The sequence below is a fragment of the Helicoverpa armigera genome, chromosome 7 (genome assembly GCF_030705265.1).
Source record: "Helicoverpa armigera isolate CAAS_96S chromosome 7, ASM3070526v1, whole genome shotgun sequence".
Classification (NCBI taxonomy): domain Eukaryota; kingdom Metazoa; phylum Arthropoda; class Insecta; order Lepidoptera; family Noctuidae; genus Helicoverpa; species Helicoverpa armigera.
Window position 1 is genome coordinate 12,282,314 of NC_087126.1, and position 144,179 is coordinate 12,426,492.

A 144,179-nucleotide genomic window follows, 5' to 3' on the forward strand; every position below is an offset into this window, starting at 1 on the left:
GGCAGCCATTCATTACCATTATTTACAGTTTAATCTATCAAATAAAATCGTTCAATTGAATTACTATTTGTAACGAACCATAAATTAAATAATCAGTGTCCCCGCCCTACCTCTCGTTGCGATAACAAATTCAATGATGAAAGCGACCTTTAACTTAGGCAAATAGGCAAATTCCCCTCCATTAGGGGCCGATGAATAAGTTACTATTTTATGATGCCGACTGTACTTTTACCCATTTCATAATACTAAAGTTATTACAGGCCTTTTACAATCAATTTCGTATTATTTCCCGAAGTCGGAGGGCTCGCCGTGATCACCACTATTCAACAGAAGATCAAAGAACCCACGTTTATAATTGCAAATGCGGATTGTTCGTAAGCTCGGGGATATAATGAAACGAACCCGACAGCCACAAGCCAAGAAACTGGGTACGATTGTTAATTTAATGAAACGAGAATAACTGCCTGCTAACAAGTTACCGGTTCTAAATTCCTATTCACCGCGAGTAAATAACTACGTAGGCGAAGTAGTATGTCACTGTGAGTGGCTTTGTTTCGCAAATCGTCCTCCTTAGTGGAGCTAGCAGCCTGGCGGGCAGGCGGGCGCTGGGCCTAAGCAAACGCAGCGCGTAAACACGCGGCCTACAGGTAGCCGAGCAGCATCAGCGTGACGTAACGGCAGCCAGCGCCCTGCCGCCCGTGGCACTGCTGCCAAATGGGTTAGCAGCGTCATCCGCCCCACCCGCACGTCTCATTACGATCATGCACTCTTTCCCTTGGCGACTAGCCTGCCAAGGTCACTGCGCCACGCGATAGCACCGCGCGCCGGCACCCGCCACCGGCACACGGCGCACACCCGACTTCATCGTTATCAATCAAAATATAAACACTCACCTGTTTTTTTCCAACTCGTTATGAGTCGTCCTGGAACAGAAAACATACAATATGTACGACACGCCGACACTGCACATATAACACCACTGAGATCACACATTATCACTGCACTATAGCACTACACCGGCCGCGACTCACCTGCTGCCCTGCGATTTCTTGGTCTTCGGCCGCCTGCCGCCTGACCGGGACTCTTCGTACGCCGGTAAACTCGACGCGTATCCGTGCTCAGCTTCTGCAACAAAGTACACTGCCATTCCGTCAAAATCAGCTGATTATAGCACGGCAAAAATAGACGGGAGCCATGTTGACGTGTGCGTGTAGTTGCACTCGATTGACAATTCAAACAAAGAAAATCCAAATCACCTCTATCGCGCCTTTCGATGTATTCAGCAGCTTGAATTAGAGCAGCAATACTCATATTTATTGTATCCCGATTGAGCACAGGTATTCACAAACGCAAAGCGACTTTATTCGATTTAAACTATAAATAAAAGTATCTATGCGCTCCGAAGTTCACGACTGCGTTTACCGATGTCAAAAACACACTAGGCGACTCGGGACGCGCGACCGTGTAAGCGGTTCGTGATTTGTCGGCGGCGCTCGTGCCCCGCTCGGTGGGCCAATCGCGTTGCAGCAATGCCCACAATAAAATACCTGGGTCAATCACGTGAACTTTGTGTTTCCAAACAAAACATTTTTTTTCTATGCGCTCTTTTGTAGTGTGGTTGAATATTGAGGAACTTTTATTTTCTTGAATAATTTGTAATGCATGTCGGCTTCGCACTGAAGTGCACTCACGGCATTCACTCGGCTGCACACTAAATTAATACTATAACATGAAAGTTCGCCGTCCATGCTGAGAAACTAAGTTTTTTAGCGTTTGATACGAAGCGAATAATAAAAGTTGCATTCACGTTGATATGGCATTGATTTGCATTATTAAAAATGTTTTGCAACAGGGTAATTTGAATTCTTAAATAGCAAACAATAAAAGATTATGATTCACATTTGGGAAACACTTTTAATATTTAAAATATTCAAACATGTCTTGAGTGTTTCATTTAATATTTTCAGCATGTGAATCCTAGCGAATATTACTGGAAGCAGATGTTTTCTGGGCTCCTGGAAAGAGGAATAGCTTACTCAATTTTATTAGAATCCAATGAGAACTTGTTTTTTATGCTTTATTTTGTACTATTATTTTTCCATATCGAACTTGTAAATATATTGGTAAAGTCAAGCTAAAGACACTTTTTCTAACATTTTAGCTATTAGAATATTGTGAAAAATACCAAAAAAATATGTAAAAGAATGCATTTGTTGTCTGTCTACCAATATCATTGAGACTGGCATTTGACAAATTGCCATCAGACAATGTGTGAACAAAAACATTATATAACAAATAAATATTTAGGAGTTACACACTGAATAATATGCACAAACTTTTTGTGCAACAAATTCTTTTTGACCTTGATTGTATTTACTTATTAAAATTTTGTATTATATGCATGCATTTTTGTTATTGTACGTACTTACCACCAATATTCTTGTTTTTCTGTAATATTGACTGAATACTCTGACCATAAGGCAGAGATAACTACATATGTGGTGCGGTCTGAAGTCACAAGATTGCTTGTTTTGCTCCACACAGCTCCTCAAAAGGTTTGGTAAACTAAGTATGTAGTTGAATATTAAATGCCATTCATCCTGAAAGAAAAGAAATAATTAATTATTTTGTTTTTAAACCTGTTTTTGATTCTGCTAACCCTTCGTATTTATAGATGTATTTAAAGATTACCTATAGAGGATTATTTGGATATAATTTGGATAGTCTGAATCACTGAACCCAGTGAATAAAGATATTGGTTCTTTACTTATACTTTTCCACCTAATATTTCTATGCTCTTCAATATTCTGAAGTATATCAATATACTTAAGTATTTACTATTTTTATTTTTTACCTCTAGTATTAGCAAAGAAAAGTCCACATCTTCAAAAGATGGTAATTCTGGATATGTTTTATCACAAACTTTATCATTGTATGTCCTTATTATAGTCTCCAGTCTGGCACAATTGTACAAAATGAATGATGCACCTGTGAACAAATATAACAACTTTATTATTTGGTAATTACAAGTATGTAGCCTTGATTTCTTGAAGTTTTGGTTTGTGTATAGTCAAAGATACGTATGATTCATTTATTTATTTATTATATATCTCATGGTTATTTAACTTTCTAATTGGCATGCAGATATTTTTGCAATTCTTATGATATAATACAATTTAGCTGAAGCTCTTCTAAAATATGGTGTTTGGGTGAACAGTTTTGGCCTTCCCCTAGTAGGGGTAATGTTTAGTTACCTTAAAAATGGTTGTTTAAGTATGGGAACAAATATAATGACCACCATAAAATGCTTTGATACCCTAAGTTTTGCAACCAGAAATATCTACTGAACACCAGAAAAATAAAGTCTAAAAATGTAATAGTACCAGCTATTTTAGTCACGACTTCACTTTAAATTGTATTCGACCACCAAATTTAGTAAATGATCACCAACTCTTGACGACCAAATTAATGTATTATTTTTGCCTAAATAAGTCACTGTGATTGCCATAAAATGTAGGCTTATTACCAAATAAAGTATTATGATGCCATATTAAGTTATGTGTCCGGCTTGCAATGCATGCGTGAGTGTCAGTATGACGAGTGACAGGGGAAAATGGAAGAAAATGACATATTGCGCCGACGCCAAGTAAAATTGGGAACAGGGCAGGAGAAAGAAGAAGAAGAATGTGTTTCTCAATACACTCGTATCGCACTGTTTAGAGGCATGCAATAGACAATTTTCCACGCTAGTGCAGGAAAAGGGTCCCCATAATGTTATTACATTTATTTTATCAGGCCGAACTTATTTTTTTGGAGTCAGTTTACTTAAACAGGATAGCAAGATGTAAAAACTTTTTTGATGATCATTTACTACTTTTGGTGATCATTTACTACTTTTGGTGATCATTTACTACTTTTGGGATAACAATGATTTTTTTGGACTCATTTTGCTTAAATAGGATAGCACAATTTTAAAACTTTGGTTATCATCTTACTTTAAAATGGTGGTTTAATTTGGTGATCATTTACTATTTTTGGCTTACGCATGATTTATTTTGGAGTAATTTCACTTAAATAGGATAGCAAAGTGTTAAAACTTTGGTGATAGTTTTACATTAAAATGCGAGTTTCATTTTGGTGATCATTTACTATTTTTGTCTGCTGTTTGTTACTATATCTGGTGATCAGTTAAACATAAGCCTTTAAGTATTGCTTGGGATTAACCCTTATTGTTAGGATGCAATTTGCTAATTAAGATTACAAAGTTTCAATATATTATATTAACCTTTACTAGATCCAACAGAAGAACAATCAAAGTTAATTTTGACTGGACTGCTAGGCTTTGTCTGCAGTAACTCAAAGGCAGCGGCTGATTCACCCAGGTGAGCTATAAACTCCTTCCATTTTGAATCTGTGGACACTCTCACTCCATACTTGTGTTGAGCTATTAGTGTCATCTCATCTTGTCTTAACCTGGAATTAAAAAATAAAAACATTATTAGACAAAATGTATAATGGATAGTTCCTTTTTTAAATATTATTCAGTTGGAACTGGCTAAAAATAATAATGACTTCAAATGAGTAGGTAGTAAATATATTTACCTAATATAGTCACGTGCACTTATTTCAGTTTCTTTAGCTCCAGTTTTAGAGTTCAGAACAGTCCCACATAGTACTCTATGGCACCCTTCTCTATTGCTGGAAGACTTTGTAGTAACAAACATTTTCGAGTCCACTTTATTCAAAGCACACAAGTTATTGATGACATTGCTAACATATTTCGCACGCAAGGAGGTTAGATTACATTGTTCCACACAGCAAGGATCTAATTGAACTACAGATTCGGCTTCATGTAACTTCTGAGCTAACACCGCAACGTTCCGTAACGCCTCCGATAAACCTACACAAATCGTCTTCGGTCGTTCCAAAAACAAATAAATACGACCATTATCTTCCTTCAATTTGTTTACTTGCAACGTCCACTTTTTAGATTCCTCAACTATGTCTCCACAGTCTTTACGGATCACTTGCAATAGCGTAGTGTCCTCTTTATTACCCACTTCATCACAAATGGCAAATTCATGCCAGGATTTCGCGGAGTTAGGAAAACTAAAGTCACCGTGTGTCTGCAAATTATCTTGATGTTTCTTCACTAAAAGACTTCTTACATCTTTTGGTTGACCAGATAAGAATAAAAATAAGCTTTCCGCAAAACTTTCTAGCACATTTTCGATCATTTTTTCCAAATATTTTCTAAATCCATAACACAGAAACACGTGTGACAACTGACATCAGATTTTTCTGACATTGACAGACAACTGACAAGTGTCATTATTATATGATTGCCAGTGCGAGTGAAAATGAGAAAACACTGTGACTCCTTTTCCAATCAATGATCGATCTCGTACATCTACCTTCGTCATGTTTAATTTATAGAAAATGTCAGTATAAAATTATACTCTTAAAGTAATATGACAAAATCTTTTGTAATAATTTATTATTGCTTAAAAAAAAAACTAAAATCCTACATAAAATAAGCTGACGTTGCAATGACGTTGACAGTTAGTCCTGTTCGCTGATATTGTCAAATTGACAATCAGTCGTGGTAGCGTAGCATATTTTTGAAAAATCGTGAATTTTATATTATAATTACTTTTAGGTGCTAGTCACAAATAACTGCATTTATAACTTAGAGTATGTGTTAAAATAAGAATGTATTCAAAATACAACTACTTCTTCCTTCTCTGTGTAACATGGCAGATCGCAGTGGTCTCGTCAGCCGATCACCTGCTGGAAGGCATTTACTGTGGGAAAGCAAATTGTTATGAAGTTCTTGGTGTAACAAGAGAAGCTACCAAGAATGAGATCGCCAAAAACTACAGACAACTGGCCAAAAGGTTTCATCCCGATTTGCACAGGACGCCCGAAACTAAAAAAGAAGCGGAGGAAAAATTCAAGGAAATAGCGACAGCGTACGAAATCTTGCGCGATGATGAAGAGAGATCAGACTATGACTACATGTTGGACAATCCCCAGGAGTACTACGCTCACTACTACAGGTATTACCGGCGGCGTATGGCGCCGAAAGTCGACGTGCGCATTGTGATCGCTGTTACAATTACCATTATATCCATAATACAGTACTATAGCGCGTGGTCTAAATACGACACCGCTATCAAATACTTCATGACAGTGCCAAAGTATAGAAATAAAGCTCTCGAATTAGCCAAAACTGAAATGAAAGAAGTACAGTCTAAGAGTAAAGGAGTGAAGAAGTCTAAGGCTGAACAGAAAGTGGAGCAAGACAGGTTGATAAGGAAAGTTATTGAGGAGAACATGGATATCAAAGGAGCCTACGCCAAGCCTGAGATTGTTGACATACTGTGGGTGCAGTTAATCATCCTACCCTACACCATAGCATATTACATTTACTGGTATCTCAGATGGTTTTGGAATTTCACCATACTGAAGAAACCATATGGTGAAGAAGAAAAGTTATATTTAATCAGGAAGTATATGAAACTTGGACAACATCAGTTCAATGCTATAGATGATAAGGAGAGGCAAGAGTTCCTGGATGAAGAACTTTGGATCAAAGAGAACTTCAAAGTTTGGAAGGAAATCAAAGACGAAGAAGCTAAGAAGGCTTTAGCAGAAAATAACAAATACAAACAGTACAGAAGGTATATTAAGCAACATGGAGTTGGACGGATGACGTTTGACGACTCATAGTTTTGTGATAGCAGTAATTAATTTATTAATAAACTTAGGATCAGTCCATTATGGCATTTTATTGACAATTTACTATCTTATTTTACTTAATATTTCTTTGAATCATATAATAATTAAAACACCAAAAATTATACACAAAACAAAAATAAAACAAATGTTTTTTTACACAATTGTTACTTTATTTCTTTAATCTCTATTTGTCTCAACATGTACTAAGATGATTCAATACAATTAATCATACAACACATTCATAATTTACAATCATCACAAACAGCAATTCAATAAGGCATACTAACACACACCGGGTGCTCTTACACAGACACAAGGCAAGTATGTGAACAATCACATTTGTCCTGAAACATACATTACAAAGTGGTTTGTCCACATTTGAAAAAACTTAAAAAGTGCTCCTCATTTATCAAGACAAATCAAAATCGTTATACAAAACAAAATGAGATCCTTAATTACAAAATATAATGCAGTGACCGCAAAACAAGCAATCAAATTGCATTGGCAGTGCTTCTGACCCTTAAGTATACTTTTAACAATAATTCCAATAGCCAAAACTGATAATTTTGGAATGTTTATACATCACTATACACAATCATACTGCTGCCGCATTTTACATACAAGTTTTTCACACGCATTTACAAGAATTGGGCACCTTTATATTGCTACGTCTGAAAGCGATCGGTCACTTGCAATCTTGTCGAAACAAAATCCTATTTATCGTCATTTAACAATTAAAATTATATTGGGAAGACATCACGGAAATAAAATAAAGTAAAAAATAAAACATTTTCGTTGCTATCAATGGCTAAATTATTACCTAACTTAAATTGCACAGTCGTGACGATAACAAAAGGAAAGTAGTAAACGAGCGATTAGTTTCGATTGCAATGGTATTGCGAGCGACGATCGCCGTTCGCAAGTTGACATTATGAAACCGAGAAAAAACTTATTGTTGAAGTAAATTAAAATTTGCTTATTTATAATAGGTATTGTGCTGTAGAAGTCTCGTTAAAAAAGGTGTTTAATTCTAATTTTCGTGCAGTAATTTGTTTACTCAGGTGAGTAATCAAAAATTCTGAAACATAAATTACGTTTTTTTTTTCAGTCGATGTTCAGTTTGTCAACTTGCCAGACACAGCCAATCAGTATCTCTAAAACTGTACTTATTGCTTTAGGAAATAATAATTAACGACTAATTGATGTGTCCAGACATCTTGAGTGTGCATTGTTCGATAACCACCAACAATTTGTACAACAATATTATAATCAGGTCAATATTTCAGTTTAATGTGGTCATTCCCTATTTCGTGATTAAGATACACTTTATGAGCAAAACTGCTAAACGCTACAACCGGTTTAAAATATTTCCGACCTTATTCTTATAGAAATAAGATTGAAAATGACATCAATTCTTAGTCAGTTTTGCAACTCTATGGTAACATTCTATTGCAATTATTTAAGGCCTGCTTGTTTAATTTGTGACTTACAAAGATCAATGATAGTTTTGTTTTAAAGCCGCTGTTTGCGCTGCATATGCTAAATACTAATTTATTATTTGATATAATATAATCAAACTATTTTAAGGTCAGTGCAGCGCTCGCAGCGGCTTTAAACTCTTATTGTCCACTCGACAAGTTTCTTCACAACAAATGATTATCAGGTACATTTTTATTATGTGGCTTATATCGTCAAAAGATAACTTGTGGTGTTTTACAGGGATAGAAGTCATTATGAGAGGAATCGTTGCAGTATCATTCCCTTGAAAAAATCACAGTTTTATAGCATTCATACTTTAAGTGTATTTTAGGATTACAACCTAATGAAACTGAACTTAATGGCAAGTTTATACTCAGCTGTTGGGTAATTTCTGTGAAAAATACAAATAATCAAATAAGTCTATAATTATGCATTATTTGCACATGTTAACTTGATATATCGGTGACCTGCACTTATATGAGCTGCCAGATAAACTCTTACGTTATATCTCTATTGAAAATAAATAAAACAAAAATCACCTACAGTAAAGTACATACATACATATAGCCTAATAGATAAGTAGCCTATAGATATGTTTAAGCTTGGAAACTACTACAAGTTGATAAAACTGTGAGATTTAGAAGGCTGTAAGTATAGACTCTGTTTCCACAACATGGCCACTACGAATCGAGTAGAATACATATTTTGTACACACAATTTCTCAATCTCTATACAATATCATCATCATATCATATTATAATGTATTTACACAAAACATTTATTTAAATATAACCTCTCGTTTATTTACTTTATTGGGGACAATACGACGTCATATCGATTCAATATTTAGTTATAATCTATCTACATAAATAGTATACACAAAATAATGATTCTAGTCTTTTTTTCAATGTGCTATTTCGTTTCAGATCATTTGTAAGATATACTTTAAATAATCATTATTTACATGGCAGAGACCCATCGTTGTAAACTTTGTCACTATACTTCAATATTAAGATCAAAGTAACGATGTTTCCCTGGCATGTAAAAAGTTGAACAAGTCACAATTCGTTCAATTTAATAGTCGAATTAGTCGATTAAATTATTATGCATAAACGATTATGTAGAGGTAAAGATTTTATTCAACCACTTCAATTTACTGACTAGGTATTTTTATCGACTAACATTATAATCGATTCATTAAGTTCACAATGGTTCCAAGAAATCTTTAACTTTAAAATGTAACCTTATCACTAAAATCGAATTATTCGATATAATTCGTAAGTGAAAGTATCCGAGTCGACAAAATCGACTATTGAATGGAACGCATCACACCGATGGTATCGAGTCACGGGTTTGCATATATGGAGCGCGGGTAGCCACGTCACCTGTCACACAGTCCTGCAGTACATACATGTGCACGTCTACCGCCGTGCGCGCTTGTGGTGCGCGCGCACGGCGACGTGCAGGGCGCGGCCTCACACGGGCGTCTCGTGCTCCGCCTCCTCTATCCGGCCCAGTCGCCACGCGTTCGGGTCCGTCGCTGCATACCATACAAAAGATTTACATTAAAAACTGGTACACTTTGATTGGAAATCGTTTACATTCAACGACTTTAATTGTGTGAACCTATGAACAAACATCTACCACGATATTTGATTTGTTCCAAGTTCGTACGTGGCTTTTATTCATCCCATCCACGAATAGAATTTTGAAAGGTATAAGGATATTCAATTCAAGTCGTAAAATGTTAACGGCAATTTTAGTGTTGTGCTCCCAAAATACTCGTGACATTTTTGACAAATCATAATTGACAATGACATGAGTACTTTGATTTCAATCATAGTTTTAGTGAATTACCCAGAGAGTAAGGTCCTCACAGAACTAGCCAACATTCACACAAGCTTAATAACGTCACGTTTCACCGTGTTGTGCACGTGTCGATGACTGTTAGACGTTACACAAAAAATAAATACTGGCAATGTTGCCAGATGGAAAATATAAAAACAAAATGGGCCTGAAATGTACTTTCAACATGTTTTATTTTACTTCAAAGAGAGTAATTAAGCCTATACTCTTATTACAGGCGATAGAAACTCGAAAATGGGCCCTATAACTAAAACATTTGAAGTACATTTTAGACTGGGATGGAGAAAATATTTAGTAATGTATAACAAACAAAAGCGCAACTTTTCGCAAGCAATGCGTGTTGTGTGGATGTAAACTAGCGTAATGTGACACAAATTACTGTAGACTTAAGCCTAATTTATTTATAACAAAAATATTTGGGCTTAAATCTACAGTTTATGAAGCTTATAGCCAAGAAAGGCGTTTAGTAGTCAAACTTTATTTTTTATATTTAATGTGAGTTAGGAGTGAGGCAACACATACTGATGAAATATTTTTTTAGGGAAATTAACAATTTTATGTGGCCTTCTGATAAACTTTTAAAACAAATTAATAATAATATTGAGTAACCTTTAAAATATTGTTTTAAATTATTTAAGGTATCAAAAGACCACATAAAAATACAAATAATTTATCGTGAAAATGAGTTGTGAAACAAATAACATAAAACAAAAATATTACCTTCAACAGTCGATCTTCCAAACATGCTTTGGGAGTTCGGACAAAGGATGGGACTACGGGAGTGATACTGCTTACACAACTTAATATAACTTACGTATACTAAAATATACTTAGCGGGTTAAGGTAACAACTATTATTAAAGCATACAGTAAGGTCAGGATGGGCAAACAGGTAAACTTACTTTAACATCACCGGGAAACCTAATTTCAGCTGAATATCCAAATAGATTTCAAGTGGCTTGATCTACAGAAAATGACAGTTTTATATTTTTAGCTCGCGGTTCGGCACGCGCTCCGAGGGAACAAACTGCCCGTTCAGGGATTGGGGATAAAAAAAACCTGTGTCCGTCACCCGGTTTTAAGCTATTAGTTTTAAAAAAATCGGATAGAAATGAACGCAAAACTACTGTTCACTCATCCTGACCATTAAATCACATGCACCATCAATATCATAATAATACATTTGTAAGTTATATGAGAGCATTATAAGACTAGGTACACACTTAATACTCAGACAGAGCTACACATGCTGAATACTTATGATTTTAATACTTCTTTATTATATGAAGCTATAATAATTTTAATGATCAAAGGGCAATATAATAAAGTTACTATAAATGTTTTTAGATATTAATGCAGTGATGTTTTCAATGATAAACAAATTAAATATAATTTTGTGCCAAAATAAGTGTCCACCATTTCATAAATTTAGAGAGCTAATCTTATGCCAAATAATTAATTTTTGAAAATAATTATACTACAGCTAATTTTATTAATAACTACCCAACCTTATTGGACACTTACCCTGACTTAGGACCGATTTTTTCAATAGTCTACCAACTTTTAAAAATAAAATTAAAATTAGTTTGAACTAATTTCTTCATAAAATCTGTCACACTGACATTAACTTTATTTTTCAAATAAAAGTTTTATAGAGCGATTGAAAACTCAGCCCTTCATATAAAAATATAATGCATTTAATACATACTTTATGATAAATAAGCTCTTAAAAGCCACCACACGCTTTACCATAATATAAAATACTTAAATTGATATATTATGTGAATATGAGATTTGTATGAATAGACATGGATTTTTCATAAATAATGTGATGTAATGATACAATACTGATTTATAATAAGTATTCAAATGAGAAGTGATCATGAAAATTCATAATTTAAAACACTGGGCGATTGTTAAATAAAAACGGAAGCCAATAAAGTTAGAACTGGCGTTAAGGTCTGCCAATGTGACCGCTGTTCTAACGGCTCTCTAACAATGGAAATAGTTTTCATGGCTCATGAGCCATGAACCTCACTCTAAAACATGTTTTAGAGTCAAGACTGTACCTGACACATAATCTTCTAAAAGTTGCCAAATACCTTAAAAATTATCAAATTAAACAATTGACCAAACATTTTTCATCGATCACTTCTCATTTAGGCCCAAGTTATCGACAAAATAAAACTTTTTTTTTTTCTTAAATATATTTAAGACACTTGAATTGAAAACACATAGTAAATAATTATTTTAAGTCAAAGTCAGAAGGAATTATTTTTATTTTAAACTCTTATATTATCGGTGAACTTTGGGCCTAGAAGTTTGTATGGCATGAATAAGCTTGTTATATGGTAGTGAGGAATAATGGGAAGGGATTGTTTTACACTTCACGATTAATACTCATCATATTTTAATAACATCGCACAAAAATTTTAAACGTCGCCAAAAATAATTTTGATTGGTTCATTGAAGATTATTTTTTAAATCTTAATCTTAGATCTTTTTAAAAATTTGAATTCTGAATTGATCCTTATCCATCGTACCGGAAATAAGAACTTTTTTTCATCTATGAAACCGGTTTACATTTTACCAGTTGTAGCAATGCTCAACGCAAAGCATTATGGCCTGTCAAGCTTTTATCAATATTGTCCTTATTAAAATAATATCTAAAATCTATTGACAGAACCCTCGCAATGTAGTTCTTATTTGATTTTAGATACAATGAGACATCCTGGAAAGTGATATTCGCTGCGTTATAAAACACAGCTCATAAGCAAGTAAGTATAATCGTGAAGTATATGAATGGAGGGGCGGGGAGCAAGCTCGTCGTCCGTGGTGTGGCGCAGGCGGCGCTGCGCGGCTCCGCAGTCATCGACACGCACAACAACACAACGTTACGCACACGACCCACGGCCTAGCACGCATAGCAATCTCGACCCGCTAAAATTTAACGTTCATCAAAATTTAATACTCGTCAAAAACGTTCAATATAAGGTTTGTCAAGAATTCTGATGTTCATCGACAGTTTTAATGTTCATCAAAAGTTTTAATGATCATCAAAAGTTTTAACGTTCATCAAAAGTTTTAACGTTCATCAAAAATTTTAACGTTCATCAAAAATGTTAATGTTCATCAAAATTGACGATTACCATCACTTTTACCTATTTTAACGGAACTCCCAAGACTGCTTTGCGTAATCGTAAAATAATTTACTTAAAAATTACATGGTGCTGAATTTAAAGAGATTATGGCTTGTGATTTGAATAATAGTAAATTAACAATACGATACTCTATATGGGGACTTCACGTACGGCTAAACAACAACAATATACCTAAGTATGTCTGCTAGATTATTGTAAAAAGCATAACATTGAGATAAAGACCAATACGACATCGACATAGTTTGATTTTTATGATAAGTATTAAATATAAAGCAAAAACAAAAGCAGACACACCAAAGTAATGTAACATTACAAAAGACCAATGGGAGCTCACGAAAGTAAGAAATCTTTACACACCATCGTTTAGCATCTCAAAAAAAATATTGGACTCATTTTAATGCCTTGAAAAAGGCTAATGTATGCCTGTCTCATGTTCACCTGCCTTTTCACATACCACGAAAGTGAACGTATTTAGGTATTTGTCGTTTTGCTTGGGCTAGGAATTGGTCATAGTTAATGACAAAATTCTATCTCCTCGGTTCTAAGGGCCACTTGATGTAATAGATACTTATTTCAGATTACTAACATCGGAAATGGTCTACTATTAAATATGTAAGTAGGTTCATTCAAATAGTTTTCGATGGTAATTTAGTTTGAAAGTGACAGTTCCTTTAAAACAAAATAGTCTTATAAAACCAAAAAAAAAATCAAATACTTCTTTATTTCCTTAAACGATAGTGTGTAAGACTCCATAAAATTTTAAATGATATAAATCTACCTATGACAATAATCACCTACACTAGCTTGGGTCTTATCATGCATAATGACTCTATGAAATTATTGAGCATTTGTTTTTTTTTTATAATTACGATACCATATCAGATAGGAATCATTGCTTATCATCCCGAATATATTATAGTATAGTATTAAGTCTACAGAATAATGATGACGAGCGAAAAATGCAAACATAATTTCACTTGTCTTGAGCAAACATGATAATATGAACGACGCAAGTCTGATGACTTATTTATGAAAGAAAAGAATATCATAAAAGCCACTCAGAATGAAGAATTGCTCAAACATCATTCGTTTTACGTTTAAGTATCTTGAGGTGAGGTGGTAAACCGGTCTCTAAAGACTATTTAAATATCTCATGTCTAAAACAAATGCTCAACATCGAATGAAGAGATGAATATATAAGACTCCATACAAAATCCGATGGTCGCACACACACAACAATCCGTGATAATGTGTGAGTGCGATTTTGTTTTATATGGAGTCGTTCTCGAGGATCTAGCATGAAAGGACATAACGTGATGCTGTTGTGAATTTTCCATTTTCATTTAAAACCATTTAAAAAAATCTAAGCAAACATACTGTAGATCCCCAAAGCAATCGTTCCAAAAACAATACAACTCACATCGCTTAAACAAATAAACCAACTTCCCTACAAAAAAAATCACTCAACAATAACATCACAACCCTTCACACTAGATCCATACACCTATTTTTTAACTAGAAACGATTCGTTTGGCTTACAGATAGTATTGTAGTGTAAAGCTGACGTCAAGGCGAGAAAACTAGATTCCTCTTGATTTTAATAACAAGGTTATGAATAACTCGAAAACCATAAAAATATCACGTAGCATACATGGGTTATCTTCTAAAACTGAGGCATCTAGACTTTCGACGTATTTTTGCCATCACCTTTTGGACCATCCTTTATCGCAACCGTCAAAAAAACTACCACCCATAAGGCAAACGAATCGTTCCTTTTCTTCATAGTAAGCTAAACAAAATCTAACATCAACACAATCTCACTGTACCTTGCAGCTGTCGGTTAAGCAAAGCGGTGATCCCTGGCCCGTCTCCCGCTTTCTTGACGACCAGCATTGGTTTATCCTCGCCTTCCTCGTAGCTGTTCGGCAGATGTCCGTTCGACACCGCCATTGTTTCGCTCACCTGGAGAGTTTTGGCGGTAAAGTCAGCTGGGGATTTTGAATTTTGGAAATGGATTCGGATGTGAATACAGCGAAGTCGGTGTCTATGTTTTGAGAAGTTAAACAAAGAAATACACGAATTGATGAGCAGACCTATATCGTACGTCACATGAGCGCATTGTATGTGCATATCCGGAATAATCAGCTTATTAAAATATTCACATTTTGATACCATAGATTAAACTGGCTACCTATTTATTTTGATAAAACTCGGCAGTTACGTAGCTTGTATAATGAAATTACTTGTAGGCAAATTTTTATTGAGGTGCGTTCCTGCGGGAAGCAGCTTATTATTTCCCCATAAAAAATGCCAAATTTCGCCAGAACAATCAGTACAACACGAACCAATACCACGATGTTGTTTAGATCATAATGCAGCCATGTAAACCCGTAAAGTGGGTCAACTGAGTTTTCACGAAACAGCCTAGTTGTGTGAATAAATAATTTCGGGGTACTCCGATATGAATTTGTAATACAGCTAATAGCAATATTATTTACGATGAGAACAGGCCGTATAGAATAGTTAACGTAGCTAAGTAATGTTTTAGTAACGCTAGTTTATGTTCTTCAATAAATCGATAGAAAATTGGAAGATAATCCGATTGAGAAAGTTAGCTCGATAGTTGATCCACTGAAGATAATTATGAAAGAAGTTTTCTAATAACATTATTTGTTAGTTAAGACTTTTCGGTCCAGCTCTTAGTCTTCAAGTTATAAGTTATATTGGTCCAATTTACTTGAAGAACAATCCACTTAATTATCCATACCAAGTTTTAGGAATAAAGAAAAAAGTTAAGAATCTTATCCATTTTGATCTCACACAGCTACATCAGACAAAAATATTGAAGCCTAAGTATAATTTATCTCACCTGCATAAGTTTATGAACAACATCCCGACCCAGTATGTGGTCGAACACGGCCTGTAGGAAGGCGTCTGACATGATGGAGAGCTTCAGCTTGTCTCGGTGCCACACCAGTACCCGAGACTCTTCCATCGCCATTATCGACACCTGAAATATTTAGAACAGTTTTGAGAAAAAGAACGTAGTAGACCAAACTTAATTTTGACACATGTGTAATAGGGGTTCTTCGTCTTTCGTATTTGCAAGATTGAAAACCTTTCCCGTGTGGGATATGGGATTCCGGACAGAGTAAAAGAATTAGAGAATCGTAAAAGCCCGTTTCGTTATTTCTGGTATCCCGTTGGGAACGTCACCTAAAGTGAAAAATAAACGACTTTGTAACAATTAACCACTAACCACTATTCTGGTTTTCTAACTTTATCACTGCCGTTCGTGCACTTAGTGCATACTCTTTCAAATAAAAGTCACAAAAGTAAGAGTGATTTGCACACGAACTTCATCAGCATTGAGCACGAACAACAAGCGAAACCAATTAATTTAAGCACTCACGCAACAAAAACGATGTCTTCACTTCACATACATAATTTACTTATCACAACAAACGACATTATTACAGCGTATACGTTTACATAACTCCATTCACAACAGCACTATTAACATACATAATGGCATGTACTTAAACACAAAACATGGCATACACAGTCAAGCCAGATTTCGCGATGCCATGTCTGCCAAAGGGGATCCAAAAAGCGGTTACGTCGGAGCAGCACTTGAGCGGGCAAAACGTACGGATCGTTTAAACTACACTGTAAACGAACAAAACGGGCCAAAATTGAATTTTCCACTTCCATTAGAAGCGATGGATACGGGAGAAAAACTTTTCTGAGTAAAAATCTTCGCGCTTGCTACTAAAGTGATATTGCGTCGTTAGGTAATGAGTCCTGCTATCTAGACTGGTTCTTTTATGTCTAGTCCTCGGAGAAATGTGATCTTGTCCTGATTGCTAGAAATAAAGTATAGCCGTCTTTAGCTTAAGACGTTGAAGTTAAGAACAAGATAATTATGGCGAAGATTAACCTCATGACGGTCGCTTAGAAGTTCTACACTGGTTTAGGACATAACAACGTGAATATTTTAAGTAAAGTAGTGTACATATGAATCATAAGTTTTATTACAAATCCAAAAGGTCATAGAATCATAGTTAGGCCACAAATTACAGTACACCTACTGCCGATGACGTAATATTTCTTTGTATTTCAGTAGTATTAAATTCTCATAAACTCACGAGAGAAATCCACAAGTACATAATAACTTCTTCATTCATAAAAACCAAAATTAATTTGAATAATTTACGAGACTTCACTTTTGCTGTGTGCGTCGTATAGAACAAAAACGCCTACGAATATTATGGTAATAGCCGGGCGAATGAGAGTGAAATCATGACTGGATCGTACAATAACGCATATACTTGCAGATGTTTGGGGAACTAAACGACAGGAATTTGAAGAAGGTGAATTTTGTTATACTGTCGAAAGCAACCACGGAAATTAAGTAAAGTCGCGTTACTGTATTTATACATACAGAACTAAAAATATATTTTCAGGAGTAAAGAATTTAAAAGTTTTGTTTGTCAAAATTGTCAAAATGACTGAACTGAAATTTTTTGTAATTTAATTTATTTAATTATATTTACATAATAAAGGGACTCATATTATTATAAATTTGGTAAATCGAAACGTGAAATAATAAAATAAATGATATTTGGCTTTGGATCATTGTTACCTGAGAAGATTTTATCAACATTGATGTGATCACCCTGGAGTACCAGAAAAACCAAGATGAGTGCAACGCTGGTCTAAGGTACAGTAGTGTGGGTGGTAGCCTACAAGATAAGGACCGAAGATGTGGTCTAAGCCACCAAATACCTGCACTGTAGAGAGAAGAACGGATATATATGTCAACAAGAGCATCACGTTTCAGCCGACAGATAATCTTGAACTATTCCAATTGACTGTGTATGCGGCTACAGAGGAAAATGAATCCTATGCTGATGAAGCGTCAAAAGAAGAGATCGCCTAGCAGATGACATCCCACCAGGGCCCCTGTGGGCCTAATAAGAACATGAGGGAACTCATACTAGACCTCTCTAAGCTGGAGGTTGCAGTGAGGAGACTAGATCCGGATTTTAAAAGACTGGAGTGTGATATTTTTGTTAATGTTTATTAATTTAATGTTTAATATTTTAATGTATGTATCCTAAAATACACCAATCCTTAGGTGGTAGGAGAGTGACCACCAACAATTGCATTCCCAAAGAGGGTTGACGTCAGGCAGGCGGCCGGTCGTAAAAACACAATGCCAAATCATATAGCAATATGTCGAATGTTGAAGAGATGAGCGATAGGGCTAGGGCGTACCCCTCAGGCGACGCGCAGGGGCAGCACCCGGCCCCTGTGGGAAGTGGACAAGGGTTTTTGCACCAACCTGGGCGGGTGCAATGTAAGAAGCGAGTCCGGGAAGTAAGATTGAGGTATGCAAGTTGGAATGTAGGAACGATGACTGGAAGAGAGAGTTAGCGGATGTATTAAAGAAAGACGAATAAATGTGGCATGTTTGCAAGAGACTAAATGGAAACAAAGCTAGAGATAAGGATTTATTATTGTGGAAGTGATGGGAAAAGGAATGGGTAGGCATTGTGTTAGATGAAAGAAAGTGTGATAGATGTAAAGAGTGATAGAATAATAGTTGTTAAAATAATGTATGAAAGTTTGATAATAAATGTTATAAGTGTGTATGCTCCTCAAGTCGGTTGTGATGACAGGGTGAAAGAACAATTTTGGACGGATTTCGATGCAGTAATGATGAATGTGCCGACGAATGAACAGGTATTTGTGGGAGGAGACTTTAATGGCCATGTTGGCAGAATGAGAGGGAATTATGAAAGAGTGCATGGAGGGTGGGGGTTCGGTTGCCAGAACGACGAGGGTGAAGCCCTGCTGCAGGCTGCTACTGCGTTTGACCTAGCAGTGGTAAATACGTGGTTTCAAAAGAACACCGAACATCTAATCACCTATAAAAGCGGTCACCACGTGACACAAATAGATTACTTTTTGGTCAGACGCAGTAGTTTAAAGAACATCAAAGACTGCAAGGTGATACCAGGCGAAGCTGTAGTCTCGCAGCACCGACCCCTAATTATGGATGTGATTTTAACTTCCCGGCCAAAAGCCAAAGAGAGACGGCCCCCCAAAATCAAATGGCATCTGTTGGGGAAGGCTGAGTTGGCCCGGGAATTTAGAAAAGTAGTGGTTGATAAGATGATTGAAATGGGAGAAATGAATGAAAAGAATGTGAATGAATGCTGGAGTGGAATGGCGACGTGTATAAGGAAAGCGGCAAGAAGCATTCTAGGAGAATCAAAGGGAATGGTGATAGAAACTTGGTGGTGGAAGAAGTGCAGAGTGTATTAAAGGAAAAGAAGATGAAATTCAAGGAATGGCAGCGGACGGAAGACAATGATGATAGTGAAAAGAAAAAGGCTGAATATGATGAATGTAGAAGAAAGCAAAGAAGATTGTGGCTGTTTCAGGGCAAAAGCACGAGGATGTATGACTCTAGATAGCCAGCTGGTCAAAATGACTTTTGGATGGTTAAATCTAGGGAAAAATAAGAGATGTATGCCAGATAAAGTGTGTAAATGGAGACGGAACGGTCCTCGAATGATGTGGAGATAAAAGGTAGGTGGAAGGAATATTTTGAAAGACTGATGAATGAAGAAAATGAGTGGAGCGGTGTGCTCCATCATAAAGCGGTGAACGAGGGCCTGTAAGAAATGTATGTGAGGATGAGGTCAGATTAGCAGTGAATGGAATGAAAAATGGAAAAGCGATAGGGCCAGATGGAATACCAGTGGAAGTGTGGAAATTATTAAAGATGGATGGATGGAAATGGCTGGCTTTATTCTTCAATAAGTTGTTGCAAGAGGAAACTATACCAGACGAGTGGTGCAATAGTTCCTGGTGCCCATTTTAAGAACAAGGGTGATGTGTTGAATTGCAACAACTATAGAGGAATAAAGCTAATGTCACATAGTATGAAAGTGTGGGAGAAAGTTATTGAAAGGAGGCTGAGAGAAGAGAGTGATATCGCACGAAATCAATTCGGTTTTATGCCTGGTCGGAGTACAACGGACGCTATATTCTGTATTCGCCAATTGTGCGAAAAGTACAGGGTGCACACAAAACTTGCATATGGTGTTCGTTGACCTCGAGAAGGCATATGACCGTGCCTCGTGAGGTTTTGTGGTGGGCCCTTGAGGAGAAAGGTATACCAGGGAAGTATGTGCAGTTGATCCGAGCGATGTACGGCAGATGCCGTACAGAAGTCCGGTCCGCAGCGGGCACTACCACCAGCTTCAGTGTAGGTGTTGGCTTACATCAGGGGTCGGCCCTCAGCCCGTATCTCTTCCTGCTTGTAATGGACGCGCTTACGGCAGATATACGGGAGGAGGCACCCTGGTGTATGCTTTTCGCCGATGACATTGTTCTGGTGGGGGAGAGTGGGCCAGAGGTCCAGAGTAGACTGGAGGCATGGCGGCTGAGACTGGAGACAGTGGGTTTAAAGGTGAGCAGGAGTAAAACCGAATACCTTCATTGTGATTTTGGCGGTATTTCGGGACCCATGACCATAACCCTAGCCGGCATGCCCCTACCAGTTTGCTCCGACTTCCGGTACCTTGGTTCACTCGTCCAAAGTGACGGTGAGGTGAACAGGGACGTTACGCATCGGATCAATACTGGATGGATGAAGTGGCGACAGGTAACTAGCGCTATTTGTGACCCGCGGATGCCCCTCAAACTGAAGGGCAAAATTTACAAATCCGTCATTAGACCTGTCGTCCTGTATGGATCGGAGTGTTGGGCATTGAAAAAGAGGGACGAGAAGAGAGTGCATGTAACAGAAATGAGAATGCTGAGATGGATGTGTGGTGTTACAAGAATGGATAAAGTGAGGAATGATTACATTAGAGGAAGTCTGAAAGTAGCGCCAGTTACAGAAAAGATGAGAAGTAGAAGATTGTCGTGGTATGGACATGTAATGAGGAGGGATGATACGCATGCAACAAAGTGTGTGCTAAGTATGAATGTAGATGGATGGAGAGGAAGAGGAAGACCTAAGAAAAGATGGATGGATTGCCTGAAAGATGATATGAATAGGAAGGGAGTGAGTGTCAGTATGACGAGTGACAGGGGAAAATGGAAGAAAATGACATATTGCGCCGACCCCAAGTAATATTTGGGAACAGGGCAGGAGAAAGAAAAAGAATTTAAAAGCAACACAGAAAAAAAACACCACAAGTTGGAAACATATAACTTTTTTTAACTTAAGCCTCTAAAGACCACTTTTTTATGTACTAAGCCAGTCTCAAGACCAGCAGTCTCAAAGGTCCAATTTGGACTTCCAGTGGCTTTCTAAATAAAACTTCTGCACCTCCTACATGATGTCAAAGAGGTCGCAAGGGACACCCACCTACGTTTAGATGCGATTACGACACGATGCGTACATTTTCATATCATATAGTATGCATATATTTTATACAACCTGTATTGGATGGAAATAGGCCACTTCACTACAACGTGAAGTATGTTATTTCCTCTGGATAAGGGATCTTTACGGGATATTTATTTGCAAAAAATATTGGTGGATAAATAAAGGGTGATAATTTAGAATTTAATAACTCTGTCTTCCCTGCATATAGGACGGTTTAACAACGCAACGATGAGGTGAGAGAGAACAATGACATTAAAGCAAAGCAACACTCGAAGCCGTTTTAAAATGTGTCATATTCTTATTTAGCACAGTAACGTCTTCAGATCAAAATAAACGAGAGAAACTTAATAGCTTGGCCGACTTAGCGACCTACTTAATTGTCCTGTGCCATTTTTAGACTCTATGGCGTCATACTATAAACTGGCACTCTTCTGTACCCAAATATAGCAGAAATTATACAAGAGAACAATGTACATCTGAATAATACTTGTAAGTAGATCACAGAGGTTGGAGATAAGGCAAATTTTTGGCAAAGGTTTTACTAGACGAAATACAGCACGGCAAGTTTTAAAGCCAGTTTCCGTTTAGATAAGAGCATAAAAAGTATGTTTGCTAATTTTTAAAATGCAGAAGTTTTGCGAAAACACATTGTATGTATTTTTCAGAAAAGTATTTTCAGAACTGGTCCAACTCAAACCATTTGTCGTTTAGGTACCTGTGGTCTCTAACACGTTTTTACTCGAAAGCCAAGAAAGATTTTAGAGAACCAAGAAAATAACATTTCTTTAAAGTTAAGCCTATTGTTCCAAATCAATCAAAAAGGCCTGTTGCCTTGAATTGCAGCGTAAACGAGGTTACTCGATTTACACATTGATTAGTCTCCGTACTATACGCATGGCCAGTTAACAGCCCATAAGATCGGTTTACACTTTAATTAGCACGGTTAACGGTCTACTCAAATATCCGACACGAACACACAAAAAACACTGGCCAACCTCTCGAGTATGAGGGCGCGGGTTCGAAGGCAAGTACCAATGCAACTTTTCTAAGTTTGTATGTACTTTCTAAGTATATCTTAGACACCAATGGCTGATAAAAAGGTGAAGGAAAACATCTTGAGGAAACCTGGACTATATAGTCTGAAATCACCAACCCGCATTGAGCAAGCGTGGTGATTAATGCTCAATCCTTCTCCGTGTGAGAGGAGGCCTGTGCCCAGCAGTGGGACGATAAATAGGCTGTAACTAACTATAAACTCGCATGCTAACATTGTTACGACTGCCTGACAAATTGGTCTTTTGAGTCGGATATTGATATTTATGAACATTTTTATGGTTCGCTTTTTGGCAACGAAGAATGAGGTACCTTTATTATGGAAAAAGGATTGATTGATTGCGGAAACTTTTGTGGCATATAGAAAGCTACAAAAACATGTTTTATCCATAACTATTTCATCAATATTCAATAATGTTGGCTACATTTCGTTTCTGACAACAGAAGAAAATGCCCCTTTGAAGATGAATAATGAAGTCTTACCTGAAAGAACTCGTCTGTGGACACGCCAAACCATTCTGGCGAGTCGAGGAAGTGATGAGGGAACACTATGTGTAGCGCCCTCTGGTTCTGTGACACCACAAGTCTGAAACACCATACATTACACGTAAATAAAATGAACCATTTTGATGGAGAAACTCTCTGAAAGTTCTTCTAAGAATACTTCCTCTTCAAGGAAGATAATTGGGAATGCATTCTAAACGTAACTGCTGACTCTCGAAGTAAATCTAACCATAATGAAATAATTGCGACTGTGGCAATAGAATAATGGTTACAACGCAATCAATATACGTTTCTCGCAATATCCTATTCTGCCAGGATCGTGTTCCAGCCACAAACACATCAGATTTGGGTTACCCACAAAAACGGTTTCAAAATGATCGCAGAGGGTGTGCAGGTTTTGTATTACGCAATTGTCTGCCTTCAGAGTCTTCAAAGGTACTATATGAGCAGCTGTTATGATTATATGAAGGGAAAATTAGCTCATCTCGTGTAAATTAAATAATTTGGCAACATGAATATAAGCGTGCAGTTAATATTCAGATTTTAGGAAAACAACGAGACCGCGTCTACTCTCTTTAAAATTCGTATTTTCACCCAAGTTAGAGCCTAATGGCGGTACATATAAAGTTTTGTTTGTACACCTCAGTCCTCGGTATCAAGCTTTGAGATGTACTGGCTAATTAAAGAGCTTTCTGCACAAGTTTTGCGGTCACAAAATCTACAATGCTGTGGTGTTTGCAGTATGCCTTTGCGTCACAACGTATGACGTCCTCCATCTTTAGCTGAAAGTTCTTTAGCTATGCTGTTTAAATGGCGGTCAATAAGGACCTCAATACAGAATCTTACCTAATAAATAAAAATAATACAATCAAAAAGCTTCAAGACCGAATAAACCGAAAAATTAAAACGACGAAGACCGCATAAAACTCAAACACACAAATCCAATCTACATAGAAATACAATTAGCCGAAAGGTAACTTTTAAACGAATTTCGAAGTTTAAATAATGGTGGTTTAATAACCGCAGTATTACAGGTACGGCGCTAATTAAAACGTGCGGTATAAAACGTCTCTGCGGTGGTATAACACACAATGTACGTGTTCACGGACTCATTACATGTTCTGCGGTCCTCGTTCGCGGATTATTGCCGAAAATTATGTAGGTAACTATACGTAGATGACATCTTTGTTTTTGCAAAATTCAAAATTACCCTTTAATAATGTAATAGCTGCGAAAATACTAGCTACTACATAGTGAATCAAGGAAAAAGACGATTTTAAAAAGAATATCGACTGATAAAGATTGTTAAATTAACTTTCTGTCAACCACATTTCTTCGTATCTCGTTAGAGCTGCGGAGGGAAGACTCAATTTACTTGAACAAATAACTTCACAATTTAACTCGAAAGCTAAAAATAGTATTCCCTTATCAAAGTATCTTGATTTCAGAAGTCAGCCCGTTTCAAATCGGTCCTTTACGATTTTAGGCCGTATTTATGTACTTCAAAAATCATGACATGGAAAGAAACCAAAGTACACAATAAACCAAATATCCAATTAAATTGGTTTCAGAACTAATCGCGACGAATCCTGAATTTGTTTCAGCCGTGTACGTGATAAACATTTTGTATTTCCACGAAACAAATTCTAATAAAAAAGCATCTTTTTTTTTCAATCATAAATTGTTTCCATCGCCCTTTATATGGGCTTTAGGTCGTGATACTTGACATTATGTCGTCTAAACCCGAATAAAAGGTACGATTTAGGGTTGCCACAATCTAGATCGATTTCTCACTGCCACCGCTTATCAAAAAATACAATCATGGCAAAGTTTTTGGGTCAAATCCAGCATACCGATGCTAAGAGGTTGTATTTTAAAGATTTGGCATCAGATTTTATAAATCTCGAATTTCTATTTTAAGAAATGATTTGGCATCAAACAAATATTATACAACTTTCGCTTTCAATTGTTGAATTTCTCAAACATGCTTTGGACCGGTTTGTATAAAAAGTGTTAGTTGAGCAATTACTGAAGGTATTGTTGCCACCAACCCTGTGTAGACAAGCTCCAAAAAGCTCGGTGTCGCAAAGGTCGTCTCCCTAATAGAGTTTCGCGACAATAAAGCGCTCCCCGAAATGCTTGCTTTACACAAACCTTAAAAGGAATATAGCTGTGAATTTTCCGGACATTTCAATACTGATGACGACATTAATTATCTGAAAAATATCTTTGAGTGAATCTTTCAGGTCTAAAAATGGCAAACAGGTTTCCAATAAAATAGACATAAACCTACTAATGTTCGGTGGTCGTTAAATCTCGCCACCCACGTCAGGTCATCAAACTGCATGGGCGGATGAGCTATTACAAAATTGGTTGTAAAACAAACACTTGGTGGCTTCTAAAATCGTTCACATCCTGCGAATGGATGAAATAAACACAAAGGGCCCCTACGCACTGTGCGGTTAGCCGGAGTGCGGTCAGCCGTCCGGATAACCGTAGGAAGCGGTTGCGCTTGCGGTTAGCCGGGTGGCGGATAGCCGCAACTCCAACCGGAAAGTGCGTTTAGAAACCGTAGTAGTTTGCGGTTGGATCGGCTCATTTCCAAGATGGACGTCGAAGATGTCGCAGCTATTTATTATATTTACTCGCGTTATAAAAAGAAACAGAAAAAAAGGTACTGGGTGCATCCTTATTTGCAAACTCGAGATGAAAGCAAGCATTTTGAATTGTTTTTCGAAGAGCTCAAAAAGTATGGAGACAAGTTTTTTGGATATACTAGAATGAGTCTGAAATCGTTTGAAGAACTTTTGAACATATTAAAAACCAATATAACAAAGCAAAATACACAGTTTCGAAATTGCATTAAGCCGGAATTAAAGTTAACATTAGTGCTAAGGTAAGAAAAATAAATTACACTTTGTATGTGGTTAATTTATTATTATTTATGGTTCAAAGAAAGTGGGTTCACATTTTAATCATTGTCATTATCATTTAAAGAATTAAAAAGTTCCAAGTAAGACGAGTGTTCACTATTTTGAGACTCTTGGCCCGTTGATAATGGTGATTGTACATCCAAGTTTTGCGACGGACTCGCTGCGGACGCTTGAGAATGTGGTCGTCCGAATTCCGACGGATACATAGGCTGACTGTTGGGATTATTTCTCGAATACTGCGTCGTTTGGTATCCACGATAGGAATTGGGCCTTGAAGAACTCCACTGTGTGTTTGCATAGTAATCAGAAAAATGTTGTGCGTCATTAATTACTCTTAAAATATCTAACTTGGTTTGCATTCGTAGGTGATCGGGTATTTTCTTAAAATCCTTTACCAATGACAAGAAAAAGGCGATCGTTGTCATCATCCAAATTTTTTTTCTAAATTTTACTTAAAACTCCGACTAACTGTGCACCAATGTGGTCTTCATTATTTCTCTTTCTTTTCTTTGATGCCAATACAGTATTTGATGAAGGATTGTCTTCATCCCGTGTAGTTGTCCCAATATCTTCATTTACTGTAGCATTACCGTCTGTGCGATTAACAGTTACTGTATCTCTTATAAATAAAAGATTATCATAAAATATATAAGATTCCTTTTTTTTCGCTGCAGACCCACTCGGACTTATCCTTGCTTTATGGGTCTTTACAAAAGCGTCGCGAATGTTCCGCCACTTTTTTTGAATATTGAGACCTGCAATAAAGAAAATTTGTTTTAGATATTTGGCAACGGGGTGCTCATTCGCTGAATTGCATTACATATTTAGGATTGGGTTAGCACAGTCGCCGAAATAGTACGAAGTATGTGCCGCGATATGGTTTTGCTTAAAGAAATATGCCTACCAGAACCAACGGAAGAAAAGTGGCTTCAAATTGCAAATGATTTCTCTAACCGAGCACATTTCCCTCACTGCATTGGGGCTTGTGATGGGAAACATATAGAATTATAGCACCTAACAATAGTGGATCAATGTGCTTTAATTATAAGAGCTTTCATTCTCTGGTTTTGATGGCAATTTGTGACAGCAGCTTCAAATTTATTTTAATTGATGTTGGAGCATATGGCAGATTCGGTGATTCAGCAATATTTCAAAATTCGAGCTTTTATAAAAAAATGCAGGAGAATCGCTTGAACATCCCTGAACCTGCACCGATTTCAGAATCTAATAGCACTAGTTTTCCCTACGTCTTTGTAGGAGATGAGGCATTTGCCTTAAGTAAAACTATGATGCGCCCATATCCAAGACGCGATTTAAATGTTACAAGAAGAACGTTTAACTATAGGCTTTGCAGAGCTAGACGTTATATTGAATGTACTTTTGGGATACTTGCGAATAAATGGCGGATTTTCCATAGACCCATTAATGTTAATACCGATTTAATTAATGATATTATTAAGTCTGCGTGTATTTTACACAACTTCGTGAGAGACAAAGATGGGTATTCTTTTGAAGACTCATTAAATAATCCACTGACTGAATCAATTGCTCGGGATAGTGTGCGCAGAAACAATACAACTGCTTTGAGATATCGAGAATTATTTGCAGATTATTTCATGAACGAAGGGAGGGTAATCTGGCAAGATAATTTCATTTAAATATGCTGAGACCTCAGATCAAAGAAATATAGGCAGATAGAACGTGCGCGAACAACAAAGTGACGCCAGATTTTATGTATGTGTGCGCGGCAGCTATATATTTTTGTTCAGTTAAATTGTTCTCAAATATTGTAGTTAAACACAGTAAATTAATAAGCTATTTAATTAATAGGTTTTTTAATTTTAAAATATAAACAATTTATTATAACAATCAACATAGGTATTTATTAAAATAACTAGCTTCCGCCCGTGGCTTCGCCCGCGTCGAGTTCGGTTATATCGCGTTTCCAAGAGAACTCTTCAAAAGTCCGGGATAAAAACTATCCTATGTTCTTTCTCAAGGTCAACTCTATCTCTGTACCAAATTTTATAAAAATCAGTTCAGTGGTTTAGACGTGAAATAGTTAAATCGGTCTATAAACCTCGGCGTAATCGATGTACATACACAAAAAAAAAACATACCGGCCGACAACCTCCTCATTTTTGGGAAGTCGGTTAAAAATATTCGTCATGAATTTAAATGCAACATCGATGTTTCTTATACACAATACACATTCCCCTAATTCAGGGTAATTTTCCCGTCATAGCTACTGGTATCACAAACGATTTACTGTCAAGGTTTTGTGTTCAAGTGAGCCGAAAATATTTTACGGAAAATAAATACGAAAACAATAATAATAACAAGAGTTATCTGTGGACAGATATCCCATCTTGTTTTCTTAGTTTTTGTGAACAACTTTTGCAGTGTTTAAACCACAAATTACTAAATAGTTACTACCTACGTAACAGATAAATCACTCCATACAAAAAAGTCCATACCTACTGTTATAAGCACCTACAAGTTCCCCAACTACCTAAAATTCCTAGCTGCGTTATAAAATGAACCTTAAAAGCTCGAGCGCTTGATTATTAATATTATTATTCCATACTGTCTATATGGTATATTCGAGCACAAGTGCCATACCCCCTGTTACAACTTCGCCGAGTGCTGATACATACCTAAAATTGGTTTCTGCGTAGCGACACGCGTAATGTTCCGAGTCGTCATTACTGATACATACCTAACGATCTCTGATGTTAAAATCATAAAGTAGATAAGTATTAATTTATAAAAAAAAATAGAATTACTAAATAAGTTCATACATATAACATGTTTCTAAATACCCATAATTTTTTTCTTACAATAGTCGCATATAAACCAACACAAGTCAAACTAATCCATCAGTTTGTTAGGTAGCAAAAACCTAATAAAACCAACAGCACAACAGGCCACGAAATAAAAATAATCAATATTGAGCGCGCGCGCCGCGTGTGACTGTTGAAAGCCCTGAGCCGCGTGGGCGACCGGCGGCCCAGCGAGCGGTAGGCATTTATCGCGCGCAAGTACGTCGAGTGACAGAGCGGTACTGTCGCGAGTTTGTATTCGCTTTTGATTTTGTACCTATTTGCTTTGGTGGACACACGCGTGTTCTGAGCGCTCTATCTGCCTATTTCTTTGATCTGAGGCTGAGACAATAAAGAAGATGGATCATCATCACTAAAACAATATTTTCAAATAAACTGATTGGCACTTACCAAGTTCTTTTTTTTTATCCTGTGATAAATCAGCTCCATAAATCTCCACCAACTCTTCCCAAGCTTTTGAACGTAAGTTTTTATCGGAATATTCTGCGGATTTAGTATTCCAGATTGCTGGCCTATTTTGTATCTCGACTATAAATTTTTCGGTATCGAAATCCATTATCAGAATGCGCGAATGTTGGTGAACACGTGTACCGTCAATGGCGGGCAACCGCAAACTAGCTTATCCGCGTAGTGTGTATAGCGACCGTCCGGCTGGCCGCCGGTCGGGCCGCAGCGCTCAGAACGACCGGAGCGGTCGGGCGGCAGCCGCGTCGTAGTGCGAATGAAAACTACATTCTCATACAAACCTTTTGTTGCGGTCAGCCGCACGGCTGACCGCATTCCGGCTAACCGCACAATGCGTAGGGGCCCAAAGACAACTGTTCCCTCGCAAGGTCGGTAAAAATAGGTCCGTAAAGTACGTAAGTACCGCAAAGTACCGCAATGTGGGACTGGCTAAGTGTCTGGAAAGAGGGTTCCGTTCAAAGTTGTTGAGGGTCGCATCGATAGTGTACGGCGAGCCAGCTGCGGTAACCACCGTTCAGAATCAGGCCGTGAAATTACGGGACTTTATTTCTTGTGCCGAGCCCTAAAAAGGCAATCCATTACATTCGTTTACTAGGATGTCTGCGCTTAGGACGGAGGCCAGACAAGCGCAATTTTGTGAGTTATGAGTTCAGTTTTTGCGAAGCATAATAATTTCAAGTTGCGTTTGGTCATCGGTTTCATACATGTGTGTTTTGCGCCACACATTAAGCAAAAACTTTATGATACTGATCTACAAATTACCAGCATAAAAAACCTCCCACTAATTATGCGCATCAAACATTACAAACAAACCAGTTTTCTTGTCACACCCTCGGGGATATAGAATAAATCTTATCTGCCTAGTAGATTTCACCCCTGCAATGCATTTAAATGAACTGATTTCAAAGCTACAACGTGTCTCGCTATGTTACAGGCATTTTGCATCACTATTGCGTAGTAAGTACACTTCATATTGTGAAGTATATCCAGTACTCCCCAGTACATCTGGCGACACGGTACGAGGCCTCGTAAATAAAGCTTAAAGCGCTGCAATTACTACGTCTGAGTCTGTACAGCCATTTTATAGCTTCGTCGCTAACGCGGGACGAGTTGTTAAACTTTATGCTTTTCGTAAGTAAAAGGCAATGTGTTCGACCACCGTCATTTACAGCACTGATTTTAGCAATGCTTACTTGTTATATGGTACATAATTGGTGAGCATTTCAGTTAGACCCAACGACGACCAATCACACTGAAAAGTTCATATTGTTGGAAACGAGGAAGAAATATTACAGTAATATTATTATCTCTATAAACCATACCGATGTTTGAACTGTTCAAACAATTCAGTACACTATATAGCAATTTCCGGAGTACTTCGATAAGCTCCGAAGAAGCCAGCCAAGATAAACAGAGCATCTGTGTTCAACTTTACACCAATAGAGATTCGATGACGTAAACGTAATGGAATAAACATTCACATGAAACAGTTATTAGGATCATTAAATAAGGTCAGACATACATTAACAAAGCGAGATTCCGAATTCGATATGCTCTGAGTCTGAGATGACGAATCTAGGCATAATCGTTTCACCGTGCCTACTCTATCTAAGATCTTTCTAAATTGTGAGTCACGAAGAGACATCAGTCGAAAAATTCGTGAAGATTTATTGGCTTTGGAATTAAATACTTATGTTTTGACGCAAGAGCTCTCTAGACATCTAATGATAACAAAAAATAATAATCTTTTATTACTTGCGTGGTAAGCTCTAGTTGACAAGGTTGACGAAAACATGTCATGAAGCGACCTCAAAAACGAAAAAGGAGTGACTGGCTACTAGGCTGTCATTAACCAAAACAGGTATCGATATTCAAGGCCACCAGGACCAGCACCCTATGTGGGTTTGATCAGATTTCAAATTGATTTATGGACACGTGCGACTTTCAGCTCCATAAAGGTACAGCCATTAAATATGTAGCACTATTACTCCCAAACAAGTCTCGAAACATTGTCGTTGGTAAATTATGTGCAGTAAGTAAAATTGCAGCGTTGGTGCACGTTGTATCCTGCAATAAGCTAGGTGCACATAATACGAGCGAAATTCGTAAAGAGGTCGCGAGTCTGTGCAAGCCGGTTACGCAATGCGCCTGCGACACTGTATACCGTATGTCGATAATTTCCCTTTCAATGGACGGTTCATTCACAAAAAACAAGACAGCAAGTCAAGGAGAACATGCTATTTTTTACGGCAAAAACGGTGATTAATATTAATTTGGTACGTCAAGATTTTAATCAGCTGTTTTGATTTGAGCTAAATGTCAATACCAAAATGTAAATGGTCAAATCAAACTTCCAGAAAAGAGTGAAGAAGTTAAGGTTTCTGAAACTATACAAGGTTTTGTATTCTGGAAAGGTATAAATGAAACAAAATCAGAATTTCAAACAATTCGCTATCACAGTGTCATTGACATCGCATAAAACCTTGATGTGTTCCGGCAGTTCAAAAGTGATAGTAGTTACGTGATTTCATGATCCGCTAGCTATAGTTGTCAATTTAAATACAGCATTTAATGTTGTAATTAAATCTAATTGGTTTGTTTATGTCTGTTTCAGTATCATTGCAGACAAAATGACACCTTTATTATGCAAACTAGTTTATATAAAATCTTTTAAATATTACATAATTTTAATGACTGCAGTATGTTTGTATGTTTCAATTGGACTATCAATTTTAATCTAAATGTCTTTTGATTTCTCTCTGGATCCCACATCAGGACCACTAACTATCTGGTTATAAGATTATCGTAAAATTACATTAAATGGAACACCTTCAACAGAATTTATGTCACTGTGAGACATCAATTGTCTTATTGTCGACATAGAATCAATACCATTGCCCAAATACAATGATCTGTTCGTCCTTTCTCTAGCAAGGAATAGCGAGAGAACATTATTGTCCAAACCCAACCGACTGTGAGTGAACTTACTTCACGTGTTAATCACTGGAGTGAACAAATCTTGGAGAGAGGTAAATCGATGTTTTTGTATGTTACATTCATTCATTTATCAATGTCTTTAGTTGTGTTCGTTTGGTTGAACTTGCTGATCTCAGGAAATAATGGAAGGATTTGAAAAATCATTAACTTATAGATACCCTTTTTTATCCTCTGGGTCCGAGGAGCAGTTTTCACGAGATGCTAGTGAAATCAGTGCAGATGGAAGCAAGTTTGATTATTATTTTTACGTCTCGCTAGACAAACATACTAAAAAGCCCCTATAACTACTCAAAACTTATTAGAGCCATTTGAATTATCTCAATTACTAATTGTATGTCTACAACAATGGTTTTATCATTAAAGTCAAGTATCTCGCCTCTTAGAAGACAACTCAGTATGCAATAATGGTAATTAATACAGAAAACATACAGATTGAATACAATAAGGGAATACCAACTATCAGGCTCTCATGATTTTCTGAAGAGTATTTTAATTGGCAATCGGTAAATCAATGTTGTTTATTTCATACTTCAATAGAAGACCCTAAAGACTATTTTTGGCACGAGTATGTTGATAATATCGCGAAAAAACTTCAAAGAATCAATGAGCAAATTTTTTTTCCTAAATAACTTTTTGGAGAACTCGTACCAAAACAACTGCTTAACATTGAACCGTTACTGTTACATAATAAAGAACTCGTTAGCATTGACCGAAATTGCATCTTATAATCCACGCGAACATATTTTTTATTTCATCTTTCTCATTTAATTTATTTACAAGTGCAAGTTTTTGTGTCTGCAATAGTCTCACTTGTATTTTTCGAAAAACGTCGTCTTATTTAAAAGATGGTTGATATCAAATGAGTGATTTCTGGGGCTGCAGCATTGTTCGAAAGAGTTACCACGCCCCTAGAACATACATATGGCTTAAATGCCATAAAGATTTTGTCCGCTGTCCCGCCCGCTACCAAGAACTTATTTGATTATTTCTCACCTATAAAAACGCGTAATGGGAAAGTTCATTTTGCTTACTAAACATACGCACCCCGTTGCGTTCCACAGGTATGATAACTCTTCTGAACAAGCCCGCAGCCCTAAACTAGGTTACATTAAATTGAAATACGTCAGCTGTTTAAAAGCTTAGAGGTTTAGAACTTCGCATTTATAATATTATGACATATCGTTTAAATAAGTTAGAGGAGGACGCTGCGGCATTCTGTGAGGTCGAACTGAAAGCATTAGTCACAGTCGTGAACGATGATATCTTACTAAAGAGTGGAGATTGTAGCGCAAACGGAGTAATAATAGAGGTTCAAGAAAATGGAATGGCGGGTGGTAATGAATTGCCGATTCCTTCATAAAATATAGACCTAGTAATAGCAAGAAAAGCTTGGTACGTGCGATGAGTAATTGAATAGCTTCTACGTCTGCGGAATTGATACTGGCTCCGTATATTATTTGTGCTCTACCCGTGGGTTTTTATGCAGTATTTCCAACATAGCTTCAGAAATCACTCTCGTCGGACTCATTCCTGAGATTTCGTGTTCTTGCCGAAACGACAAAGAAAAATGTAACGAACAACCAAGGAGTTTGTTTACCGTATAATGAATGAGTTATTTACGCTTTGTTTAATAAAACAATGCACTTGGAAGTTCACACAGCTCGTACATTTAACATTGATGTCGCACTCATATCGCATGTAAGATCTAAACAACTGTTATAAATTACAGCTACAGACTACAGACGTTCTCAGAACACGTGAGTCATTATTTGCTAAAGGATTCCGCGTATTTTTGGGAACTGTCAGAGATGGGATGCTGTTGAATTAATGGTCGTCACTTTATTTGAGGAAAAGAATCTTATTTATGTATGTTTGTTTTAGAGGAATGCAGAGACTTTCTGAAAGCGATTTAGCTAAAAAGGTAAGTATTCCTCTTTGCAATTTTTTCCTCGCCATTTTTTCTGCAGCTATCTTTTTTTAAAGGTCATTAACTAACCGATTTACGGTTGCGTGATGGCGGCCAGTAATTTATCCGAGATATAGCTCAAGAACCCTTAACAGGGTCAATGTTAATCTTAGAGTAATTAATAGAATATGTCACGGTAATAGCATTGTGCCAAGTTACCGTGATTAATACTAAGTTGGCGATATGGGCAGGCTTCGGTGGACAATGATCGAGGTGTCCCCTACATTAGGCAGACAGGGACTAATGACGCTGTGTAAGCTAGGAATATGATATTATGTGGTACTGCTGATGTTTTGTATGGAAAACTTCCTTGTTTCATTTAAAGTTATGCTACAGTACGCTACTTTGTAAAACATATGACCACACTATTAGAATCTAGAACATTTCTGTTCGCAAAAACGTGTATGAAACGAAAGTCGTTTTGCGTAGCCAGGCGTCCGATAGTTTAACAACTACCCCCTAGGGATTTACTATGAGCTCATAACTAGCAGCCCTGATCGTTAGACCTTATTATAACTCTAGTCTACACATACATTATAAGTGTATTTGTGGACTCACAATTATGGCGAAAATACCAAATTCTGATATAAAGTATGATCTACAAAGCGGATTATTTAAGTTTAGTTTGAGTATCAAGAAGATGATCACCAAAGGTCGTTCGAAGATCTCAAGATGTCTTGATGATCTGTAGGCAAAACTGAAGACCGAGCATTGGGGAGAGGCATATCTAATAGCTGAGTACTACCATAAAACTTGATGATGATTAAAGCTACGGAGATAGATACTCACTTGCCCGACAGCACCAGAGACAAGCTGTCGACTTTAGTGACCTTCTCGTGCGCATACAGTTCGTGGCACTTCAAGTGCCTAACGTTGCGCATACACATGAGCACACGACGGAACTGCCTCCTCGACACACGGAGAGGCTTGAACAACGCCACGTAAACCTGGGAACAATAGAGAAAATATTAAAGCTTTATGAGCAAAGTTGGGGAACTAGATCTAAGTACTTCGTAGTGAAGGATGAAAAGTATCCTATTTTTTATTCTACCCACGTTCTAAGGGTCGCTTCACACACATGTTTGTAAAGATTGGCCTTTCGTATAAAACCTTTCTTGACTTTCAATTGGCAACTTCTTTTGAAGGTGGTATATGCCGCATAAGTCAAAGTAGTGAGTTACATTAATATCCAATTTGAATAGAAACATTATGAGTTCATGAAGTAAATGCTCCATTGTCGTCCACTGCAGCCATTAGACATTGATCGGTATTACGAATATCAACACATAAAATTCTAAAGACCAAAAAAATGTATACAGGTAATATTAAAACAAAAACCGCAGAGAATTACAATGATACGAAGTGACAAGTCACCAGCTCATCGCGTACCCACAGCGGCCTACTTCCGACACCTGACTGACAGCCCGCGGAAGATAGGCTACGATTTTGTTATATATTTCATTTATTTTCATTACCCGACTGTTAAGAAGAGCTATCTTGTATGAAACATATTACCAAATATTCCGAAACCGCAAAATGTATTACAACAATTAGGGCATTGTACGATTTGTCTAATTTACCCAAATAATTTTAGATATAGGTATGCCGTTTAAAAAAAACTGAAAAGGCATAAACGAGCTGAACAATGTGCAGCTGTGGAATGTCGTATTGTAGGGATATGTTCAAAATTACGCTAAATCCTTCATACAAAAAAACTTGATGTAGAATAATGATAAATTGCTTATTGATCGAGTGGTTTGTATGTCAGGGTCCTAGATTTTTTTTTTCGCCTGCCTACCTATATAAAATGTAACCGGTGGATGGTAATCTATAGGCTTTAGTTTGCCTGCCAACCTGAAAACAGGTGTTATTCATAGATTTCCATTCATACTAGTTTTCACGCAAACCCTCGGCATTGAATGCAATCCATTTATCACATTAAACAAACGGCTACCTTGACTTGTCAACCATTTATTTATTAACGTGTTTAACTTAAACAATCTCGGCACTCAACTTGACAAATATTTACTTACTTAAATCATTATGTAAGTCGGCCAAAGGCAGTTGCGATGTGTTGTAAAAAAGTTTGAGTAACATGCGAAGGGGAAAACTTGACACCGAAGAAAACCCCATTGTGGTGTCACATGTCTTGTTAAATCAGCTGCAACTTAATCATGTGCAGCATACTACAAACCTCACCTGATTAAGTTATGTTTTATGGAAAAAATATAGATTGAAAATCAACTGCTAAACAGATATCTATTAACACCAATATGATTTGCAAAATCTTCCGAAACACAGCAAGCAGACTGATGAAAACCGAGTGAGTCATAAAAAGTAATAAGCAGGAGCGAAAAACATGAAAAATAACGCAATGCTCAAATCTGCAGAAGTAAACAATCAAAACCCTCATTTGGAGCGTAGTACGCATACTTATTGCTTTTTAAATAAAGTTTCATGTGTCACAGGTCAATATTTACTGAAGGCGGAGTAAACACGAGCCAGGCGGGCGAGATGAATATTTTTCTACACGGGCTCTGTGCTGACACAATAGCACCGAACAATATGGCGCACGGAATTTCGCCATTCACTAAAAAGGTTCTATTGTTTTGCTTCTAAACGTGGGCGGAAGTGCAGCTGCGCTTTTGCTGGATTAGGCTGATTAAAACGTTGGTAACAGAAAGAGGTCTTATGGATTTAGGGCAAACGACAAAAGGCGACATTAATGAGCACTCCTCTCATTACTTCAAGTCTTCCTTACTGTATGATATTCTAGCTATTTCTGAAGCAGCTTAATCCAGGATCACTGAACTTCGAACAAAGTCCAACTCAGTTTTAAAACATGAGTCATTCTCATTTTGAGCAAGCACTAATTCAACTCGCCAAGTTGCCTTTATGTGGCACTCTGAAGCGTTGTTCGGATTCCTGGGATTAAATACCTCATCCCAAAAAAGGAGTCAAGTCAATATTGGATTACTAAGCACATTATTTCAAATTGATTAATTAGCACGACAGATGTTTTAGTGCACACATGGCCATGGGACAATGAACATTTGAATCTTGTTGGTAGGCGTGTTGGATCGCAGCTCTATAAATAGTATTCTAAGAGGAGCTTGTTTATTAATTCACTTCTCGGAAATTTTCGTCGACGCCTACCAAAGTAGATACCAAACTTACTTACGAAGGCTTGTGAAGAGACTGTGATTGTAAGAATATAATTGGTAGGAGAGGGCTGTAATTTGGTTGTTTGCCCCAGTTATCAACTGCCATGTCAAATATGACTCAATATCATTGTATAGCATGTCATTATGTACAGTACAAATATAACTAGCTTTCATAATTTTTCCATATTTGCTTAGTAACGACCGTCATAAAAGTTGCATAACCTATTACATCTTCTACTTCACGGTTAATTTGTGTTCGATAATATGATTTGTTTCAGAGATTTAACATCAAGATAGCATATGATTAATGCGGGTTGTTACAGATAAGAGGTAACCGTGAGAGCATAGTTCAAGATTTATTATCATTAAATTGCGAAGGTTAAACTACCATTACAATCATAATTAGAGTATCCATGTTTTAATCATTAGCCGTAGGTAACTCTATCCATGCGTGTATTTAATTTTGGGACTGCAAATAACTAATGTTTGTATCGACTAATGAACTCGAATTATTCAGGTGAATATTTCAGCTCCATTAGAAATGTTTGGAATCATTACTGCTAGGTCGGGTCATTGGTGGTCACGCGCGCCAATTTCGGATTGCTCTGATAACCAAAACAGGAAAAGTCCTTTAACGGAACACTGATAGGCTGTTACAGTCGTTGTTAATATGCAACGTGACATCTAATCGATGTAGGATACGGTATCGGAATACAAATTAAATGTAAACATAGTAGGGAAGCGAGCGGAGGACGCAAACATACGGGACAAACAGGAGTATTACTACAGCGTACGTTGTAATCCGTTTCTACTTTCTATATTTTATGGCAAAGCTGACTTATTTGATATGTTGACCTAAACGTAAGTCAACGTAAACAGGAACCTACCTATGTAGGTAATATTGCACTGAAACTGAAATGTTAGTGGTCAAATAATTCTCTCGATGGTAGTTATTCCATAATAGTTACAGGATAGGCATTGTATTTATTACATGTCTACACTCGTGTTAGACTTAGGTACTATATATGGTTTCGAACCAGTTACCTTAAAGAGAAGTTCATATTATGATTATTATTTAAGCTATGCATGACAAATAATTCCGTGAAACCTCATTACGAGAATATTTATGAGAACATACCACAGCGACTCATTCTGTAACATTTAAACCCTTTCTTAGAGCAATGTATCATGATGCAAACAATTTGTTAATTGAAAATAAATACAACTTCATTATGTCCTAAGAAAACATGAACCAGATTCATAGTCTATCTCCCAAAAAGGTCTGACTCACTTTTGGGATAAGTAGACAAGGAAATAAATTTTCCAAATGCTCTTTCGAAGTCCTTACGTTATGTTGTGCGTTAGTTACTAGTCCCTTGAGACCACTGACTTATTCGCTTAGTTCGCGACTGAAAGGTTCGGGATGATTCTATCCAACTTTAGAAGTTACGTTATGTCGAATATTTACCATCCCATTAACAAATTGGCACGTCTTCAGAGATGTAATTTTTTTCCTTGTCAGAAACACCAGTCAGGTAAAGTTTTTGCTGTAAATTGTGTTAACAATAATACTAAATATTGATTCCTTTCCGGTTACGAGCCTGAAGGTGAATGTAAAGCAATTTCATGTACTGATGAATGTGTCACCAAGTCTGTTAGCAAAAAGCTTTGTTCGATATCTAGAGAAAAGGTGCCGTAGCTAAATTGGGTCTAGATTGTCAATATCTGATTAGGGTTGGATAGAGTGGTTTTCTGGGAAAGGCACTTAGTACGAGGCACCTTCTTACTCGGAATTCTAATCGAGATATCGCTTCATCAGCATTTTGATTCGTGCCCTTTGACCCATAAAATTATTTGTTTGAGGATCCGGTTAAACCTTCAAATTATTTGAGACATTACATGCTTCTAAGAATACCAAGTACATTCAGTACCCACTTATTTTCGGAACAAAACAAATCGTCCGAACAGGAAACTAAGATAAAACGCGTAACTAAGCAACGGAGAAATTACAAACCTCTCCAAAAGATTCAATAGCAGATTACATTTCTTTCAATTTGCTAACAAATAAAACGATGGCTAAATAAAGAAAGATACACATAACTAAAATAAACTCCGAATAAATGTAGGTATTGATTGCCAACAAACTGTGTCACATCTGGTTACGTTGAAAGCATAAAGAACATCAGACTGATGTAATAGACAAGCACCCTATATTCAAATGTCATTCAAATGACTATGTCCAACCGAATTATCAAGTAGCTGCACCTGAATGCGTGTACGCAGTAACTTTGTATATTACTAAAGCTAATAAGGCCAGTCTAATGACTTCGAACATGGTGACAGGTCTTGTCATTAACACAAAATAATATTTGATAAAAAACCTGTTATTGTAGAACATTGGATGAGTTTACGTGAGGAGCACCTGACTAAATAGCAGTCAATCAATCAAGATTTAGCTGCGCTTGTTGAAGGAACGTCCCATCACGGGTGTTTTAGCAAGATTGAGAAAACGCGTTATGCTGTCAGCCCTTATTGTCATTTGCAGACTCCTGATTTGTACTCCGAAGGCATTAAGTAAGACAACCAGTCAAACCAGTGGACCTTCTTACTCAGTTGCAATAAATTGGACTGAAAGCCAATTCGCAGATCAAGCGGAAGTGAAAAGTCTTCGAAGCTTCGGGGATTTGTGGTAACAATAACGACATAACGTATAGTACACTAACAATAATTACACAACATACCAAAGTTCTCTAGTATCTCAACGTGATAGTTACAGAACTAAACTTGGCTTGAGTACATGACTGTTAAGTTTTGCCCTTAGCTGAGAATTAAGATACAACAAGTTTATGTGCAAGCGGAAGCTGTGTTGTGCTCTAGACAACTACACAATGCCTTGTTTAGTTGCACAGACTTTCAAAGATTTACAAAGTTTTTGACTAAGTATTTTAAAATATGATTTGTAGCATAAATAAATAATCTGGAGATATAGAGGTTACTTTTTATCTGGATGACGTGAGAACAGGACCCGGACTCGGGTGAAACCACGGGCGGATTATAATAAAGTCTAAAGGGATCCTTCCAAACAGTTCCACAATATTACGGAATATGGGGAATCAAAATTAACGCAGGCTTACTCACTTCTAGACATAAAGTATGTAGTATATAGCGTAGTCTTAGCTTCTGATCTCATTTGCTTTGAGTTACGTTTTCAATTTTAAAAATGTCACATTCATTCGTATTCGTCCAAGCATGTACGCATGGCATGACTTGCAGCACGATATGTGGCAAATGGTGAATATTTAAAAACTTCCTATGCGTTTGTAATTAAATTACTAAGTAAACATTTTACACACAAAAATGTATGAGGATCCTTAGATAATGAGGTTACATAAGTATCTCATTATGTTCAGACAAGTTTTTGGTAATGAAGCTCATTACCATCAGGCAAATTATTCCAATAATAACAACGTATGTACCATCAGTCGAGAATGTAACAGATTAGTCCAGACTGTTGGCATTGCACATATAAACGATTGTAATCTCAAAGTCATAATAATATGCAAAAAACATTTCCATCCAAATGCTACAGTTTCAATGTTGAACCACAAACTTTATGGTAAAACTCACGCAAATAATTCAAATTGAATTTAATACCCCTAATCTTATCTAATCTCAGAAACAGCTGGACCCGTAACAGTAATCAATTGTGACAAATCCTACAATCATTTCGTTTTATCAAATCAAGGAATTAGGTAAGCAATAGGCACAGCCAACTACGAAACAGCACTTCAAAGTTAGGTAAAAGTCATTCAGAACCTACGAAAGTTTCTGCTAAATACTACTCGCGGAAGAGCAATATCGTTAGCACGAAATTCTCGTAGAACTCAGATTAAAGTAAAAAGATTGGCAACCGCACACCATTGTTAAGTAATTAGAATTGACAAAAAGGTTGGCATTGAGGGCTCAAGAACAATAACCATTGACAACTGAGAAAGCCGTGAACTGACAATGTGCCGTTTTCTATTGAATTCAGACGCAATTATTTACTTCCCTGTGACTCTATAGGAGTTCACGATAGCATAGATACTAACAGTATTTGAAACAGTTACAATTAAGTACCTGTGTATTGAAAACTAACCACGCTATTTCAACTATTCTTTGCTCAGGTAGAAAAACCTTTTTATACAAGAGGCAGGACCGCATCTGCACTTGACTTTGAGAGATTAGGTAAGTCGTGGTTACAGGTTGGCCATTAACATGGGCAGGTAAAGGTTCCTAGCAAAAAATGACGCACCAATATTGGCGCCAACCAACCAGACAACTTTGAAGCTAGTATGTGTGTTGGTGATATTTCACGAACATTGTTATCGTTATTCAAAAGACGTTGAAAACTGCAAACAGAACTGGTGAATATATGAATGTGTACTTTCACAGCAGCATATCCAATTTTGCAGTGTTCCCAATGCGACTCTCTGCTGAATAATTTCGTTGTTTGACAGCGAATTCGCTGTGGTTGCAACTTTATACGATGAGACATTTCATTGTAAGAAAATCTGCTGAAGAAAAAACTAACTGTGATCTATTTAATTTACAGAATATGTTTGAAAACTCTTCACATATGTTTCCCTGGGCAGGATGAAAACATTTAAAAAACGATATGTAGTGGAAATCTAAAATACAATTTCTAAAGTCAACGATAATCGAGGAACAACCCAAAATAATATTTACTCTGGCGAAACTTGAGCAAAGTCAATCAAAAGTAATGGTTTCAATTAAAACTGTATGTTTATTAATAGCGGCATTGCTACGAATTCACTGTACGCTAATTGGTCCTTCGAGGGGTTTGGTACTTCTGGTTGAAAAACTAATGTGTTTTGGTCCTGCTGGAACCTAAAAGTGAAAGCTCAATCTTAGAGAGATTCCAACAAAGGAATCATATATTGGAAGATTCCAGGAGGTTCCCAGTAATAGCGTGTACTACAAGCCGTAGCGCCGACGACAGAAGCAATAAACCAATCACAGGCGTACATAGTAGCACATCTGCGGGCAGGCAATATTGGCATCGCTATTAGGGTGCAACATACCTTTGCATAAAATCAATAGATTCGTTACCAAACACCTCGGCTGCGGTCGCGTGATTGTACTACAACCTCATTATGGAAATTCCTCGTAAATTTTTGCTCGGAGTCATTAAGAAAGCGTTATGAGGATAACGACCTTTGAACGATCCAATCGCCTTAGTTTTTCGCGAGCCTCAAATCTCCTGTCGTGCGATAAAGCCGAAATATCGGGGTAAACTTAAGTGCAGGCTTTGAGCACTCCATCAGGCTCAAACTTTTGATCTCACTTTGATATTAAAGCGACGGCGACATCTCTTCCGACGACAAAGCGAACACTGACAGTAGGCGGATTATAATGATTATTTGCCTGTCATCTCATGCTCTGAATTTTTAATAATTCTGTAAACACGTAACTAAGGTGAAGAGGCAATTAAACATGTTCGTCCAATTGTTTACTCGGACACAATAACGCAACAATATTACGCAAGCAGGGAAAGTAGGTGGCTTACGAACTATGAGACTCCTACGTTTAAATAGTTATTTGTTGGATTTTGAGTTTTAGAGTTGACCCGACTTTGAAACTACATTGGATAAGTCAAAAGTTATTTGAAACTTTGAGGACACGGGCTCATATTATTAATTTACTGGTTATAGAATATGTATGAGATGTGACGATAATTTCGAATTTGTGTCGCGTCACGGCGATGCATGTCGTATCTGTATCAGCCGCTTTCCCGCAGCGTGTAGCTAGATCCATACTGCGGATAACCGACACATACACGTGTCGTTGCTCTCCACAAACAGTGTAGCATCAACCCTACCCATTAATAATTCAAAATACACCAGATTCTATTTTTTGCAGACAGCACAGGTTCGCTTGCAAGCTATTACGTAAAAGCGGCGAAGTTGCCAAAAATCCAAGCAGCGCACGAACCAGCCATGAACTAATAGCGTAAGCCATAGCCTACAATCTTTATTTTCTAAAGAAGAACATACGTAAGTATTTTTATTATCTCGGGTACTTCGGTTTGTTGAACATCCCGAGATTTCTCGAACAAGTTTATAAAGAGGAAATCGGATATCTCTGCGATATCACAGCCAAGAACTGCAAAGTTGTGTGCTCCATCACAAATGTGAAACTTTAAGTACGTTTAACCCTCGATGGGTGGTGAGTGAGGCGATGGATGACGTCACTAGCTGAAAGGGCATTCACACCGTCTTGCCCCACTGACCTCTGGGTATACACTGAAAGGACTGCTGGCGCTCTAACCATTAATCCCCCGTCGAAATGCGGTAAGCTGACATTTTAAATTCAAATCTCCGCCGTTCATCAGGCAGAGACTTTGATTTAATATTGGAAATGATTATTTCATTATCGCATCGGCAGCTCCAGATAGCGAGAATGCCAGCAAAGTTTCAGACATAGTTCGAAAATGGTTTGCATTATTTATATTTGAATTAACTATTCGATTTGATCAGCACGCCGATAGTTTTGTATGAATAGGGCTTAGCTTGTTAATGGCTTTCTAGTCAGCATTTAACAGGCAATTTATAAGATAAACGATTATTAAATTAATGAGGCTTTTAGTATGGAATCGATTTGTGGCTCGATACTGAGCGTGTTAACCGATTTATTTTGCGGGGACGGTCTTTGGTTCAATGTGACACCCTTGTGCTTGAGTGGAGGAGCGTCAGCGTTTATTGTGCAAAGACAACAGCTACTTAACCTGTTCAATGGGCTGCGGCCCTCGTGGGCGTCGACAAAATCATCGAACCATTGGAGTGGCTTCCATTAATTATTCAGGAGTTTTGAGTGTCTCGTTTACGTGGCGGAATTATTTACTAGTGCCGTCCGACGGATCGGATATCGAGTCAATGTAGTCAACAGTCATACGCGGATTTAAATATATATTACGAATAATCACCGAACGAGCGAAATGCAATTTTAACCCATTTGGAATCGGATAAGGGTGACCATTACCATAGTTTTTTTTTTCAGGATTCTTATGTTAATTTATTACGTGGGTAGGCAAAAGCATGTTCTTTATAATAAAGCCATTTGCTTTGGAAATGATTCACGCGTTAAAGAGAAGTTTATTATTCTACGATAGCTTAAAATACAGTCGTTTTATTGAAACGTGTACCGTCATTATTAATGGCGGCATAATTAGAAACGGCTGATTTGAATATCGAGGTATAATAAAAGCCAGAATTATGAATACCTACTATAATCAAGCGATAAAACACGGGTGTCATATTACCTCAATCTGCACGTGTTTAATCTGTGATAAAATCAAAACCTATAATATTAACGCATACTTTTACGATTAATACGTAAGGCGCCGCATTAATTTTATCGCAGTTTTAGGTTGTAAAGACGATTACATAAACCCGGCAGTATGATATAGTGTGACTCATTTTAATCACTAAGGATTATTATGAAAACTAGGAAGAAATATTATATCTTAAGGCCACACCAGAGATAGCACCAGTCAAAAGTCAAAATACTGCTGACTATCCCACAAATGGAGATACTTACATAGATTTTTGGTAAATAAAAATTTTTTTGGGTAAATTAATTCTAAATAACTGAGTTACTGAGTAAATGCGACCAGACTCGATAATTACGGCCATATTACTCCATATCGATTGGTCGTGTATCGCCTACCTACTTTACCTACAATCAACTGATATTTCGTGTTCTGCAAATTGTGTGAAGTGCTCTCCAATGGCAACTGATGTAATTTGCATTTAAAATAGAGCATACGCTGACAACTCTGACATTCATTACAACAGACATTATTATGTTTGTGGCAAAAAAAAATCTTATTTTCACAGAACAGATAAAGGAGATATTTTTAGAAATATGACTGGGTTGTTTGTTTCATTTTTCGCCCTTCACTTTGCGAGATTTCTGTAAACAAACCTCAAAGGAACTGAGATAGATCCTTCACAGTAATAAGCAAAAACTGTTTCAATGAATGGTTTGAGTGGCTTCATTTTGTTTGTGTACAAACTTTTTAAGTTATAAGGTGATTAGAAAACAATCTTTATTTCAATAAAGTCTTTCTAAATTAATACTGCTAACAAGTTTTTTTATAAACTTGAAAACCATAAAGTAAATCCATAAATGATATGGTAAAATCATGTTTTTTTTTCATGCTATGTATTACTGATGTTACATAAAATTATCACGAAACAAACACTCCATATCATTGACATAACAAACAAGAACAATGAAGTTATCTCTTGTTTAAAAAGGCATTATATTTTAAATAAAACTTTCATCATCATGATTATTTCAATGACATCATAGGAGAGATTTATGAAAAATTATGTAATTTTACAACAGGCAAAAATTTAAAAAACTTTGAAAAATTTGTAAAATAGAAAAAGTAATGTCCCAGGTAGAAAATGACTGTTGTGGTCACCCCAATGAAACCAGTATTTTTGCTCACCCTCAATTTTTTGTTGGTATCCCATACAGGTAACCAAATTCACCTCTATCAGTTATCAGCAATTTTATGCATTTTAACTTGGATAGCCACTGCAGCTATGAGGCTGTTCAACATTAGTAGTATGGGATAAGTGTCAAAATTCTATCTATAGTAAGTAAATGAACTTATATATGGAATATTGGGAATAGCAGTTAGAGAACATGGTTAGCACAATAAAAACTTTTTTTTACACCTTAGTGTGGCTTTGACCAAGCTTTAGCAAGTTTTGAAGGTATCCAAGCCCGCCATAATACTTCAAAATTCATACTTAACACAGCAATAAAGTAATGTTATACCAACATTATGTAGTTATTTAAAGTTTTATTGCCTTGTGTGTATGTTTCTTCAATATTACTTATCTCCTGACCCCTAGTCCTTGGAGCAGGACCTCTGATGCATCATGTTTGCAGTCATTGATCATGTCTTAATTAAGGATGAATTTATGAGTAATAACTTGTTTGTATTTGTCTTTATCATGTTATGTTGGGATTTCTTTGGAAAAACAATATAGCATTACAGTTTTATTTTGTTTTAAGGTAAAAGGATAATTTGTTAAAAGAGTTTTGATTTTTTTGTATTATTTTTTCTGTCAGAAATAAATTGTTTGAAAATAATTTCTTGGTATTACTTTGAGTAAAATGGCTATAGTATGATGTGGAACATAAGGTCCTATATAAAGTACAATATCTTATAATGTAAATAAAATTAAAAAATATTTACCTCCTCAATATCCTTGTGGAACTTGATGGGGCGCAGCAAATAAAATTGTATGGAGAAGTAAATGAAGTTTATCACAATAAATGCACTGTTCCACAGCACAGCGTCAAGGTAGCACTCGATGCTCCACGCCCACATGCCGGAGAAGGCGCACCCCAGCATCAGGGCCACCCGCAGCCAGACCAGCCCGCTCGGCGTGTGCGGCGCCAGGAACGACAGCAGGAAAAACACATTGGCCACTTGGAAGAACACGTGGTTCACCGGCCGCCATCGCGGGCAGTGGTTCAGGTACATGTCCCACATCGAGGGCCGCTCGTGCACACTCACATTCACCAGGTCCGTCGCCTGCCCCGGCAACCGAGTGGGCTCCACCAGACCCATGTCGCTCACCGCCCGCTCCGGGCTCGACACCGCGCTGCCGTCACTGCTCGGCGCCGGCACCTCCGTCGTGACATTCTGCAGCCCACTTATCATACCGATCGCTAAGGCACTGAGAAACAACATAGTCCCACCGCGCTCTCAAACACACCCCAACTGAATTTGTCATCGAAACTCTACCCGCAATTGGCATTTGCGTATTGTTATGTTACACTACAACCCGGTTTTAATGTCTATATTATTCAAAAACATTAATTTATTAAAGCGTTTTATTTATTTTAAATAAATTATTATAATCGCACCGCTGCACACACATGCAAAACTAATTAACGCAAATGCACAGAGAAAGTTAACTAATAATACGTCGGTCACTAAAATTAGAATAGCTTATTTTGAATTTAATTCCTTCAAGAGTCCAAAATAAAACGTTAGGAAACAGTAAAGCAAACAATCGAAGCACACAAATGACAAGCAGCACACACTGTGTATTATTGACAGAAACCAGAGACAAACTGAATGTGTAGAGATTAGGGCTGGACTTTAACGTAACATCGCCTACACTCAAACTTGTTAGCTTAGTTTAAAAAACGCAATTAATTCGATATTTTAAAAAGCGGATTGTATTATTTCATTAACCTTTTCAACTCATGTAATAATAAACATTACGCTATAATTAATCCATTAAAATATTATACTAGTTATCAACACAAAATTCTGCGTCGAATGGACAGGTCTTAAACAACTTTTACAAAGCTCGTTTTAAGAAATCTTTTACTCAGTCAAGGACAGTTCTCAATAAATTAATAAGTGTATGTAATTTTGGTTTCTGTCTGAATAAATATTCTAAAAATGGTTAAAACCTTATGAATATCTTATTATACATGTATACGAGCAAAGTAATCAGCCATTCTAGTATTCGTAAACGCAAAGCTGTCAAAAACAGCTGTCAACTAGTGTCAACCGGGAACAGATGTAATGTCACAGAAAGGCGGCATGAAATACTGAAAATATTTATATTTATCGTTTACTTTATTTATGTAATGTTTTGTTCCTACAATGTCGGTGCCGTTTGATATGTTGCTTCATCCAGAACTCCTTACTAATGAGCAGCTAATATGCATTATACAAGAGGTAAGTTACGGTTTTCTGTTACGATCTACACAAACAAAACAAAAATAAAGTGTTTATTTATAACAAACAATACTTTTCAGAGGCATTTAAGAGTTTCAAACTTAAGGCACATGCGAAGAGATGAGTTATTGGATATATTTCACCATTACTGCGTGCCGTACGGGCAAAGAAAGTACAGAGATTCAGGCAGGGGCAAATTGCTCAACAAAAATCGTCCGCCTAGCCCGGAACCGACAAAAAAACTTAATAAAATGAATCAGGAAGTTACACAAAATAATCAAAACCGTGATAGGTTGAAGCCGCCACCTGAATGCATGTCTAGTTTCACAAAGAGGTTTAAAATTGAGACAACAATCACACCAATATCAAATAAAGACTGTTACAGTGTGAACAAAAGGAAAATGAGTGTTGATTCTGTAAGTGCTTTATTTTATTTATGCAGATAATAAGTTTTAAATCTTAAAATATGATTTCATACTCATTTAACATAGGATATAGACTGTATACTGTTTGTAACCATGCAACCAGTTAGCAACTCAGTACTCCATTACATTCTCCCAAACTTCCAACTAAACAAGTCTAACCATAAAACACATAGCAATAACAAGTTTTTCTGGCAACTACTGTTTGGTATTAATTACCTTTTTTCTGCTAATTCCAGGTGACTGTAACAAATGACTGCCCTCCACAAAAGAAGGAAAGAAAACCTATAACATGGCCATGAAGTAATAGAAATCACAAAATATAACAATTCATGTGTTTAAATGTAAGTCTGTACTTCCCCAATGTACAGAAATATTAGGTACTTACATGTTGTATTGCCAACATTAGCCAAATTCAAGAATGGAATACTGGTGATGGCTCGAATTCTAATTTCAAATTATCAATCAAGACCAACCAGTTTAACCAAAATAGATAATAAATGTGTCTATTAAAAAAACTAGAACTCTAAAAGGAATGCTGTGTATTAATAAATTGTAAATATCAAAATTTCATCAATGTTGTTAGGAAAGTGTAGATTTTCTATATGTAGATTATTCAAAAATTTATGAAATGCAAGTTCAGTTAAAATTATTTTTTATACCATATCAATATGTTTGAAACATGAATTCTGTAATGAGTATGTTATTACGATGAGACGAGAATTCTTCTGTAAATACACTGACTTGCCTGTAAAAAAAAATTAGCAGCTAAACAATAATGGTGGATTCAAATGTAAAATAGAATAATTAAAAGAAAGAATTTGTTTAAGTTAAGTTTGAAGTTGAGTAAGTAATATTAGTGAAAGTGTTAGAATCAATATATATTATCAATGGATTCAATAAGTTATAAGTACATTAATTTGGAAAATAAGCTTTCAAGCCTTGTTGATTGTTTATTCTGAAGCTTGTTAGAGTTAGTAGTCAGAACATTTTAGTATACATATAATAGCATCCTGTCTTTAAAGCCTTTCTGGAACAAATGTTATCTATGTTACATAGTTACTTACAAGATAAACATAATCATTGAAAAAAAATATATCCTTCAGTTACTATAATGTATACTTGACTAAGAAGTTAAAATAAATATTGCTATGTAAAAGGATATTTCCTACATTTTTGTAAATAAGAGTTGATTCCAAGTCATTGTGTACCTACTCTATTAGGCAGTTTCTTATGTACTTTTGTAAAAATAAGCTTCAATCTTTTTTGTACTACATATGTAGTTGACTAGTGTTCCTGCAATGTTAGATTTTATTCCAATTGACTTGTACATATTGCAGTAAATAGTATGTAAGTTATTTTTTATGAGTGAAATCGAAAATACATGAAGTTTTGTGATATATTTTGAATTTTAATTGAATTATTCATTATACTTAGGTACTTATCTATACTTATATTATAAAGCTGAAGAGTTTGTTTGTTTGAACGCGCTAATCTCAGGAACTACTGGTCCTATTTGAAAATTTCTTCAGTGTTAGATAGCCCATTTATCGAGGAAGGCTATAGGCTACTTTTTATCCCGGTACGGGAAGTAGTTCCCACGGCATACGGGTGAAACCGCTGGCAGAAGCTAGTTTAATATAAGGGTCGACAATCAGAAGGAATGTTATTGCTGTTTTTCGTATGGGAATCGAACCGTAATGTTGGCGGGCGGGAGTGAGAGCTCCAAATCTATCATTAAAAAGGTTATTGAATAGGTTGTAAGCAAAGTTTTATTATTTTATCAAAGTCTATGGTTGCCATTAAACATTTTTGAAAAAAGAACTGTCAGCAGCAGCGTTACGGCTGACGTATTTTTATTTAAATAACTTTAATTATTATTTCATACTTTAAGAATCGAGATTTAAACCATTTGCAATTATGAATCCTATACAGAAAAATGTGAAATCGACAAAAAGTCGTCAGGACACGATTAATCAGACTCAGTCGCATTTCCTAGTGCCCTCCGAGAAGCTGGATAAGGTCACGAGAAGAGTCATCGCTCCTTATGCTCAAATCGAAAGGAAAGGTAGATTCAACTTATTTAATCTAACTTTTTTAACCCCTTTGGTACATTTTTGTAACACTACTCAACGCTAAGCATCTCCTTAGTAATTTAAGTAGGCCTGCTGGCTATAGTTATAATAGGTGTGTATGGGTCTGAAGGTCTATGAAACTACAATTAATTTTCTCGCCAAACGATACTGCTGTGAGTGCACACTTACAGAAAGTTTGTTTTCGATCACTTGCATAAATATTTCTTTCAGTACCTATTTAGTATAAAGATAAAAATAGTAGGTAGAGTTACCGGCACGGATATTGAGCTCTCGGCGGAAGAGTGGTGATCGCTTTGCGCACTGTACACATAAGGCAATAAACCAATAAATCGCTTCTGCGCAGGTGAAGGTCAGGGCTCAATATCCGAGCCGATAACTATAAGTACGGTCAGAAATATATGATCGAAAAGTACGGCACCTATAACGGATTGTATCCCTCTCATCCTTGACCTGTCTGTCACATTTGCTGCTAAGCTGCGTGTCGCGGGTTCGACTCTGAGCAAATGAAATAGTTCAGATTCTGGGTAATGTGAATGTGTGTGTGATGTATGCTTGCATAGACACCCACAACTCAGGAGAAATTCCTATTGTAGAGTAAAAAAAACATCGTCAATCTGCAAGATCAAGTAAACAGTTGATTATTTTGTACTATCCAGGCCTGAAAGAGGATGAGGAAAAAGCCGACAGATACCTGGACATGAACAGGTTCAACGTGTTCCTAGAAGACACGGTCGATCTGGAGTCACTGCTGTACGAAACTGCTATGGTCTTGAAGACTGTTACTGATAGTTCTGGTAAACAGTTACAAATTATTTATTTACTTGATTCATCTTCATCTCTCGAGCCTTTTTCCAACTATGTTAGGGTCGGCTTGTAGTCTAACCGGAAGCAACTGAGTAGGTACCAGCGATTTCCAAAGAGCGACTGCCTATCTGACTATCACCTGAACCCAGTTACCAGGGCAACCCAATACCCCTTTGTTGACTGGCGTCAGACTTATTGGCCTCTACCCGCAAAGACTGCCAAGGCCGTTTATTTACTTGATTCAAGGGGCTAAACTCAAGATCTTCGGTCCAATTTGAAAACATACCTAAAATAATCTGTGCTATTTCTATGTCCACAGGCGTATTCGTTTACATAGTAGACAAACTGAAAAATGAAATAGTTCTCATGCACCCGGATACTGAAAATCCTGATCGACATGAAATAAATATGACAATACGTAAGTTTCCGTTTTTTTATAATGATTCTGCACCGAATTTTGGTTCCATACATTACCGCGCCCTACCTTAAAGTTCTTAAGGTTTGTCAAACCTTGGCTCACGCAAAAATCCTTAGGTATTTCTAATGGTCAAAGTACCTATATTCCATGGAGGTAATTCAAGAAACCTTACATCTATTTTGAAGACTGACTTACGAGCCTGCATGGCCTTAGATAGCTGCCTCCTCCTTTCATTTACCCACAATTGAACCTGATAGGTAGGTACTCTCTTTTTCACAAAGATGTCGCTCCAGGCAAAGTAGGCACCAGGACTTTGCAGTACCTATTGTCCTTAGTCCCGATCTGGATTCTTCGGAAAATTTACCGCAGCCCTGGCACATGAAGAGCTCCAGAAGGAACATTGTAGATCCCTCCCACAGCGAGAGAGATATCTGATGATTTCCCAACATAAAAATTGTACCCTTAGGACTTGTTCTCCTATTTTAGGGGAAGGTAAAACAGCAGCAGCTCACGTAGCTTCCACCAAGGAGTTCCTTCTACTGGAAGACGTGCAAAGAGACCGGCGGTTCTCTGACGGTCTGCGGTGGATAGACGCGAAGGTCGCGCTCTGCATGCCGGTGGTGAAGCCTGACGGAGAGTGCTATGCTGTGCTGGAGTTGTACCGGACTTATTCTAAAGTTTATGATGATGTGAGATTTCTTTGACTAGCTTTCGTAGAGTTTTCGTTAACAAGACTGTAGATATGTTTTTTTTTGGTAACTTCTTTTCTGGTAGCAATTTACTTTATGCGTGTGCCCAGTTTCGTCTTCTCATGGCTATTATTCTAGTCTTTCCGTTGGTCATCATGTGCCTCGCCTTTTCAATTCGTCGATAGCTGTCTTTGTATACTGAGACGAGGGAGGCATTTTCGTATTTTCATGTAGTAGGTATCCATTTCGCATTCTTCATCTAAGGTTTCAAAAAATATCTAGGTATACTTAGAGAGAAATTTCTAGGAAAATTCGGCAAAATTCAGAACCAGCTGAACTATTCGATTTCAGAACGTAGTATACACAGTGGTAAGCGTGGCATGCTGGGCAGGAGCGGCCGTGCACCAGGCACAAGCGAGAGTCACGCTACAGAAGACTGCTCACCTGAACTCTGAGCTCAGGGCGTTGTTGCAGAACTACTTCTGCGATCTCGCTTCTATTGATACCATGCTTACTGATATGCTGGTAAGTGGTAAAGTTCTTATGAGTATAGCCTTCTAAGCAGTTACACTTGGGCCGTATAGGCAAATTATAAGAGCACATACAATGTGCAGATGTGCACGCAGATGTGGCTTCACGGGAGTCTAAAAATGGGAATATTAATTGTGTGGCCCTGGGCAAGTCCCCATGGTGCCCAATAAATAAGAAAGGCCTGACTAACTCACCTCCCCAAATGGATGAAAAAGCTGATAAGCCAAAGCAAGTAATGATCCTGATCAATACTAGCTGGTTCTTGCCAATCATATTATTCTCCAGACGGTGGTAAAGTCATTCATCGGAGCTATGCGCAGTAGTTTCTTCATAATCGACAAGGAACACATTGGCGAGACACTACAAGCTGACATGTGGGACGATGGCTGGTCTGGAGAGAAAAGCACCATGCCCAAGAAAAAGCTTAAAGTCAAGTTAGTATCCCTATTCTTATAGCAGAATTAAATCTGGCGGTTTTTAGAAATCTAACCATCTGAATGTATGCTAGCATAGCATAAGGTTATTTATTAGTAGGTTGAAGTACACTGACTGAAAATGTCAAAAGCTCATGACGACTTAAGCAAAATATACCTTTGCTATTTTTACTGGTCCACGAATTGTCGAAAGTTTTGAAGTTAGCAGGCTTATTAAACTTCTTCGTCCTGCAAATCCTCGCAATAAATAAATAAAAAAAACTATATATTTTCCCTGTCTCATGAATATGGTCCTACACCGCTTTTGACTGAATTGCGGCTTATAAATCATCATTATTAGCGTTCTATCTCCCAGTTTTAACACTATTTCTATATCTGCTTGCTTATCACTTACGTATTTTCTTCCTTACCTTGTGTTTTCCCAGTCTAAGCCAAGAACAGACCCCCGCCGGCTACGTAGCCCGTACCGGCGAATCGCTGAACGTTCGCGACGCGTACCGAGACCCGCGGTTCACTAAGGAGATAGACCCGACCACTGGCACTGTTGTGAGGTCGTGTCTTGTGTCTCCTATTACTGACAAGACTGGGGTTATTGGTAAGGATATTGTGAGATATTATGACATCTACTGTTTTAAGTAAGTGTTTATCTGCAAGGCATGTTAATCAGTATGTGGTTTTGTGTGCTGAGGAAAGCTTTAAAGTCCATCAAGGGTCTCGCTGACACCGCTAAGTTAATAGTTCTACTATAGGTTCTTGTATGTATGTATCTTACTTGCAAGTCCTACCAATCTACATCTCATGGCTAATCGATCCTGCAATTTATATCTTATCCCAACTATTCTGCTTGCATTAGTGTGCTTTAATATGCTAAGTACCCTATTTAGAATTGGCCTTTTATAACCAACTTTCCGATATCTGCATTTTCATCATTATCCAGGAGTAGTCCAGCTAACAAACAAGACGAGTGCGACGCCATTCGACGCGGACGACGAGCTGATATTCGCGGTGTTCGTCAGCTACTGCTCGCTCATCGTGCACTTCTATAACATGCAGCAGAAGAAAGTCTTCCATGTACGCAGTATTGCCTAACTATACTAACTTATGTTATTAATGCGAAAGTGTGTGCGGATATTTGTATCTATGTTTGTGTGATATATGTACCTCTTTGACGCAAAAACTACTGGAGGGACCATAATATAAATCGATAGGCCCTATTTTCGCCATCTTTACTCCCACTCACTTCGCTGGTTTCACTCACATCTTTATTCAAAAGACTTCTACACCACAACACCAAATTCCAGGAGAACCTCAACCGCGTCTACTCGGAGCTGCTGAGCTTGCACATGAAGCCGTGCAAGCATGACCTGGACGAGCTCGTCGAATCCAGCGGCGTTGTCATGGCACCGCCCACTTTTAGAACGTAAGCCGTCACTTCTTCTAGCACTTATTGATGAAAAGACATCATCCATTATGGCCCAAAATCAAAAGCGAAAGCCGGGCCAACAAAAAAATCTTGTTTTGATCCCTTTTTTGCTTAAACAAACGTATTTTAAAATACTTCTCATGGTCCCATTGTCATCGTCACGTCCATGATTTGATGATGGGTACATTGAGAAACGAGAGCAACTCTCGAACATTTTAGACACACATGGGTAAAACTTGTCATTATGACCTTATCAAACAATGAAGGTTTGACCTGATGATGGAGACTACAGAGAGACGAAGGTACTTCGACCTTTATTTATTTAAAAAAAAGTCTCCCCGGCAGTTACAGTTAGTAGGTACATTACAGTTAATACCTACAATAAAAGGGTTTGTATTATATTTCAGTTTCGACTTCCACATAAGCGAAGCCAGCAAAGAAGACATGGCTGGTCTAGTCTGGATAATGTTCTCCGAAACCTTCACCAACAGGAACTTCGATCGCTTAGGCCTTGCAGACTTCATACTTTCGGTCCTCGGCAGCTACAGGGACAACCCCTATCATAATGCCGAACATGCCTTCTGCTTTACGCATACCATGTACATGATACTGCTGCTTAATTCCGGATACTTTGATTTTATTGAGGTACTTATTAGCTTATTGTTCATGTTTAACAGATCTTGTTTTGTTCAGGTATTTAATATGTAAGTATAAGTAACTAGGTAATGTTGATTAACCTTAATGCAGTTCATCTAGGCTGGACAATTTCTGATAGTCAATGGCCCCTCTATTGACTTTCAGAAATTGTATATAGAGGATACCCTTAGCAATAAGTAACATCAGTGACAGTGTTGGTTTTAATGTACTTTTACAGACGAACGGCTTAACTGTTCTTAATTAAATAAGTTATAGAGCTAGGTGACAACTTTGTATCTTCCAGACGATAGCTCTCATGCTGTCAGGTCTATGCCACGACCTAGATCATCCAGGGTTCAACAACAACTATCTGATGTTGTGCAAACACCCGCTCGCTAGCATGTACAAAACTTCCATGTTGGAGCACCACCACTTCTTCCTTGCTAAGAAGATGATTGAGGTAAGTTCAGAACTATACCTATATATCTGTTTACGAAGAAAGGAAAGATGAGTGGAGATGCCATAAGGCAGGTAGGTCAGGCATCTTCTTGTATGTCAAGTAACGTAGGTACGGTTGGCGTGACCAATTGACTGACTATAGACCAACAAAGATTCCTTGAGACATCTCTTAGAAATGGGTCGCGATTGATCCGTGGTTTGGTTTAAAAAAAATGGGTGGTGTCCAAAAAGGCGTGTCACCCATTTTTTTAGGGAGGAGCTTATATCGTTCCTCGTTCCCAGAAAACCCAACATTTTAGGGACGTTAATTTCACATCTCCGCTCGTCATTTTGTTTTCAATGCTCCCACCGCGGAAAGGGCTCCAATGATGATACCCTATTAAAAGGTAGAATGTTGGTGAAGAAATCCCTGGTCTCCCATTCCAGGACAAGAACATCCTGACCCGCCTCCCACTGACAGACCAGCAACGTATAATGGAGGAGATAAAGTATGACATTCTGTGCACGGACCTCGCCATATACTTCCAGATCAGAGCTCAACTCACACCGCTCTTACATGACAGGGTGTTCGACTGGAATGATAACGGACATAGGAAGATGCTTAAGGTTTGCCCAGATATAATAATAACGAAACATTTCATTACAAAACATAGGATCTCCTGAACCGATTCGTATAATTCTTTCACTGTTAGGAACCTACATTCTCTGCGCTGAACACGGATTATGTCTTATCCCTTTCCTCATGACGTGAATGAAACCGCGTGGAACAGCTAGTGACCTATAAGTTCTTATGTAACGTTTCCAGGGCATATTGATGACGACAAGTGACTTGTCAGGATGCTGCAAACCTTTCGGAGTGTCGAAAGCGACAGCCGAGGCTGTGTATCAAGAGTTTTATGATCAAGTGCGTATACATTTTTTTTATTTCCTGCTTCACTGGCCCTTTACGAACTCTCCCGATTATTAGAGCTCATTAGTGTGAAGTTAATTAAGCACCAGTAGCCAGAAAGTCTGACAACCAGTTATACCAAGAAGGGGTATCATGGTTACATGGGTTGAGGAGGTCGGATAGGCAATCGCTGCATGTAAACATTGGTACTCAGCTGTATCTGGTTGGACTGGAATCCGACGACCCCGGCTTAAGATAAAAGATAAAAAGTTAAAGCAGGCTGAAAGAAAATCTGCATTTTTGAAGTACACAGTTGGTAAAAGACTAGACAGATAAATAGGTAGGTAACTCTTGAACTTGAATGTCCCCCAGGGTGACCGCGAGCGAGCCATGGGCTACACCCCCCTCAGCATGATGGACCGGCGCCGCAGCATCAACCAGCCTGCCGAACAGATCCAGTTCCTCTCCGTCGTGGTGCTGCCCTGTCTCCTCATGCTGCAGAACGTCTTCCCCAACACCAGCCCGCTCACTGACAACTGCAGGTGAGAGAGGAACCAGTCAGTTTGTAGCTAAATGGGAACCTCGACCTATGTTGTTTGCTTTCTAGATATAGGAATTAACATTATGTACTTGTTTGACACTAATGTCAAAATTATATCTCTAGTACTTACAGGCAAGCAAATACATAAAAAAACTATTGCTTTTGGAGCGCAATTCTAAAATAACTTTTGCTATCAAATAAAACCTGTAGTGCTGTGGCACAATTTAAAATGTAGGATTTGAAAAAGTCTACCTTTTTTACGCAATTTATCAGTAATATTGTATGTAAATAGATATGATGATTTTTGTACTTACTTTTCTATTTGTACAGAAAAACTCAAGAAGCCTGGCATGAGGAGATAGAAATCCGTGGTCAGAAGTTGTGGCGACAAGAAGACGCCATACCTAACGGCAAGAACAACCGCTTCCTCGGAGACACCAAGCCTGAGAACGAAGACTGAAGAGTTTCTTAGTGCAAAGTCTTTTAGTATTTTTGTAGTTGAAACAATTATTTAATAAAATAAAGGCTATTTCATATTATTTGTTTGTTTCATTCCGATTTAATTTTTTTTCTTGCGTCTACAGAAAAATGGGGAAAGCCACTGATTTCTTGATTTCAGACACTTACGCGAATATTAGACATTTAGATAAAACTACTTTTTTATTCCCAACGTTTCGGATGCTTTCAGCATCGTCGGTCATCGGTTCACGGGCAGACTAAAATGTTGGTCGTCTTGATATTATAGTTACAAACAGCTACTCTACATTTTTAACCGACTTCCCAAAAAGGAGGAGGTTCTCAATTCAGCCGGTGTTTTTTTTTTTCTGTACATCGTTTACGCCGAGGTTTATTGACCGATTTACGTGATTCTTTTTTGTTCGACGCGGAATAGCTGCCAGATGGTCCCATAGTCATCCGGTCAGGATCTGATGATGGGAACCCTCAGAAATCGAGAGCAACCTTCGAAAGTTGTAGGCAAACATAGGGTAAAAAGTTGACACTCAGATGTATGCCTGAAAGCACTATTCAACAGTGAAGGTTTGAAGCTGACCTGATGATGGAGACCAGAGAGGGTCGAGGGAACTCGACATCTGAATATGTAAACTACCTCGTGTTTGGGCTTATAATATTTGTATTGACGAGATCTTTGCAACAGTGAAGGTTTGGAGCTGACCTGATGATGAAGACCAGAAAAGGTCGAGGGAACTCGACAACTGAATATGTAAAATACCTCGTATTTGGTCTTAAAATATTTGTATTGATGAGAACTTTCTACTTATATGGATAGTGACAGCTATTTGTATCTCTGAAAAGATGTAAATAAAAAACTTTTTCACAAAAAAATTAAACCAACTTCCCAAAACAGTAAAAAGCCAACAAATAACTAATTTTAGGTGCATCGGCCTAGAAGTCGGTGGCATAATTAACTTAGGCACATCCTTGATTAGACACCGACTTCTAGGCCGATGTACCAAAAAATAACAAATTTTTTGGCTTTTTAGTGTTTTGGGAAGTTGGTTTAATTTTTTTGTGAAAAAGGTTTTTGTCGATTATTAACGATCCGATTCACGCAGAACGAGCTCACTGTAACCTTAGGACTAGCAATTTGGAAAGTGTAAAATTAGGAGATTCACTAATTAAAACACACAATGACATGATAGCAAATTTATTTATCCTAATACGATAGACATAATACATTGTATTCCAATTTATTTGGTGTACAACGAAAATACATGTAAATTATACTTCTGTGTAACTAAACAGTCGATTATTATCTAGTGATGGACACACTTTATAGCTAGTGATATAAAGCTAGATTTTTATTTTTTGTACACCAAGGACTCAGTGTCAATTCTTATTTGAAAACATTATTTGATTTCTATAAATAATATTGCCAAACTCCAGTTCACCCCTGTAAATAAAGAAACACGTTTTTAAACTATACCTAATTTACCTATGTTATTCAGATTACTTTTAACTTTCGCTCTTTCAACGCACTAACGGGGCATTACAATTTCATTCAAAACTGTTCAGCCGTTAACGCTTTACATCTACCCATAGAGTAACACACAATAAATACAATCAATTTCCTTAACGAAATTATAAAAATGAATAAGATATTAAAATAATGAGATTTATAATGCATTACATGTCGAAATATACATGGCATACCACGAAACAACGTGACCAACTGATGAGCTTGATCGTTATACGAATAATTTCAACAATACCAATTATATTGCTTAATAATTTAAACAATAACTTATTTTTGTTCTAATACATTTAAATCTGTGAAACATTATGCATATCGAGTCTTTCTGTGTTTCATTAAAATAAATGAAGAGCATTACTTTCTTTTTATAAAATATAATCTGTGGAATGCTGTGCTGTGTTATCTGTTGTCTCAAAAGATAGCATTAGTTTCTTTTTATTTGTAATCACTGAAGATTATTGCATATTGTGTTCGTAACAAAAACTAGAAGGCAGGGTCAGATATTTGTCACAACTGCAATAACATTCGGAGAGGAACTTTAAAACTACTCGCTTGTTGCAACCGGCCTATGTACCAACTCACCACCTTGTCTCATAGCTGTCGCACTACTACAGAACACATTGATGCAACACAGACACTTTATCTCCCTGTACCAGACAGGCCTATTTATACGTCCATTGATATGATATACTATCTCACAACTGTACTAACATTTCAATTCTTTACAAGATTTTCAATTCGCCAGTTTGTAGCAATCGGATACAATTTACACATTATTTAGAAAGAATCTGTGTTACCAAGTCCTTGCCGATGTGAAGACATACATATGCAGTATTAGCGGTCACACTCATGGTCAATGTGTGCGTGAATTTGTAATTACGAACGCACACATGCAACGTTTTTAACACATTAACAACATCACGTTTAACAAGGATAGATTAAAAAAACACGAGTTTGGAACCTCCTTTTTGGTTATAGGCCAATGAACGGTCACACACAAGGAGGATGGTTTTAAAGTTCGAAGCTCGCATCGTGTTCCGGTATTGTCTATTATGTGTTCCGTATCTTCCCGGGCACGTAGCTCTTGTCTATGTTGGGCTCTTGCAGAAACATGTGAAGGCACCGCTCGTTTTGCGCCAGTGGGTGGCCAGCTATCTTGTTGATGAATACTTCTAGACCTGTGAACGAAGAAATAAGAACATGTTAATAATGTTTTTAGGTGGCAACCTGTTGTTCTGAATGACCCGACTAGAAAGAATTGTAAACAAGTTTTATTAGCTCATTATTAAGTATCTATTGCATCATACTTAGCATATCGGTACGTCAGAACATTCAATTTCTAGTATGGCTTCAGTTAGATCGATGAATAATACTAGATAGGATTCTCCAAATAAATATTTCTGCGAAAATCAAAAAGAAACGATGGAATCCGCCCAGTTTTTTCAATACCCCGAAACTGGATAGTCTGATAAACATTCAGCAATTTTATTATGAAGTTACGTATCAGTGATAACTCAGTATTTAGGTATATCATAAAAGGCGAATAAACTCGTGTTCATTATATGAAATTGTAACTTGTACACAATAGATCTGAAATGACGCGAGTGAAATAACAATAGCATATTCAGTTATTGTATTGATTTGTAACATTTTTAACTATTGTTTATTTAACCAAGAAAATTAGCATTCTAGTACAAATCTATGCTAAAGTATTTTGCAGGAAGCTGTTAATTTCCCTAGAAGAATAAGAATATTTCTATAGCTTATTATATATTTTTCTATACCTTTCTGCTGCACTCAATTTCTTGCAATATTTTCCTTGTACCGTTTACATTTTATTTTATCTAGATAATACATCCACTATCAAGATACATATATTAAATTACACATGATTCAATTTAATCAATCATGAACATTATTAAAAAAAATGCAATCATCATCATTGTAACTGTAGGACATTAATCAGCTTAATTTTAATTTGCCTTATACTAAGCATATTTCCCCAAACATGTGTACTTAACAAAAAAAGAATATAATATTTTTGAGTTTAGTGAAGATACTTAATCAAGAATCAATCGAGATAACTAAGTGCAAAAAAAAGAATTTATTGACGTTCACTAAAATCTTAATCTTTCAAGAATTACAAAATTCAATCGCATCTAGCCAAATAATGCTTGAAACGTATTTCATGATCACGCAATCTAATTATTGTTTTAAGTTTACATTCAAAACACATAAATCTAGTGAAACATGCAAGGTAAGGAGGCTAAGTGGCCTAGTATTTCGTTTATGGAGGAAAACATGACTAAATAGTAACCGTAACATGTCCAAAATTTTACAAATTCGACTTCTTAAGTACATTTTAGGGTTCCGTACCCAAAGGGTAAAACAGAACCTTATTGTTTTCGCTCCTCTGTCCGTTCGTCTTTTACCAGGCTGTATCTCATGAACCGTGATAGTTAGAGAGCTGAAATTTTCATACATGTGTTTTTGTTGCCGCTATTACAAGAAATGCAGAAAAGTAGAATTAAATATCCAACAAACCTGACTCCTATACAACAAACGTGATTTTTTTGTTCGTTTTATAGATAACTAGCTTCTGCCAGCGGTTTCACCCGCATCCCGTGGGAACTACTTCCCGTACCGGGATAAAAAGTAGCCTATAGCCTTCCTCGATAAATGGGCTATCTAAAACTGAAAGAAATTTTCAAATCGGACCAGTAGTTCCTGAGATTAGCGCTTTTAAACAAACAAACAAACTCTTCAGCTTTATAATATTAGTATAGATGGTACGGAACCCTTCGTGCGCAAGTCCGACTCGCACTTGGCCGGTTATTTATATAGTTATCGGCACGGATATTGAGCCCTGATTTTCACCTGCGCAGAAGCGATTTATTGGTTTATTGCCTTATGTGTACAGTGCGCAAAGCGATCCCCGCTCTTCCGCCGAAAGCTCAATATCCGTGCCGGTTACTATAATAAAGAGTTTTTTTTATTATTTATTTGTATCTTAAAGGCTCCGAAACTACTGAACGGAAGAAGTTCACTCGGGACGCGGATGAAACCGCGGGGAAACAGCTTGTGTTTACCAATTTTACCGTCCTTATATTATTTTAACGATTGCCTTTTTAGAATAATTTCCTGTTTTGAAGTCGCGATTTAATACTGTTATACTGAATAGTAATTAATTGGATAGTAAAATTAGTACTTATTAATTTACGATTCAAGAAATACGATGAATCACTCCACAATGATAATAATGTTGGCATATATTCAAAAGATATTATTTAAATTAAATATTAGCATTTTCTCGCGATTCCAAAATTGAATTATCAAGATTAATATCTTTATCTTTTCCGAATATAGACTTCATTCAAGATTTTTTCCAAAAATAGTAGCAACCATCTGAATGGACGGTTCAAAACGAACTAGCCGGTTTATAAAGAAGGAAATAAAAATTACCAATCCACTTAACTATAAACAAACGAAATCTGTCACGTCCTCTTATTATATAGGTATCGTCTAATATGATATAATATTATTTTGTTTGTTTGTACCATAAAGGCTCCGAAAGTACTGAAGCGATTTGTAAAATTCTTTAACAGTTGGAAAACTACACTGTTACCAAGTAACACAGGCTATATTTTATCCCCCTATGGATAGTAAATCCCGCGGGACGCGGGTGAAACCGCGGGAAATCGGCTAGTCAAATATAGAAATGGGTCCTTAATCACATCCTTTCTCTTCCCTTCTCAGTCTGATAATGTACCTATTTACTGCCAAAGCTATGTACCACTTGTTACTTCAAATGGGACAATTTTGTTTATGTGTACCAACTATTTTTATATTGGCACCCTTTCAAACTATTTACGCGACAAGTGACCAACTACGTCACACAGCTTATTATTATTGTAATATTTCTAAACACTAAAACGTAGTGTTTTTTAAACAAGAATAATTTATACTGAAGGAAGCTGAAAGTCTAAACTTTGGTTTATTTATATCAGATAAGATTTTGTCTCACTAGTTAATAGATTAAAATATAAACAAAGCTAGCTGATCCCCTCTGATCCTTTGCTTGAATAAACATCTTCCCGCAACCGGATAAGCTCTAGAGATCTAGGTTTCATGAAAATCATAATCAGACTATTGGTGTTCAGTAGTTTTGGCGTAACATCGCAATAGACAGTTACTTTAGCATTTATAACATTGGCAAGGATTATTGTATTTAAAACGCATCTTTAATGAAACACAAACACTAGATTACTAAGCTAAATATCTGCTTAGTATTAACTTGATAAATAATGCATGATGCACACAATTATCATAACTCGTAAGTATGTTATAGCAATTATGTAAATGTACAATACATACATACATACATGTTGCTGTAGTAGGTCAGTCAATATCTGATAGATACTGGCAATTTCCCCATTAGTTCATATGTTGATAACAAAGACTAATAAATATATTGCACTTGTTTTCCCCAAAAAATACACTTGTTTAGGAGTTTTGATAACAATAGTAAAAATATCTAATACCCATTACTCAATCAAAATGTATAGTAATGCTTGTTAGAAGAGAATTGAATACCTTCAAATAATTTAATGCTGGGAAAATACATATGGCTAACATAGTGATTATGGTTCAAGTTTACCTGCGTACAAATGTCAAAAGTCAAGGTAATCATTTGCTCAATTACTGAACTTAGAATCTGCAAGATTTTTGTCAGGAACTAAATTGAGGTAATTTTAAAATATTTTATTTATGGATAAGTAACTTGTAGTTTTTTTTTGTGAAAATTTACAACTTTAGAGCAACAAACGGAAAAACAGAATTAAGTGAAACTGGGTTGCTAATATAATACATACCTTTTCTACGGTCTTCAATAAATTCCTCTTCGAAAATTCCATCGTCTCCACGGAATGGTAGCTGTCTTTTGAGAGCCTTGCCTGGTAGTGGTGGTACGACAATCTACAATAAAACGATAACAATAAGTAATGTATAAGACAAGGTTGTAAGGCCTAGTGGGTAATGCATCAAACTCTCAAGGATGTGTGTGTCGGTTTGATGCCACTTTTCCAGTATCAATGCAACTTTTCTAGGTTCGTATGTAGTTTCTAAGTATATTTTGGATACCAGTGGCCCAATAAAAGGTAAAGGAAAACATCTTGATATCTTTTAGACTATATAGTACAGCAGCCGTTCCCAAATGGGGTTCCGCGGAACCCTAAGGTTCCGTGACAGGCCCTCAGGTGTTCCGTGGAAAATTCAAGATTTCCATTTGGTAAATCGTCTCACTTTTGACAATATTAAATTATTATTCACTTTCAATTAAATTGTTTTAAATACTGCATTCCAAAATTCCATTTAGGCACCACGTAGGTGGGTACCACTCGAGAGTGTAAGTCTCGTATTTTTGCGACAAGTGGCGGGGGAAGGCCACGGCAGCTGATAATTTAATTCCGTTTTTTACAAATTGTAGATTAACTTAATATCTCCAGGTCTTCGGCAATCGGCAAAAGTCGGTAGCGAGTCGGCAAAAAATCACCGCATTTTTTGGGCTTATACGTTTTCATACATTTGACAGGACGTGAAATGACACGACATAAGTATTTCCAGTGGCTATTTTTACCATGAATCAAAGTATGATATTATTTACAATTTTTGCTCCTCCGCGAATCCGAAAATTTCGCGCTCGCTTCGCTCGCGACTCCATGTTACGTGTGGTGCTTTTATGTTCGTTTAATCGCTCAAGTATCCAACACACAGTTCAGGAAAAGCAATAGCGCTTTCTTCGCTAGCTGCGTATTCATTTGCATTTGCTTTTTTGTGTGAATATTGTACTTTTTGAGACTTATTAATTTACAGTGGTTTTGTTTATTTTGTGTAGGTACTTACAACTAAAAAAAATTCGCGCTCGACATTCGCTGAATGTCTTTCAATGCTAGCGGATGCTCGGACTTCTACTTTTAGTTAAAAAAAATCGCGCTCGCTCGCCTCACACCTGTACAAACCCAATCTATTTCTTTTTGCGTTTACTTTGTCTGTCTTCAAAATGAAAACTAATACACAAAGTCAAGGGCGGCTAAATTCTGGCCCGTGTGGCAGATAGCCATGCTACGCCTGAGTATACTGAATGTGTTTCTAACCATATAACCATTTGGTGCGCTTCCACGGGTCATGAACCGTACCTAAGTGTATTTACGTCTTTGGTTTACTTCTTACTTAAGCTAAGGTTCCGCCGAAAAATGCTGAAACGAAAAGGGTTCCGAAGCCAAAATAATTCGGGAACCGCTGTAGTACAGGTTCCCAACTATAAAATCTGAAATCACCAACCCGCATTGAGCGAGCTTGGTGATTAACGCTTAATTTCTTCTGTGTGTCAGAGGAGGCCACTGCCCAGCGATGGGACAAAAGAAAGGCTGGTGATTACTGTTGTGACTTTCTTTGTCCGACAAGTACAAAATATCTATTGTTTATAATGTATCTATTGTGTGTATTTGATAAAAGACAGCATGAGCCATGTTGATTACAAATAAATTATTAAGAATACACACATTTCATTCAAGATTCAAATGCCTACAGTTTATGACTCATTACAGAAAGTTCTAGCATAAATCACTGACTAATTGATGCATAAATATTTAAGGATTGTCTTTGTATTACTTATTAACTTGAGTAATTGGTGGCATGATTGGGCCAAAGGTTAGATATTAATGTTTTTGATTGCAGAAACACAAATGTTATTTTTTGTGACTAATCTGTCACTTGCCAGGTTTGTATACTTATTATATTAATTATTGTGCATGCAAATTCATCTCCTAATCAAAGTACAAGCAACTATCAGCACTCAAACATATGAATGTCACCAGTTCAGTGCTCTTTCTTCAATAACATAAATAAGACTACACTGATCCACATTCTTACTATTATTTTGTAAACAAAACCACTTCTAAAAATATAATAGTGCAAAAAATTATAAACATCATCAACAAAGCAAAATCTGTTATCAAATTAATGTGGGGACTGGCCGTTTATGAATCACACGTAACAATAAACATTTTTGTTCACTGATAACAGGCGAAAAACACGCACTTTTTATCAATCACCAAAATAGTTCCCATTGGACTTACCTTACTATCCCTCTCCAATTCGTTTCTAAGCCATTCGAAATCGCTGTACCGCCGTCTGACGCTTGATTCTTTAACTTTAAACACTGGCAGGTTCGTCTGTAAGCAAAAAACTTGGTTTGCTAGAATTATCTCCTCGTATCGGCGTATCGCCGCGTCCGTCCGTGATACGCCCACAAATTCACATCGACGCGTCGATAGGCCGTTAATCTAATTATATGACAATAATAGAGTCACCAGCTTACCCTCATGCGAACTTCGTAATCCGTGTAACGTTTCTTCCCTACTCCCATGGTCGTGACTGGGTTCACGACGTCGATTTCTAGGAAGTTAGCCGGTGCCGCGTAGGCATCGTCCAGGGTCTGCTTCTTCACATTCAGTCGCCTCGTTGCGTCGGCTGTCGTATCTTCAGCCATCATAACTCTTTATTTATTGTAACAATCACAAAAACTATGAATAGGACGGTCCACTAATCAAAAAGGAAATGAAAAATGACAAGAGTGAAACATCGTTTGACATTTCAACAAATATGGCGGAGTATACGAGACTTCGAAAAACTACCAACATCAATGGAAGTTTTCTTGTCCTGAACAAATTATGAGTAAAATTGTATCTTATTGTGAATTTAATTGGAGAAAATCAAAGCTTTATTAATATACTAAAATACTTTTGAAATGATTGAGGATTCCCATAGATTTTACGAAATACCATATTTGAGGATGGTAGCACTGATTGGTATTTTAATTCGGAATGGTAATTGGCACTGGAAATTACTATTCTGCCACATGAATGACCTCACTGGAATGATTCACACCGTGAAGGTAAACAAGAAAGAGTTTTTGTTTCACGTTTTTTTATGAAATTCCGGGCAAGTCACTTGCTTAAAATTGTTCTAAGGAGGTAGGATAGATGAGGAAAACAGACAAAAGTTTTAGGTTCATTTATAATTTATTGTCTTATTTACATAGTTCATAGAAACTGGCTCATAGGGTCTTCTTCCCGCCTCTTCTTCATCTTATAAGCTTCGAGTTCGTCTTCCGTGGGCGCCTTCACTTCAAACATGCTGTTGTATGGGCGTTTCCTCTCGTCCACTGATAGGAGGTATTCAGCACGCTTCTGTGACCTTTCTTCCAGTTCCAAAGCCTGAAATTAAGTATTGTAGATAAAGTTTTTGTTATAAATCTACATAGTATTACAAATCTATTATAGTGACGGGTGAAATCTCATCAATCATTTTTGTTTTGGGAAAAAAAGGTGTATGATTATATGAAGAAGGGGACATGATCTAAAGACAGTTAAGAAGAAAACCAGATAAAGTACCAAAGTAACCAAGATAGTTGCCATCTTCCCGTTGCCGTTAAGGTTTTTTTTATGGGAAATTATGAAATGACCCTCCCTCTGTGGGTGCAGCGTGAAGGAGTGTCAGACTCTTACTGACTATAACCCACCATGTTCCCATTATGTAAGGAACATGATGAATATCTGGAGGCTTGAACAAAAATATACCTTTTTCAGCTTATCTTCCTCTCGCTTCTCTTTCTTAAGTTCTTTCTTCTTCTTCTTTTTAGCTTTCTTTTTATTCTTCTTCTTCTTGCTGGTTTTTTCTGTCTTCGATCTGATTTCCTGCTCTGATTCTGATGAACTGCTGTCTGAACTTGATTCTGATGATGATGATGATTTGTCTGACTTTTCTTTTTCAGCTGTAAAAATAATAAAAGTTTTTATTCGTGTTACTGTTGTATAAATCTGTCAGGCAATGGAACTGAACTAAGATTTGTGAGATAAGTACCATTTTCTTTCTTTTCTGTGTGTTCTTGCGATGTCGCAGCTTTGTCTTCCGAAACTTCTAGAACTACCGACTTTCCTGCTTCACCAACACAGTATGACATCTAGAAAAAATAACCAAATTAGTTATTCAACCAACATAATATAGGAACGTACATATAGCACGTCTAAGCTGAACAGACGTTAAATTGCGGTAGTGCAACGCGTCATTTCAACCTAGACGAGTTATTTTAAGGAAAATGTTCCTTTTTTATTTTTGGAACATGGCAATACCTTTATGAAAGAGTGGCAACACTTGTACCCCCACTGTCCGTCGCGCCAATACGACCCCCACACAGACGTGTGATTGTTTATCAGCACATCTTCTTCGTATTTACTCCTGAAAATAATATAAGGGAAGTTATTTTACATTACATTAAAGGAATACATACATAGTTTTGCATATAACACGAAATAGATTTTATGTAAACAGTTTATTCTAATCGGACAATTTTTTAGATGATCCATCCAAATAAATCACCACCATAATTATGTACTTTTCATTTATAAGATAAAGATATCCTCCATCAGCCACCTGAGGTATCTACTTCCCGCACTTGGATAAAAAGTAGCTTATATAGTTGTTATTATATCATTCAAGTATCATTAAAATTTACCTCATTTATACAAACTTTTGCAATTATAATATTACTAGGAAGTAGGGTTTATTGACTTTTCTACTTACTTAGCAAGCTGTTTCTCAGGTCCCTGCACTAATGTTCCGTCTCTGTTGTACCGAGTGAATACTTCAGTCTGAGCCATCAGCAGTTCCTTAGGCGGTGCAGCTAAATGCTCCTCACCTCCATACTTCTCTAAGATTGATTGTTTCACCTGGAACAAATGGTTTCTGGGTTAAGTATGAGCTGTAGACAGACTATCAAAATATTGTGTACAATTTTTTGCAACACAATATCTATTTTTCTTTTAATTAGTCTGGGTTTTATTTACTTACATAGAACAATTATTATTCACATCTTGTATGGGTAAACTTTTAAGATCAGCCTTTGCTAGTTTTTTTATTTTAAAGTATAGGCAAATCAGGAAGTTGATTTTCAATTGTAAAAACTTTGTCTAAGAGATTACTCTACACTACTGGTACAGTTGTCCACTTAAGACTAATCTAGGGAGGACCCTTCGACATACTCCTCGAAGTAATGGCACTTCAAATCGGGATACACAGCTGTGTTGCTGAAAAGTTTTTTTATTACCGCTTCTTGTCATCCATCATATTAGGAATGATGAATGAGAGGCGTTTTTGGGGGTTATCCTTTATGTACGTTTTTTAACTTGATTTGTGAAATTTGACATTATCTGACCTGTGTTTTGAAGTGGTCCTTCTTATCATGGTACTGTCGCTGCAGCAGCTGCAGCTTGGTGGGCTCGGCCAGCAGGTGCACGTCCAGGCCGCGCGCCTGCGCCTCCCACGCGAACAGCTGCGCCGCCGCGTGCACCGCCGTGTCGCCGCTGAACCGAACGAAGTTCTCGCCTTGGTAGTCTGATCTGAGGGGCAATAAGGAGAAAATAGAGAACCCATCAGCAAAAACACATAATAAGTGGAGAAGAGTGGACATTTGGGACATGTCTTTTCAAAAAGCCAAGTTTGAATAGATGACTTTGAGGAATTTCATCGTCAATTCAACCGAAAGATGTCCACCACTCGACCCATGATCTCCTTCAGAGTTTTCTATTTAGAAAACCAATTTACTTTATGATATTGTGAGAAATGTGGTGATATAACTTCAAAACACAGCCTTAATTGGCTTAATTAAACTTCAAGTGACTATTTCTGTCAACAACAAAGAACTGTGTAGGTATCATTAGTACCACTAGTACTATACCAATAACCAAATGTTCAACGTTTCTTTGTACCGCAAAAACTGCATAATAAATAAGCACAATAAAACTCACTCTACAGCCACAGGATTAGGATTGTCCCTCATGGAACGCGTCTTGGGATCGTAGTAGGCAGAGTTAGGGTCCAAGTTTCGCAGATACTTCGCCGTGTCCTCTCTGATACGCAAGTTACGCACAGTGATGCGCTGTTTAGAGTCCACCTGAAATGTTTCACAAAAAATATTCATGAGTAAAATTATTACTATTAGGGTGGGTTGCACTAAACTGTAACCAAACCGAATTTGACGGCTGAGTATAGTCAGTTTCACACACAAATTAAGGACAGATTTAATATGAAATAATTACATTGCCTAATTTATTCATCAATATTTTTTTTACTAGTCCTAGTGGTGCACAAAGAATATTATTCTATTATGTTTGCAAGTATTATAATCTTACCTTAGTACCAGGCATGTCAACTTCGTCTACATATTTGTCCTCATCTTCCTCAGCATTATCGTCATCTTCAGTTGCTGTGGGATCTACAATCAAATTATAAGGTTATTAATACTAAAAAACATCTACAATATTTCATAAGACACTCTAAGAACTTGGTTCATTTACATGACATTTGATATTTTATTTATTTATGTACTAATAATTCTACTAGGTATTACCTATACATATGTATACTATGTATGGTGAGTCTCAAGTTTAGATTTGCAGTTGAATGTGTAGGAAAAATTAAATAAGGTCTAAAAAAAACTAGGAAAATGGATGGTGTGTGTTTATTAGTGAATTAATAAATGCTTAGCTGTTTTTTACTCAAAAAGTCAATAATTATCTTATCTTACCTTGTTCCAATTTCTTAGCCCTAAGCTCTCTCTTGGCATCCTCAACTTTCTGATACTCTTCAATGATAGCCTTATGCTGGAGAGGATCATAACCATTCCACCTGTCTCGCTTGCCATCATAACTGAGGTTCAAGTTGGGCTGAGCAAACTCATCCGCTGCGATACCTGCATTAGTGAATCTTGCACCTATCTGTAACATTGTAAAATAACATAAAGAAATTAATCCAGCTCTCATATATAAGACACAATTTGTTTTTTATTATGTATGGTAAGTTTTCAAGTTTATTCTATGATATATGAAATCATCATCATAAATTACATTATGTCAAGAGACTACCATTCATGAGCACAAAAAATTGATTCTTTTATAGGAATGGGGTGTTAATTAATAGTTTGTTTAAAGTTAAATACATGTAATGTGTACGATGCACGTACATGAATTTTTAAAAATACACTTATTGCAATAAGTTAGCTAGTAGGCTCGTGCATTTGCACTTTGGACGCAACCTACATTTGGCAGTGCATTGACACTAACATATTGCATGCTTCGATGCAAATTATGTATCGTTCATTTATTTATTTTTAGTGTTCAATTAGACGTGGTTTGAATCGGACAACTTGCATTTTTATTTAGATTCATCCCGTCGGGCATTCAGTGACATCATTTTGCATTCCATACTGACATTCCACATTTAAGTGACAATTTGCACTACATTTGCATTGACAATACTTATGTAAGGGAAGCCCCCTTACATAATGTAACCTAACAGTGTACTATAAAGGAAGTTTGAAAGGAGGTTATACCAATGCTAATTCTTTGACCAATTTAAACACCACAAAAAACTGAATGTACCTTTCTAGGCCTGTCCAAGCAATCTTTCTTTTTGTGTGTCATGGCCCCACAGTTTTCACAAGCTCCTTTTCTGTATTTTGTTGCTACTTTTGTCTGTAATCAAAACATATTTAAACATATATTAAGATTTAGTCCCTGACTAAATCCTGGTTGCCTTAAGGGGAGAGTATTGTATAAGTTCTAAAATGTGCATCAAACATTTAAATGATAAATAACACAAATACTCACAGTATCAACTCCCTTATGGTAGTAAGTGTCAAGCTTAGTAAAGTGAGCCTCTCTGTCCTCCTGTGGCCTCTGATGCTTGAGGGTAGGCCCGGCAGTACCGTAGTACCAAGGTGCAGATGAAATGTACTGCGGAATGTGAGGGTTTATGTCCTTGCCTGGAATATTAAGATGGGGTTTAGTATTTTATAGATTAATATTGCACTTTTATTTACTTAGTTTTTGGAGTATCTTGGACATCAGTGACTGAGTAAAGGTGAAGGAAAATGTCTTGAGGAAACTGGGACCTTAAAGTCTGCAATTGCCAATCCAAAGTGTGACTAATGCTCACTCCTTTTCTGTGATGAGAGTGCCCTGCGGTGGGACTGTCGAAATGCTGACGATGACTGAGTTTTTGGACGTTAAAAGACCAAAGAGTCGATGTTTATATTTCACTTTCAAGAGGTTATCTTATCAAAAATATGAGACTCCATACCAGTTTCATCAACAGCAGCGGGTGCTGTACCAGCTTTACGAGCTTCTTCAAGCTCTTTAGCCTTTCTCCAGTCTTCCCTGGACTTCTTCTTTGGTTCATCTTCCTCCTCGCCAACATCGTCTTTGTTGCGCAATATTTGCGACACAGCGGTGCGTGCACCCGTCGCCATGATTTAAGGTTACTTTTTATCACCACATAAGTTTAAAATTTCTTAAATTGGGATGCACAACACAAAATAATGGAAATGCAAACGTAAATGAACAGATTTTGACAGTTGCTTTATTTTGCAAATGGCGTCGCATTTTTGACATGTTGACTTTGCGTTCGGAAATGACTATTTCAATCAAGACACTTATGCAGTTAATTTATGTTCAATAGTTTTCGAGTTTATTGCGGATAGACAGAATGCCACAGAGGACTTTCCTTTAGCAGATCATTGTCATCATGTTACCGGAGGAATTAGGCGGTGGACCGCTTTGTAGTGATTTCAGCCTGACCCAGCAAAAGAACCTGAGACCTTGTGCACAACAGTCGTGCTTCTTCTTCGTCGTCACACTCTTGGCAGTGGTCGTGGTCGTCATTTCAGGTAGAAAGCTTCACAATCCGTCGCCACTATTCTCGCACTGCTACGTGCTAGAATAACGAGGCACCATGTATCATCCATCATATATGTAGGATTTTCAAAAAAAACGCATTGTGTTGCTCCGAAGTTATGTAACAGGCAAATAAAACACAAAATAACCATAACTACATAATTATATTTATTGATACATCATAAAGTCATTTGATACATTTAATATTAATTAATTAAGATTTAAAGTTCAGTACATTGATCTACAATTTACGGCGGGCTCTTGGGCGATGGTAAGAAGGTCTTGGCACGTAGATACGTTCGTCGCTATTACCAGTTTGAGTTAACGACTCTTCCAGAGGTTCCGCGCGAGGTGTGAATAACTTTCTACGATTTCTGGTGCCCCTGAGGAGCAATAAGTTTAAAATTAGAACAATGTCGAACATTTGTGTCGATTTTTTGGGCTGTGGCAAGATGAAGGTTCGAGGAATTTAAACTTAGGATAGTTAGGATAAATAACGTTCCTTTTGTAATAGATAACTGTTACATATCCTGTAATTTCATCTATCCACAGCCCAGATTCTTGGCAAAACAAGGGTTACCCTCACCAACACACGGTTAAAACTGACAGCAAACAAAACTCTCACCCTAAAAACCAAAAATACTCTTACTTGAAGCAAAAAAACTACAATGTTACTATGTTTCAGAATCATGTCGCTTCTTACTACGTAGCCGCCTCGAATTTCTCACTTTCCTAAAGAAAAAAGTTTTGAAAGATAAGAAGAAGGGATTTTAGAAGAAAGAAATGGAAATATTTGATAGAAAAGTAGAGTACAGGTCTCGGCAAACTTGATGGCGGCTCGCAACTAACTCCAGAGCATGTGGCCAATAATCGCACAACTCTTGCCTGCTACACTTTAAAATGATTTCTACGCAGCGATGTTTCGAGCCGCCACAAAATTTGAAGGTGCGTACGGATTGCGCGTACCCTGGTACGCGTACTCAGTTTACGCGTATCCGGAACGCCTAGTCCATACCTGCAGCTACGCGTTCACTCTTGGGGTACGTGTACCGCGCGAGCCAACTCGCAGCGCGAGCCACCGTGTGTCGGTTTTTGGTCGCGAGTCAAAGAGGACGCACGCGGCCGGCTACGCTATATTTGGACGGCAAAATGAATAAACACGCGTGTTCTTCGAGTTTCAATAATGATGGCGAATGACTGGGGCTCGCGGAGCGCTCTGGATCGACTGACCTCGCGTACAGGTTCGCGGCGGTCCGTACAGGAGCTGTACGCGTATCCAATGTACGCGTGGACAGTGTTTCCCAACTACGCGTAACACAGGAACGCGCTATCCGTACGCACCTTAACGTAAACTACACAAAAGCTCGACACACTTACATTTTAGAAGGGCAACTTTGTATCCCGAACGAAGGTGGCAGATTTTCGTCTAAAGCCTTTTCAGGCGAGGGTATGTCTTTGACATCTTTCTTGGGAGCAGGAACGCCCATTGTCACATCAGAGAACTCGGATTGTAAGTTCACAATGTCCTTAAGTTTATCGTCCGAATCATCATCCTGATTTTTCTTTCGTCTTAATCTTAGAGGACGTTTCCTAGCCTTGCTTTCACACTTCGCGTGACTTTCAGCTAAAATAACTTCTTCAACCTCCTTATTACTTTTCTCGTCATCATGTTTAGTATGGTGTGACTGTTTCTTTTTCCTCAAATTGTATTTAACGTCATCCCTGTCATGTTTTTCCGTACTTTCATTTGCTTCTTGTGATACAAGTAAATCAAATTCTGTGGCTCTAGGAGCAGATATGTTTTTGTAAATATTCTCAAATTCGTCAATTGTATTGTCACTTCTAGTTTGATCATTCACTGTTTGATTCGGTTCATCCGTGGACGATGCAGGTTCTAACTTTGCGTCTTTTTTAAGTCCTCCAATATTGTCATTAGTTTCTTCAACTGATGACATTGGTTCTAATTTCATTTCCTTCTTAATATTAATTTGTACTTCATTATCTTCAGGTTCAATGATTTCTCTTATAGATAATCTGGGCTCAGCATTAGCTTTACCTTTCTTGACCGATAGCTGGTCTAAAACAAGTTTTTCAATAGATTGTCTAGCCATTTCAACATTGTCAACTTTTTCTTTTGCTTTTGGAGCAATAGGAGAATCGAATCCATCGAATATGTCAACAGAATCATGTTTCTTAGTTATTTTAGTTTTGTGTATGGACGATATTACGTCAGGCTTAGTGAAACTCTCACCTAAAAGTTTTCTAATAGTGCTAGGTTCAAAATCGTCATTAACGACTTCTTTAACAATTGATGGCGACCTGTCGTCATCGTTTTTTTGCAATTTATTTACATGTTTGTTGCAAACGTCAACGTTTGCGCTGATATTATCAAAATATGTGCGCTTTTCTTTTACTACGGCGATTTCCTCTTTACAATCGTCTTTAGGCTTATTATTGTTATCTAAAACATTATCAAAATATGTTCTTTTTTCTTTCAGAATTTTTATATTACCGAATACCGATTGGTTTTGTTTTTCATCATCATCTTCTTTCGAAGCTATTTCTAATTGTTCAAATTGCCTCAAAGATGCGTCACTGCCGTGGTTAGACTTAAAAGATCTGATTATTTTGCCCACGAGTGTTTCTGCCACTTTTTCTGATGATTTCATATTGATGTTAGTTTTCGCTCTCATCATGGCGGCTACAGGTTCTGATTTTACGGGAGCTTTCATATCAATGTTTGATTTGCCTCTAGTTATTTTGTTTATAGGCAGTTCTATAGTGTTAGCTGTGTTAACATTTTCTTTTTGTTTATTGATAGTTTTTATTTCTGGTTCTTTTACTTTTGTATCAACATAAGGCTGATCTACAACTATTGGCATTTTGAATTTGTCAGTTTCAGTTTCTTTTTCATTCCTGTCAACATTTTGCTGTGCCTTTATAACAGGTGACTTGACAAAGTAAGTGCCTCTAAAAGAACTAATTAGTTTTTCTTTAGAAACTTCGCTGAAACCGCCATTTTCACTGATTTTACTTTCGCTAACAAAATAAGTACCTCGTACTTCATGTTTTGTACTTTTTATAGATTCATTTTTAGATTGCATTTCGTCATCTGCATCTCTTGAATCAGTTTTTGGGTCTTCGGCATATCTATCATAAGTTAATTCACTATTATATGTTGTGTTACTGTTATTTTTCATACTTTCATCACACTTATCTGTTAACTCATTATCATAAGTTACATTTGTCTCAGTTTTCACACTCTCGTCAAAAATTTCAGTGACATCAGCAACACTGTCTTTTACTTCATCAATTTTCTTAACAGACACATTTAAATCATCATCATCATCTTCACCAGTAGCGTAAGAAGAATTTCTAGAACGATCATTCTTTAGTGTTTCATGTGATTTTTCTATATCACTGTCATTTTCTTCGTCAATATTGTCTATAGTGTGTACGCTAGCATTGTCACGGTTGTCACTGTGTACGACTATGGACACAGATCTGTTGAGGTCCTTTTTGAAAAGAGGTTCTAAGCTCTCGTTGAGCGGGTCGTTGGTGTCACCGTCAGATTCATGCTCGCTGTCTGAGAGTGACATCACATCTTCGCGCGATGGGGTCTTGTCTTTGAATGCTTTTTCTGTAACAAAAATTGTTATTTCATTCTTGTACATTACAGTAATTAATTCTAAAAGTTAAGCTGCCACCCAAGGTTTCACCAGCATCGCTTGAAAGCTACTTTGTGCACACAAATAAAAAATCACTTATAGCTTTCCTCCTTTCCTTTCCTAGGCAATCACATACTCAAAAAAGACTAGTAGCACCTGAGTTTAGCACGTTCAATAAAAAAAAAGCTTTTCAAGTCTATTATATTAATATGAAGTCAAGGATGAATGAAATAAAAGTATATCCTTACCATCTCTTTCTTCAATACAAGTACGCAAATGTTCTACTTCTTCCTCAGCTCTCGCTCTCGCCAGACGCTCAGCTGTTAATTTCTCCTAAAGCAAAAGTTTGTGTTTCAGTAACATTAGTTACTTTTGATTATCGTACATTAGAAAAGGAAACTGGATTATATTACCTCTAACACTGGTATTTTGGCGAGCCTGCTTTCGTATTCTTCAACCATATCCTCCATCTAAAACAAGTAAAGCTTTAAGAATTCGCTAATACGAACATTTCGTGTATAACCTCGACTTTGTACTTGTAAATTGGAATTTATACTTAAATAACTTCTGTAAGTTGCAAGAAGTTCTAAGAAATTGCAATAAGCGTCTTGGGGAAGAACTTTGTGCTTATTCGCACATTTTGACTATGCGCTATGTAATCATTAAAACACAATTTTGGAGTGGCAAAGTTATAACGTGAGCTATATAATGTTAACCAGTTATAAAGCATAATGATCCTAGTAGACGTTACAAGTATCCTTACCTCACTCCGCAACGCTTCTAGCTGTGCCTCATAGTACTGTTTAGTAAGATCCTTAGCTTCCTCCACCACCTCCCGCATGGTGTTGGCGGACTCTTGCTGATGTTCCTCCATAGTGGCCAGGAGTTCCCTGTTGCGGGCTTGCGCTCTGGAAGTTATTTTATTGATTAAAAAACATCATTTTGACGACCTTTAATGTGAAATGAGGTATTAAGGGTGAATTGCACCATTCAACTATAATGATGACATAGTAGAAATAAGCAGTATCTTTGTACTATTTTATGTTACTTCCTCTTCTTTACTGTGTACATAAATGGTTAAATAAATAAATAATAAAATGACCAAACCATGACAAGCTCCAATTGAATTTCAGATGGGAAATTGGCGATTTGACATTTCGTGATACATAATCCAATACTTACTGCACAAGTTCAAAGTGTAGTCTTTCATTATCGGACCTTAGCTTCATAACTTCAGAACTGCAATTCACTGTAGTATCTTGCGTACTACTCTCTAAAGTCGATAGAAGCATCGTGTTGTTTATCTCTGAAAAATTAACATATTATGTATTAGGATTATCTAGAAGATACATTATCACGACAGAGATTCTCTGCTCCTGACAAGAAAAAATAACGATATTTTTTGAGTGTTGAAAGTAAATTGGACCTAAATTTGATCCCTGGGGTACTCTTATAGAACAAAGATGAGGCAGACTTTATTTGTAGGTAACATACCAGTGTAATTGGAAGAACTAGAAATTAGATTTAATATGGGCATAAAGGTGCTAGTTGGAAGCGGGCTGCCCAGACTACAACTGCCGAAATCACGTAAAAAATTGTCGATAGCCGAAGGCGACTGTATGTGTTGCCGCCGCGGCAATCGAAAACCATTTTTATCGATGCAGCTTGCACCTTAAGAGGTAAAATATAGCAAAACGAATGGAAAATGTTCATACATCCTGTTCAAATTACACGTATTTTCATACCAAACTGAAAGACAAACTCACGTATATCCTGCGCGACGGCAGCCAAGCTGAGCACATGTTTGGTCTCATGTGCATATTCGGGCGAGGGGTTGAGCGTCACCACCATGCTGACGGCTTCCCCGCGGGTGCCCGACAGACCCGTGCCTAGCAGACGGGTTAGCTTGGATTCTCTGAGGAATAATGAGGATAACTAGGTAAAAAAAAAACGAGAGTAAAGTTATACAAATCCAGTATGATAAATTCGTCATCTCTCATAGAAGTTTTTCGACTCATGCGACTTGCAGCAAAATCCATCATATTACAACCAGATCTAATTGGTTTAATATCGAGTTTAATATCTTTTTACCCAAGTCGACTAAAGTGCTATCTATGTATAAACATTATATTGACTAGTGACTGCATCAAAAAGAGGCGTATGATTTATTCATCTCACCTGTAAGGCACCATGGCATCGTTCCTCATACGTTGCTTGCGGCGCAGCATGTGCAGGCACCTCTCCAGCACGTGCAGCGACGAGTTGATAGCTCGCGACTCCAGCATCCTCGCGCCCGTGTTGCGGGTCGCGCGAGCTCGCTCACACCCCGCTAAGTCGCAGAGACGCACGTACGATGTGCGGACTGTGCCGTCGCCTAAGAAGGGATATAAATAATTATTACATAGTAAAATCTTATTACTCCAAACTAAAGTACTTTATTCAAATTAGGCTGGTAAATGAGTAATTTTAGGGCACTTTCAACTTATGCGTTTCTTGACGGCCGGCTGCTTAGTTAGACTGTTAAGTGCGTCGCAGCGCCCAAAATGTCTTTACTATTATAAAGACTAAATATGGTTTTATTTGTTTGAACCGATTTGAAAAATCAGTTCATTCCTTAGCAACTACACTATTCCTGATTAATATATGCTATTATTATTATCTGCATATGGGAAGAAGTTCTCCCATGACTCTGATGATAAGACACCAAAAGGCATTGTACTACATGGTAGAATATTACTGCTTTTCGGGAACAAATGCCATAACTCCTTACCAGCTTCAGTAAGCATAGTAATAGTGAATATGCAGTGGGATCGTGAGGAATGCGCATGTACGCCCGTCGCGGCGACTACCAAGTTGTGTTTGCCGGCCACCATCACGTCGTATGCTTCCTCGCCTGAACGGACGAAGGCTTGTGTTGCACCCTGAATAAATAAAATATAATATATTGATTTTGTGACAGGTTTCAGATATATAAAAATAATGCAGAAAATTAATCCACAAAGTGTATTCATAAGTGCTTGTAAAGGACTAAATTAAATATGTAAATGATTTTGACTTGCATTGATTTTCGCCTCAAAGCCAAAAACTCACCTTCACATAAACATTTCCTGATGTGTCTTCTCTGATCCTTAGCTTGGTTCTCTTCTCAGGAGGAGCCAACAAGTCATATACAGCTTCATTATAGATCTCCACAAAGGACACCTGAGAAAATAATAAGCATGGTTGAAGAATAAAAGTATGCTGTTTTGGAGAATAGTTTCTACTAGCAGTCTCCTCCACATCCCATGGTATACCAAACATCCCCTCACAAACCTGGTTAAAAATTTGCCTATAGCTTTCCTTGATAAGTTTTCTCTCTAAATTTAAAAAAAAAATCAAATCAAATAGTTCTAGAGTATAGCGCTTTCAAGTAGATAACATATACTCAATTTTTTCAAGTGTAGCTAATATTCTTCAAAAGTAGTTCTGGTGTATTACATTAGGTTCATGGTGGTTCATTTAATTTTGTTTAGTTAGTGGAGCAGAAGAAAATGGAGACTACATTAGAATCCTTACCCAAACATAGTGTCGGATCCTGTTGGATAAGTCTAGGGAGCTGGCAGTCAGGTCACTGTGTAGCTGCACACTCATGCGCCGGTACTTGTCGCGGAGTGGCGCTGATACGTGGCGTAATCTCTTCACCCACTGCAGAGAATATGAAGTTATTTAGGCCCAAGTTCAACAACTGTTTATAATCATCGGCAAGGATATTGAGCCCTGACCTTCACCTGCGCAGAAATGATTTATTGGTTTATTGCCTTAAGTGTACAGTGCGCAAAGCGAACCCCACTCTTCCGCCGAGAGCTCCCATCCATCCATGTCGATAACTATACTATGATATAAGAAAAAAATTGGCATGTATAATTTCCACTAGCTATGATAGATTTAGAAGGCTACTTGGTAATAATTAATTTCGACAAGTGAATTAATAGTATTTTTTGCCAGTTACATTTGAAAGTTCAGTGATATAAGTTTTAGTAAATATTGTAGTGAAAAGAATGAATGAAAATTTCCTTTTTTTGATAACCATTATATTTCTTATTGGAATTAGTTACCCAGAATTAGATGTTTACATAAATATTTAAGAATCTTTTACATGAAGTTTAATTACACTATAAATGACATAAAATATTGTAATAAGAAAACCAGAAATACATTCACACAAACCTGTAACTCATAATCCTGCTCATGATGACTGAGTTTCTCAGCGCCACTCTCAGCGGGTCTAAAAGCTGGCTGTTGAGCTGCATCCACCAGCCTGAACACATACTCCAAGGAGCGCGGCACCAGGCCAGGAGCTCCTACTGTACCCATAAGGGTATACGTTTTGCCGGAACCGGATGCACCATATGTGAGAAGGGTAAAGTTCTGCCCATCTGGGAGTTTCCGAAGATTGTCTTTGACCACTGATTCAAATATTTCCTGGAGAAGAAAAGTTCAATCTAAAGTTTTATATTTATTCCACGCACGTTATGTGAAGAATGAGTTGTTTTGGAAAACATGGAAACTTCAGACAGTTATTTCATCAAGCAAGCATCAAGCACATCCATTATAGATGACTATGTAAGATACATAGTGGATGGTAGATACATAGTAGGATAGTCCGCAGGAGTAAATTGAATTATTAAAATGCCTATTCAACAAGGTCAATGTTACAAAAAGTAATGTAAACAAAATAAACTCACTTTCTGATTGCACTCTGCGCCGAAAATCTTAGAGAACGTATACATTTTGGAGACATTGTGTTGGGTGCGGCGCCCGTGGCCTGCCGTCGCCGTGTCCAAGGAAGTCACCAGGCACTTGTCCGAACGAATCTCGTATAAGCTGTTAGGAATTTTACACGGCTTCAGCCTCAAGTACACCTGCACTAACTCCGGCTCCTCAAGCTCTGAATCTTCCTCAAATAACTCCAACAGATTAGTTCCCTTCTGAGGTCTCGGCCGCATGAACGGATTTTGTATTAGCGGAGGCCGAGGCTCAATGAACGAAGGTATGTCCCGCCTGGACACTTCGTTGTCCGAATATCTTTGTTCTAACATTTTATCACCTTATATCTAAGTACTAGTTTAGAAATACATTAAATTACAAATTATTAAAACAACGAACGAACAAAACAAACGGCAACGGTTCAACTTTTGAAATAATTTTGATGTTTTTATTTTGCAATGTTGGCACTACCGAATTAACCATAGACTATGTACAGTGCGATCATCGACAACTGAATGAAGTTCGAAACAAATTGATTCTTTTTTTTAGGCTCAAAAGAAAGATATTGAATCTTTACCAGAAAAAAAAAGAAATTAAAAAACAATCAGTCAAATTTTACAAATGTCGGATGTGTACTTGTATTGTTTCACGGTTGTTTATTTTTGTAATGTAATGAAATATAATCAATGCAGAGAGAAATGTCACGGATTTAGTGTAGCATATCACTTTTAAACGAAAGAACATTTGTTTATATGGATAGTTAAGAAATGTCATTGATGAATGTGAAGAATTTGTGAAGATGCGATTATTTTTCGTATTTGGCGTCGTGCCATAGTTTTAATTGTAGTTTAATCGAGGATACGAAACATGAAGTGGTCGGGGCTTGTTATTTTGTCGTTGTTATGGGTTCAGGGGGTCGTTGGATTCTGTCCTTCGCTGTGCACCTGCAAGGGTAACAAGGCGGTTGAAGGGGCGTTAGCGGAGCCCCAGCCGGGCGAGCTGCTGAGGCTCAAGTGTGGTGGCACTCCAACACAGATAACTGAGCTCAAAGAGATAGATTTGAGCAAATTATGGACCATAGTAGTGAGCTTGTAAGTACCATTACAATGTGCTACATTTCAGTGCACAAAACATGCTGCTTTACTCCAAAAAACACTTTTCATTACAGAAATTTATCAGGAAACGCGATCTCAACGCTATCAAGGGAGCTGTATCTGCCAAATTTACAGAAACTGTGAGTAGAACACACTTGTGCCATAAATAAATGATGTTAGTCATAAAACATCAGACAGATGAAGATTTTATTGATATTGTGAGAAATAATGGAGCAAGAGATGTTACTGGGGTGCTTTATTGTTTGTTAAAGCTTTATCTTGGTTTGTATTCACTTGGTGGGACTAGTGGTTGGCAGTGTAGCCAACTTTGAGCACATTACGCATGGAAATGACATACATTTGGATATTTGTTTACACAATGCTATAAATGTTTTACTTGCATGTTGAGTTATGAATTCTGAGTGGTTTATGCTGGGAAATGGGTTTATTGGGATTCAGAGAATATGGATTTGTTAAGAATTTTGATTGCACTTTATGAAGATTAATATTTAATTGACTAGACAATTTTGAACATCTATTAACATCATTCTGCACTAATAATTGTATCGCTTTTGAATCATCCTGGAAAGAACAGTATGTTATACAATTTAGGGTGTTTAAATAGAAAACATGCTTGATTAATTAACAAAAATATTATTAATGTAATTGCCATCACAATTTAAATGGATGGATGCCACACTAACAATAAATTGTCTTAACCAGATATTATCTCTGCACTAGATAGATTAGTAATGCACACTATGCAGCTTATCTGTTATCAAACAATCTTTGTCCCTATTTACATATCACACACAGCCACATAACTTTCAGATAACTCAACATTTGTTTTATAAAAGCTCTTTAAGTGATTGCTAACTGTTGTTGCTCCTTTAGAAATGGTTTGAAATTCCTGTAAAAGCCTTTGCAGTCTGGCTGCACATAAATGATTTCAGATTCTAATTCAGCAAATAATTAGTTTGTACATGAATGGACAAAGTTTTTATTGGCATGTTAGATATACTGTGAGAAAGATTTATGAATAAAAGAGTACTTCATTTAGTTTTCTGTTTCTTTTTTGTTTTACAGTATGATACTACACTAACTGATTATTTTATTGTCTTATTTCTACAGTGATCTAAGCAGAAACCAAATAAGCTTGATAGAGTCAGATGCGTTCTACAACATGACTGCCATCCAGAGGCTTGACCTCTCTTACAATCAGATCAGCAATGTTTACAAGGAGATGTTCAAAGGGCTGACCAACCTGGAGCGGTTGATACTGTCACAGAACCACATATCCGCGATGGCTGCGGGCACCTTTGACTATCTTATTGGATTGAAACAATTGTGAGTATTTAATTGTTGAAAGATGTAAATTTTATTACATATACATATGTATAATGTCCTAAATTTTTTTCTTAAATCATGCTAAAAGAATTCCTTGGGGTCTTGAATAAAATGTAAGGACTGTTATCACTGTCCAATAACAATATAATTTATAAAGATTGTTTTTCTTTTCAACCTTTTAAAATGGTACAATTTTTATTTTCTATGCTCTTGATAAAATGGAGGAAAAACACCTCCATCCGTTTTTCTTTGCCCCTTAGAATATTGATCATATTTTAGCATAAAATGTTAAATCTCGTTTTCTTCAGGGACATAACTGACAACCCACTAGTTTGTGACTGCGACCTCCTCTGGGTTGGAGACTGGTCGAGAAACACCAGCGTCAAGCTGGTAGGAAACCCTAAATGTGCATTCCCAGAAAACATGGTCAACAAGATTGTGAGGAAGCTCAAAATATTCCTAGACCGTTCAGCATGTGGCAGTGTCTTATCCGGAAACAATTTGATAGTCAAACCTGCTCATGACCAAGTTGTATTTGTTGGAGACACTTTAACGCTGTCCTGTAACGCCCCATTTGCATCAGTTCTCGCTAAATATGAGCTAAAATGGGCTCATCCGATGCTAGAAATCTGTGATGTAAACATCACGAACACAGATATGCAAGAAGAAGGATTAGCAGAAACTACGGTCCACTTTCCTAATATTACCAACCATCATATGGGTAACTGGACTTGTGTTTACAGCGACCAGAATCACATAAGGCATAATCATACCGTTGAAGTGTTGGTGCTTTCAAATTCTACTCAATACTGTCCGACGAACTATACAATTGATAACAAAGGTTTATATTCTTGGCCTCAACTGCTTCTGAATCATACGGCTACAGTACCATGTCGTAGTGGGGAAGGTTTGGCATATAGGTCCTGTAATCCTAATGCTACTTGGGGGCCGGCGAACACTAGTGAATGTTCATACATCAGTAATGTGACGAAGTTACTCCAACAGTTTGCACTGCTCAACGTGAGCTTGGTACAATATTCTGCAGTGAATGCTACCGAGAGATTGGCCATGTTGATTCAGGAGAAAACTTATCCGTTAGCGGAGATAGTGGATCCAGATGATGTATATTTCATTGGGAAAGCTATAAGGAATTATATGCAGTATATTGCTGAGGAAAAAGATCTTGGTGAGTGGAATTTGCCTATATGCTGCTAGTGATTCATCGTCGTCGGTCGTGATTTTTCAACAACGAAAATTGTAAAGAGAGAATTTGACCCTATTATTCAAGATTACGAAGTTTGTAACGTACCTATGCATATTACAATTTTTGTTGTACAATTATCACTTATCACAATTATCATTTTCTGAGAATAGATCCCTTAAAGGGCCACGCCTTGACCATCGTTTGTAGTTAAATTCGTCAAACAAACAAACATTATTGTACTTTATTCTTGACCTTATTTCCTCATTAGGACCAACACTACTAGACGTGATAAGCTCAACAATGAACATCAGTATGTCTGTGCTATCGAAGGCGGAGTCACAGTATGGAGTGTGTACGGACATCGCGAACGCCGCTGAAGAAATATCGAGGCATATTGTTAATATGCAGGGGCAGAAGGTTGGTTTGTACTGTACATTATCGTTTTATATTGCGCTAAAAACAAAGATTTTATTTAAGCGATTTCTCTGGACCTAGTCAGTTAGAGATAATTGAATCTGATATATTCGAGATATTTTGAAAATCATTCAAGGGTAGCTCCTGGCTTTCCAGAAAAATCCAGGAAATATCGTTTAAAGGTGTTTTTGAAATATTGTGTTCGCAAAAAAGCGTGTATTTATTGACTGTAAAAAATATTGATGTTACCTGGGCAACCCTTTACCTACTCCTTGGTAAGATTGGTTGTCAGACTTCCTGGATTCTGACTACCCGTATCGACTGCCAGAGATGTTCTAATGACAGCCGGGACCAATCGGTTTATCGTGCGTGAACTCGTTACGGTAAGATGGTCACCATCCATGGAGCGACCGTGTAAAGTTCTTAATCTTATGATCGATCGATGTCCGCAGCTTTCACTTTACTCCGAGCTCTTCAGTGGTTTTAACCCACAATTTTACATTTCCAGTCAAACCTAGCAGTGGAGCGTTTCCGCGTGTCCTCGGGCTTCAGTGGCGCCACGTGCGTGTGGTACAGCGCCCGCGGCCCGCCGCGCCTGCACTGCACCACCACCAACAGGACCGTGGCGCCGCTGCTGACTGTCACTGATGCGCTTATACATGCTAGTGTGCAGGTATGTACTTGTGGAGTAGAAAGATTGCTCAACTCATTTTAAAGCTATTAATTTATATGTTACAAACGTCGCGTCAACCGGCTTCTCTCTTTCAACCGGTTTTGGGTAAGTTCAGCCTCTTAAATGCTAGTGTTTGTACACTCATTTGTATGTACTCCCCATATGTGCTCCCCTATGTACTACTCTTTGTGCTCTCTATATACTCCTTCTATGTACTACTCCTATATTCTCCCCTATGTACTACTCCTTTGTTCTCCCCTATATACTACTCCTATGTACTACTCCTATGTGCTACCCTATGTACTACTCCTTTGTTCTCCCCTATGTACTACTCCTTTGTTCTCCCCTATATACTACTCCTATGTACTACTCCTATGTGCTACCCTATGTACTACTCCTTAGTTCTCCCCTATGTACTCCTATTTACTCCTTCTATGTAATCCCGCAATTTTCTTTCCTATGTACTGCCTCAATATATTCCTCCTTATGTACTCCTCCTATATACTCCCTTATATTCTTAACCCCATCTTTCTCCTCATTTCCAGATACCACAATCCCTTCTCTACAGCACGACAGACTCCGGCGTTCTCCTACAAAGTCACCCCCAAGACCTGGTGATCTCCGTGTACGAGAACGCGGCGTTATTCCCTCTCTTACCTGAAGCTGATGATGATACGGACGCGAGGCTGACGCAGCATAGGACCAAGGATTACTACGGTAGAAGTACGAAGAGGGAAGATATGAATATTGAGATTACCTCGCCGGTTGTTGGGTTTCAGTTGAGTGAGTATGGCTTTTTATGTTTTTTTGCTTAAATAAAAAATAAAGAAGCCTATTACTGTCTTTTGGCTAACACCTATGTACATTTGTGCTAAATGACATTGGGTGATTCTTTATGGAATCTGGGCAATCAATGGCCAGCGATTATTTAACGGCTCATAATTAAGTAAAAATTAAAGACTGCGAATAATTGAATGGCTTAGCTTATATACAAATCTGGAGTAGCATTATTTTTTCTTAATTGTCGTACGCGATAACGCCTATGGTTAAAGTTAGTTCTAATTACAAGGGTTTTCATTTAACACCAATTTCATGACTGGCCGCCAATAGCTCGGAAATGACCATTTTTCTTTCATTTTCATTTCCGATTTAGTGTGACACACAAATATAATTGGGGTGGGTCTAACTTATGTTCTGTATCATCTGTATGTTTATTGTTCTGCAAATATTTGTAGGGGACGTATCCCTGCGCGGCTCGCTGCTGGAGCCGGTGATAGCGACGGTGCGGGCGCGGGGCGTGGGCGGCGTCGACGGACGCGCGGCTGTGTGGGACCCTGCCACAAGGCGCTGGCAGGATAACACCTCTGGTAATATCATTATTTATTTCATGCTTTTATGTAGTCTACTGTTAGGCTATAGGGTTGCCCCTTTCCAGTGGGAAGTTCAACAAAATGGTAGAAAGCTCGAATGGACATCGATACTCAAACACACGTCATACACGTCAAATGATAGGTCTTGAAAGGACGGAGAGTCGAAATTAGTTCTAGTTATGAAGATTTTTATGTTCAAGGACCACGTAGAATCTCGGTTTCTAGACTTAAAATACCTGGTCATTTTATGCTGAAAACGTCATCGTAAACTAATATGACCTACAATAAATTATGTTGTCATTCTCTGCTAAATTTGTTCCAGCTTTTGGTTCATTAAATAAATCATGATCAGCTAAGAATAAAATTATAATTACCACATAAATTAACCACAAAAACATTCTCATTACAGACTGCAAAATCTCCCACGTAATATCAGAAATGATAATCATCAGCTGCACCAAATTAGCATACGTGGGTCTCTTACAAAACGTGGAGACTGGTATCTACGGGGCCCGGACCGATGGGGCCCGGTTCAAGGTGTCCCACCCAGCTGTGTACGTTGGCAGCTTAATACTCATAGGCTGTCTTAGCTGTGCCACCCTCACTTATATCATGTGCTACCCAGCCATACAGATGGCTAAGAAGACCAAACATGCTCTAATAAATACATGGATAGCCATCGGTCTACTATGCTTCATGTATACCCTCGGTATCTACCAAACTGAAGATGTGAAACTGTGTCAAATACTTGGTCTACTCATCCATTATTTGTCATTATCGTGTCTTCTATGGATGTGTGTCTCAGCCAGTAATATGTATAAATGGGTGACTAAAAGCCACAGTCCGGTTAGGACTCCAGAAGATGAAATACCACCGGATGTCCCTGTTCAGAAACCTATACTAGGTTTGTACCTAGTAGGTTGGGGCATAGCGTTAATTGTCTGTGGAATATCAGGTGCAGTGAATTTAAAAGACTATGCTGGTTATTCACAATGTTTCCTCAGTACGGCTCCAGCTTTAAGTGCGTTATTCGTCCCCGGTGGGATTTTATTAGTGTTCTTGTTAATATTATTCTTGCTCATACGGTGTACGATACGAAATATGAACGTGCAACTATCAGAAGGGACTCAGGCTACTGAGAATGTTGACCTTGAAATGTGGGAGCCTCAGAGTAATGATAGGGCTGAGCGGAGGAGTGTAAAATCTACCTTAGATTCAGAAGTTGAGGATATAGAACATACTCCGATTATTCAATTAAGGGCTCAAGTAATTGTTATGTGTTTGTATATGTCTGTCTGGTCTTGTGGTGCTATAGCCGTGTATCGACCATTACCGGCCTATTTGCCATACCAAGAGGATATTTGCAGTATTATATACGCCGTCTGTGCGACAGTCTTAGGCACGTTTATACTGTTCTTCTACGGCATCGCAAGAAGTGATGTCAGAGCCCAATGGTCTATGATGCACTGTTACCTACAGAAGAGTAAGCAGTGTTGTAGGAATAGAAGTGTTTTTGATGCTAATCAGCAGAATTTGCCCGCAACACAAACTGCCACGCCTCCCGTACAGCCGGTCATACCAAATGATAATAGATCGCTGTCAGGCAGCCGAAGTTCTAACAGAACTAACTCTAAAACTAACAACAGTGGGACGTACAAAGCAGCCGCAGAATTAAACGGACAAACATTACAGAAGGATACACTAAAAAATATTAACGGCAAAGCTCCAAATATAAACTTGGTTGTTTTGCATAGACAACAGTATAGATCAAACAATTCTATGATGACGTACCCAGATAATGGAACGGTTGGACCAGAAATATTTTACAATCCAAATCAAATGAATGTTGCCAAAAAGTTCTTTAAGAAACAACGACAGAATATGAAGAGAAATTGCCTCGAACTGCCAACAAGAAGAGATTGTGATAATGACTCCCATTTCTCACTGCCGTTACCAACTAAAGAGGCCTATAATGGTGTTGCCAACATCATAAACTCAGGCTCTAAAGTTAACAACACAAATATACACGTAGAAAGATCTAACAACGGTATAAAAGAACCTCGTAATGTCTTAAACCCAAATCTATTGGAAGACGAATCTAAAGAGAATTATAAAAACTATTCAACTGACAAGAAGGCGTGGAACAAGAACGAAGACCCTAAAACCAGTCGAACGCAAATTATGAACATTTATACGAATGTTCCAGAAACTTTGGTACCCCAACATCAAGTTGTAAAGGCAAATGTGCCGAAAAACTTCAATGGGCAACGTAGTAGCGTGTCAGAAGAATGCTTGCAAAGCCACGCGAGTGAACAACCAGAAATGAGGACTATTTCCCAACAGTGTAGCTTAGAATACAGCTCAGCGTCAGAAATAGCTATGCCCCATACTTGTTCTGATCAAACTCTAAACACGCATTCAGAAATGACGTCATTCCAAGAAACCCACAGTGCCTTATGTTCAACCAACGAAATTACTGACACAGAGAGCTTTGGACAGTACATAGATTATCTACAACCAGGAAAGCAGGATAAAGAAAATGTTGTAGACAAATCACTTCAGGATATATCTGAAGAATGTACCATGAATTCTGACGATATTAATAGATCAAGTACGCCTCAACGCTTAGAAGCTGGTTCGGGAGAATTGGATAATCTTCTCCAAACCCAAGAAATGGAGGGATCCAAAGAGAAAATTGACGATGATAAAGATACGTTCTTTATGGCGAAAACGACGTATGATTTCGAAACTTGCAGTACAAATGCCAGCGAGCAGGGTTTTGAGAACGAAAGCGATATTTACTGCCCTAATTACCAGATGTCGGAAGTTAGTATCCGAAGTCATGGCTTATACGCCCCTTCGCCTTCGTCTATGTGTCCTAACGAGATCAGTTTCAGCAACGAAGATGTTTCAAACATTGAAAGTCAATACGTGAACTACGACCCGGGTTGGAGGAAAACTATAAAAAGTAATCCTAAATTAGGGAAGTACGTTCCAACGCCGGCTTTAAGCTGTCCTGAAGTGAATAGGGACAGTAGTCCGGTTTCTTTCGCTAGTGAGATCGATGAGTTATATACTCAGATCACGAGTAGAGAGAGGGATCGAGACAGGACGCCGAGAAAAGATACAGGACTTGACGTGACACTAAACAGTGATGTCACGTTAAAACCTGACAGTGACAGTTGTGTCAGCGAAGCAGTGTCGGACATTGAAGTGAAAGGAGAAACTACAGTGTAGCTAGAGCCGGGACATTTAAAGCATTTTGATACATAGTTTACGTAGTTTCTTCTAGCTTTCGTTTAGTGATTGGAACTTTATGAAGTAAAGACTCTTTTGTCGTTGGAAGAAACTGTTGTTTATGCGTACAGATTTATATGAGCAGCTATTAGACTTTTATTAACAGTTTATAATAGTGTGTGCTAGAAACTGACGTGGTTGAAAATTGTACTAATGTATAGAAATGAAAAGTATTTTATCTTTCTTTTTCAAATCGCTTTTTTTGAGTTTATTTCAAAAACACTTATCGCATACACAAGTAAGCATTATTGAAAAAGATTGATATGGTTGCCAGAAGTATGGCACTTCTGCTTACCCCAAGAGATCTTAGAATGACTGAAATAATAGTAAAGTTTACGTAACTAACGTTTTGTGACAGCCAGTATGTGCCATTTACGATTTGCTTGCAATACTGATTAAAAACTTGATAGATATTTCTTTTTCATTACGAACTATTCAATTAAAATATTTTACAGTTGAACGTACTCTGCTTAAGTTTGTTGTAACATATGTTTTTTGTCACAATTTACATGTCACATTTAGTATGACATGAATTTAACCGTCACCTTTAATTAAAAATATATGACCTTTAATTAAGAGTATATGACCTTGAATTTAAGAATTTATGACCTTGAATGCAATTTTAATCAGTACAAGCAAGCAGATATTTGTGTATAATTTTGCATTAGCATTTAAGTTGTATATGTTAAACTGTATAGTTATTTATTATTAAGTTTAAAACAGTCTGAGTAGCGAGGTAAAGCTTCTGTGTTGTGTGAAGTATGCTTGAGTTTAAATACGTAAATATAAAATGATTGTATGTTGTGCCATGCTTTCTTCTTTTGTGTGATGTTGGTACACTGCCATGAATATTGCATTTGTATAACTTTAATTGATCCAAACTTCGCAAGGAAATATTAAAATAACTAATAGAATTTATCCGCCTAGTGAAACTACGCAGTGGTTTATTTACAATCTTCTCTGCTCCGTTCCAGCTTGCATTTTACTTGCGTTTTTAGGCTGCACTATAAAAAGGACAGATAAATGTGAGCCGGTATTTAGAAATCCAAGTTTTATATCCATTTTGAGTTTGAGACATTATTCGGTGCAAAATGAAACATGAACCATTTTACTATGGGAAGGATATTCGATTCTTTCTTTCGTGTTGTAGCTTATATTTTTATCTAGTCATCGAACTACTTGGAATAACTTTATTCAAAATTCAATTGTCACGTAAATAAGAAAGCATGGTACAAATAATAATAATAATGTGCCAAAATCCCATAAGAATTCACCATAGTGTTTTGTACTTAATGAACTCAAAATTGTATCATGAAAACTGACTGAATATACCACCCGCCTTATGTCTAGTCCACTCTAAGTCGTGAGAGGTGAATTTGTAACTCAAACGTAATGTGAAGTATCCTTTATAAAGTTCGAAAAGGACGTAGTTGTTCTTTAGAACCCTTCGTCTAAAAAATTAATCTGTTGATTCATCAATGCCAAGTAAAAAGATAAAATTATTTTAATTATAGTTTTCGGGGATGAAGAAGCATGCAAATGTTATTAAAAACTATGTTTTTATGTGTGTGTGTCTATATTTTCAAAGATAAAGTAGCCCAGTGAAAAATTGTATTTGCAGAAGAGTTCCAAATTCACCCCAAAACGATAAGTCATTTAGGATCAAACCCCATCTCTCATTTTTGTACAGCCTAGGGAAGGATAAGATCAATTGATCAGCGTGAAAAGTGTGACTACAATGAAAGCAATTCTTTTGGGGATCAATCTCTTTCGCGACCATTTAATCAAAGTTGTCTCAGGAGATTCAGCGTGTTGGCTTCGACTCACGTTTACCTTCGACAAATTCGGGACTCTATGGTCCCGTGGTGTGGTGGAGACTTACAAAATTCCAATGACTGCGTAGTGTCGAAAAATTAAAGTTTTGACCCCTTTAAGAATTATTTTTGTTTCATGTCACACTTGTAAAGGATTCGTGCCTAATCAATGTCAGGCCTAACTGTTTTGGCTTCTATGTAGTTGTGACAAATAAGACGCCACTATTAGTTAAGAATGTATATTTCGTTTCATTAGAAATTCTGTAAAAAAATCTCAACCGTTTCTTGCATTCAAATAATTTGTAATTGCATTTACAAAATAAGTACCGTCGCTTCAAGGTATTTTATGGCGACTTGTACATTGAACCTTATGCTTTAGAGGTAAAGTTGAAATTGCATTAAATAAATTTGACAGATTGTAGTAGCTTGATGTGCTGGTGACTGTACGTATGTATATTCTCGTTTTTTTCTGAATAACTATGGCGGCTATATTGTTTTTCTTCTTTTTATGTAAATAGAGTCTTATTTGTCACAACATTTCTATGTAGATATATTCTGTAGTAAAATTGTCTAAACAGCTATTGTGATATAAAATCTTCCTTATTAGGCGAGTTACGCCCAGTGACGGTAGGTCACTCTATATAATATTATTATATATTATAATATGAGATTTGTGAATATTATATATGATAGCGAAAAATTTATGAATGGTTAGCTTTTTGTGGAGCATATTGCGTATTAAAGAGGCGTTTGCACTTGTTCCTGTATTTTAATTTTCTACACAATTTGCCTAAGAAACGTATTGCACAGAAATTTTTACGGAAATAATACAAGCATTTAAAAAAATCTGAAAATTATTATAATTCCATTTTAAATAAAATCTTGATATTACATTAATAATAAAATAATCATTCATAGAAAACAACACACTTGCATTGAGAATGTCTTTGGTAGCTAAAACATGCTTCAGACAAAATTAATTATCTAAACATACAGCCAATCATATTGAGTTAATGGGTAAATTATGAAATACATTTTAAATATTTATGCAACAAGTCATAAATATAAAAACGCAAAAAACGGACCAGCATTAATTTATATCCATACAAAATTTTTGATACCTACTGATCCTTACCTTGTATAAAGTAATTTTAAAATTAAGGCATAATCAAGTAAAATGTCGCGACTATAAAACATGCTTAAAAAATAAATATTTACACAAAGAACATCCTATTAAAGCTAAAACAACAGATACTACTAGATATAGAAATTGTCTAATCACTAAGGAATTAATTGATTATTGGACTTTACACCTAACTTATCAATCATTAAACTATACTCCAATCCGGTTACATGAAGGATATTTTTACATATCTATGTATAATCTAGATATAGTAAAATTATAGACCTACTATTAGGCCCAAGTTCTCCGACAAGAAACAACTGCTGACTATGAATTTTCACTAAAATAAAAACTTGAAGAATGACAGACGTTTTTCTTGTCGGTGAAAATGGGTCTTACTATAACTATGTCTATGGCACTGGAATCTGCATGCTATTTATGAAAAAATATTTGAGCAATCCTTTACATAATACATTTAAAAGTAGAACACACTTGATCACTCTACACTGGACATCTTGATGCAATTTTAACAGAATATTCAGCCTCATGATTTTTTTTTAATTTTTGATAAATTATAAACTGTTAAAATTGCACATTGAACATCTTTTCACATCTCACTCATTGTTTAAAATTTTATTTACACCGAATAATCAATTCCACTTGCATTAACTCCACAATTTAAACAAAACATACTCCCTTTTGGGGGTAGTTTCACATTATCAAGCTTGTGTTGGCGGTAGTACCAACCTAGCCGTGAGTTCGCGCCCTCTGTCGGCGACGGCGCCAAACATACGACCCATCAGTCCTCTTGGCACTTCTTCTATTAACTTTTCTTTGGCTGAAACAGAAGATATCAGTCAGAAGAACTGTTGAAATAAAACGTTCACAGGCTTTTCACGCTGATGAAAAACGACGCCGGGGAAAACCCGGTTCGTACAAAGCGGTGTCGCCGAGCGATGTTGCGCAGAAATATCGACTGTGTGAAAATGCTGTCAAGACATAAGCCACATTATACACCTCTAACCTCGGGTAGGTGGGTACTTAATCAGTAATCAAGTTTAGTTATCTTGCAGTGGACGAAATATTCGTCACATGAGACTGTACAATTATTTAGCTATTTCACTGACGATGTTACCAAAACCGAGAAAACCCTGGGACCGGTATTCTAAATTGACCTCATCACCAGCATTGATTGCAGGTCTCTGATTGGCAAAGTCAGTCCCACTAACCCTCGCTCAATAATTAAGCTCCTGTTTACACGGATTGTTCGAAAGAGCGGCCCTGGTACATAAAAGGCCTACGAACACGACGGTTTTCAGTAAGCTACACCACTAACCCACAGCGGGAGGGGTCAATGATTTTTGACGTCGTTATAAAAAGCTACTATTTACACAGGATCAATGTATAACTCACATATAAGAAAATCCAGCAGCACCACAGCTAACTCCTTGCTATTCGGCTCAGGCTTCGTCACCAGCCGCAGAGTCGACGTGGTGCAATGCTGGGCGCTCGCCACCAGCTGGCCTGCACTGTCCTTGTCGCCTACCAGTAGTGCTGGCGCTGAGGTGCGGAGACCTGGTCTTACTTGCCACCATGCTGCTCCTGGAATTGTGAAGGAGGATTATTTGTTAGATTTTTTCATGACTTACAGATACTTGGGTCTTGCATTTCGGCAAGCGGAAAATACGAATGGGTTATCTACGACTGCATTGTAGCTTGGTAAGAAGGGTGCTAAGAAGGAAGAAGTAGAATGTTTCGGTATAAGAACAGCGATTTGTAATTTTCCACGAAAAATTGCACAATTCACAGAATATTGCGTTGCAACGTTGTGTAGCAGTACCTATCTGTAACTAATTACCTGTTGCCATAACATGTTAACCTAGGTCACAATTGAGAATTATACATATCCAACTATTACTAATTATACGACTAACAGCTCGAGACTGTAGGGCGAAGTTCATTCTTAATAGATTCGATCAAAGTACATGAGTCAGATTAGTAATCAGCTCAGCCGTATGTATTGGCAATAATAAAACATAGAATAAAATTATAAGCCGTTATTTAAGAGGTATCTGAATCATCAATGTCTCATCCTGCTGAGGAAGTATCCGATTTACTGATCCACTCAACCCATTATCACACCCTCTTTCGTCCTTTGTTATAAGGCCACGTTAATTCTCGAACATTCCTTCTAGTCTAAGACCTTACTTACCTCTAACATAATTTAGTGCGCCAGTCCAATCACAAGCCCTCGAGCTGGCCCAGCGTCCATCACAGTCGTTCAGCTCTCCCTCCGCGAACCAGCGCTCCGGGAAGTGCGGCCACTGAAGCAAGTACAATGGGTTAATATTCAATGGCATCTGCAAAGATAGAAGAGGATATGGGAGAATAGGTTGTGTTAGTTAGGGTCTAAAATGTTAGGGACAAGCCTGATATTAATTTATGGGCATCACAGCAGCAACGAAAATTGTTGGATAAGTTTTCAAAAGGATTTGGAAACCTTTTAAGCCTGCAAAAGTTGCAATAAGATGGTTTCTAAATAAGCGAAAAAAGGCCAGTATTAATAAAGAACTAAAGAACCTTAAAGTTTTTTGAAGACTTAAAATACAAACCTGTATAAAATGTAAAACTCGATGGCAAAAGGCGGCGGGCGGGAACTGCCAGTAAAGATTCGGATGTGGAGCATTGATGACTGCGAACTTGCTGATCAGTGGACCTCGTGAGTGGACGAGGTACCTGGAACAGAGGTTGCAATTGTTTAATACTGTGGCACACTAAATTTAAAAAAATCGAACATTTCAGGTGAGCCGTAAATTATGCTTGTTGTTATATAAGGACTCGTGATGTCTTCGCATCAGATATCCAAAAATATTGAATATTAGGCGCCTTCTTGGATATGTTTTCGGACATTCTATAAAGGATCAAGTCATATTCCCAGACCTTTGTTTTTTATAACGATTGATCCTGTACTTAATTGTAGTCCATAGTGGGTATAAACCATAAACTGCTTAAGTACTACGACATAATTTTACAACTTTCTCAGAGAACATTCTATCTTATTTCTATTCATAACTCCTTTGGTAACGCATTGCTTATCTCATAAGATGATAGTGCAACAAAACATGCACTTTATCAGAACTTATCAGTAGTTTCTCGTGACATAACAACGAAAGTCGTAGATAGATAAGCGTCATTGCGTCTATATCTATCAATTAAACATGACCTGTGACCTATTGTACGACATGTAATACGTCACGAAATACAAAGCAGATTTAGGTATAGGTACCTACCTACATAAAGCGACTCCTCCGGTGCAGGCATCACTATTTCGTAAAATTATCTACTCCCTTATGCCCTGCCATTACGTACTCCCTTATACACCACAACTCCCTAAGGACCCACTTATAAGAGAGACAGTAAAAGCCTAGCATAACTACTACTGATTCTCTAGGTATATTGAAATGTGGTTTTACCATTTATCAGTTAAATACACAGCTAACACAGTCTCCGTGAATTGCTTTAAAAATATACTTTGCCCTATGTACCCACATCCACTAAGTGAATTAGCATCTAGCTGACGCGCCTATGTAAGTATTTATAAGTTTAAAGTTTTACCATTTATTAGTTAAAGTCCAAAGGCTATTCTGTTAATACAAATGACGAGTCACGACGCATTCAAAACAAATGATTGGTAAAAATAGAATCGTACGATGATTTCCGTTGTATGCGTAGACGCATGGTAGACCAATTGTGCTCATTTGACTGCCGTATCTGATAAGTTCGGCATTTATTAATTTTGAAGATTTATTGTACTTATTGTTCCAAAGTACAGAGTTTATTGCTGTTTGTTACAAAGGTCAAAAACTGGATGAACGGAGTTTGAATTTCGTCATATTTTGACCAGAAAATAAAATTAAGGGAAATGCCATGCACATTATTTTCCTTAACTTAAGTTTACAGCAATAGTATTGAATCACGATAATTACTAATTATGCATTTTACTTGATTACCTATGTCGTTCTTACCTGTTGATTGTATTAAATTCTATCCTAAATACGACTTCCTATGTACCAAAAATTCAAATATTTTTTTGTAGAATAAGTAGTATAGTAATAAAACATAGATTTTCATTTAGTTTTGACATTTAACATAGCAGTTGAATAATTAATATATAGTTTTTTTTTGTTTCTTAAATTCAATGAATATTTCTACACCGGCATCGGTAGCATATGTGAAACTGTTTTATATTGTAAGACCTGTATGTAATTACCATTTACTAAGAAATAAATTCTATTCTATTCTATTCAGAACTATTTTACTGGGATAGGTTTTCTTTTTAATTTTTGAAATCGTGTTTTGTAGATTGCACAACTTTTGGACTTGTGACATGACCGTTCTCAAGTATTTCTGGAAGTTTTTTTTCAGTTCTCGAGATAATTTAATATTTTAGGTAGGCACCCCAGATATTTTGAAAATGGCATGTTTCTTGAATGTGATAACATACTGAAAGTTTATCGCTGTTGTCAAGCAATATAAATTAGTCGCTTGTAATAACAAGGTTACAATTTTCAAAAAGTCTATAGATAATGTATTGTATGTATTAAAATAACTTATATTTTAATATTTTTCTACACTTACACAGCTTTAGTTATTACAAGAATGTTATGCACATTTTAGTTAATTAATAAAATTTCAAGAAAAATCCTCACCACGCGAGCATTCCGCCGACTCCAAACCCAATAACAACAGCTGGTCTATTCTCCGTCACTCCCAGCGCCTTCAACAATGCTGATAACTCCTCAACGGCCCTCGGCGGAGACAGCTCACTCCTCGAACCCCCCTCACTGCCTCCCGTTCCCCTCAAATCGAGGGTCATCACATGGTGATCAGTTTCTGCTAGTCTTCTTACCGCATTCGCCCAGTTAGGTCCCCATAAGTTGCCGGAATCGGGTGCATCTTTGAGGATTAGGACTTTCTGGCCTGTTCTTGGGCCGGTTTCCACGTAGTGGTATTTGACGCCCTGGAAGCAGAAAAAGAAGGGTAAAGGCATTGGTTTCTTTTCCCTGTTTCCCTCTTTTTCTAGAAGAAACTATGGTTTCACACATCTTGATGTTCATGATCTTGATCATGTTAAAACCTTTTTCTTATTTCTTTCGGTTATTTTGTTTACAACGGTTCAGCTAAACGGAAAGAATGTATGTTAGTTAGTAGGTAATGATGTGGAGGTTTTCAGTGCTGCATACACGCATAATTGCACATGTGCATCGTAGCTTAGGTCATTCACTCAAATAATTTTACGAGTCATATCTAGATTTGCGAATGCGATCTGAATTATCAAGAAAGTTTTTCGACCGATACGGTTGAGTCATATGGAATTATTAATGCACTTCCATGTAATTAAAAACATCATCATAACATCGGCTTAAGATAATGATGCTTAAACATAACTCGTTTTTACTCACGAAGGTAAAAGAAAAGACCGGTAATGTACCCATTTGGCTAACCCTCATCATTATCCTCCGAGCCGTTGCCCAACTATGTTGGGGTCGGCTTCCAGTCTAACCATATGTAGCTGAGTACCAGTGCTTTGTATGGCTAACCCTATTGGTTGAATAATTTCAAAGTCTGCTTGTTTTAACTATGGTTTTGAACGGTTGGTCAACCTTATGGCCCAATTATAATGTCCATATTTTAGGCTACGTCCATGAATCAGGTGTACAAATGAAAGAGACTTAGGGCGGAGACCAACGAAGTGTTTGGATCTGAAATCTGGTCGCAGCCAGGCTGCTGCCAAAACTTTCAACGGATCCCTTTGGAAATCAACGGTGGAAGTCCATGTTTAGCAGTGGATGTCCTGTGGCTGATATGATGATGAAATAGTATCAATTGTTCATCAATATCCCTTGTAAAACTAACAACGCGTATTGATCTTTCGAGTTACTAGTGAATCTGTTGAAAAATGAGGGTAATTATTGTTAGGTACCTACTTTCATTATTATGCAGTTGACTTGTTTTCTAACTGATAACTATAATTGTTACATTATAAATTAATTTATTATTATTTTTATCTGAGAATACAATAATTAAGGTCATTGGCTATTTGATACAGTCCATATCAATTTGTTTATTATAGGTAAGGTACAATTGGGTTCCTAATTCACATAGTTTCTCTTATCCACTATTGAGCCATCATCAGTCTTCATATCTTGTTTTACTATGGCCACCACATAGAGCCTAAATAAACAAGACGTTTTCTAAGATATGCCAATGCAGGTTGATTGTTAAAATACTGAAATAGTCCATAGAAGTCGTCTCGAGAGCTACATATACCAAAGTAGGATTAAAGCTTGTGTTTTTATTCATCAAAGTCCTTTTCATTATTGTTTGACTTGATTAACTCAATTGTTGTTATCTAATAACTGAACTAAAATAAAACTACAAAAATGCCGGCATCGAAGCATTCCAATTTCCGGATTCAAAATACAAACTCACCATAACTTTGATATAACAATGAGTTCCAACAGACGAGTCTATGGTCAGTTCAACCGGCGGGGTATCCTTCACTTTCCTCCTTGCTCCTTTCCACAATCCTTTCACAGAGATCTCTATAATTTGCCAAATGCCAACGAACACACATTTTAGTATCAACTCTACCGCTTGCCACCCAGAAATCACTTGTAACACTTTAAGATTTCTCGCACCCATTATAGGTTTTTATTACTTTTCTACGTTACGTGTGTATGATTCAAAGTATGGAGGAACACTACACTTCGGTCACAGATGTCGTGATAAGCTCAAAGGTCTCGTAATTTACTCTAGTGGCCACGAATGGCGCGGTCTTATCATTTTTATCAGTTTTTTCCAAGCGAACGGATATCACGCGGGCTGGTTGAGTGGGGATGAGAAAGTGAGGTGCAGAAGGTTTAGTTCGTTTTGAACTTTAACTTTAAACATAGGTATGTAAAAAACAATATGATCTGTGGTTAATATTTGTCAAGACAGTTGAAAGAATGACAGTGACAGTGAGTGAGATAGATTTTAAAGAGCATCCTTTGCTGAAAGACTTACATGTGCTGCTTCCATATCTCCGTATTAAGGTTATTAAGTACTTAGACACGTAGATATCACTGCATTTTGTCAGTTTATCACTGAATTCCTCAGATAGTGTTCAGAGAAAAGATTTCTTCCCACTCTAGCAAAGGAAATAAGATATTTGCAATTTTAGTCTAACAATGGGAATGATTGGAATTTTCTTTGTTTCGTTGTACGATTCCCCGAGTACCAAGAACTTAAGGGTTACCCATATAACCATTTTTGCGAACATAACGTAACCGTTTCGACACTTAGTGTCGACACTGATCTATCTCGAAACATAATCTCGTCGACGTTCCGTGTTAGCGCCGTCGCTGCAACTAAAAATGGGGAAGATCTCGACACAATAAACAAGTAACATTTGGTTTCTAATTTACGTCGCCGTGTCGTAAAATTGTTACCATATTTTAACCAGAGTTCGCACTAATCATTCAATCATTCATTCGTTCGATCAATTTCGTTGGCTCGTGCGTGAGTGACACGACGAAATAATACAAAATCCCAAAATGATGGTTGAAGTATGATAATGATAATGAAGTAAACAAAGTTTTAGTTTTCATTAATTAATATGGTTAATAATGCTCAAATCTTATTGGGAAAAAAAGTTTACTGTGTAATTTCTTTGAATATGTTGATATTTCCAACGCGCCACCGTAATATCATGTTTTAATAATTCTGGCGAAAGAAAAACTTTTGTTAAAATAAAATAAAAATATAAAATGATGCACATCGAGTGCTCAAAAGCTTCCCTTTAAATACAATATCAAATATTTTAATCCTAATACAAATTATTTTAGCAAGATTTACTCATAAAATTGCTAAATAATGAACTATGAAAAAACATTTTTGATGTTTGTTATGAAAAATATGCTCGTCGCAACTAGTCACAAAGTTACGATAATGTGTCGACACGTGTCGACATGTTACGGTAACTTGTTACAAAATTACTAGATTTTTAAGATGGTTTCTCTTAACATTTGGTTACAGTGTTTTCCAAAGTTTTTATCAAGATGCCTTTTTGCATTGTTCTAACCAAAGAAGGCTCATCAGAATTAATATCGCTTGTACCGAGTACTTGGGTTAAAGACGAAGACGTCTTGTTTTGGCCGAGAAAAAGAAAAAACAGCGATTTGGAGCTCGAAAGTTGAAACTTTGGCACTAGGGACTATACCGATAAGCTCCTCGGTACGAAATTCCGTACTGTTTTCCTGTAAATGGCCTAGAAAAGAATAAGTTTTGAGTTCAATAAAATGGGTATCCGTCAATTTGCCCTACCAACAATGCAACATCATGAAAAAAATATTATTATAATAAAAAAAACCTACATGTACTCGTACGAGTACAATATTTTGGGGCGTACTTATTTCTTTAATTCTTCTGTAAAAAGTTGAAGTCCATCGGAATTTACGTAAGGTTTTTGGTTCTTTACTCATTTTAAACATTAAATGGTTGATAACGGCAGAAAACATAGACAGTTTGAGAATAACTGGCTCTCGTCATGTTTTTATATATGCAAGTTAGTGTCAAAGTGTTCTGGAACATCGACTACACCATGTTACTACCCCGTTACAACACAATTGTGTCAACATTGCACACTGGTTACAAACCAAACGCAAAGTTTATAAAAAGTGTGGTTACCAATTAAGCTGTAAAGTATCGACACAGCGACCACACAAAGTTACTGAATCTAGTTTCCGTCACATTTTTACTGAACCGTTACAACACATAAAAGCTAATCCATACACAGTCACGTTGTGTCGTACCTGTTACGAAACTGTTGCGACTTGTTACATCTTTATCATATCTGCGACCAAAAATGGTTGTATGGGTAGAGTGTATAAATAGCATGTCAGTTTTTCTATTCGTAAAGAGGGAGTGGGGCTTCTGAAGATATTTTATTGTAACTATCTGTCAAAGTGCGTTCACTATCTCATTAGCGATGTTCGATCGTTGCATTGATTTGTTGTCTTGTTTACACTCACTGGAAGTAGGTTACGCCGTCTCGCTTCCACGCTAATTACTTGTTTACATAGAAGAAAGTTTTATGTCTACCCACTTTAATTGTAAACAAATTAATTTAACTTTTAAGGTAGGATTTGTATTCGGCTTAACTAAAACGATTACTGATTATTATAGAGCTCTTACAAACAATTGCATAATGGAGACTTGAGTAAGAAATTAATAAGTTTACAGTGTTAAACTTAAGTTAGCTTAATTTCAAAGCTTTAAACTTCTTTTAAGATTCTGGCTAATCAATCCGTTAATTGCTTTAAGAATGTTACTAAGTTTACATAATTATGAATGTTCTAGTATTTATTACTTCATACCTTAGTCTAGCCAGTTATCTTTTTTCAGATTAACTAATCGTTCAAAAACAACTAAACTAAATGTACTTAAACTTATCAACTAAGATAGCAAACTAGTCCACCAGCCGATTGTAAAAAGGGTCGATGTTTATTGAATAAAACCTTTTTTGTTTTAAGTACACAAGGAGTGTATGGGCGTGAAGGTTTTATTTAAAAACAAATTAAGTGAGGTTCGAGACGGAAGGCACTCAGCTCTCGAAGAGGATAATGTCAGCAACATGTTTAGAGTACGACGTGTTAACAATAATGAAAACAAGAGGGATTTTTTAGGATGTCTGTATTTATTTCGAAGTTCGGTTTTCTTTGACTTTGACTTATAAAAAAATATTTTTATTTACCTACCCATTACCTACTACGCAAGCTGTGGAATTATTTTTTTATGAAGGTATTCTAATTTTTTGAGAAGTTTAATAAGTTCTGATTAAGTTTTGAATAGGTAGGTACTTGACTAAAGATATCTACGTATCACACTTGTATTTTTTACCATAGCTATTAGTACCTAACTAGCTAATTATACATAAACCAACTATTATACTAACCTAACCTAACCTAATACTACCAATACCTAAGACACTAACAAATCTAACAACTCAACTCTTCGCATAACCGATGACGTCACGTCCCGCCGCGTACAACAACTATATTCACGCTAATGGTTAGCGAGAGGACATGCAGAATCGTCCAGTCACGGCTGCTAACGACGTGGAAAGGCCAGCCGTGGCAGCCATGCTTATTGTGACTGCCAGTCTGCCTCCAGACTACCTTTCAAAGGATAAAATTGATTTTCAATAAAGATGGATTTAGATTGCGAAGCTAGTGGCGTGGATCATGGAATTGCTTTCGTGAAACTTGTTGCAGACAATAATAAATCGTTTATTTGCCAGAAATATAGTGAACGAAATAAATAATGAACGCAGTGTGAACACGTTGACGTTCTAAGTATATCTTGGACACCAATGTCTGTATTTCGGAGGGCACGTTAAACTGTAGGTTCCAGCTGTCATTGAATATCTTTGGCTGCCGGCACGTGTCGTCGAACAACCATTCTTACCAACAGTGGCGGATTTACCAATAGGCCAAGTAGGCCAGTGCCTAGAGCGGCAGATTTAGAGGGGCGGCAAAATTAGCAATTTTTTTTACAGGTTTTTTTTATAATTGAGTATATGAGTACACAATCCATATATAAATAGACGATTAATAAACGCAAAATTAATAAACTGTAATATACTAAAATATTCTAATAGCGTTTCAATAAAAATAAAATAAAAAATCCGCTCGCTTCGCTCGCGGTTTCGCGGCTTTTTTCATCATTCCTGGTTTGTTCTGCGCTCTTTGAGTCCTCAATTTAACAAAAAGTGAAAGCACCGAAGTAGTAAAAACAACTGACGCGTGGAGGACTTTTGTGTCCAAAACTCGAAAAATTTACGCTCGCTGCGCTCTCAGCTTTTTCACTTTACACTGGTTTTTTTCAAACTTGTTTGAGTATTTTTGTGTTCTAAGACTCAAAAAATTTCGCGCTCGCTACGCTCGCGCCTTTCACTTGACAGTGGCTATTTTCTGATTTCTTTAGGTATTATTGCGTCCCAAACATCAAAAATTTCGCGCTCGCTGCGCTCGCGGCTTCTTCTCTTTGCAGTGCTTTTTTTCCACTCTTATAAGGGTAGATATTTTTGTGTACCAAAACTAAAAAAAAATTCGCGCTCGCTTCGCTCGCGACTTTTTCACTTTACGAGTTTTGGAACAATCTGGTAACTGACAGAAATATCATTAAGTTCACAATCATTAGAGGCGGCAAAAATTGAATGGCCTACTAGCGGCAAGTTTGTAAATCCGCCACTGCTTACCAAGGGGTATGAGGCCGGAGTTGAGGAGGTCAGATAGGCAGTCGCTTCTTGTAATGTACTGGCACTCAGTCGCATTCGGTAAAACTGGAATCCGACCCCAACCTAGTTGGGAAAAGGCTCGGGAGATGATGATGATGATGTGAAACTTGATGTTTATAGGTGTTTATGAAAGCACCCAGTGCAAGCGTAGTGACACCACGCCACTAGTTTCGCAATATAAACTCAGCTTTACACTAAGGCGCCTGAAGTAATGTCAGGAGCAATGATTCGCGCATGCGTGTTATTATCGCTGCGTTTGTTATTTTACAATGCGGCTGAAGAGGTAGTATAATAATGTTGGAGTGAATCGCGAAGTGCTTTGTAATATGCAGTTAATTCTATAGCTGTTTGTGGGAGAATTTATAACGATGCTTAGGTTTGTGGCTTGAAGTTTTAAGGTAGCTTGTAGACTTTGGTATTTGTTTAAGACTAGGTTACTGAATTCGATCGCTTATAGGTAAATGTACCTACATAAGTTGGTTTCTTGCCCACAATCACACAATTAAAGGAATTTTTGTATAAGTTGGTAAGTATAAGGAAACATACCTAGGTACACAAAGATCTTAGTTTGTGTATCTAGGCATGTTTCCTTCTTTCATATATATATTTTTTTCATCATCCTCATCCTCATCCTCCGAGCCTTTTTCCCAACTATGTTGGGGTCAGCTTCCAGTCTAACCGGATGTAGCTGAGTACCAGTGCTTTACAAGAAGCGACTGCCCTGCCTGACCTCCTCAACCCAGTTACCCGGGCAACCTAATACCCCTTGGTTAGACTGGTGTCAGACTTACTGGCTTCTGACGACCCGTAACGACTGCCAAGGATGTTCAATGACAGCCGGGACCTACAGTTTAACGTGCCATCCGAAACACAGTCATTGGTGTCTAAGATATACTTAGAAAGTACATACAAACTTAGAAAAGTTGCATTGGTACTTGCCTGACCTGGAATCGAACCCGCGCCCTCATACATATATTTTTCATATATTTTTTTCAATCATTAATTTCATTTCATTTTTTTTTCACTGAAAGGTTATTATTTTTGTAATTGTTCGACGAAGGGGCGGTTCGGTCCTGATTATTATTGTCAAAAAACTGCTCCTATATAAAGACTTGAGAACGTGACCCGACAATATGTTCCGTGCCGATTGCAGATAACTTTACAACTTGAACACCGAACTACAGTGTGTTAAGGTAACAAGGGTGATTGTACATCTATGTGTAACGGTCGATCCCAATATTCTATCTGCCCGTTGTTTTGTTTCAGAGATAGGAATTTGACATTACTTGTATGTATGTATGTGGTTGGTGTCAAAATTATATCTTTAGTAGGCAAGTTAGCAGATTATGTAGTCATGATGCAGAGTTGTGGATTAGATTACTGCATAAGATGATTATAACCTATAAGACTATTTTCCGTTCTGAAAATGCTGTTCATGAGCAAAATTTTGGGTTTATGTAGCGTAGGCAAATATTGATAGTTTTGTATGACATATCTTAAATTACAATCAGGGGGCTTTTTTATGATCTTAACTTTATATTGACTGCTTTGGACGATTCATATTTTGTTTCGTTCTTTCAACCAAAAAGGTACAAAAAATCATTTTCCAAAAGTCATCATCCTGTATTTCCCCGGTGACCCTCCTAAGAGGAGGTGACAGGATGCGTCGTCACGTCTCCCAACCCTCGCACCCTGTATATAAGGGGAGATTGTACCTATCTGTAGGACAGACAATCTTATCTCTCGAATAGTAATAAAAAAGAACATTTTCAAAAGCCTTTGTGTGATTTCTGAGAGGAATTATTGAAATTGGGTTCTTTGTTTGGGTTAGTCGCTGATTGCATCAAGAGTTGGTTGTAATGCGTTACCTTTTAGTAAATACTTTTTCATTAAGTCTAACTGCTTCAGAAGGCGTTTAATTTTTAAATAAATGGCGGTTCCTCTCTTAACTTGGTTGTTTTTTGTTTTGCTCATGGGACAGGTTAAAGTTCGATCATAGGTACCTGCAGCCTAATTTCAGTGTGATGAAATTCAGCCAAAAATATAGCATGAGATTTATTTCGATTTCATTCTTTGTCATGAAATAATTTAACTATAAAGTTATTTCACAAACTTGCAACAGAATTATTATTTTAATTATTTATAGCAGCTACCATATTTTTAACACACATTTGCACCCATTATGTCACACCCACTTAAAAAGTGACAAATAAAATTCTCCATCTCCACGCAGGCGGCACGCAGCGGTAACGCAGCGGGCGATCAACATGGCGACTGCGGCGTAATGCTACATTGTGCCGTATCTATTCATTGTGAATACATAATTCGTGTGACTGCACTTCTGTACGTGAAAAAGACTTTCCTTTGGATCTTTTGATGGTTCAATGAGGTTTAATATAATTGTTTACCAGCAGTAAGTAGCATGAAAAACTTTTTTCAACTTGGCGCTAAGAAATCTCCTTATATAGGTAGGTACCTACGTACCTAAATCTAGAAGCACGTGATTACCCCTACAAATACAAATTTTTGAATGTGAGTTTTATGAAAGCTTAATTGTACATACCTAACTTTTAAAGACCCGATCTAGAATGTATGGTCGCACTGGTTTTCTTTCAGCGACCAAACGCTGCTGAATTAATTGCTTTCATTGTTGCTAATTTTCCATCAGCATTTCGATGCTTTTCCAACATGCAGTAACATTTTGACTAGGCTTTTTCTAACCGAATTTCTGACGTATTTTTGAAAAAAAATCGTAAACGTTAGATCACGTCGCGTTGTCACTCTACAGCACCAAGGGACAGATCGTGCGATTGTCATGTTAATGCGTGACGCCGCCAGGGGGCGTGCGCTCTCCGCCTGATTAATAATTATTTGACACTACCACCTCCCCTTATGTACTTATTGGAGATGTTGCTATGTATAGTCATATAGGAAGAGAAATCTGGGCTTTGATATGACTGATAATGGGATAGAAGGACCCGCTTTTAATCTTTAGGCTAGGATTTGATCATGAAAAATTCTTTACTTCCACAAAGAAATGTCATTTTAGAAACTCATATGGAAGTACATATTATGTGCTTGTCGGAGGAAATAAGCAAAGGCTTTGTATAAACTGCAAATGAACTGACGACTTTTATTCGGACGCCAGATTTGATGGCAACGTTACATAGCCAAGTTTAACTATGTTATTGTCGCATATGGTCAAAATTTTGGGAAGCTTTGTACGCACTAAATTAAATTACGAACTGCCCATAATACCTTTATTCCTGCACAACTATTTCTATTATAAAATAAACCAGATTTGCGGTTTCGTCTCGCGTGTAACACTACACTCTAATCGGATTTGCCTCGCAAACGACACCCTATTAAAACCTACAAGGCAAAATTACTGTAACATACGCTGTGCTATAAAAAACCTATTTATTACCAACTTAATGTTGCTGTCATAAAATTCCTTCGTACCAACTTTACAACGTAAATATCTAAGGAGTTTTAACTCAAGGAGGTGCATAAAGAAAGGAGATGGCCAAATTTTCATAGAAAAAAACCCAGAATCGACAGCAACGAAATGGGTACCAATGGGTTCATTATTATTGACCTTTGATGGTGCCAAAAAATCCAGCCTGAAATCCATGGGGTATAGGAGCTATATCATATTTTCACAAAAATAAGTTATGTTGATTTATAAGATTATTGACATCAAGGCACATAAAAAACAAGGTACACTAACATTATACAAGCCAATGGTAATATCCCCATAGTTACAGAGTTTGCCTGAAGATTAAAAGGTCTTGTATTTAACCACTCCAGATACGATTAAGCACCGACCTTACCTACTTGGAGAGGTTTCGCAGTTACATGCAACCTTCACAACTGGCTATGAAATGTTTTTGGAGAAATTGTCTTTGAAAATCGCGCCATGTGACATTGTCAAATATAACAAATGACTTAGCAATGCAAAACGGTCCAATCACGAGTCTGCATTCAACTTCTAACGAACATCAAATAGTAAAAGTAAACTTTTTTGTGAACTAAAATCTTGATCGAAAAAACGTTATAAAAAGAGAACCCCATGGTTTTTAGATGATTTGAAATACTTTTGAAAATCCACAAATTATACTGAATCCAATCATACCTATGAAGTTCCTGTTGATTCTGGGTGTTTTTTTGGCCATCTCCTTTGTATTCTTATAATATGAAGTTTCGAGTTACAGGCAAGGAAATAATCGGCAACAAGATATCTTTTATTCAGAGGTATTGTATAATATAATTTGATAAATATCTCGGTTTGGGTGTGAAATTTAAGGCGTTTATTTTGTTAAGTTCGTGGTATTATATGTGTATCAATAGTTTGTGGTGTGATGGTGAAGAGTGTAATTTGAAGTGATTTGTGAAAAAGGCTTTTTTTCATGGTTGCTGCAATAGTTGGAAATATGTAAAGTTAGATTTTTAAATGTAGTCATTTTGGGCCAATCCTGACCATTATTTAGATTATAGATTACGAAATAACCAAGTAAATAACATTCCAATTTGCAAAGAATTGATCATTCATATCATCTCATTACAAATCCTTTTCAGTTTACAGAGTCCCCAAAATAAAACAGACGTTCACAGATCGTTAAAATCCGTGCATCCCACACGGAAAAACGAATGAAAAGCCCGCCAATTCGGTTTACAGACGTACCGAGTCTGGCCGGACTTTTTTAATTTCTTTTTTTTTTAAGCATTAGCATGCACGGAGTTCGGTCGGTAACTGCGTTACGCGAATTACACTGTGTACAGTTGGCAACACGGGCGATTGTTGGCTTCGAACGCACACGGGATTTTCACCGTTATGTTTGAAGCTTGAAGGATGGTTTTCCCTTGAGGTTTGTATGTAGTGGTATGGTAAGCTATGCGTGCATTGTGCCTGAGTGCATTACAACTGGGTACAATGCGCGAGAGCCACTCGTTACCTACTTGACTGTGTAACTTCGTTTGTGAGTTCGCGTTGCTTCGTCTGTACTGGAGAGCTTGTGGGACGTGACGGTTTAAAGGGAAACATTAACCTTTAGGATGTTAGGTATCTTATGATTGGCAATGACTTTCTTCAACTTCTTTGCATTAAGACTGAAAGAGGGGTCCACGTTGTTTCCCGCGGTTTCACCCACAGCTCGGAGGAACCACTTTTCGCAACTAAAGGTAAAAAGAAACCTAGATCCTTTCTCGTGCTCTCGACTTTTTTGTGTATCAACCAAACACTTAAAGGTACAGAAGGTAGCTTTGGCGTGAAAGCCGGACCTAGACAGTTTTTCGCATACCTACCTAATATTTAAGCCAGGATTTAATAAAATTGCGAACAGGCTAAGAAGAAGAGGCAGTTCATCAAATATTTCCATAGTAATGAACGTTATAAAAATATCTTTAGTTGTCCACTCCGCTCCTAAACCCAAACCCAACATTTTGATTTCCTCGACGAGGGTGCGTCACTCGCTGCGAGAGCTCGTAACACCTATTATGGCGCCCCCTACAAAAAGATTTATTCAAAATGTTATTTTACACCGTCTATATACCCTTGCTATTGTGTCCAATCGTGCCATGTACAATGAAGTTCTAATTTCACATAATATTCCGTTGGATTTTCAACTTTATTCCGATGAATTATTAAAAGATGTCATTGGACGCCATTTTGTCGACGCGTAGGGTGAGCGTAACAGTTATTGACTCGCGTTATTGAGTTATATTGAGTGGCTAATGGGTATTGCGTCGTTGATTTGTAACGCATTTTGATACTGTTGTTTTTGAGAATGTTTTTACATGTAATGTAACGGACTTGTTAGGCTTATGTAGCTTATTTTGGGTCGGTGAGTAGGTAAATAGCATAGCCAGGTTGATATTCAATGACCAGTTTAGGGATATATTCTCTAATACCTACAACTACATATTGTATTTAGATTAGATAGCTACTCATACAAAGCACAAGCAAAATAATTGATGAGCCCCTGAAATTCATTCTACATCAAATGGTAAGAATTTTATTAAAAAAACTTGAAGATGGTCATCTTCTTTCGACTTATTATATACCTACTTAAAAAATCACAACACGTACGTAATACTGACAAGTGACATAACCAACCCATAGTTGGCTAACACACGCTTAAAATGAACTACCCAAGTACCAACTAGTAATTCACAAATGACCTAAAATTCCAACTAACAACACATCTCCAGGTATTCATTGTTCGTAAAACTGGTGGCCGGGTGACTAACGAAGCCAATTTGCCTGAATGCCCGCCAGCTCGCCATCCCGCCATCCCATCCCGTCCCGCCATCTCGTAATGAAGCACTCGCGTTCATGACGATGAACACAGATAACAATTAATTTTATACTCCATTTTTATTTTATTGGCTGTTCGGTTTTTAAGGAGGTTTGAGGTAAATATTGTCTTTGAAGTGTTGGATTTCATGTTTTTTCGCTGCTCAATTCTTGAACATCCGCTTTGATATGAATAGCAGTAAAAAAAGAGATTCATTTTCTTAGGGGTAAAAAAATAGTTTATGCTATCCTCCTATTACCTAAACACTTTTATTCGAGTAAGGATACATGGATGGAACGACTTTTCACGAAAAAACTTCAGAATTTTTGTGTGCAATTTAGTAAAGCAGCGTCTAAAATGCCTGGGTATTGGGAAAACACGCAAGGCTTCCGAATTGTGTCCAAATAACCGCCATACATAACTTTGTCTGCGGACAAAGAGTAGTAGAACCTAATGCCTAAAATAACTCGTTACAAATCTATCTCTATTCTATATCATACCTAAAATCTACATCCAAAAAAATATGCCACGATTTCCTCTCATTCCCAATTGAAAAAGCGTAGCAATTTGCAGTTTTTCCTTTCCCGGGGGACTAACAAACGTAGTATAATCTCTCGCAAGTGACAGGCAGCTGCCAGTCCGCCGAGTGGCTTCGTTATGCCGACACGAGAGGGCGCTCGGGTAGTGCAGCTCAGCTCGGGTGCTTGAAATGATGACAATTATACACATTTTGATTTGAGATGCTTTTGTGTTGCTAGTTTGTATGTTGGTTTGTTTTAATGGTTGGGTGTCGGTTTTGTGAATAAGTTAGATTTTTTGATTCATTTTCAGTTTAGGCAAAATTAGTTTAGCTTCCATCTAGATAATATAGACAGATAAATAATTAAGCCAAATAAATGCATGAATTGCATAAACTCGAAAAAATTGTTATAGGTGGGTTTTGCGAGATAAACTCAAACTATGACTACCAGGAAGCTCTTAGTAGTTTAGGGTTTATTAAAACATTACAATAAAATCATATTTTTCCTCAGTAAAACAAAGTAAACATTACAAATAAAAATCCATATTTTCAGCTTTCAGAGTAAAGTTGAAAGCTTCAACAAACAAAACACAGATGGCGCTAATAGTATCTACAGTTGAGGAAGCTTTCATATTATAAGAGAATGTATATTCCAAAGCCTTGGAGAGCTAAAGTGGCGATGTTACCGCGACGAATCGTGTGTTGCTAAAGGATTCGTAAATTAAGTGTATGTATGCCATACCCCGATAGCATTAGGCTTTTGAAAGAGTATGTAGGTAAATGTAGGGTAATTGGCCTAAGTAGCGTAGGTAGGCATAACATACCTATTTTTAAAGCCATGTTGCATTGATTTTAATTGAAAGGATAGAGCCCAATTTCACTGAAAACTTTTAGTATGTTTTTCTTAAAACAATCGTTTGATTTGCATAATTCATATTAATTTCTGACACTTACAAACTACTTCGCGGTTATATCAATATTATTTAATCAACAAAATGTAGGGTAGCTGTTTGTAACTAAGTATAATATATAGACGACCAACACCTTAGTCTGCCCGTGACCATAGATTCTGTAAGTAAAGGATCCGAAACGTCGGGGTTAAATAATATTAATAAACTTAACAATGCAATGTAATCCGTATAAAATAAGGTTTTATTTAAATGCCATAATTCATTCTAAAGAATGTGTAAGTGTTTTAAACTTAAAGGGCCTTACTACAAAAACTTTAAACCCTGTCTTACACTTGTCTAATAAAATTTTGGCTGCAAAATGAACCATATGTCAACGTCATAATTTGACATTTTTTTAGACAAGGCATAAACTGACGTTTAAAAGTTTTTGTGGTAAGACGGTAAGAAAAGTGACGTTTATATTGTCGGTGAACTTTGGGTAAATAATGTCCATTGATTAAGTTTAAGTTACGCTTGTAACGGTCAAGACAATTCTATCACTCCGCTTTAGGTTGATGAGAAACATTTACAATACTTTAGGTTCAAACCTAATTGTCAATAACAATAAATATAAAGTAAAGAACACCAGTTATAAAATATTAAACTCGTTTTATTAAAGCTATTGCTCTATAAACGCGTTCATATATCAAAACGTTAAATTACATCTGTCTGCCAGTAATTTTTATAGGCTTTTAGCGAATCGATACCGGCGGCTTTATGAAATATATATTGCGCACATTTTGAGCCATTTGTTTCGCGTAAAATATTGCTAATGGAATAACATAAGTTGTTCAAACAAAGTGCTGGATATTCATGTGAGCTATATTTAATAAATATTGTATAACCTACGCTTTTTGTATGGTTCACTTTATGAAGATACCAATTAAAATGCTGTATTGAGTAGAGTCTTTAATATTTTAAGCGTATGATGTTGTTTGTGATATTATAAATTGAAGTAACGCCCTGGACATTATATAGTGTCCCTTTTAGTCTTATAAAATGACTTTAGTCTGATAAATGTGTCTTACTAATAATCATGAAATAATACCCTCCGAAATATAACCGTCTGAATTAATAAGTCTGAAACTTAAAACCCGTAGGTAATTACCAACCTATACAAAGAAGATATATGTAGTTTGCCATCCAAGAAAGGACATAGCATATTTATATGTAGGTACCTATAACTTAATCTGCCGACAAGGATGTGAATGACGTCTAAAATACCAGATTCTACTTATAGGCCTAGTAATAAACCTTGTAAACTTTACCTACTTTACCTTACCTAAGTTTACCTTTACTTTGCTTGCTACTAAAGTAATACTGGTAATACTGCAATATTATGCACAGGAACCCACAATAAACATGTTTTATCAAGCTTGTGTTATGAAGTAGTAAAATATTGGCGCTAGTAGCGACCGCGCCGGAAGCGAGCAACGTTTCCGCTCTAGACAGCCGTTATCTATTTACGACTGTTATTTATTGAGTGCCACGAAACAGGGAAAATATTCACAACCATTTACACCACTGTATTAACTTATTTATAGATTTCTGTTAATAAAATTAGCATAGCAAGAGAGGAAACCTCTTTCTATCTCTCGGTGGTATCGCAAAATCTAAGCTTCATCTACCATTCTGTGAAACTAAGTACCTAACGTTTTCTTAAAATCTTCAGTACATTAATCGAATAATAAAGAAGTTATTCAAATTCTAAATGAAGCACGAAATATTCAAAAGCAACAGAAATAACGATAATTCTATTTATTCATGCAAACGAGACAGCTGGGCAAACGACAACATTATTGATATCATTCGGCCTCCTTTACTTGCTCTATGGCCACTTATGACCACTCGATAGTCCATGCATTGTCTATGGTCACGTATAGCCATTGTCCACTAACGTCCTGCTTTACAACTTATAAAAAGAATTGTAACTTTAAATATTTTTTCTCCCTTTCACTGTATAAATATTGGGAATAAATAAAAGATGTGTTTGTTATGATAACAGACCTGTTTTTATCTAAACGGGACCATCATCAAAACAGTTGGGATGCTGTGTTATTTCAACTGGACCGTGCGTGACTCTATTGAGATGTAACGTTTTGAATATTTAATTGGTGTCCTTAGACGCCGTATTTTTTAACCAAACAAATAAGAAGCTACTCTAATACCAATGCAGTATTAATATTCAAATTATAGAAATACAGACCTTTGTTATGTTAGCCTACTTAAAATTAAATACAACAGCAGTTATAAATAATTTAGGTAATAAATAAGTAGCTCGACTACCATTTATTTGAAAAAGTAATACAGTAGCCAACTCGTACTTTCACCCTACAACCCGCGAAAATTTGACAGCTGTCACTGTTAAACTTTTTAATGCCGTAGACACAGATTATAAATCACAGAGCGTCCCTATTCACGCAGGCGTTGTCTTCGATTGGCTATGTGCTTTTGTATTGATTACAAGTAGCTATGTTCTCGTACTGGGTGGGTGGACGTTAGGTGTGCGTGAAACTGATACTGCCCTACTGGGCGGGGCGGCCACAGCCAATCCTGTAAGTGATACTCTACTTCTTCTCAACAAACTGCAACGAAAAACGATCTCTAACGTACAGTGTCTAAAGTTCCAAATCCCATGGCAATTTCTGCTACTCTTGTAAGCGATACCCTAGTTCTTTATGAACAAAGTTTTTTATTTGAGACTCTATTAAGAGGTGGTAGGATTCAAAATAGGTGAACGGTATTATGTAATTGATCCGTGTCTAAAATTGGTGTTATTTGCATTGTTGGGTGTCGTTAGTATATTATATGTTGGTTGTACAATATAGGTATGTGCTCCAGTTATGTAAATTCAAGTTGGATTTGATATTTAACGCGATGGAAAATAGGCCTAGTCTTGAGATTTAAAATTGATTTCAAATTATTACTTTGTGCCTAAGCACTTAGGTATTACACAGGTAACTACTGTTTTAGTGCACGTATCTTGGATGGATGATATAGATGAAAGTTTTGCGCGATATTTTTACTTAGGCCTAAACGGGCTATAGGTTTCCGTTTTATTTGCAAAAGGTTATAGCAATACCTTATATAAATGATATTCCTTATATAAGAAATGTATCATACATAAGATACTAAAACTACACATAATATAAAGTAGGTCCTATTCTGCAAAATATACATTTAACCTATTTTAGCAAAGCTGTATAAAAGTATTTTTTTGATCAGATTTAGGTTACCTCAGTAAGTATACGCGTCTTCCTCTACAACAAATCAAAATTAACTAAGTTTAACAACAAAGACAATTTCATTGTAATTATTGTCTACTCAAAAAATAGTTCGTTATGTATTCTACATTCAAACATCGAACAATACACGAAAAAATCATTAGAAAGGGGAGGAAGGGAGCACCTGACGCCGGAAGTCATTAGTAAATAGATGGACACGAAGAAATACGATAACGCCCCACTCTCCCCGAAATTACTCTTTACAAACATAAAAATTACACTTCAAAAAACCACCTTTCATGCAATTTTCAATCTTACTTCATGGGAATAAAGCTCTTTTTAAATCACTGATGACTTTGACAGCTGTCAAAAAATAAATTTGTTGCCCGATATAAAAAATGACATTGTGTGGCCAACACCAAAAACGTTAACATCTATTGTTACGATCTAAGGATTCTTTTGAGGGTGAAAGATAAAGGTTTTTTTGGCTGGCTGATTTAAATATGCTCTTATGTTATTTTCTGTACCTACTAAAGGAGTCTGTATTGGGATGTACTGATGTTAATCTTTGAGGCTTACATATTCATAGCTTTCTTATTTTGAATGAACTTATATGTTACTGTGTTATTGAACAAGCTTAACCGATCTAATTTAGCAGTTGAATTTATTAAGTATAAATTAAAGGCAGTCCCGTAACAATATTGCTCTCTTTTAACTACTCCAAATTATGAACTTTATAACCCCAAAAAATCGATAAATTAAATCCCAAATTCCAATACCTAGAATCTCCTAATCAAATTCCTTATTTACATTCTACCAAAGTTAACCGTTTCGCTGCTAGTGTCATAAAGGCCTCGTACCTCGCGACCCCGCGACCTCGCAGCCCCGCTTATTAGCTTACCAGAACCAACAATCGTGATTAAATCGCGCGTGAACTAATAAAATAATAAGACTCTTGTTCTCAACTGATGGTTCTGGGGAAGGGTTACATGGTGTCGGATTGTTGAATTGATTTTTGCGAGAATTTGGGGTTTGGTCGTTTTGTATTGAGTGTATTGTAGTTTTAATATAGACAACGGTGTCTGTGAGCTACTTATATGGTGTCCACATTTCTTGAAAACCTTTTTTTGTAAAAAAAAAATGCTTTTTCATATTGGAGTGTCAATTCGTGTTGAGAATTAAGACAGCTAACGTATACGTACTAGGAAAACAATAGTTGTTACATTGAATCGTTAGGGAATGGAAGACACGACATGCATCATGTATTTGTTGCAGTATTGAAAAGCTTTGGTTGTGGACTTGTTTCACTTGCTTATTATGTCTACCACGTTTCTAATAAGTTGCGAAATAATAACAAGCAAACGTCATGTATCTTGTCTTTTGCATAACTTAACCTATAAAGTTACAGTGAGAACATTAGCCACGGAAACATCTTTCACAAAACAAAACACCCATTGTTTAAGTTATTGACATTCAACTTAATACATAAATTCATTGCAAAACGAACAATTAACAGGTCACGATCATGATACGAACTGCAAGAAGCATAAATGGCATAAACAGTGAAATTTTCTTAAGAAATTTAACGCTCCGATCTGTTTAGCGCAAAAAGCTCGTGCATAGAAACCGATGACGTACGAATGGTGGGGGAGTAAATTTCATTACAATTAGCTGTCACGTCGTATGAATAATTCATGGGGTCTAGGAGGCCCCGCAAACAGTGAAGGGTTGATTGTAGCCGTCTGTTTACTGGCGGCCAGTAATTTGCGTCGGCCAGCGTTCATTATGTTGCGTTTACGTTAGGATTTTGATGTTACCGATAATTTGGTTGTGATTACTGATTAGGGTTAGTTCGGAAGTGCTGGTTTGTTGTCTAGATTTAGGATCCCACTACCGTTCGTACCACGTAATCGAGGTTTTATTCTTGAATAAGGAACTTCCATCCAGTTAGTGGTCAATCAAACCTACAGAATATCCGATAAAACTAAGCACCTAAGTATATCGACGGTACCCGTGTCAATAAGAGCAAAAGTCAATAAAAGCAATCAGACGCCAAACATGAAAGAGGCAAACAGCAGCTGATCTTACCGGTAAGGTGTAATACCTAATGAAAAAGATTTTGACCACACAGATCTTCATGACGTTTTGATTGCTTAGATTTCCACTTCGGCTTCTTCGACTTCCATCTGACCGGTGATATCAAGCACTGTAATGAAACCGCACCCAAAAAAATGCAAAGATCTACCGTCAATTTTTTACGAGCTCCTGTCAAAACCACTGAAGGTTTTAAGAAACCAGCTGGTTGGCATCAGGAGTCAAAGTGAAAGAGATCAGAGGTCTGAGCTATATATAGGACGTGTTGACATTGCGTTTAGCAGTTCATTACGGCGTGACATCGACTATGTTAGTCGGGCTATCGCCTTACAGAGCTGCGATGATCGTGTTACACTTTCAATTTGTGGGGTAAGATGTGGGAGGTAGCGATTTGAGCGAAGTTTTTGAAGCTTCATTATTTAAATATGAATTTATAAAAACAACATTGTGAAACACAGAAATGGAGAATACTCATGGTGATGAATGTCGTGTCCAGATGTACAGTTTCCTATATCAAGTGCTTGATTTAGCCTTCTAACGAGAGCTGTACCTAAATTAAGGGTCTATGGCTAAAAAAAGCACCATTAATTTTAGGGAGAACTTTCTCTAGAACTTCTGCTTTCTCACGATCTTTCATCTACTCTCAATTTTCTTACGATTTAGTTTACCTGTCTTGGTAGATGGATGAGATGAGGACAAATCCTTGCCTCCAAACGCTTCTCAATATAATTTTTGAAACTACTTTTTCCCGCTTTTCTCTCCCAACTTACTCCACATCTAAGTTTCGGTGAGCGCGTGAGACGATCCAACTGGTCTCTGCGCCGGCGCCACGGCATCCGTCGTACTGTCATGTTGCTCCTACCGACACATGATTGCCTAGTACCTACAGACATTACCACAGGATATGTTATAGAGTAACTTTCTCACTAATTCTGGAGCCAGAACATTTAGCTGATGCCACACAAGTTGAAACGGAAGGGATCTTGTAAATAATGTATTGCACAGCAGTTACAATCACTGAAATATTGCTCAAGATATGTAAAGATTCCTTTTCTTCTTTAAAATGTATTGTCAAACTAGCTTCTAGCAAATCTTCAGCTTTATATTATCTGTAACCGTTCTGAAACTGTCGTGGTTGGATCATTGCTTGGATTTGCTCGATCATTTTAGTATAGTGTAACTGTCGTAGCAGCAAATACTGACACATTCTATAGCATTGTCTTAAGAGTATGACAATGGACTCTGATTGGATAGGAGTTAGGATACAATATTCTTGCCATCTTGTGTCAGGTGAGAGAAGATAACTCGTGTCGTGTATTGACGAGCTTGTGGGGCATTATCTAGTGACCTACCCAGCATTTAAAGGCTGTCTTTACATAAGTAATTCGTTAGTTTTGCGACTCTTACAAACTCAGATTTAAATAGAGATCTATGAACCTTGGTTCAAAACAAAAAGAAGCACTAAAATTGAAACTCAATTTTAAACAAAGCCGAAATATGAAAAACAAACACCCATCAACAGTATACAGTTAATCGTTTGCAAAACCAACATCCATACACTGCTATACCCCGACTTCGCCCAATATTATTCTACTTATACCGAATCCTAAATAAACATACACACTTCCGATATGACATTAGAACTTTGCAAAAAATAATATTTAAGTATTAAATTACAAGGGATATCTATGTTTTCCAAATTCCCACGTGGTGTGGCGCCATGTTTTTTTCCCGCCATTTTTCTGACGTGAGTTGACAGTTTCGGTAATGTAATTATGGCATTGAGTGTCTCTTTAGTAGGTATTGTTTTTTTTTTATTCTTTATGGTATTTTGAGGTGATCTCGAAGAGATGAGGCGTGACTCTGCAGTTTTTTGGTTCGGCTACTGTAATAGGGTATTACATGCATTTTTGAAATATATCTTAAATAAATTCTTTAGTCTTAATATATCTCTAAAAAATTAAAAATAATTTTTTTTCTCAAGTTATGTACGAATATAAATTAATTGTTTTATCATAATTTCAAATTTCGCGCGTATTTCGCGAAAACGCGGCACACAACGGACGCCATGATTGTTTTTTGGTCATTACGTTAGTAAGCAAACTACAGCTGTCAGTAATACATATTTTGATATGTATTGAAAATTTTAATAATGAGTAATTATGCTCCGTATCGTTGGTGTGTTGTTTCTGAATGTGAGAACACTAGTGTAAAAACACCAGACAAATTATGGATTCAAGTACCAGTGGATATAAATATGAGAAACACTTGGTTAAAAGTTGTTTACTACCGTAATGACGTCATTAGCATGGCGGCGATATTTCGTAGTGTTCAAAGACAGATAAAAAAACCTAAAAACTTTAAACTGCAATAAAAAATATATTTATGTACCTTACGAAGTGAAACTAACATTTCCCGATTGCTTTTCCTCTAAACAATCATTGTAATACACTTTTAATTTTTTTCTCATCTAGACTAAAATACCCTATTTAAGTGACTTTTATGTATTTATTTCTATTTTTCATAATAAACTTATGGAGAATCTTTTTTGGGAGTAAAGTGGTAAATTTGCGTATTATACTTGATATTGACTTAGGTCACATAAAAAGAAACCATATCTTTTTTGCTGAGGTAGTTTATGTGGGTTAACAAATATTTTTTTATTTTGTTACGATTCTCATCTATTCCAATAAAATATGAATGAATTATCAAATAAAATATCTTGCTCACATCCACCAATCTACTGTTCAATCATTAACTAAAAAAAACTTCACCTCAAAAACCGACAGTCACGTTGACCCCACAACACTCGAGACATTTAATAAGTATTAAAATTGCAAAAAACATGTGTAATCTTTTTTTAATTAAAAGCAACGAAATGTAGTCATCTCCTATAATTACGGGGAGGGTTGGAACAGGGGGCAGGAGTGACGGATTGAAAGAAGCTCTTGTTTTAACGGACCGCGATTGTTTTTGTTAATAATTAAAGTTGAGCTTTGAATGAAGGTGTATACGTATATATTATTTTGTTTTTCAGTTACCGTAGAGTATGATATCGTTGGTAATTTTGACTACTTGCATGTTTAGAGGTGTAAATTGATTGATATTTTAATAAAGAGATTTTGGTTAGGTATACTGTCAGGCAGTTAGGATTCCCAATTAAAATTATGATTATTTCTTTATTAAAATTATATAGTTCCTATTGCTTCTCTTTAGCTTTAAATCACTTTTCGTCTTTAAACTTGTTTTTTGCTGCTTTTTTTCTCGGTATTTTTTCTTTAAGTCCATTGGCTTGAAACCATTTTGCAAAAAGGTTTTGCGTCATATCTACTCATTTACCTACACTTATTCTAACAACATCTAGAATCAATTTACAAATCGTCCTATGAGGTCCAATAAATAAATAACAACCGGAGTTCCGCTCCACTTAGCAAAAACAAACAGTTTATTATTCAGATCTGCATATACAATGACATCTTTATCGTTTAACTAATCTTAATTATCTAACGTATAGACAAAACCAAGTAAATACTGATTATATTGAATAAAAAGCTTCGGATAGCCATTGTATGGAAGATAGTAATCGCCATTGCTTTTGTAGTGGTAATTGAAAAACTTGTATTCTCATTATGCCTTATAGGGCGGGATATTAATTCAAATGCATACGTTCGTTATGTCTTGCCACCGTGTATGTAATGCAAAGATTAGATAATTGGCTGTAGGTGACGTTTCTGCCTAACCGTCAATGGTAGTAAGTAGTTGAGTTGAGAACTCCGGTGTCGAGGTGGTTTGATTAAAACTAGTGGCTGACAGCTGAAGGTGACCAAGTTTTTTTCATATCTTATTATGACAGAAAATCCGAAATAATCTTAAAGCTCTTTATTCCTCTTGAGACTTCATGGCACAAGAAGATTTTTATTTTAATATAGGTACTTAGGTATGTGCTTTCTAATCCCTTTCCTTTGTATGATTGAAATCTTGTTAATATATCCATCGATAAATCATGGCTACAAGAGACTGACACCCATTATTAAAGTAAAAAGCACATAAAAACTGTTCTATGTTAAACACAATTCTAGCCATTGAACGTCAGTTAGCCACTCAATTAATTCAGGCCACGTCGTTAGATTATGTTCACAAGACGAGCTTACGTGTCACTTTTCTTGGAACATGGTACTTCATTAAGAAAGCGCGGTGATCCATATTTATTTACTGTGACAACATTGTTGGACATAGCGCTATTCTCAATTCAAACACATGTCAAATGTTTTTTTAAAATTAAGCAATGAGGTTTTAATCAACATTGATATATTTGTGGCTTATTGAGCACAATCCCTTGGTTTACAGCAACTTGAAAGAAATGAGCGGCAAAACATTAAATATAGACACTTGCCACAGGTTTTAAAACAGCTCTGTGTCCCTTTTTAAATTCTTCTCAATGTTATCAATTGGTTCAGCGGTCAATCTGGTATATAATTTAGGTATGTAAGTATTTCGAAGTTTACATCAGTCATTTCGTCTGATAATTGTATTGATTTATCACTGTTACTTATTATGCTACCAGCGATTTTTCCATCTCTCAAAGCTCCGTCGCATCTGTAGTACTAAATCCATACTCTATGCACGTTGCATATCGTTACACAGTGTTATCTGAAGCGGTCGTCTGTTCTGGCTGGGGGGTTATGAATCACCTGTGCTATGCTGTGTATGCACAAGTGCATTCTGCAAGCCGCCTTGAATGTTAACTACTGTATTAGGACTAAACTGTGGGCTAATAGATAAGTTTAATTTTGCATAAACGGCGTTTTCGTTTTGTAGGAAAAATATAGCTTCTTTATAGCAATATTTTAACCGTGTACCTACTGTCTAAAAAAATATTTAAAAGCCGAAGAGTTTGTTTGACGGAGCGTGCTAAGCTCAGAAGTATTGAAACCCTTTTAGAATTTAAGAAACTTATAATTTATCATTCAACACTTGGAAGCTGGAAGGACCATGCCTCAGGCAGATAACCTGCTAAAATATAACATTGTTTATCTACATAGGGCCTATTAACCTATATGACAAACATGATACAATTCCACACTAGAAAAGTCTTAAATCATTTTGAAAGTGTCTGATTTTTCTGGGAACAGTGGGAACTGAAACCTGGTAGTGTTTGTTCGAACTGCAAGTCTTTGTGGTCCTGTCTGAGATCGCGACATGTTTTTGAACATCCAACACTCATCTCGCGTTACTGTTGAGGGCTGGCCAAAAGATACTTAGGTATATGTCCTGAGGAAGTTTCTCCTCAGCATCAACCTTACCGTGGATATTATGTGAGCATATTGATTCATAGGTCGATCGTAATAACATAGAGCTTTTGCAAAACAGATTTTGTTAAAGTAGGGTAACTTAGGGGCCTTGGTCCAGTAGATACCTAATAGTCTATGTGAGGACCAGCATTGGCGCATATCATGATTGGCCCAGAAGATTGGTCAGGCGCCTAGACTCTTGCAGATAATCCGAAAGGAAGTAAAACAGACAGATTTTATCCGCGAGTATTGCCATCAAAAAAAAAATTTGTAGCTACCTGCAAAAAAAATCCCTCACTATCTAATGTCAGCCCTATTACGGTGTGGCTGTTGACTTGTGTTTAAAACTGAGTAAATATAAGTGGTCTCGAGTTACGGGATCGATTTTAAAACAATATTCAACCACGGACAGAGGCGCCTTAGAGTAAATAAGGCAATGTGCAGTGGTTCTCAACTTTCTGGTAGATGGAAGTGTGTAGGAACTGTTGTAATGAGCTGGAAGCTTAATAAATAATGTTTTATTGTTATGTAAGTACTCAGTTTTCCTCTTTTGTGCAATCTATGTATTTTCATTGTAGAAAATTTGGAGTGTAGCCATCTGAAAATGTTATTTGTTCGTACCAGATCATCAGTTTTTCACATTTGTTAGGTAACCGTTAAGACTGCACATAGGCATCCATCATCGTATCATCATCATTGTATGAGAATTATTTTGATCATGATTATGATAACTTATTTTACGTTTCCTTAATGACTTTCACTGTATTTGTATTTTCTTGAGAGAATCGAATGATTCTTGGAAGAATTCCTTGTAGCTTCAATCACTGCTGAAGATTGAGCACCGCTTTCAATCTTTTAGGGAAAAACACAACCCCTCTTCACCAGTAGTTGGGTAACAAAGTCCGAAGCATTTCCGAGAACACTCGTTAAAGACAAGCAGTTTGGTTTGTTTCGAAACCAATTGAGCTGATATGAAGATGTTGGTCAAACAGGCAGACACTGGTGTCATAGTACTCAGCTTTATAGTTTGTTTATTTATTCATAGAAACAAAAGAATGATAGTTGAAATAGGTACTTACTAACTTGCTTGCTTCGTCAAGACTACCTTCATGTATTTTACCATATTTGTTCTTTCATGCGTCGAAGATACGGGGGTGATTAAAAATTCTGCATAGTGTGAGATTGCGGTTAATCCTAAAATATTATTTGTTATCCGAATACGTATCAAGTACCTATTTCCATTCAAAAAGATAGGATTAGGAAATAAAATGCTTTAAAATAATGCAAATTACAAAAAAATGGCAATAGATCATTTCGGGATATCTACTTGAAGAATTAACAATTATTATATCCCAAGTGCTCATCCAAATATATAAATAGATATCCAATTGAGACACACCAGTACGGTTCGGTCTGAAACCAGTCTCGCGACAAAGGTTACCGCCCACTCCTAGTTAATCCGACAATTACATTCGTTAACATAATCATCACTTGTATCTGAAACAACTCGTAAATAATACGCGATTACTGAATTTTAATGTAGGTACAAGGGTTTTTGCAGAAGTCCCATAGTAATGAAAAAGATATGCTAACCTCTTTTTAGGACTCATTTGTAGATTTGAACCCTGATAATATCCATAAGCTTAGACATAATATTGGTCTCATATGTAGCTTACATTCTGCTACATGATCTACATGATGACCTACCTAAATGTTTCCGTTGAACTAATTCAGTTTTTATTTTCTATCTCGATTCGCAAAATATGGGAATGCTTATGAGACCTCCTACATCTTAGTTCAATCTTTCGTCTTAACGAGTCTTTTCAGATGTTACAAACCTAACCTTTGTTTGATATATATGGTCTATCAATATGCTAACTATGTAGCTTGCAAGGTCATATAGTCACTCCATGTAACGCTATGGTATTCAGCTGCATCTGCTACTCTAACATAACCATTCAGCCTACATACTTTTATGATGACTTCAAAAATAACATATTTATTTTAAAAGATTCTTTCAGCTATTTTTAAATTAATAAACACAGCTAGTCTAGACACAAACCTTCTGTCCTTAGCTCCCAATACTGCGGACAGGTGGGGGCCGCAAAAACCAGCGGTCGATCGTCCCGGGAAAAACAATCAAAAGGCGCCGCGCCATCACAGAAGCCGCTTTGATACCGGGACAATTACCCCCCTTCCCCACCCCTCGCACCGCAGGGAAACTCATTTTCCAACGCGGAGTAAACCCGTGCACTTATTAGATGTTGACAATCTTACACTTGCGGGTGGTGGTGACTTGTATGTTTGGTAAGTGAAGGGAGTAAGGTTGAATTTGGAGTGGTTTTATGTTTCGAAACTGTGTTGCTGTTTTTGTTAGTTTATGCGACAGCAATGTTCTTTTTTCAATTGGTGATATATCGCTACTGCTTTAAGCTTAGGTTGTAAGGTACATTTTGGTGTGGTAGACAGATTTGGAGCTGCATATACAGGGTGGCAAAAGAGTTCTCGCGCCGCGGATCGGCCGTCAATCATCTCGCGATTCGAGTACTGACAAAGGAAAAATCCTTGAAAGCGAAATAACTCGAACATGATCAAAGTGCTATGTTGACACCGTCAGTAAACGCATGGCGAGTTAATTTCGCCTTTGACTGAATTTATGGCGGGTGCGGGTTCAATTCCCTGTTACAGACATTTTTTTGCGCGGCTCCGAGGTGGATTGGCAGCGATTACTGCTAATTTGATGCTGGGAATGTGTCGCCTTATTGGTACTCGTATTGTTTTGGTGCGATTGATTGAATAATGGAAAGCAGTCAGCGAGAAGATGAAGTTAAAATAAAGAGGATTTTTTGCTAAGGGGCACCTAGCTACAACAAGATTGATTCATAACGCGAACCAATGCATTTAAATAAAGTATTTTGGCAGCCTAGTTTTCAGTGGGACCGTGATGATAATATGGCATTTAGGTAGCACCATAATGTACACCATAGATTACATCAAAAGGTATGTAGTAGAGATTCATTATTCTGTTTCGAACGAATCTAAATTGTGACACACCGGTCAAACATGTGCCTGTAAAAGCTAGAATAAATAACAATAGTGTCCAACACTTTGATCTCCTCGACCAACCATTAACTTTACTTTTCGTCTCAATTACCAACTTTCTTACCCATATTTTTTCTCCAACCAAAAAAGGTCCCGAGTTAATTTTTGTCGCGTACATTCCTCAAACGTCTAAAGCAATGAAAGCGAGTGTATGGCTGCCATTGATGTCATTCACATGTCATTTGAAACGCGATAACCCTGACAATGGCGCAAGCGACAAATATTCCTACTAATTTCACCTACCAATTTGCAGGGCACATTCTTTTAAGTGTAGGGTTGTCACCACTTGGATTTTTATTCCACTTTATCATGTTTCCAAAAAAATTGAAAAAGAAAATTAATTTTATTATGATTTTTATGCGTACCTAAACAGAAAATATGCGCCTCGGTTAAGACAAGCAAAGTGCATAACCACGGAGAAAGCCTGTATCCAGTAGTTTACGTCTATCTGCTTAAAAGACGTTTATGTTGTTGATACACATTTCACCTGATATTTCTTTCGCTTTCAGTCATTTTCACACGTTTGGCTAAAGCTGAATTGAGTTCCGTCGTTCGGTCAAAAATTATAGATGGATTGATGGTCTTGAGTACTATTAGTTGTCACTTTCTCAAATACTATTATACCGATTAGTAAAGATGTTTTATTGTATATTTTAAATTAATCTTCATCAGCACAGCCCTGACCTCGATCATACAAATCGGCACCGTTTGACACGGCCGCTTCCTCCCGGCGTTTTATTCCATTCATCGACAAAATGGCGCAGTATCGGCATTATACGTTCATTTGCAGCTTCGATGCCGCCTCGGTCACACTGCTCGCTTCCTGCTCTCGCATCAATTAGCTCGGAACAATGGGGATGCATTTTGTGTGCAGCCTGTGGGTAAATAACCAGTGGGGATATATCTTCGGTGGTATGTTTGTCTGGGTAAACTGCAACCTATATGAATTTAGATCATTAGCTCTAAGGGTACCTATAATTCGATTATTGCTACAAGGATTCTTCATAATATCCTGAGATGAGCAGATATGTACATTTTTCAGAGGTAGAAGCAGTCATTAAAACACTTGTATTCCAAAACCTATAGAGAAATCTCGTACAAATTAAGTAGATTCCTATTTAGGCTTACCTCCTTTCAAAAGACTGACAATATGACAGGTATATAATGCTTCTGTTGTGGTTAGTTTGCATTTGCTACTCAGTATTACCTGCAATTTCCTTTGCAGGCACGAGATTTCATCGCTGACTCTTAGAGTTTCCAGGATTTCATTTAGACATCCAAACTCCTTCCACCAATTTTGCAAACATCGGTTAAAAAGGATACAGATAGAGTTCTATTCACATAAACATCACAAACCGAATCTAATTAGGGTGGCTTCGTAATCGATGCTCGGCTACACTATCATATCGCTTAACAGTATGAAGTAATAAGTAAATTTGCGAGTAGCCACGTGGCGTCATCAGACCCCTTTGTTGTTAACATAATGCTGGAGAATTTTAGAAGGGGAAAGAAAAGTTTTTGGTATTCAGTGCTGGGTAGATATGACCTGAGAGGAGGTTACTTCACTACGTTTTTTTAGATGAAATATAATTAAATTACCGGTCATAAGTTACAAACTTTTGCTGTCTTAAATTACCTAGGTAACTTCTGGAGCCCTTTATGTAGCAGAAAAGCGGTAACTCTTCTGAACAATTCCACAGGCAGGATACTACTACATCCTACATACGTGAGCATATCTTAAATAAACCACCGGATTTTGCGTTTATTTTCAAGTTTTATTTCTACTCAAAAGTCGTAGGTCAGTCACTCACCTAGTATCTTCGCACTATCTGCCCTAAACCCCAATTTTTCAAATTTTTTACAATCAACAGAACCAACTTCAAAAACAAGACATCACCACCTTATTTCCCTAACCCAGTACCTACAAATCAATACAGTATCGAAGGCGTATTTTTATTCAAACGTTACCCTATAGCTAGCAGTAACTGCGTGAACTGGTAATTGTCAAATTAGAGCGCAGATCAAAGGCGCCGGCGATTTGTCGCGTTTTGATAATGTGATAAGTTTCGCGCGCGATTACGTTCGGGTGGGGTGGCACTGGTGACGGGTATGGTAGAAGAGAACTGTTTCTTATCAAGTTATAAGTAATCAAGTTTATGTGCGAGTCCCCATACTGCACACTAACCTATCGAGTCAACTTTTTATATTGAAGTGTGTATTATCATTCAAATCCATGCTTATTTATGAACCCTCAAATTGTGATCAAAATCGAGAAAATGTGGTCCTAAAAACATACTTAGTTCACGTGTATTAATAAATAGGTGTAGGTTATCAAGTAATAAATTGATTTTTCTCACATTCAACATATTAAGATACAAATAACAGATCGCCAAGTGGAGATAATCAGGGTGACAATCGCTTACCTTATTCTGAAGAAGTCAATTAAAATGCGTTGCTGTTTTCGTTGCCATTTCATTTTTGTCTTACATACTTTTCTTTAATCATTTCATTTCTGTTTCCATTGGCAGCATCGGTTATTATGACCTTTATAATATTCGCTACAAGTGGCACCATACAAACCCTGTTGTTGACTTTAGCCCCCTCGCGCCTTCAGCTAGGGGAGCAAAGTATTCAAGTAGGGTAATTTGTTTTGTTCCACGAAACGGATTACTATTAGGCATTTTATACGACGATAATGTAAACACTATTGCAACAGCTTAAGTAGGGAAAGAGTAAATGCTAAAGAAAACCGATTTCTGTCTAGGATGATTCGCAAGGCTTATTGAAATTAAAAATCATCCTTCAATAGAGAAAATGGCTGGAGCATACCACCTGCTTGGAACCCCATCATAGACACTATTAAATCCAAATCCAAGCCGAAAACTGCTAGACCTAAGGATTTGTGACATCGCAGACTTTGCAGGGATAAGAAGGAAAAGTGAAGGACAATCTTTCTGAAAGATTTAAGGAACGAAATATGGAATTGTAAGTAATTTTGCAATAATGGTTAAGTACTAAAATGTATTGCTTGTTTCTGTATTTAACACCATTAGAGTCTTGTTAGTGCTGATATTATGTTACTTGTTAACACGTTACTGCATGGACCTACTTTGAATTCAATAAGGACATAAGGGTAGTCAGGCAATCTATGAAAACAAAGTTAGTATTCTACCAAAGCACTAGAATGTATAAACGCAAAATTTATAGTCAGACATTATTCTGCATGTCTCGTTACCAGCCAGTTCATATCATTATCGAATTCCAGAAAAGTTGAATGCCATTGTAAAACAAAAATAAACAGTTGCTATCATTATCGGAGTTAAAAACCGCCACTCACGAGCATTTGTGATGCCTGTCAGCGAAGCAGCCAACAGAATAAGAATTAAAAAAAGAATTTAAGAAATGAAATAATAATCGTGAGGCGTCCGTTCGTCCGTCGCCGGTAGCCGTCCGACGCTTTGTCCGGCACCGGTGACTTAACAAAATACTAACGACCCAAAATGTTTTTAGAAAACAATTTAAGAAGCTTCCGTTTAAAAGTTGGTTTATTTATCCTATTGTGCGTAAGCGGATCGTTTCGTATCGTAATTGTTGACTGACAGTCGCTGGTAGCTGTGGGAAGCAAGACTGTTTTTTTCTTGAATCAAATAAACATTAATAATATTTCAATATGGCGGCCGTGGCTGTAATTATTGTGGGCTGCTATCGGAACGGCAACTGACGTGTGAAACGGAATTTTGAACTGTTCCTAATGAAAATAGGATATTATTTTAGTTTTGGAATTTGATATTTATTTTGTGGAAGTGGCTGACGTTGGCCGTTTGACCGTAACAGCACCTCATGGCGTTTTAACAACATGTTTTTAATTAACTTTCAACTTGGTGAGCTTGACGTAGTGAAGTACCGAGGTATTGGGTAGGTATGTACTTTAATTAACCAGTTTCAAGTACATTATCATTGACTAGTAAAGTATCTGCCAACTTTGCTCACAATCCGAAAAGAGCTTTATGAAAAGAGCTAGTGTTATCAGAAATAACATATCTTCCTACAAGATTCAACTCATGACTTTTTGAAGACAATGCATTCTTTGTCAATTTACCAAAACCTACTCCTATTTAACTAGCTTCCCAAAAAGGAGGAGGTCCTCAATTAGGATGTCTATATTGTTCAACAAAACATTCTACCAACTAGAGCAGAATACACAATATCCCATCAGACTTTTACTAGAGGGGAGTAAAGGAAGGTCTCCGTGATTCCCAGCACGGCGATCATCTAATAATACCATCCCGCTGGTGGAATTGCCGTCATCCGCGCCACAATGAGGAAGCCGGTCGGCTCAGGATTGGCTGGTCCGCCGGATACCAGCTCGCCCACTCGTCCGCACCTCCCTATGTGTCAGTCTTTATTAGATGCGTGTATCCTGGGGCTTGTGTGTGGTTAATGCTGGGTTTAGGTACCTTAGGTTTCCTTTCTCGTCGTTGTTGAGATGGGCCTATGTCATGGTTGACGTTGGATTTTGGTAAGTACCTAGGTTTGCTCTGTACGTTGTTGAGACGGCTAGAGGTTCTATACTGGCTAAGAATAAGCTTTGTAAGTGGTACCTATATAGAGGTACAGCGTGATTTTAGACTAACTGAGTAAAAGTTGAGCGGTTTGGACTATTTTTCAGAAAATTGGATAGGGTTCCAGAAAAATTGCAAATATTTTTACGAAAATTGCTGTTGCTTATTTAGGTACTTTTAGTAGACTTAGGTATAAACATGGTTTTCTCTTATTTATGCAATGAAAACTCTAAGTAGATGTAATTTTAGAGTTCTACGTTGAACTCCAAATGAAAACCTCCAAACAACTTTATCATCATAACTTAAAACGGAACATCTGAATAAAAATAACAATACTCAAAATAATCCAATTAGAGTAATGAAATATGACAAAACTGAATGTTTGTTTTTTTAACAAGCTCTAGTCTATTTGAAGAAAAAAGAAAAAAAAAACAATAATGCTGACAGAAGCTCAGTGAGCAACGAAACGTATTCAAATATCGAAAATTGTTGACAAATTAAGTTCCCTACGACTCCCTTACCACTTGAGAACGACTCGACGAAATTTTAAACTGTCTAACAAAGATACATCAACTCCCTCCAAATTGTACTAACACCCATAAATCATAGGCTATAAGGTTCAGTTTACAATGTTTCTTAGTTTTCAGTACGCATGCGTAACCTGGTATTGTATTCGGAGGGACGGCACCGAGCCGTTCGTTTTACTAGTTACTCAATTAGGCCTTTTGTATTTGTTTATCTGAGTTTGTATAGCGCCAGAAAGAGACAACAATACGATTTTACACGCATTAGAAAGAGACAGACCACTGTAAAGTAATTTGAGACAGTTCTTTTCACTGGCGCGGTAATACGTTCCTATTTTGAATAGCAACACGAAACGCGGGAAATGCATTCGAATTGCGTTCTGTTTTTACTTTTTCTAAGTTGTGTAATGGCCGCTGGGGTATGGATTTTCTTTGATACATTCTTTTCTTGGAGTAGGTTTTCCAATACGACTGTTTCTTGTTTTTTTAATGTCCTTTGATCTAGTGTTTTATGATTAAACTAGGTTAATTTCGTATAGATCATTACCAAAATATATTTTTATTACTACTTCACTTTTAATAGGTACTCCACTTTGACCAGGTAAAAGATAAACAGTTTTTATTTAAACTCCTTAAAAAACTTACTAAAAGACGTGCATACAGGACGTACTTCACCGTGTAAACTCCGTGGCACCCTCACCCCGTCCTGATTGAGCAAATATTCGTAATATCAATGTGACTGCGATCACGACCGATGGTGCATAAAACATCCCCGTTAAACCCAAACAAACGAGGGATGGGTTTATGTAGAATATTTAAACTTAGGTAAAGAAATACTTATTTTAAGAAAACGTCTAGGTACCTATAAACAATTTATTTCGGTAAGTATATAAAAAAGTTCGGGTAACATACAGTTCTTAATATGGATGACATTGCAATGCTGATAATAAAACCATAGATCTTACCATACGTCTCTCTGAAGTTGGTTACAAGCATAATCATGATAATTACCATTAACAAAAGCACATCAAAATATATGCCAAATATATTAGCTATGGTGCCACAGATAGACGCACATAGTGATCAATGTGAGACATATTTTCATTTTTAACCTCTATCTTGAATCTGCTGAATACCCCCAATAATGTCTGCGGATATGTCTAAGTAGTATCATTTTCGTTATTTTAATCTTTATTCTACACTCCACCAATCTGTATCAGTCTAGTCGCGTAAAATCGATACACATGTAGCATCCCATCCTCTCCCTCGATAGCCGAACTAGGAATCGCGGCTGTGTGCAAATCCCCTTACTATTGACGCACAATCATGCATGACACTTTGACGTTTCATCCCGCGCGCCTTTTCACTGAGATATTTTTTGAATGTTGTGTCTACCTACGGTAATATTTTTGGCTGTTAGATTAGTAACAGTATGATTTCGGTAGTGTTTTATAATTTCTAGCTACCTATTATTACCTACTACATAAATCTTTAGATGGCGGACACCTTATTTGTTAAGAAGTGTCATTCGTAGGAGTTCAATCATCTATATTTTCAGACTCATGTACTGATTCAAAGTTACTCGTACGTAATCCTAGACTTCCCCTTGTACCTATAGCAAGGTCCAATAGTCTATAATAGCGATGTTGTTCAATTGAAACAGAGACGTAACTTTTGAACCCCAATTCTTGAATCCGATTTTATAGAGAGAACATGAAGGATCCAAAAACTTCAGTGATATACATGATTATGAAGTTACGACTACAAGTTTTTATTAGGTCTACAGAAATTTTAGTTCGAAAGCTCCCTTATTCCCACGTGAAACATTAAAACTACGTACTCAACTAAAATAGAAACAAAATACGTATTAAAAATGTTGACTTTCTCAATGGATACTCAACACGAGTGCTGTTTGCAAAATACAGCTAAATTGTGTAGAAAAGCTAACCCTTTGTCTTGGAGGGTCGTTCGTACCCTTACGAGTACTTGATTAGTGAAGGGTTATTTGACGTTTTGCGGTCGGGAACTTTATGGCCTAATTGTTAACATTTTAACTTTAGAACTATGTAGCATTGTAAGGGTTAGGCCCTTAACTACTTGATTTTGTAAATGTTCTTTGCGATTTCTTTAAGAGCGTTCAAATTGTGACTTTATTTAATTTGTATTGAAATGTATTGTTTTAATATTATGAGCGTGAGAGTTTTAAGTTAGCAAGTTTTTAATAATGTACGACTTGACTTCTTGTAGTTTCTCACAGGAGTTTTTTGTGTCTTGTTGACTTTTATATCGAAACCTTTTGATAGAGTTTCTGTTATATTCTTACTAATTTTGTATTAAGATTTGAGTTTTATGAGGGCTGTGTATTTACGGTTTTTATAGGCTGTGAATGTGAAGTGACTGTGTGAATAAGTTTTTTGCTACACTTTCTTTAGGAAACCAATTACGTGTTCACAAATAAGTACCTACGTTGTGTCGCTAAGTTCAAAAATAAAATAATCGTATCGAATAGTTACAAAGCTTTGGTCACACATTTAAATCTGAAGTCTACGAATTTAACAATACCCAAGATACTTAACTACAATATCATAATAATATATCTACTTAGCTAAAATCTCCATTAAAAAACAATCAAATTCCCACTCAACTTGCGACCAATCTTCAATCAATTGGAGCATTTTTCCGTCCTGTTATAATGAATGGTTCGTGAAATGTTTGAAGCGCCCTCTAGCGTCGAGTAGGCGAACGATGGGACCATCCCACTTCATCCTACTTGTGTCCAAGATGAGCGCAAAGGGTTGATTTTGACATTTTGGTATGAGTGACAGATTGGTGATGTTTTAATTATGTTCCGTCATTAGTAGTAGGTTAACTAGGCCTGATAAGGTTTGTATTAAAAGCGTAAGAAAGTTGAAAAGTTTATTTTGCATGAGCCAATGTTGATGCTAATAAACTCCTGATTGAAGAATCACACGATCTTTTGGTCCATGATTCGGTTATGGAATCGCTCTATCAATTGGTGCAAATTGCATGAAAAACCATGGCTTTGTTTTTGAGCATTGAAAAGTCAGAGACATATACGGAAAAAGTTTGTATCATAATACGTAGTATGTAGAGATAGTGGTCACTCAAAAGCTTAGGTACACCTATTTTCTAAATGCTGTCTTCATCAAATCCTTCACTCACAACTTTACAAGACACACTATAACAAGATTCCCATGTTATGTATAAGGCATCGTAACTACTCAGATATGTATCGAGAGGTTCCCATGGCGGTACATCTTGACTTTTGACACCAAACCTCTCTGGTGATGTCTTTCACTTTTTAGTAGGCACAGGTCAGATGGCCAGTGAGCTTGTAGCTATAGAGTTGTGATTGTGAAAGTATGATTATTTTGGGAATTAGAGTTTTGCTAATTAGTTCCTAATTATTCTATAATGAAATATTGCTGGGAACCCTTTAGGGCTATAAAATACCAATGTCCATATTATATTTGCGAAACTAACAATGGCTGTCTGTAACACTTTTCCGGTAAACGGTCAATCTGTGGCAGATAAAACTTAGTATGACGATAAACTGAAAACTTGAGAGTGAGAGTTTCCTCAATTACGGTGAAACTGCATAAAAATGTATATTAATAGACTTGCCTGCCGCTATTGACATATTATATGAAATGACTTTTTCAATTATCAGAAAAAAGTCTTATAAAATCAACATCAACAAAATAAAATTAGCAACAGAAAGAGCGAAAGAATAAAGCTACAACCGTACCGATGCAGCGAAGCGACAAATATAGTTAGGCGAGAATTGTTCGTCAAAAATAGGAATAATTTTAATTGCGACGTTGATAGAGGCAGCATTATCGCGTTAAGCACGCTCTCTGCTCGCTCCCCGCTGTATTCGTCCAACTTAATGCTTCTCTGATTTTTATGACAATTATTTGGCCTTTGTTCTGAGTAGTGTCGTTATTTTTTGACGTTGCTGATTTAGGACATGTCTTTTTCTATACATATTTCTAATTTACTTATTTACCCTGTGGTTCAGGCTTTTGGATAGTTTTTGATATGAGTTTAGCTTTACGAAAGGTGACTTGAACTGCTATTTCATACGTATATCTAACATACCTGATTCTATTAGCATTCATTAATTTATGGCATTTACTAAGTTGTGTGTTTTGATATTTATTCATACGATTTTGTTAAAGTAATTCCCTCAGCACAAAACGTAGCCAGCCCTTAAAACCTATCTTAAAAATACAATTGTTCCGAACTCCACAACCCAATCTAAAATCCAAACAAGCCTGCATTATACAAATTCCATCAGGCTCGAGAATGTAATACACTGACAATCTCGGGCGTATCATCTCTCGAGCAAATCGAATGAGTCGCAATCCCGCAGACATATTGTTGCACAGACGTAATCTGTGGATTTGTTGACATCCAGTGACGCCCGGGGGCAGGCTGTAACGAAGTAATGTCGCTATGAACATTTGGGTTAGCGTTGTAATGTCCAGGGATTTGGATTGAAATAATTTTATTTGGTGGTAAAATTATTAATATTAGCAATCCTTCTTTGAGTGGGAAGATACCTGTGCCTTGTATAAGGACACTAAAGGGGTTGATAATGATGAAGGATTCGAGTGCACTAAAAATGGCAATATATTTTGAACTAGCTGTTATCAAGCTGTAAATTCAAATTTTTGGAAGTGGAAAATAAGTTGAATGGGTAGGAACTTTTTTTTCATCCCTCACAAATGAGTCCCTAAAAATTTATCTATACGTAGGTACCTACGCAGTTTTTTTTAAACAAATGCAGAAAACACAGCCAAAACAACAAAAACCATCATAATCCCTCAAAATCTTAAAACTGACGAAACCCAAACCCTCATCACCAACAGATTCACCATCTCTCGTCATCTGGGACTTGCTACATTACTTATTCATTGCACAGCTAAACGGCCCATGAAGCATTGGTTTATATCCTCGTTCAGACATTACTGCCCTTAATTGTGTGGGGATTACGGTGTCACGTTACTGAGGGTCTGTCGGACCCATAGGATGTGCTTAATAGAATTTGAATTGAAAGTTTTTAATGCAGTTGTCTTTTGTTTTGTAGTTGAATTTTGTTTTGTTGGGTTTGTTAGCTTGTTATAGTTATTGTTTTGTTGTGAATGGTTAGTACAGTTTCTTCTTTGGGTTATTTTTTGGTGTCTGCTACGCTAATAGCGAGCTGCATAATTTGACTATTTCGATTTAACCAATGGGCGGCAATTTCACGGCTTATGGTTTGGTTATCGTTATTATTTAAATGGTTACAACTCTCTCTAAGTGAATATTTCTTTTGTATTATGTTGGATACATACAATTTGTAATAGTTGCTTTCTCAAGAGTTTATGTAAAAAATCAAATAATGTTAAGGTTCCCTAACTCTTAAATACCTACAGGTACTACAGGAACTTGCTATAACTGTGATGTAACATATAACCAAGTTTTCAAGTTTCTAGTCCACTTTCTACAAAATTCGTATGATCCTCTCGAATGAGACTATCATTGCGGTTAGTCACGGCAGTTATATAACAATAACGTTTGGTAACATCAGTGACAGCTACAAGACCCACCGCCGTGACTTGGACATCAAGCTCTTTGTCTGAATCAATGTTACATGTAATAATGACATTACATGGTATTTGAGCATGGATAAAAATGTTCGAGAGATCCTTGTGAGACGCTGAATCTGTTGCATCTTAATTTTGGTGTATTTTTATGATTCTTAACCTCTTAATCCCTGATTTTTCTTTATTTTCTTTCGGGAAGATGCATATCCGAAAATCATAAGACATAGAATCGGTTCAGCCATTTTTAATTTGGTTCTTTTCGACACTTCAAAGAGTTTGACATAGGAGGTACATAGAATATATTCTAGGACACAGGCTTTGAACAGACACATGAAATACGTAGTTTCCTCAGAAAGTCTCTGAACCAGGAAAAACCGAAAAAATAACTAACGTAAAGAACCTATAGCTATACTCAAAAAATCATAAGAATAAGAATAAGAATCATTTATTTGCCAAATGTAGGTATACAAATTAGCTGGAAATAATATTTTACAACAGTCCCGATACATTTTGCCTTACGGCGTGCAAATTTGTTTACATTGTACAATTTGTTTACAATTCTAAACATACAAAATTGCTCAAACAATACAAAAAACATAAATAATTGAAACAAAAATTAGACTATAGGTACATATTTCAACAAATCAAACAAATTAAATCCTATACGAATGTCAACAAGATTATACATATTAAGAATTCTATTACTATAGACATTCATAGATGTAATGCATATTGAATTCATAGATGTCTACAGACAAGCGGGTTCCATAGCATCGCTCGAGGCTATAATATCTAGCCGGCCAGACGCATCTAGTTATGCGTGTATTGAGCTTTTGTGTTTGTCTCATCTAGTTGAGACATTTTTGTAGGCCTGTGTGGTATTGCACGGTCTGGGCCTCATTTCGTTTTTACTTGTATTCTTTCTTTAACGTATTTTTTTGGTTGAGTTATGAAAAATGCATTTGCGTTTTTCTTTGCTCATTTCTTTAATTTGGGTTTCATGTCTCCATGCGAATGGACAGAAGATGAACGATGAACAAAAAAGTTGCCTACTTTATTAGAGATAGGACATATAAAAAAAGTTTTCCTACAATACTTCAGGCCTGTAGTATATTTACTCTGCTCTTTTATTTTCACGTACCAGAATGACTTTTCTTCTTTTGTCCTATCTATCTCTCTCACGAAACTACCAAGACATTGTACCACAAAATCTAAACACCCAAAACAATCCGCATCCAAGCCAATCCGTTTAGAATTAACGACATTATTTTCCGAAATTACCTCTTCGTCTCATGTAAACGAGCTTTGAGATCCTTTGTGGCCGTTTATATTACACTTACAGCCATGACGTGACAGCCTGAGGGGCTCAATTAACTGCACAAAGTGTAACTCTGTGTCGCATCCACTGGCTTCCTTCCTGAAACGAAGTACTCCTAATGTGATTGTGAGATCGCTACCGTAAGTCTTCGCGCATACTGCAGATTGAACTGTCGGCCGACTGTTGCCCGTGGTTGTTGTTTTTTTGATGAGAAAATCGAGAATTTGGTCAATTTTTTGTAGGTCTGGTACCGAACAAATATCATCACCACCAGAGCATTTTTCTCAAGTAGGTTGGAGTCGGCTTCCAGCCTAACCGAATGCAGCTGAGTACCAGTGCTTTACAAGGAGCGACTGGCTGATCCCCTCAACCCGGCAATCCGGGTAATCCAATATCCCTCGTTAAGACTGGTGTCAGACTTCTTACTGCCCCAAAAAGTATCGGTCGTCTAAAAGTTTCTAGTGTGCGGGTACTGTAAGTTGAAAAATTTAGAAATGGCTTCAGGACTAAATAACTAATGAAAATGAGGAGTAGCTTGTAAAGATGATGATGTTCCTGTTTATTTTGAGAGACGGAAATTGTTACTTTGTGATGCTGATGACGATACTTATTTTGTGTTTTCTAAGCATTTTGAGTTTAGGAATATAACCCTTTCTTGCGGCCTTGTATTGGTGTGACTTGGCGTAAGATAGAAAAGTATGGAAACGAAGCCAAGTTGCGTCGACTCTTAAATAAAATATATTGGGACGAGGTCGGGATGTATGGTGATTTTTATGATTGATATGAGATAGATGATGCTTTTGGCAAATATGTTGGCTTAATGGCCTGTGCATTTGTATAACATAAATAGGTATACGGACATAGTTTTATTCGCACCTGCACGACATTATCAATGTGTGAAATATCAAGTCGGATTACGTAATAAAAGTATAATGTTTGGCTTAGCTTTCTCTTACTTAACAGACAGAAGGTAAAGACATTACAAGATTAAAAAGTCATATAACTTTGCCACTACACATGCAATGACTTAGTATAGGTACATTCATAATGTTTCTTTACTAAAGATTAAAAGTCACAATAATATTATTCGAACAAACGATGTGTTTGCATATAAACAATGTTTATATTATTCGTTTCGCTATCGCATCGCCTGGTTTCGTGCGATACGGCGATATATTAGACGCGATACATCGAGGAACACCTCCGCGATACTCCGCTAATATTTAATGCTGTTGTTACTTTGTTTTTAGGGATCGGTGATCGTTTTTGGTTTTTTTAAACAGTAACTATGGAATTACCTATGTAGTAATAATTATAATTTCGCATAGTTTGTGCTGGATATTGAATTATTATGATTCTGAATTTGAGTCGAATTGTTTTACGGAAAACGCACGGGAAATTCTTAAAGTTACAAAGTTCTGGTTGACCTTTCAAGGGTTAGAATCTATGTAGTTGAGATTTTAAGAAAACCAGAGCATTATTATGAATATGGGACTGCGTTAACGATCTTCAGATTGTTCTAAAAAAGGTATTCTTTCTACAGTATCTAAGGGAGATTGTCTAAACACAACATTGAGCAACTCCCTTTCTATAAATGTTCCTGAGATGAAACAAAAGCTAGAGTCCTTCTTATATCATTTGTTTGCTTCTTAACGTAGAGCGCAATCGATTCGCGCATTGAGACAAATAGTGTTACTACATTCGATTGCATATCGATAACAACCTAACACCTAGTACAAGATACCTATCTTGTATGTTACATTTATAGTGTCCCGATTGCCATAGCATGCGAGGCAATTAAAGCCTGCACTTCAAAACGCCAAGTAAGGGCAAAACACTTGTTTCTACAACCAATATAAATCATAAAACACCTCTTAACGACATCTAAGAACATTTTTTCTAATGCTAACCTTTATATTTCTTTGACACATTATCTTAATCGATCAACAGCTAGTTAATATAATTATCTTACTTCGCTTAAGGTGACGGCAATTATAATACAATTATTGTACTCATTAATGTGTACGGGACCATGGAGGTTGATAGCGTATCGCGCGTGACAGATTATTTAGAAAACATCTGCTTATTAATATAAGGCTCGAAATTAGTATTTTTTAGCCTTCGTAACTAGACAGTTTTTAACTCATTAGTTTCTTTATACCTTTGAATTGGTATTATTTGCTTTGTGAATATAAAGTATGCACGTGCCATTCTGTTTAGCTTCAGAGTGCGCAATTAAAATTGCGTCGTCTCAAAAAATATGTAAATTGAAATGAATTTAAAGTTTTTCTGAAGCTATTATTCAGGACAGACAGGACGAGGTTTGAGACCTGAAAGGCTTTTAAGTGAGATTGAAGCAACTTAATTGAATTAGGCAAATAAATAGCTTTTCAGGAGAAGGTTGCATTGCACACCATTTATTAACCAAATGTATATGGTAGTGACCTTACACCGTTAGACTTTATCTTTATATCTGGTTAGTATAAATATTAATAAAACCAGTTTTAAGTGACAATTATAAACACTTATTTTTCTCAGTCCATTCAGAAATATGTATTTGCAATGCCTGCAGGTGGTTATATTTACCTTTTTTGTGTTACGATAATCATTACGATAACGCTCATTGCTATTTATGAAATTATACAAATTCAAATTAGGATCATAAGTAGGTGTGAAAAATAAAAGTTCATTGCTATTATGAACTTTTCTGAGCATACTTACTTGATACATACAATATGTTAAGTTATTTTAGTGTATATGTGAATGTGTAACTTTGCAACTTCATGTCTAGAATTAAGTCAGGATTGGACATAACATATACTTACTTGTCTAACAAAAATAAAAGTTTTTTTAAATTTTTCGTAAGTATGGTCATCAATGCCATTGATTGCTAAAGATAATTTGCAACAAATACTTGGTTCATAGATAGGAAACAGATAAACATAAGAGAATAAATAACTAAGAATATTAGGTACTCAACTAAAAAAAAACTTTCTTGATACACATCAGCGGAAATCGCACCGCAATACAAATAAAAATACAACAACAATTACAATATTAACAATAAAAACATCAATTAATGAAACATCCATGACTAAGACATTATCACTCATAAAGGTCATTACAGTTAACCCGAAAAAAAACTCGCGACAAATTGACGCGTCGCGCGTCGTGTCGTTTTGCGACAATTGATCGCAATCTTGCGCCCGGATACTGATCAATTAGTGTTTAAAGTGCTGTGCACATGCGATTGTCGTGCTCTTATGGTTGTGTCGTCAGGTGTGTGCTTGGTTTATGGGTTTTGAAGACGATTGATGGCGTTTGGTTGTTTTGATGCGTAGTTTTATATGTGTTTATGGGATGTCTTTGAGAAAGCGAGTTTTTGTTTACAAATGACAGATTGACATAAATATTCGCACAACATATACATATGCATATAAATACAAGCATAGGGTCGATAAAATAAAGAAAATTCTCATGAATATACTTAATCAATGGAATTTTGACTGTTTATTTACAAAATTTAACACAAAACACAAACACACTGGATGTTTGTTGTCTGTATTGTTAAATCAATAAAACCCTTGTAGCCTTTTTTTGCCTAGGTGACATAACTTGAATCTTACATCTATGCGAACAAACTATAGATACCTATATCAAGTTAATATGCAAAAATAGCCTATTACATACAATAGATGGTAATATGCAAAAGTGCAGCTGAGTACACTATACGGCAATATTTTTGATTCATGGCGATGTTGCTTAGATGAATATTGTTTTAACATGCGAGACTGGCTTGTTTATAGTTTTTATTAATTTTCATTATTTTATCACTAGCCGTTTGCCCGTGGTTTCACCTGCGTCCCGCGGAAACTCCTGCCCATACTGGGATACAACATAGCCTATGTTATTCGGGAAGAGTGTAGCTTTCGAACAGTGAAAGAGTTTTCCAAATCGGTTGAGTAGTTTTGAAGCCTTCCGGGTACAAACAAACAGACAAAAAAAATGTTTCATTTTTGTTATAGGTATGTAATGTATGGGTAAGTTTGCGTGTCCTGTCATGTGTTGTTTATTAAAGATATTATGTTGCATGATAGGGATGTTAGATTGTTGCTCGAGGGATGATAATACAGCTGTTAAGGCAATAAGGCCTAAGTAAGATGTTGTGTTTAAAGTCTGCCTTGCTCGAGTTATTTTATTTCTAGGTCACTAATAGATAACTTTTATCATCAGGTTTTTGTAATGAACCACGACAGAGTCAGTCATATTATTAGTTGTATGTTGTTACTACCCATAGTGATCGAAACCAAACTATGGAATAAATAAAAAACTGACATATGATTAGACACTGAATTAAAAAATTATTCAGTCTTTCATTTCTTTAAAATGTATCTAGGTAGTATCCATTACCTCTCTAATCTAATCCCAGAAAAACCGAAAGCCTTTTACATTCATCGTAGAACTTTTACTCATAATTTCTCAGTCGCAAGTGTGCACAGCTCCTTATAAACAGATGCCTACCATCTGCTCGCATCCTAATACGAAGTCCTTACTACAACAATGAGAATAACGGCCATTATGTTAATGTCCAAGAATTATTGTTATGCTATCGCCATTGCCTTCTACGTACAGTCAACTGCAAGTCAGTGGTAACAGTTTTATAGCAAAATCGTACTTATTACTATTGCGTTAAGGTGCATGACAGTTACCACTGATGTGCAGTTTACTGTACTTACGTAATTAGGCAGTAACCAGCTATCCTTACTAATATTATAAATCGGAAAGTGAGTTTGTTTGTTTGTTTGTTTGTTTGTTTGTTCCGCTTTCACGTCGTAACTACTGAACCGATTGCTTTGAAATTTTGCAGACGTAAAGTTAGAAGTCCGGATTAAATAATAGGGTACTTTTTATCCCGAAAAAAATAGATATTCCCGAGGGAAAACAAAAACATTGTTTGCTTGATGGATGGATTGTAGATGGCGCTGTGTGTCGTTTAAAACAAGGTAATATATTGCAAACGAATATAAACATGTCAATTTAGAAGCTAAATGATACGATAATGAATCCCCGAAAATGAGGAATTCCCGAGGGATGATGTACAAT

At 36.9% G+C, this 144,179-nt stretch overlaps 10 protein-coding genes across 12 annotated transcripts; 4 read left to right on the top strand and 6 right to left on the bottom strand.

The window, feature by feature from the left end:
• Nucleotides 1-1,894: 1,894 nt before the first annotated feature.
• Nucleotides 1,895-5,317, bottom strand: LOC110373375 (DALR anticodon-binding domain-containing protein 3). Its single transcript, XM_021330641.3, has 5 exons — nt 4,603-5,317; nt 4,286-4,473; nt 2,855-2,988; nt 2,430-2,600; nt 1,895-2,015 (listed from the first exon to the last, which is right to left on the bottom strand). Exons 1-5 carry the CDS (start codon nt 5,235-5,237, stop codon nt 1,896-1,898), a joined length of 1,248 nt encoding a protein of 415 aa, XP_021186316.3. The 5' UTR covers nt 5,238-5,317; the 3' UTR covers nt 1,895.
• Nucleotides 5,318-5,570: 253 nt separating this feature from the next.
• LOC110373403 (dnaJ homolog subfamily C member 25 homolog) lies at nt 5,571-6,902 on the top strand. Its single transcript, XM_021330672.3, has one exon. The coding sequence runs from the start codon at nt 5,713-5,715 to the stop codon at nt 6,730-6,732; it is 1,020 nt and encodes a 339-aa protein (XP_021186347.1). The 5' UTR covers nt 5,571-5,712; the 3' UTR covers nt 6,733-6,902.
• A 953-nt stretch (nt 6,903-7,855) lies between these two features.
• LOC110373386 (blood vessel epicardial substance) lies at nt 7,856-47,745 on the bottom strand. Of its 2 annotated transcripts, XR_007511787.2 has the most exons (7): nt 46,862-47,745; nt 35,210-35,367; nt 23,196-23,298; nt 16,116-16,256; nt 15,073-15,208; nt 10,807-13,025; nt 7,856-9,760 (listed from the first exon to the last, which is right to left on the bottom strand). XR_007511787.2 is itself a non-coding variant. In XM_021330652.3 (6 exons), the coding sequence occupies exons 1-6, from the start codon at nt 47,360-47,362 to the stop codon at nt 9,696-9,698; spliced, it is 1,104 nt and encodes a 367-aa protein (XP_021186327.1). In that variant the 5' UTR covers nt 47,363-47,745; the 3' UTR covers nt 7,856-9,695. The 2 variants fall into 2 exon arrangements, 1 of the variants encoding a protein (XP_021186327.1); XM_021330652.3 differs by lacking the exon at nt 10,807-13,025.
• Nucleotides 47,746-48,175: 430 nt separating this feature from the next.
• LOC110372614 (ashwin) lies at nt 48,176-50,189 on the top strand. Its single transcript, XM_021329456.3, has 3 exons — nt 48,176-48,367; nt 48,448-48,783; nt 49,029-50,189. Exons 1-3 carry the CDS (start codon nt 48,293-48,295, stop codon nt 49,089-49,091), a joined length of 474 nt encoding a protein of 157 aa, XP_021185131.3. The 5' UTR covers nt 48,176-48,292; the 3' UTR covers nt 49,092-50,189.
• Nucleotides 50,190-50,571: 382 nt separating this feature from the next.
• LOC135117126 (cAMP and cAMP-inhibited cGMP 3',5'-cyclic phosphodiesterase 10A-like) lies at nt 50,572-58,245 on the top strand. Its single transcript, XM_064035583.1, has 15 exons — nt 50,572-50,857; nt 51,542-51,679; nt 52,009-52,107; nt 52,594-52,796; nt 53,148-53,321; nt 53,613-53,761; nt 54,187-54,356; nt 54,699-54,832; nt 55,063-55,181; nt 55,592-55,829; nt 56,125-56,280; nt 56,706-56,885; nt 57,085-57,183; nt 57,541-57,710; nt 58,040-58,245. Exons 1-15 carry the CDS (start codon nt 50,710-50,712, stop codon nt 58,167-58,169), a joined length of 2,307 nt encoding a protein of 768 aa, XP_063891653.1. The 5' UTR covers nt 50,572-50,709; the 3' UTR covers nt 58,170-58,245.
• Nucleotides 58,246-59,359: 1,114 nt separating this feature from the next.
• LOC135117061 (sorting nexin-12-like) lies at nt 59,360-67,366 on the bottom strand. Its single transcript, XM_064035429.1, has 4 exons — nt 67,081-67,366; nt 66,839-66,934; nt 64,574-64,676; nt 59,360-60,880 (listed from the first exon to the last, which is right to left on the bottom strand). Exons 1-4 carry the CDS (start codon nt 67,252-67,254, stop codon nt 60,753-60,755), a joined length of 501 nt encoding a protein of 166 aa, XP_063891499.1. The 5' UTR covers nt 67,255-67,366; the 3' UTR covers nt 59,360-60,752.
• Nucleotides 67,367-67,761: 395 nt separating this feature from the next.
• On the bottom strand, nt 67,762-73,193 carry LOC135117060 (pre-mRNA-splicing factor Slu7-like). Its single transcript, XM_064035428.1, has 12 exons — nt 72,900-73,193; nt 72,428-72,582; nt 72,200-72,292; nt 71,347-71,536; nt 70,952-71,034; nt 70,568-70,713; nt 69,976-70,159; nt 69,345-69,490; nt 68,894-68,999; nt 68,625-68,724; nt 68,342-68,535; nt 67,762-67,978 (listed from the first exon to the last, which is right to left on the bottom strand). The coding sequence occupies exons 1-12, from the start codon at nt 73,066-73,068 to the stop codon at nt 67,805-67,807; spliced, it is 1,740 nt and encodes a 579-aa protein (XP_063891498.1). The 5' UTR covers nt 73,069-73,193; the 3' UTR covers nt 67,762-67,804.
• Nucleotides 73,194-73,637: 444 nt separating this feature from the next.
• On the bottom strand, nt 73,638-82,375 carry LOC135117052 (kinesin-like protein KIF20B). Its single transcript, XM_064035410.1, has 13 exons — nt 81,885-82,375; nt 81,367-81,621; nt 80,716-80,844; nt 80,251-80,361; nt 79,931-80,081; nt 79,339-79,534; nt 78,927-79,075; nt 78,343-78,466; nt 77,924-78,068; nt 77,574-77,630; nt 77,409-77,493; nt 74,870-77,132; nt 73,638-73,875 (listed from the first exon to the last, which is right to left on the bottom strand). Exons 1-13 carry the CDS (start codon nt 82,236-82,238, stop codon nt 73,734-73,736), a joined length of 4,161 nt encoding a protein of 1,386 aa, XP_063891480.1. The 5' UTR covers nt 82,239-82,375; the 3' UTR covers nt 73,638-73,733.
• Nucleotides 82,376-82,453: 78 nt separating this feature from the next.
• On the top strand, nt 82,454-93,878 carry LOC135117051 (adhesion G protein-coupled receptor A3-like). The gene is made up of 9 exons (XM_064035409.1): nt 82,454-82,997; nt 83,075-83,140; nt 84,132-84,347; nt 84,656-85,533; nt 85,820-85,968; nt 86,474-86,638; nt 87,184-87,421; nt 87,874-88,005; nt 88,418-93,878. The coding sequence occupies exons 1-9, from the start codon at nt 82,774-82,776 to the stop codon at nt 91,243-91,245; spliced, it is 4,896 nt and encodes a 1,631-aa protein (XP_063891479.1). The 5' UTR covers nt 82,454-82,773; the 3' UTR covers nt 91,246-93,878.
• A 77-nt stretch (nt 93,879-93,955) lies between these two features.
• LOC110372229 (epoxide hydrolase 4) lies at nt 93,956-101,098 on the bottom strand. Of its 2 annotated transcripts, none has more exons than XM_064035411.1 (6): nt 100,735-101,098; nt 98,952-99,262; nt 96,855-96,978; nt 96,455-96,602; nt 95,656-95,844; nt 93,956-95,080 (listed from the first exon to the last, which is right to left on the bottom strand). In XM_064035411.1, exons 1-6 carry the CDS (start codon nt 100,945-100,947, stop codon nt 94,962-94,964), a joined length of 1,104 nt encoding a protein of 367 aa, XP_063891481.1. In that variant the 5' UTR covers nt 100,948-101,098; the 3' UTR covers nt 93,956-94,961. The 2 variants fall into 2 exon arrangements, with proteins under 2 accessions (XP_063891481.1, XP_063891482.1); XM_064035412.1 differs by having other exon boundaries at nt 96,455-96,566; nt 100,735-101,095.
• Nucleotides 101,099-144,179: the final 43,081 nt, after the last annotated feature.

Bases quoted from the DNA above. Each gene is read 5' to 3' on its own strand.
- LOC135117126 (XM_064035583.1), top strand. From the start codon at position 50,710: ATGAATCCTATACAGAAAAATGTGAAATCGACAAAAAGTCGTCAGGAC. The intron at 52,797-53,147 runs GTGAGATTTCTT...ATTCGATTTCAG, and splicing joins ATTCTAAAGTTTATGATGAT to AACGTAGTATACACAGTGGT. The intron at 56,281-56,705 runs GTAAGTTCAGAA...CTCCCATTCCAG, and splicing joins TTGCTAAGAAGATGATTGAG to GACAAGAACATCCTGACCCG.
- LOC135117051 (XM_064035409.1), top strand. From the start codon at position 82,774: ATGAAGTGGTCGGGGCTTGTTATTTTGTCGTTGTTATGGGTTCAGGGG. The intron at 82,998-83,074 runs GTAAGTACCATT...TTTTCATTACAG, and splicing joins TGGACCATAGTAGTGAGCTT to AAATTTATCAGGAAACGCGA. The intron at 83,141-84,131 runs GTGAGTAGAACA...TTATTTCTACAG, and splicing joins CTGCCAAATTTACAGAAACT to TGATCTAAGCAGAAACCAAA.
- LOC110373386 (XM_021330652.3), bottom strand. From the start codon at position 47,362: ATGTTGTTTCTCAGTGCCTTAGCGATCGGTATGATAAGTGGGCTGCAG. The intron at 16,257-23,195 runs GTAAGACTTCAT...TAAATATTTCAG, and splicing joins CCACAGACGAGTTCTTTCAG to GTGTCGATAATGGCGATGGA. The intron at 9,761-15,072 runs GTACAGTGAGAT...TATGGTATGCAG, and splicing joins GCTTAACCGACAGCTGCAAG to CGACGGACCCGAACGCGTGG.
- LOC135117052 (XM_064035410.1), bottom strand. From the start codon at position 82,238: ATGTTAGAACAAAGATATTCGGACAACGAAGTGTCCAGGCGGGACATA. The intron at 80,845-81,366 runs GTTTGTGTGAAT...TATTCTCTGCAG, and splicing joins AGCAGGATTATGAGTTACAG to TGGGTGAAGAGATTACGCCA. The intron at 79,076-79,338 runs GTGAGATGAATA...ATTATTCCTCAG, and splicing joins GATGCCATGGTGCCTTACAG to AGAATCCAAGCTAACCCGTC.
- LOC110372614 (XM_021329456.3), top strand. From the start codon at position 48,293: ATGTCGGTGCCGTTTGATATGTTGCTTCATCCAGAACTCCTTACTAAT. The intron at 48,368-48,447 runs GTAAGTTACGGT...AATACTTTTCAG, and splicing joins TAATATGCATTATACAAGAG to AGGCATTTAAGAGTTTCAAA. The intron at 48,784-49,028 runs GTAAGTGCTTTA...TGCTAATTCCAG, and splicing joins GGAAAATGAGTGTTGATTCT to GTGACTGTAACAAATGACTG.
- LOC135117061 (XM_064035429.1), bottom strand. From the start codon at position 67,254: ATGATGGCTGAAGATACGACAGCCGACGCAACGAGGCGACTGAATGTG. The intron at 66,935-67,080 runs GTAAGCTGGTGA...TTTTGCTTACAG, and splicing joins ATTACGAAGTTCGCATGAGG to ACGAACCTGCCAGTGTTTAA. The intron at 60,881-64,573 runs GTATGTATTATA...CTTCGTTCACAG, and splicing joins TATTGAAGACCGTAGAAAAG to GTCTAGAAGTATTCATCAAC.
- LOC110373375 (XM_021330641.3), bottom strand. From the start codon at position 5,237: ATGATCGAAAATGTGCTAGAAAGTTTTGCGGAAAGCTTATTTTTATTC. The intron at 4,474-4,602 runs GTAAATATATTT...TTTTAATTCCAG, and splicing joins AGTGCACGTGACTATATTAG to GTTAAGACAAGATGAGATGA. The intron at 2,989-4,285 runs GTTAATATAATA...ATTTGTTCACAG, and splicing joins TTCTGTTGGATCTAGTAAAG to GTGCATCATTCATTTTGTAC.
- LOC135117060 (XM_064035428.1), bottom strand. From the start codon at position 73,068: ATGGCGACGGGTGCACGCACCGCTGTGTCGCAAATATTGCGCAACAAA. The intron at 72,583-72,899 runs GTATGGAGTCTC...TTAATATTCCAG, and splicing joins CGCTGCTGTTGATGAAACTG to GCAAGGACATAAACCCTCAC. The intron at 70,160-70,567 runs GTGAGTTTTATT...ATTGCCCCTCAG, and splicing joins CCTAATCCTGTGGCTGTAGA to ATCAGACTACCAAGGCGAGA.
- LOC110372229 (XM_064035411.1), bottom strand. From the start codon at position 100,947: ATGGGTGCGAGAAATCTTAAAGTGTTACAAGTGATTTCTGGGTGGCAA. The intron at 95,845-96,454 runs GTAAGTAAGGTC...TCACAATTCCAG, and splicing joins CGCACTAAATTATGTTAGAG to GAGCAGCATGGTGGCAAGTA. The intron at 95,081-95,655 runs GTGAGTTATACA...CTTCTGTTTCAG, and splicing joins GCTGCTGGATTTTCTTATAT to CCAAAGAAAAGTTAATAGAA.
- LOC110373403 (XM_021330672.3), top strand. From the start codon at position 5,713: ATGTATTCAAAATACAACTACTTCTTCCTTCTCTGTGTAACATGGCAG.